Here is a 144,179-nt window from a genome sequence, read left to right on the forward strand (position 1 = left end):
TATTCATGGTGTTTTTCATCCTAACTCTACTTTATTAGCTTATTTGATTCCCCATTCTCCTCCTAGTTGATTCAATACATTTCCTATTTGCATAGAACTGTCCGGTAAGATTATCTTCACTTATTTGATCTATCCTAAGAGTCACCTTGTTCAGGATCTTATAGGAATAATGAGATTTTAAATTGGAAGACACTCACACAGAGAATGAGGCATTTACAGTTAATTCATCTCATTGAGTTACATTGCTTAGAGGTATTGGAGGGTTTAGATTTTCATTCAAGCATCATATTTAACAGTGTCTGCTTCTCCCCCTTCTCCTTCCACTTTGCCGGCATTGAAATTTAAATGGCCCAAGCCTGACAGATCCAATATTGCGACCCACTGTTGCTATTTTCCTGGGAGCAAATATACTGTCAAAATCCTTATATGCAGAGAATAAGGAGGCAAAGAAAAGGGGGATCACATGCAGCTCTTCACCTTTGAACGAACATTTCAACAGGGCGTGTTTAAGTCTAGTTTTAGAGACATCTTCCTTATCTTTCTCGCTGCTTTTAAAATTACGTTAAAATAATAGCGTGCCAGCCGTACAATAGAATCATACACTCAGATTTGTGTCACACATGCTCACACGTTCCCCGTGATTTGACAGTGAAAGAGGCAGAGAATTAAGAGAGTGGGAGAGACAGAGCACGGGGGAGGGGGTTAATTGGCTTTTTATGACTCCAATTAAATAACATTATGCATATACTGGCTTAACGGCTTATATGTGGCCTCTATTAACAATGTCCTCTTGATTGGTTCTTGGGCTTAAGGTCTCCTCCATCACGGGCAGCACTGGTCATAGTGTTAAAGTCCATTTGTGCAGAAAAAAAAGAGAAAAAAAAGAGAGAAGATAGAGATTTTATGTGCGTCTGAATAATTCAAAAGCAAAACTACAAATCTTGAAAAGATCAATGACCCTATCTATACGAACACAACCGAGCAACAAGACCACTTGTACTTTTATCTCCAAGTTGACAATTGAATAAAATAAATCTCGTCATTACGGCCTTATCTCGAAAGCAGAAGAGTGAGAAAGAAAACAAGCATGTGCCCGTCCTGAAGCGGAGCTCCTGAGGTGTTAACTAATCTCTGGTGGCCAGTCTATACGCTGCCTCCTCTAATTGCTCCCTGTATTTCAGTCTGGTGTGAGAGCAGCCATTGTAGCGAACGCCCAGTCAGCCCCCAGAGGTCTCACACCTTCATTATCACTCTTTATTGCAGAACCTTATACGGGCACTCAGCACCAAACAGCCTGCCCGTTAAAAATAGAGCCTTCTCCTCTCCTCTCCTTTTGGTGGTTTCAGTTTTAATTACTAACACGGAGCCAAAGCCAGAGTCCTCAGCAGGCCTGACGTTTTTTTTTTTTTTTTTTTTTTGTTCACTAATTAAAGCGAGGATGGAGTTTATTGAAGGGACCCTGACTCTGCTCTCTCATCTATTATTAAGAGGGCAGGACAAATCATTTTCAAATTTATATGCTGAAACCTATCCAGGGACAGGCAAAGGGGCGTCAAAGGTTGGGGGAAGGTGGGAGGAAATGGTGCTGAACACAAGGAAGGGTAGTTGAGAGTCTATATGTACTGGAGACGTAAGGCGGTTCTGAGGAAGGAGGGTAAATGCAGATAATCATAACACAAACACAGAGTTCCTGTAATTTTTTTTTTTTTTTTTTTTTTTTTACCATTAAAAGAGAGGAGTGTGGTGGAGCTGCATCGGCGCTGTTTGACAAAGATAATGGGATTGATTGGGCGGACCCCCTCTGTGTGCTCCGTGTAAACAGTGTGCATAAATACCAAAACAGCAGGGTGGTAAAGTGAGAGCACAACGTCCAGCCAGATTGATGTTCTGTGTGATTCACTAACCCCCTCTGTCTAACATTCCTAATTGTCTAAACAGCCGTGACCTCGGCAGCTGCACAGGTAACTCGGCGAAGGAACAAAAAGAACCCTAAGAAGGAGACAGCTGGAAAGCGCAACATCAAGCAGAGCCAAACAGACACCTGAGAGTGCGACCCCTTCCCGGCTGCATTCAGATGGTAACATAATCTTGGCAAAAAAATAAATAAATAAATTCTGATATCAAATATGCTTCAAATTGGCGAAAAGCTGTCATAAATGAACGCTTAGTTAAATTGCTTCAGGTCCTCAATCCTATGAAGTACATATCCACATGGAAAATGAGAAGAAGACAATTAGAGAAAAAAAAACTTCATATCTGGTATCTAACCTTTGTAAGATGAGGTGGAGGGAATTGAAAAGGGAGAAATAATGAATTTAGCCAGCTGAGAAGCGAGTGAATCCTTCCTTAGCCTAACAAGCAGCTCGCATCCTCAGGGCAATTAGTCACTGTCATCTGAGGGCAAATGTAGAACCTTTTGCATGCTTGTTAAGTAAAAACTTACACAGAGGTCGCTGACATGTAAGAGAAATGCAGTCCAACCATTGAGCTATAAAAGGTTTTTTTTTGTTTTTTTTTACTGTAAAATAAACTTCAGGCTTACAATAAACCTGTTTTGTTAAAACTGTAAATCTACACGTGAGCCCAAAATTACTGATAAAACAGGAAGATTTACATTTAAACGTTTCTTTGTTCAAACAAGAAGTTTGTTACTGAAAGGAAATGTGACATGGGGTTCTCAGAGATAATACAATAATACAAGAATATTGTCACCTTTGAAAATAATTTAGAGTTAGAATTACATGTTATTCAAAAATGTTATTTGAAATTAATTTACAATGATTAAAAAACAATGGAAAAATATTTACCGTATTTGCTTTACAACAATCAAGGTGCTCTTACGATTGCTAACCAGTTCTTTATGTTTCCGCTGGTATTTTGTCGATTTATCTTTGGGGATGAGCTAAACCTGGAAGACCTCCATACCATCACCCTAATCTTTAGCCACCTAGACAGATCTCTACCAGATCCCTAGTGCCACAATCACTATTTCAGCTCATGCAATTAATTACTAGCATTTTTTTTTCATTTAAGATTCACTTATTTTTGCTACTCTTGGTGTCCATAAACTTTTATCACTAATCCTTGACTTCCTGCTTTCCTGAGCGATATATCGCAAAGACCAATTTCGATTATCCACTTTCAAAATGTTAATGATAAGCGAACATGCCAGCTAAGTAAAGCAGTTAATAGAAAAATATTTATATGACATTGTCAGAGGAAATTGTTGTTAAACTGATGCTTCTACAATAGAAAATTAATTAATTTTGCCTCTTATTACAAGACTTTGCTGGGCTGCCAAATATTGTGGGGGGTGCTGCATACATCTGCCCAACCCACAATAGGGAGATTTCTGGTGAGGGTGAAAATCTCTTTGTAAGCTCTGAAAGCAGAGCTTTAATTAATTACAGAAGTTGGCCATTATTGTTTTTTTTAACTATTTCATTAAGTTCTTGTGTACTGATATTCCTACATCCGGTTACATGCTGATTTGATTTAACACAACAGCTCAAATCTTTGCACACAAAGCTGAAGAATGTAGCGAATTTCACAGCTATTCACAGCACGATTGTTTAATTTTTCCATTTCTACGCATTATAAATAATTTTTTCCAATACATACAAGGAGGGATATATAGGTCAGAGACCCTGGTGCCTTATCAGTAATTCACCATTGCCTGGTTATTAAGGACAGCTTAGGTGGAGAGGCCTGGAGTACCAGGAGGGGTTAAGGTGAATTGATTGCCTGTGGACATGTTAAACATGACCCTGTCAGGTCTCCACTCTACTCCTAAAATGCGCCAACCTGTGCACCTCACTCCAAGTAATCAGCTGTGGAGGCTTTAATAAAATTCAGAAAGCCCTGAGAACTTCCCTCCAGGGACTGTGCCAAGTTGGAAATAATCGAAACCCGAGGCAAAAGACATTTGCACTGTGTTACCGTAGGAGGCATAACAAAATGCCAAGTGCTCTGACCCTTTCAAAATGTTTTTAGGACAAAAAAGAAAAAAAAATGGTGGTTTGTGAGCATAATTGAAGCTCATTGGCTGTTGTTCACCACTAAACAGATTGGAAACTAATCATCAAAGTGTCTGTTCCTTTACTGAGTCGGTTCAGATGCAGCAGCTTGCGGAAGAGGGGCAGTGGCAGGGTAATTATGGGGTAACTTGGGCTCAATCTGTCTGCAGACGCCCTCCCTCTTGGAAGGGGGTGTTTCCCTTGATTAGCCCAACTCAGGGTGAAGCCCCCGCTGCAAACGGCAGATTGAAGTTCATCACAGGGGTCTCAGCTGCCAGTATGTTGCAATGAATTGCTTCCCGTAAGAAGGTGTTGACAGGAGCAGCTGGACATCAGAGAGTGATGAAAAGAAAGGGAAATTCATGGAGAACCCAGACAGGGCAGTCCGTTGGGGAAAGCTTGCAGAATTGGTCATCTGCTGGTGGGGAACAGAACTGCATCTTTTATTTTGGCATTTGGGTGTGCGATTATATTCTGGGTGTAGTTGCTGACGTGGGGTTTTCATCTTGGAGGATGCCACCCAAAGATCACCAAAAGTTTAGTAAAGCTGACTGAGTGGTCAACCGATGCTTCTGAATCTCAGAATATGGAGTTGCATCAAATGAAAATGCAAAAAGAAAGAAATTTCCTGTAGATGTTTATAAACTGTGAACAGTGATTCATGTTCAAGTGTTGAGTAGACATTTGACATAAAATCCTGTGTAGAAGCCAAAGGCTGTTATAATGACAAGAAATTGGTCTTTTCAGGATGGCTGGCAGTGACTGTAGGACATTACATGTGTCTATTGTCTCCCAAGTGCTGCTCCTTAGCTTCACAATGGTGACTAATGTTAGCGAAAATGAGAAATGTGTGCACTTTGATGAATAGAGATAGTGCCCTAAGGTGAGGACGGACTATATTGGTGTGATTTTACCATTTGCTATATTAATGAACTGCCTAAAGGTGCAAATTGGGTTTTAATGGGTGTTACTTTACCATCTTGGTTCTACCACGTGCAACAGCTCATTCACTTAGTGTTATTTCTGCACCTTTGAGTTAGGGGGAAAAAAAAGAAAGAAAGAACACACTTTCCAGCAATCTGAGTGATGCTAAAACAAAACGCAAACATTAGCAGTTCAGCTCCTGAGTAAAGAAGCTTTTGGGTCATTATGTTTTTGTCCAAGCTGCCAGTTTTTTTCATAGCGCTCTGTAAATCAAGTTGAACCATCATGTTTGCTCATGCAGAATAATTTATCACTCTGTCTTTTTCAGCTTATGAATTTGAAAAAAACAACAACATGTTTCTACAGTACAAAACAAAATAAGTTAAGAAAAAATAGGACCCTGAAAATATTTCTTTTGACAGCAGTGCTCTGATTAACATAGTATTTTTGCACGCTTGAAACTTGACACTTCTTGGTGGTAAACCGTTCAGAAATTGGATTTTGCATGTGTTACTCCTGAACATTTCTGTAAAATTAATCAAACTCACTTTACACATTCTTTCAGACCACTGAGGTGTTCTGGATCTAATCTTCTCTGCATCTCCAGAACCAGAACCAAACATGGAGACACAGCATTCAGATTCTATGCATCACAAATCTGGAACAAACTAGAAAAACTGCATGACGGCCGAAACACTGAGTTCTCTTAAATCCAGCCTAAAACTCCACCTATTTAGAGTTGTTTTTTGTTAGTATTAAATGGAACATTGATCAGCATACTTGATGTGTGTTGGTAATTTTGATGATATTTGACAAAATGTAATGTTTGTTGCTTCTTTGAATCTGCCTTGTTCCTGAAATGTTCTATACAAATTAAATTGACTTGACATATGAAATCAAGGTTAGATTTCGATCTTTATTTTAATGTTTTAAATCAAATTCCTCTTTCAAAGTTGTTTAATTGTAAAATATTTTGTATACTATACAAGGACAGAGTTGAGGATTTCTGAAAAAATTGATAACAGAAAAGTTGCTTACAGTTCATATTAAGCCTAATAATGAAATGAACATGACTCCACTCTAGGATCAGTTGGAGTATATAATTAGATTATATAGTTTTGCATGTTTTTTTGTTGTTGTTTTTTTTAAGTGCTGTGAGATGAGAGGTGCTGTGGATTGGCGATATATAAATACATTGAAATGAACTGAAACGAAATCTGAACTTTCACACTCATTTAATTCTTTTCAACCTGTCTTTCCCATGACTTTAGATCTGGTCAAATTAATCATTTATAATATAGAGAAAGTCTTTGTACCTCTATTATGTGACCTTACTATATTGTTTTGATAAATAATTTTGTTTTGGTGTGTAAATTGCTACATAAATATAAGTACGCCTTATTGAATAGAATGACTTCTGTGTAAAACCTCAAATTGAAGCAGCCCAACCAAATGTAAGAGAATCTGCAATGATTATTTATGTTCTCTCTGAGTTTAATTTAAAGAGAACGGTTTAATGAAACTGTACACTTTCCTTTCTCTTGTTGCAGAGAAATGCTAAAACTGCAATGAGACAAAAACAAATTCTGTTTCATTGAGTGGGGTAGGAAAATATTTAACTATCCTATCTGGGACAATTAAGGAGAGAAGCTCCCCCCAAAATTTGTGATGCTCAAACTCAAATTAATCTATTTTCAAATCTTCTAAATGTTTCTCATCAGTGTTCCTAAGGTGAGCTGATCAACATGATTGTTGTGCCTGTTGTGATGTCATGAATCCATTCACACCTGAAGAAAAATTTTCCTTTTTTTTCTCCTGTGCACTTTAAGATATGTTGTATTTGCAATACAAATCTGCTCTGTATTACACAGCGGTGTTTTTGCTGTCATTGTGCATTAGTTACTGGACAAAAGATATACCAGTGGGTAATATGTTTAAGACGCGGTTTGCATCTGTACAGTAATCTGTCACACCACTGTCAATACCTGATGAGACGATTTTGACACACATTAGAGTTGACCGTGTAAAGTCTACAGGGAAATCTTGGGAGCCATGTTTCTGCCCGTATGGCTAGGCTGTATTGCATTTTTTTTTTTTTTTTACTCTTTAACTCCTCCACTCAATCTCTAAACATACTACAAAATCAATTGTCTTATTGATCTATAACTAATTAGGGGAAGATAAATGGTTCTGCTATACAAATACGGGCACTATAATGAGCCAGTGTTGAGGAAGACGTTTTAATTGAGCCTGACATATGAGGTTATTTTTGAAATGTGCTGTTAAATGGCTAAATGTGACTGTTTCTCAATGTATTCCTGACCTGGTGGAAAGCAGAATTATGGCTCTTAGTTAAAGACATTGTCTGACTTCCACACAGGGGTATTTTGCGAGCCGTTGTCGGTGTAGCAACCAGATCCCATGGCATACCCACCTCTTGGGTGTGACTCGTGTTGTGTGCACTCACCAGCGATCAAAGGCTAATTAGTTTCAGCGGACACGGGCTATGGCCCTCAGGTCAAAGATCATGACTGATGTTATGGAGATGATGGCGAAGAAGGAGGAAAGAAGGGAGGAGCAAAGGGCTCAGGATCCTCATTAACCAGAAATTGGTGCCCCCTGCATGCGAAACCTTAGCTGAACACATATCCTCTCCTAATCACTTGTTTTACATCTATACAAATCTGAACTATATAAACTCTAGCGTGCATTACATTAAAAAAAAAAGTCGCTGCATGTCTCCTCTAAATGTTATTTATGAAAGCCTCCAAAAAGTCAAGCAGTTTACATTATACAGTTGTGACATATTAGTTCATGCACTGACTCAGAACCAGGAGCTCCCTCTACAGGTCATCCGCTGACTCCAACTGCGTGTAGACGAGTCTCACTGACAGCCTGCTCTCTTGCAATGCTTCATTTGTCATAGCAGATGTTCAAAACTATTTTCCCTGGAAGCCTAAAATCTGAAGAAGTAAATTAATATCCCCTCCCCTCCCATTTTAAGTCCCGCAGACTCAGTTCATACCCTGCACTAAGTGCCCTTGTTGACTCAATTGGATTAGCACTAATATGTAAACACAGGAGGTAAGAGGACTAATCCTCTAATGAGAAGAGAAAAAAAGTGAAATAAATAAGTTGAAATGCCACCCTGCGCCTTTAACTGAGGCATCTGTCAGGTAAGCTGCAAATGCTGCACAGATAGAAGCAGGTATTAAATGTGGACCAGGGGATATTCTGAGGTAAACTGTTGTGACCATTCAGTGACAGCGTAATTACTTGTTTGTAACTTAGTTGGATAATAGGAAAAGAGCCTCCCGGGGAAAAGACAAAGACTTGTTAATTATTAAAGCTTACATCAGCCAGCCACTAGAGAGTTGCAATTATTAATGTTGTTGTTCTTGTTTGTGCTTAAACACTACCTCTGCTGTTAATATACTCATTAACCGAAATGAGTGATTTTATTACTGCTGATTTGGTTTGGGGTTTGTTAAACATATCACGGGCTCAGCTGTCGTTGTTTACTCAAGGATAAACACTTCTGGCAGGTGCGGACAGCAAGTCGGGGAACATCGCATTTGATCACATTAAATTCAAATGTAGAAAATGGATTTTTTTTTTGTTGTTTTCTTTGTTGCTGCAATGTGATGAAGCTAAATGCATTCCTTCAATTAAAATAAATCATTCAAGTTGCTGGAAACTAGTAACAGTTTGAGTCTGAGTCCGTTTTGACATTATTTTAATTCAGTTCAACTTAATTCAAGTTGTCCAGCAAGCTGAGGTCCATAAGTGCATCAATATGACTAATAACACTATAAAAACATAAAACAACAAATATGTATGGTATGTGGGAAATCTAAATTAAACCATAATATACTAAAAAAAATGTTGCCTAAAGAGACTCAAGACAGTCCATCCTCAATATGGATGCATAGCAGGCACAAAGAACTGCAGAATTCTGAATGCATTACAATAAAATTGAGAGCGCCATCCAGATGTTGTATAACATCAAAAGTTAGATTTCTTAAAAAAAAAAAAAGTGCAGCTTCTGGCATTCACAAACATCTGATTTTACCCTGTTTATGGTTCTCTTGGCATCATTATGGTTTCAGCTCCCTGCAGCATAAAGCTCCATATAAAATACTCAAAACAAAGTTGTTGTTTTTTTTACTCCAACTAAATAGAAGCTAAAATTGTGTAAAAAGATGTTTGCCTCTCATCACCCACCATCATTCACTGTCATCTGTGATGAAATGACTGGTAATTCACCTGGCCATACTACAGACCGCAAGAAAAAATAAGTTATTTATACATTTTAGTCTTGCATGATATTTTATATCATATTTCACAGCATGGTAATAAAGTATATTAAGGAAATGCTGTAAACCAGCATAACTACCTAGACAGCTAACTTGTGGCATACCATTATTCATAAAATCAGAGAAACTGAGGCCTACTTGTTGAAGTAAGAGTTTTCCTTAAAACCCATTTCATATCAAATGCATTATTTTAAATGAAGTGAATGCCATTTTAAGTGAATTTTATATTTCTCTAGTATAAACTTTGAGTGACACAATTGCAAAGTTAGCGACACTGAATTTAAAGTAAGATCAGGCGGGTATAAGCTTCTTGAAATCTTCTTATAAAGATACAATACTGGATTGGAGCCATGAGTCGCTTATGACAATCCTGAACACAAATTAGGGTATCTTAAAATAATTTGTTTTTCTTAAGGGACTTTTTTAAGCTTTACTATTGTTTCACATTAAGCTCTATGTTGTCACTTCTAAATCTGTCTGGATCTGGATGTATAGGCTTTATTTAATTTGGCAAAAGTATTAGAATAAACTATTCTTAGAATACATAGAGAGATAGAAAGAGAAAAAAAAATAAAGTAAACAAGCAATTATATCTGTTCACACTCTATTGTGAGCTAAAAACCATATGCAGCCTTAAAGGGTGTTTCTCTTCCTAATGGGCCCCTGGGGGATAAAGAGGTTAATTGATGCAGATGTTGATCGCTTTTACACATGATGCAGGGAGCGTCTCCCTGGTGGCTCCTATTAGAGGGAGTTTTAATGAAGTGCTAAACAGAAGGCTTTCCTATGGTGTGGCCTGTCCTGAGGAACACCCAGCAAAGAAGACACTTCACACACGAAAAAAAAACAAGGTCCACTATTGATTGTGGTTCCAAATAACCAAATCCTCCTCTAGTCAATGCCTATTTCTCAATTTATAGACGCAAACAGAAGACACTGGGAGAGGTAGTCAATAGCGAAAATGTTGATGGGGGGAAAAAAAAAGTTCAAACAGTTACTGACATTTTGCAGTTTGATATTTAGAATAATAAAAAAAAAAAAGCTTGATTTTTAAATGTATATTCTTATGAAGCCTTTGCTGTGAAAATAAAATATCCAGGGGACTATTTTAAACCAATTCAGAAGCCAAAGACTTTTACTTCTAAGATCACACTTGGAGAAAATCACACCTCATATGTCCTAGGCTGTGGAGGCTGGTTAAAGTGATGGTAATGCGACTGGGCTTCTCACACGGCGTTACCAGCCCATAGTCACTAAATTCAGCTCATTAAAATGACAAACCCAAACACACAGTTACTCAGGCGTGATCTTCAGCTGTGTATGGCATCTGGCCCTGATGCTCCTCCGCCCCCTCCCCAACTCCCAGGAGCGTCACACACACATGCACACGCACGCACACGCATACACACACACACACGCACACATACAAGAAGCCGAGTCAAATTTTAAAACAATCAGCATTCCTTTCATTTCCAATTAGGTCACCTCACCTGCCACAGTCTCTTATTAGTGTCCACTATCATAAAGTATTAGGTGGGGGTCTATAAATGAGCATGGTGTCTTCCTCCTCTTCAGTCTGACAGTTTTTTTACAGTCTCCACAGCCAGTTTCTCACTTCATCAGTCAGCCTCCTCCATCCTGATTATCAGGAGACACCAGTTTCAAAGAGACATCTTAATAGTGATGTCAACGTATTAATTAGAAGTGTTAATGAGCTAAAAGCAACCCAAATTAAATTAATGCAGCAATAGACAGAGAGCGAAATTAGCTTCAATTTCTGTAAATGATTCTGAAGTGTGCACAACATATCAGCCTGTCTGAACATTCCCATCCCCCAAAGCTAATCAAGAGCTACATAGCAATTAGCTGCTTAATTAAAGCAACACTCTGCTCAGAAAATCCTGCACAATTAAGTAATGGCTGTTATAGCATGAAGACAGACTGTATTTTTCTTCTGGAGGGAGGGAGGAAAAACAGAAAACAACATATTCTATCCCTAATGGCCTGCAGGGGATTGAGCCAGTCAGGATGTGCCAAGATGGAGAGGTTTCTATCTCACGCTTCAATGGGGATCTTTGCTCCAGCTGGAAGCCTTGTGAATCAATGACAGCAAGGCAGATCAAACTGCCGTGCCCATGGTTGCTAAGACGTCTGAATTGGCACTGACTGGGGTGACTGCGTCCTAATCACCAGTTCTATTTTAGCAGCTCTATGGCTTCCAGTTGGACAGAGGGACTCCAGACTATTGACACTTTGCACATATTTCAGCAGAAGACCTGTTACTGATCTCTGTGGCTGTGGACACTGTTGTCCTTCAGTCCCTGCTGGTGTGGCTGGAATGTACCACAGTGTTGGATAAACACTCCCTAAGAGCCAGAAATATAGCCATCGGCAGATTTTGATAAAAGTTTAAATGTCCACATTGCACTACCATTACAAATGTAAACATGTAATTGGCATATAAATGTGGCTAATTAGCGTCTGAAGTAGGTGTGAACTTGCTCTGGACGTCAAAAGTTTGGTTTGAATTTCCCAAAAAGTAACAGATCTTAATAACTCCCATCTTCAGAAACATAACAGGCACATTTTGGAAATCAAAATGTCATTATAGAGGACGTGTGTTATTTTTTTTCTGAATTAAACTAAAGTTGAATTAGATTAATCACAATAATAATATGTCTAGAAGTAAGAACAAACATGGAGAACATTTCTCAAACAGGAAATAACAGATGATTAGCTACAAAGGGTAATATTATATTTAAGATTGTGATGAATCATTTATTTTTTTGCTATAATTTCATTACATATTTTTATATTGCAGTTAAAAATATAAAACAGGTTTTGCAAGGTGGGCATCAATTGTTTGTTCTCATATAGAATTTGCACATTTTATGTGTATGAAATCTTGACATTGTTGTAGTTATCCCTGTTGCTCGTGTGCCTTTTACAAGACACTTTTTCCTTCCACTCAATTTTCCACCTAACTTCTTTAGCAGTGACTTTATATGAATTACTGTCGTTGAAGAGGGTGTCACTGTCCAAGACATACCATTTCTGTATTGTGACTTCTTTTTATATTTGTCTAATTTTTTACTCTATTTTTTATGTAGCAGGATTTGGGGTCAAAACGAAAAGAAAAAAAGCACTTGAATAAAGTTGTGTACAATGTTTTGTCCATTTTGATCAAATACAGAAAATTACATTTGATATTGCTATTTACTGAGACACACCCTTTATATTATTTATTACTTTGTTTTTGTTTTGTTTTTTTTGTCTGTAATTTCAATATAATTCAAAACAACAAGAGTTCTGAAAGTGAATAAATGGAGTTAGAAGAGAATTGTCTTCAATGCCGTCCTCACATTCTGAAATAGCTACAGATTCATTTAAAATGTTAACACTGTCAATACAAGCAGTACATTATGGCATTTTGGCCGGGGTCATACCTTCACTAAGTTTAGTGCTTTGTGAACTTTTTGGTTTTACATAAATTGGTAAAAATCTGCAAACCCTTTTCATTACATTAATATATTTATTTACCATTATCCAGCAATTTTGCTGCTTTTGGCATCATTATACACATTTGGCTATTTAAAAAGTGTCTTGTTCCCTTTTTATGTTTCACCGTGAATTGTGCTTTAATGTGTCTAATCTCTCAAAGAAAATACAGCAAAACTAAATAAGTTACACAGTTTTTGGACCCTTGCATTATATTTAGTTTTGAGGCTTTAGAAGTTTTTTTTTTTTTTTTTTTTTTTTTTTCTAACTCTTTCTCAGACTTTAAATCCTACCTGGACCCTGTCCTTCTTAGGAACCATAATTCTGTTGTGGAATAGCAGCTTTCAGGTTCTCCTAAATGGTGCTAACAAAAACATAATCTCATTTCTCTTCAAAGAAAGTGTCAATATGGGAAGATCAAGTGAGGAACTTGTTCTGTGTCGGCGAGTCATTTACTGCTTTTCAAAAGTGCCTGAATGAGTGTTGAGCTGTGATTAACAGCCCCTCTCAGAGGCAGAGTCCAGAGACTGTGGTGTGAACGCCATCCTTCAGCAGGTGTAGGCCACAGCAGAGCATATGCCGTCAGGTAACCAAGCTGGTTCGCTCTGCAGAGACTCAACTGTGATCGTTTCCCCGGGCCCTGCTTCTGCTGGGAACTGGTGTCACTCACAAACACCATCTGCCAGAAAATCAGGTGTGCCTGCTTAGAGCATTTATCAGTGGGTCATGGAGTGCTGTCTTTCTACACACCTGCCCGAGAAAATAAAAGGAGGAGATGCACTGCATTGCTTTTAATTTCCTTCTCCCTAAGATTCCTCCATGTGTACATAAAGCAGCAAAAGCGCCAGGCACGAGACAGTGCTCCAGGATACCTTTCCCTTTGGTAAAGAGAAAAGACACCTGAAGAGTCTGACGCTAAATTAGCTTTTCAAAGGCAATAATTAGACTTCCACCCTAAAGGTAAATTACCTGCTAACCAAGTGAACCCTGTTCTAATTATAGTATCTTTCCTTTGAGCCATTGCACGGAGCTTTGTTCCCTTCAAGAAAATGTAAAACATGCACACACAAAAAAAAAATCCATGTTGAGGTGCTAAAATCTGCAGAGTACAGAGGGTAAATGTGTTCAGCCGTCCCATCGCTCTGCAACAACGAGCAGGAAAGCTGATGGATCACTTGCATAACTGCAATAACCTTTCAGAGGATTTGAACAAGATAATTTCATACGGCGACCAGATGGCAGCTTTCGTTTCCTTATGCGCATTCTGACAGAGGAGGTTGACTGAGCAACACTGGATGGGTGACAACTAGGTGCTTATCTGTGCTTTGCATATATTTGCAGTTGATGTTGTGACCCTGCAAATTGATTTGTAAGACACAAAGCCAGTGAAAGGATATTGAATATTTACACTCGCCTGGTAATAATACCTATCACGTCTGCGGCGGGGAGGGTTTCGATGGCCTTTGGGTCTGAGTAATTTCTCCCATTGTTCTGCAGGGTTGAGAGCCGAAGCCTCCCACAAGGCGGCACTGTGGCTCGCAGCAAAGGGGCCGTGGCAACGGGGCCCCGCATTTGAATTCATCCTGCACCAATAGCCCTGTCACTAATTAATATGTAAATTTGACACTGTTTGTTTGCTGCTGTGTCAAACTTTGATGTGAAGAGTGGCTTCCAGGTTAACAGAGATTTAGTTGAGATTGAGAGCTGGAGACCTGCCTCATATGCCAACCACCCTTTAATCTAACAATTTATTTAAATACATCAACTAATACTGTACGTCTCCGCAGCTTAAAACCTGGGAGACAGGCTAATGATATTTTATTAAGCCAGAGTAATTGAGGATCCCATCCAAATATGTAATTAAACACTTAAGGATAATTACCCAACACAGTAGGAACTCGATTAAATTAATTTAAAAAAAAACGTCAATACATCAATTTATTTGAATTCCTCTGTTCCTTTTCTACTAGTAATAATTAACATTTTAATTGCTTTAATCTGTGATGAGTAAAAAGAAATGTGTGTTTTATTTGATGCCAGCAATAAAGCAAGAAATTTGAGGAAATGATTCTTAATGTTAGCCACATAAAGCTCATAAGCCCTGGAAAAAAAAAAAAAAAAAAAAAAAAACTAAAAACGAAGAATTTCATGAGGTGTACATTCTGTATGTGTGTATGTGTGTGTGTGTGTGTGTGTGTGTGTGTGTGTGTGTGTGTGTGTGTGTGTGTGTATTAGCTTGCTTGCCTGGGTATATGTTCATTATCAGCAAGCTGCCTGGGTTTGATGCATACCTGGAGAGCAACTTAATATCCTCGGGCCACTACTACATGTCAGGCCGGGAGAAAGATACGCACACAAGACAGAGGAACATCCCCGGCCCCGGTGGAGCCATTTACCTTTCGCCAAGTAGGTTCAAGATATTAATTAAGATAAATCTACCTCAATTCACACATTCTGCCATCTGCCTATTTATCAGAATTATGTTAATCATTTCTGTAGGGCAGAGGAATTATTACCCATTTTGTGGGTAATTTGTATTAACATTTAGAACTAAATAATTTAGCATTTTGTTCCATATGGAGTCCTTACACCATGACATATTTTCAGTGTGTAGGATAGCAGAATGACAGTAATGCCATAAACAATATGGAAATGTATCTATTGTAATCAAATACCCCCCTCCTCCCCCAGTGAGTTATTTGTCATGATGCAGTTCATATGTTTGAACAGCTTTAAACAAAACAATAATCTTCTGATGATCTGTTCAATCTCTGTGGCTGTGATTTGAAGCGATTCAAGACTCTTTTTTTTTTCCATCCTTGTAGCCAATAGATGAGCTAGTTAATTAAACTCAGAGGAGATAATTAAGACGAGACGGCTGCTTGAATCATTCCGGTCATTCTCCCATTATCTGGGGCAAGCCGACAGGTGGCACGAGTCTGCACCAGGTGACAGCTGAGCCAACAAAGCACACGATATGGTGGTAGAAGGCGAGTTTTGGAGCGTTGCCTGGTGCAAAGCCCTTCAGCAGGACGCACACGTCACGCAAATCTACAGTAGATCTGTTGAACCGCCGGACTTGATGTCAGCTCTCAGTTTGTGTCCGCTGGCACGTCCAGGTCAGAGTTAGGGCTCGGACAGAGAGTGGCAGAGCTGAACGAGGGCAGATTGTACTCCTCCACAAGCCAAGGACTAATGAGGGTGAGGACAGGGCCAGGCAATGCTGTGTGATTAAATTTAGATCTGGTGGGAGATCTTGACCCACGATGGCCTGTGTCTAAGTGACATTTACCCAAGAGAAACAAGCCGCAGCTGAGGCTTATTAACCTTTTAAAGATCTAAGCACTACCGCCTGTCTTTATGGCAATTGGATTATTAAACAGACCAAATTCAAAGTGATTTGATCCATCGAGGTCTCTGCAGTGAGGAATACATTTTTGGAAGATCCACTCTGGGACAATGAGCTCATCCAATCGATGTGAACATTGAGTAAAATATGAAGGGAGATCTTATCAGCTTAACTGCAGGCAGGTTCATCAGAAAAGTTTGAATTAGTTTCAAAGTTAAGTTTCAAAATTGAAACGTAAATGTATCTTTAGGATCAAAACGTCTGGCATTGTTGCCAGATGAGGAAAAAGCTTTAAAATATTTTTCTCCCCTCAGGTTAAATTTCACACTGTGGACCTACAAATAAATATATCTAAAGCTTTTGTTGAAGTTTTTTTTTGTTGTTGTTGTTTTATATATCTCTTAGAATCCCTTAAGAATTCATGACTTTCTGTTTTCCTGAGGGGAAAAAAAACAAAGTTTGTCTTGTCATCACCATACACAGTAAAGGTGATGGAGAAGGGCGTCAAAAAAGTCTCCAAAGCTCCACCTTTAAAAACCTCATCAAAAACCTCTAACTTGTGCCACCTAGCCTCCATGACAACCAATAGACACTATTTAGAAGCCAACTGATTGCTTGGTAGTGATGACAGAAAATACTTCTCTCTCCTACCGCAATAAACGTGTATAATTCAACAAATTTGGACTTTAACTGCAATTATGTGCTTTGCTCAAATGAGGGATGAGAATTAGCTTTTTGGCCTCAAACACTCCTGGTGGCTATAGCGAAGAAGAAAACACAAATATATGGAAAAGCACCTCTTCCCCACTCATAATCATATGGGAGGATGCTATGATGTTGTGAGGTATGACAACACAGACTCAGACATATCAGGACATTTCAAATGACACACATGCTATTTTATTACTCTACTCCTGCTGTATGTGTAGGACACCCCATGGTCCCATCTTGGGGCCCCTCTTATTTAATATCTTTATGCTCCTGCTAGCTCCAATTATAAGAAGAAATAATATCAGTCACCATAACTATTCACACAATGCACAGCTCTCATGCCACCAGGTGACTATGAACCCATTCAAGCACTGAGTAGATGTAAGGAGCAAGTCAGTGTGAGGAGGTGCCATAACAGCTGAACAGAAACAAAACACTCAAGTTAATATTTTTACACTGAAAGAGGAACAATCCAGATTACACAGCTTCAGCCGTTGCAGCTAGAAACTACTGAACAGGCCCAAAATCTGGGTGCAGTGATGGATCCAGACCTGCACCTCTAAAGACAAGATTAAAGGACTAATTTCCCAACAGGATGAGTTAAAAAAACAAAACTCATCTATATGTTTATCTCGAGTCAAACTGATTACTTCAGTTCTCCATAAAAACTGAAACGGCCAGCTACAGCCGATCTAGAATGCTGCTGCTCGCATTCGCGCTAAAACTTGGAAGATAGAGAATATTATTGCCATAGTTACATTGGCTCAGCGTGATTGTGTCAGTTTAAAAACCACTCAGTGGCTTATAACGCCAAAAATATACACTTCCACAGAAATTCACAGAAAGGCCGTATTAAAAGCAGATCTAAATAATACAGATGAACAATGGGGTCAAACTAATTTTGATATATTCTATAAATATTTCACAATTTTTTCAATAATTACATGAGCAATATAATGATTTAAACAAGGAGTGGCATGAGTGCACCCATTTCTGGTGCTCATGTTGCAACTCTAAATATTGATCATAAAGCCAGCTGAAAGCTTTTATTGATCACTTTGAGTAATATCTTATGTCTGATAAATCCTTTATTTGCTCAGACTGTTTAATGTGAAAATGTAAACGGGTGGCTAAGCCCAATCACCAATAAAACTACATTACACAACGCCTAAAACTTCCCTCTTTTTTGCTGTGTTGATGAAGATCCTCATTTAGCGAAAGATGGATACTTTTACAGACTTCTTACAGTCAGTTAAGATGACCGACAAGCACTGGGAACATTAGTTCTGTGCCACAAGTCCCATACATCAACTGTCTTGCGACAAATAAGGGAGGGGGATCAACATACTCTGACTGAGCAGACATAATCCCACTGAATGTGGAGTTAAGCCATTTCATAATTAGCAGATTTTCTAATGTATGCCGGGCTTTAATGACCTTTGCAAATGAGAATGGTTGTTTGAATTTCCATCCTTCACATCGTTTTATCCCTGCCATATCTGCCTGATAGAATGAGTGCGCCAGTTGATGATATGCATAAGCTTAATGAACAAGTGCACACACTTCCGAATGGAAACTGATGGGCTCAAGCCAGGAAGATTGGAAATGCATTTTCACACCTTGCACATCATCATCATGACCGTAAGTGGTGCCTCTCTGACCCGTTAACAATGCATTTCAAGCCTTTTGCTTCAATTAGGTACACTTCTCAGTCAGATTTCTCATCAAAATGCTATTAGCATACTATAGTTTAGAAGTATACCAGCCATCTAGAATAGCACATCCCTTTACCTGCTGTAAATGACAAAATTATTCTTCATTTAGCAGCAAAAATGGCAGTCATAATGAGCTTAAGACTGCTGCTGCAGTTAGATTGATACTATGTAGACATTTAAATGGAAGTTGAAGCCAATATATCAAGCTTTAAAAGAGGTTGTAATCAATATAATTTCATTAACACTGAACAGATGAGTTGAATTTGAAGTGGCCATTTATAACCACAAGCAAAGAATTAATGCAGGGTTAGCTCAAAACCAAGTTTGAAGCATCTTTGGAATTTTTGTTTTGTTTTAATAGAAAATATTTCTGAATGGAAAGGCTGAAACGAAGTCATTCTCAGCACACACACACACACACACACAGTAAAGCAGGTAAGGAGGCAGAGTCATTATCCTGTAAGTCTACCTGGTCAGACACCACAGGTCACCTACAGGGGTCAAGTGGAGTCCATGTTCAATTGCAATTGTGTCAGGGCTCTTCAGGCAGCAAAAGACAGACAATGGCAGTTACCTGCTATTTCTTAACAGTGTATGTAATAACTGCAGGACTTACGAGCTCAGAATCTCTTTTTTTTTTTATAAAATATTGGTGCTGCAAATCAAAGAAGGAAAACATAAATTGTACTTTTTTATTAAACAAGAACTAATCACTTGAATGTTGAGTTTCATAGGTTAATTTTCAGAACATCAGAAATGCCAAATTGTCAAAATATCTGCCGAAACAAAGTGAGGAAACGTGCCAGAAAATGACATGGAAATCAGAACGTTAAACTGATTCTCAGAGAGAATTTTTCATCACGACGCCGGTGATAAATTTACATCTCCGCTGTTCCACTTCAGGCCCGCGTGAAACCGGGTGCTGGGTTCTGCTGAAAGCCACCAGCAGTCATCATGGCTTTAAAACTCTAATCTGTCCGGGATTGCATGTGTGTTAACACAGCCGCAAATGCAGAGAGCAAACACTTCAACAACACTACATAAATGTCTCAGTATCTTAACTAGACAATAAACAGCCTATTCAGTTTTGGGGATTTGCATGAGAAACGTGAGCATTAGCGAGAAGAGACAAGTCGTCTGCCTTTCTGCTGAGGGGAAGGAAGGCTTCCAACATGATCCTTTGTCAGACTGGATGGGATAGACAGACACAAGCTCTCGGTTTTCACAGATCTTGGCTCAGAATGCCATAGATTAGTAATAGCCTGACCACAGAGCTGAAATAAGCTAATTGCTTAATTAGCTGACCCAATTCTATAAGCTTCTTTTAGCATATTAACAGGAGCTATGTAATGAAATAGCGTGGTTACACAGAGGCGGTGTTTGTTTATAGAATTACAATAATGAGGATAAAACAACATATTGTCAATGGTACTTATAAAATTTATGTTCCACAGAAAGAAAGCATTATAATTTTCCATAGAAACACTGGAGGTGGCTCATTTATGTAAAAAGAAAATAGGCCACCTCGGTGTCGTCTGAGGTACAAGCAACAGCCCTCATGCTAATTTGTTACCGACACCAGTTTAATGTCTGCTATGTGGGAATTTTTGTTTATAAATTGTTTTTATTCTGTTAAACAATTAAGATGCATTGAGGGGCAATAGTTTAACTGGCCGTTTGAGCAATACCGGTCAAATGAAAGATGGGATGGAAAAGAAAAAAAAAAATCTTATTAGACTGAATGATGATTGAAATGGATTAATTTACATTTCCTGCATGCATACTTTACATACATGATCTTTGCTCAGCACAGGGAGTTCTGGGCTAAAGAGCAGTATTTGTACGAGATGAACTCATCTATATGCTAATTCATTGGCATGTAGACCTGCCTGCCTCATTTCTTCCATTCAAGACTGTTTACCTATTAGCTCTCATAGATGCAACGGGAATTGAAATATTAAAAACCAGAATAAGCAAAGGAATATGGAACATTAGCAGTACATAAGCTGTTATTACATTTATTTTAGAGGGACATTTTTTGCCCTTTGTTTACGATGTGACCATGAGCCAACATAGGTGACATTCCACAAATAAAATAAGCCAATATTTTTGCATGTGTCTTGTCACGCACGAAGTCACTGCAAATTTTCAGAAGCTTTTTCAATGATCGGAGCATATATTCGGGGGTGGGAAAAAAAAAACAGTGATTTATATTTGAAATTATGTGGCTCAAAAATTGAATATATTCCTATTTAGCATTTCTGCTGTGCATCATGATTCAAGCTCAAAACTTAATTTAGACAGATAAACACCAGGCAACCCAAGGAATAAGCAAGTAAGCAAGCTGATCCCCCTCTAAAGGCCCAAAGGCCACAAAGGAGCTGCAACCAGGGCTTGGATCTCAAAGCTGCACAGTTATAGTCAAGTTTGCCAAAAGTGAACCTGTAAAGAAACAAACAAACAAAAAGCAAAGTCTACAATGTTTTCTGAATTGCTGAGTTTGAGTTTGTATTGAGATGCTGCATACTGGCTAAAAATGGCAGAACAAACGAGTAAATCCTGAAAAAAATACCAGTACTCAATTTATTTAAAGTTACCAGCTTTTAAACCTCTTGTTCTAATAACTTTGAAGTAACAGAACATGTTCCATCAGCATAGAAATGAAATAAAAAAGTTAAGAAAACATTCTGGGGAATTGCCAAGAAAATAAGAAAGAAAAATTTACTGCAACTGAATCTGGCAAGTTGGTCAGACTTTTTTTTGATTCACCTTGGAAACTTTCTTTTTTCTTTGTTTGTTTGTTTATTTTTTGCTGGTTTGGTTTTGTTTCTTCACATCTGGAAACAGATTCCAAGGAAGGAGTCATAAAAGTGCCTGACCAGCCTGTCAGAAAAGCTTCTGATTTGGACAACGTGTGGCCAATGTGAACTAGACATAACATAAACCATTTTATTTACAATTTGCATGAATTTGTAAATAAGTAAAACATAGTGCCACCAGATTTAGATATTCCTACCTTCACTTTTTAATAAACTTTTTATTTTTTTTTTGTAAATTTGGTGGTGGAGGGCGGTTATTCAAAATAAAACAGCCTGCAATGGCAAAATCAAAGCGTGTTTTTACAACAATATGTAAAAAGAAAAAGCATTAAAAAGCAGATGTGCCTAACTCTTAGACATTCCCCATAGGACTTCGAACTGTCCTTCCTCCAAAGGTCCAAAGGTTGCAGTGACAAAATGTCGATATTGAATTTTCAACGTAGTTTGAAAACATCTTTTCACATAGAAAAGAAATTAAAATATGTGCAAATTAAGTTTGTAATAAAATTGAAGGATAACAAAAAGGGGCGGGGGGAGGAAGAGGTGTGGCTTCTTTTACTGGCAATGTGTGATGAGTTAGGTAAGAGATACTTTGATATATTTTGGAATAGTGTTTCTATTAAGCTTAACTCATCAAGGTCATAACAGATTTTACATTTCGATGGTTCGGGATGCCGTTGACATGGAATAGAAGATTTTGGTTAAATTCAAGAGTTTGTCAAGGGCATTTAGGTGAAAACAGGTATGAGATCAGACCCGTTTTCTGATCTCATAAATTTTATTTCTTTCAGACTCAAAGCACATATTCTTAAAAACTGGAGCGTTTGTATGGGATGCTGGTTCTGCTGCGGTGACTGACAAGTGGAGCCCCAATTAAAATTCTGCTTTTGGGTCCCATTGCAATCTCAGGACAGCTCTGAACATGTCCTTATATGGAGATGTTTGACAGATTAAGTTAAAAGTGATGACTAAATGCTAATGTAATTTCACATGCCCAGGCTGAAAGAGATGCAATCAAGCAGTTCAGATTCAGAAGGCTGTTGTGTTTAAGAGGATGACAACCTCTTTTCCTTATTGTCTATGTAATTCACCAAAAATTGCCACTTACAGTCGCTAAGAGCCGGACGTTTCATCTCCAAGCTTCCTCTGGTCTTTGCTACTCATCCCATTTCTACTTCCTCCAAAAGTGCCACCACTTCATTAACCTTGCCAGGCATGAGATAAGAGAGGGAGTGCATCAAAGCTGCCTGCTCACAGAGAGAACAGAGCCCTGCATGTCTCCGCTACACAGCAGCCATCATGCACACAGGCAGATACACAGTCCACAACTTATCCCGCACACAGAAAAGCCCTTTTGTGTTGCCAACTGTCGTTCGGAAATGTTGAGCGTGTGCTCGCGCATATAACTTCATTATGCTTTTTAAATACAATTCAGTACCAGAGGTTAAGAGCATTTAAATGCAAAACAATTCATTCTGGTCAGAGTCTTATTCAGCAGCACAAAGTGCGCACAGCACTGTCATCTCCCCTGACCTGTGCACTTAAAACGTCAAAAATGAGAAAATTATACAAGAAAACCATCAAAGCCAACTTCGGGCTGATGAGTAACAGCTCCGGAGTTGCTCAAAGTATGAAAGTGGAAGGGAGGAAATGTGTTAACTGAGTCACAATATTGTTTTACTTGCACCACATACAAATCTCTCTGGTGCATTTAATCCTTCTACCCACAGTTTCTCAGAAAGGAGGATATAAATTATTTTCCTTTGGTGGAAACGGCAAATCCCTGTCTGGATTCTGTTAAAAGGCTTAAAATGTCACTAAATGCCAAGGCTGAGACTCCTGCTAACACGTAGGTCTTAGAGACAAGATGTTAAAGCGTTGAAAGTTACCTGAAATTGATGAGGTTAATATTCTTATCGCAAGCCGAGGCTTCTGAGAGCACGGATATTGAAAATAGCCAGGTAACCCTTCATATTAGAGGCTATCACGCGGATTAGCAGCATAAACAGCAATTACACATTTCATTGTTTATTGTTGGTGGCGTTAAGAAAATGTGGCACGTCGCATAAATTAAAAGGATTGGGATGCTGAGCAGGGTATTTTCCAGCGCCTTTTTATTTTTTCCCCCAGCAAAGACGACAAGAAAATATCCCTGGAAATAAGTCCAAATGCTGGGTTGTAAATGAGTAATTTACCATGAATATCTTCCTTTATCCCTTTACAGCCAAACGAAATTCCAGACCACATTATACAAGCATGGAAGGGTCTGTCACTGAAATTTGAAATAGAGGACAAAGGGCCACTGAGCAAATAGGTTTTTTAGCCACCATCCTCCGAGTTCCCTGCCAGTGTGAATCAGAGGTAAAATACAGTGCATTAAGTCGACCTCTGAGGCAGCACAGAGGAGGGTAGAGTGAGACATTCCGCTATCTATTAAGACTTACGTTATGTATATATTGTGTTTTGAAGGAATTTCACTGATCCACAAAACCAGCAGGGAGGGATAAGAGCGAGTCCCTAAGACCATGTGGTAAGAAACTGCAGAGCAGAATCTCTGGCAAGTTGAAAGTTGCTGTGCCGTTAAGGAGGAAAGTCTGGCAGGATCCTGCATGCCCGCTGATAACATGGTTGGATTAAGGATGTTTAAGGGAAGTGAAAATTATTCATTTGAGATGGATGAAAGCTGCACTTGTCAAGTCCTACCAGTCATGGACTTTATACATTTCATTTCCACTAGCCAGCATGCATAATTTCCCCTCAATGCAAATTTCTACACACACTCACCGAATTTTGTGAGCATATTTACCCCCGCTCTCCCAACGCATTCTCCAACAGTAAATGGATAATCTCCACTCAACAGCGCGCCACAGCCAAAGAAAACAATGCGATTTTGTTTTCAGAAGTGTGAGAATCTCATTTTTGTGCAGGAAGATAAACTTAAATGCATTTCATTGAAAATACTGACTGAATCAAGAAACTTGAGTTCTTTTTTTGTTTTGTTTTTTTTTTATTTAAGGCTTGCTCGTCACAGTGGCACCCGTTAAATAAAATGCACACTTATTAACAGAATGACTACTTATTCTAAGCCTCGATTTCAGTGTTGGTCTAAGAGACGTGTAACTGACAACTGTGCGCATCTCTCCCTCCCTTTTTCCCTCTATACAAATATTATGATCTCTCTGATGAGAATAAAACCTCTATCCTGAATGGCCAATAAATTAGGAGCACGCTTCTCGTTTACTCATCAGAGCTAATGAGGCTGATAAAATTACCTCGAGGATCATAATTACAGGCTAGTGGCAGAGAATCTGGCAGGGGCTGAAACAAGAGGAAGCAAAATCTAGATCGTGCTGCACGAGGCCGTAAAAACCGTTACACCAATTAAACCTCTAATAATTCATGCATCTTCATCCGAAAAAAAAAAAAAAAAAAAAAGAAAAATCCAAATTCATTTCGTCAGTCCTAAAAATGTACAGGATTAACAATATAAAGATGTGCTCAACAGTTGTAGAGATTCCACCTCAAACTGATTTTTACCACCCTTTCATAAAGATTAAGCACTTCATGGGTAATGGCATATTTTAATGAATGATGGCAGCCTGGACATGAGAGCTCACCTCAGAGGATTCCATTTCATCACACATTCACAGGATGAATTGTTTTACTTATGAATATTAATGTACCTCTAATTTGAGGCTGTTGTTAATGCTTGTCGCTAGGAGCTCGGCAAATCAGGTCCCCATTCCTGTTAAAGCCGTGTATTAGACACCCCCACCACCAAACCCCACCCGACACTAAGCCCTCGCCTTTGATTCTTAATTGCAGAAGTGCAAGCATTCGCAGTAGATGGGGCGCAAAGCTTTAATTAACTCTAATATCACACATTCAGTCTTGACTGTCACCCACATCACGCGTGGCGTTTTTTTTTTTTTTTTTTGTACCAATATCATCCCCAACTCTGCTCAGCTAGAAAGATTTTTGTTCCAAGTTTGTGATCACGATTTCATGCATCTCAAAATGAGAGAAGTGTTGTTAATTTACTGTCATCGGTTTATTGGATCCATTTTAACTTTGCTTTTAAAAAGGCTTCATTAAAAGCAAAACGTAATGCCATTTTCAAGTCAACGCTTAGCCTTCCATACGAGCGTCTCGTTTTTTGCATCAAACCGCAAAACACTCTTAAAAAGGGAAGGGATCACCTTAGTTTAATAATCTGGGTAAAAAGAAAAAAAAAAGTCACTATGCATAGCAGTCTTAGAAGGATTTTTATTGAATAGATTTCAAGTTTTAAATTATAATAAATAGAAAAGTGTACAGACAGTTTAATAGCGCCTTCAGGGTGTAAAATTATAAAACATTTTCTCACAAACACAGCAAAAAGACATTTTCACAGATGAGCAACTCCACATGTCCTTTGAACATTTTAATAGCTCAGGTATGGAGCCATTCTGATGCAGATATCAGCAAAGAGTAATGTTTAATTAAACCTGGTTTCGAGATAAAATGCTTAATACAACCTATAGTTTGTAAGCCTTTTCCTCAGCCATGAGCTACAGCTCTGCCTAATCCTCTTTCACATAATGTTATTGCATCAGCACAGCTGAACACTTTTTGTGGCATTTATAAAATTAGCAAAGAAATTAACTGTCTGTACTGTGGCAAATTGGATTTCCCCAAGTTCTTGCCTTGTGATACTGCATACCCAGGCTGCCACCTACAGTACAGCGGGAGATGAGCCACAGCCTGCAGCAGCTCAACATGTGTGGCTCCAGACACATTTGAAGTTAATGAGGAAGACCTTTAATATCCTTTTGGTAAATTAGTTAAAATCCATTATTAAATAAATACTTAAATAATTCAATTTTGGACCAAGACTTTTGAAGGACCGTGCACATAAAAGAGCAGACAGACTTTCTCTGTATTTTAGACTTTAAAATGTTGGTCACAACCTAAAATACAAGATGGTGTTTAACTAAATGCAATATTTTTTTTAAATTACACATCAAATTCTAGTTAGAATATCAATTTCATACTTTTCTAACACAAATTTGTAAATTGTGGGAGTGTTTGTGTGCAGTGTTTTGGTAGAATATACTTTTTTTTTTTTAACAAAGCTTAAAACAACATTTTAACAGTGAAGCAATGTGTGAGAAAAATTCTGGAAGGAAAAAACAAAGCCATCTTAAAAAAAAAAAGAAAGAACTGCATGTGAATTTTAAACCAACATTTAACATGTCAACCACTGCTCAATTTTTGATTCATTTCAATTTTATAAACATGACTTTTGTTTAGAAGAATGTTATAAAAGTTACACATAATATTCCCTCGATCATCATTCGACCCGCCTTTTACTTCTTCGCTTGAAGATTTTTGAGATGGAGGATTTCCTTTTAGTTTTGCTTTTCTTCACTCCTGTTCTCCCCAGAAAAAAAACAAAAAACAAAAACATTAAGTGGCTTATTTAGGTGTCTTGGAAAAAGAGTATTTTTTTGATGGTTAAGTGCTTACCAAGATCTTGCATCATCTTATTCAACTGTTTGTCCTCTTCCACTTCCCTGATGAAAAAATAAATATAAGCTCCAGATAAACCTACAAAATGCATTTGACAAATTCTTAAAAGTACTTCTAAACATTCATTACGTTACCTCAACCTGTCTTCGTCAAGCACCTCCACAATCGCATTTCTACCATCCACAATCTCCATCAGTTGCTGCAGCAGCTTCCTCTCCCTGTGTTGTTCGTCTCTCGACTTCAAGTGATCTGTGATTGGATTATATAGACGACGGTCGTGATTCTCATCTTGTTGTGAGGTGTGTCCAGACTCAAACTGGACATTAGCTGACATTTTCACATCGTGTTTGCCTGCATGGAAAAGAGCTCTCCATGCCTTCAGTTTGTTATGTTGCAAACTAGAAATATTTCCCATAACCCAAGCATGCATTTAGTGTATGTATTCTTTATATCTCAAATTCCACAGCCAACTCTTTCAAAATATATTGTATGGTAAATATTTACTATTCATTTATTTTTAAAAAGAAATCAGTAAGACAAGAGAAAACATGTGTATACATAAACAAAAATGAGCTTGCCATTACTTTTCTGTTTGAAAAGGAGTAGGAAGGAGTTCCTACTTTTAAACAGGAACACTATCAAATATCAGAGCAGTGTGCCCACAGCTTATGGCGACTGGTGATCAAAGCGTCTCATAATTGGGACAAAGGCCTGTCTGGGTGGGAAGCAGGTTAAAAATATTGGTGATCCTAGTTCTACCTGGCTTTTCCAGCAGCCGCCGAAGTTCTCCCTCCACTCCTGGCTGCTGTTGCTCCAGCTCCTGAGTCCTGGCTCTGCAGTAAAATGTTCATTAAGCCGCCAGACATCTTAAATTATGCAGTTTGTGTTTTATGGTTACAGATCACAAGTCTGTGGTATTTTTAGCTTTGAAATAAGTTCACATGTATATCCACACACACACACATTTAAAAATGCATCTATAAAGTATTACTCACAGGTAAACAAGCTCAGATTCCTTCCTGATGTACATCTGTTTTTTGCGAATGAGGTTAAACCAGTCTACCATCAGTGGATCCATTAAAATGTCCCCTTCTCCCTCTGCAAACAGATTGATGTACAAGTTGCATTTCAGAAGATATTAATATTCTGGAATTAGTAGTTGGATTACCAATATGTACACAGCAATAAGGGGCAGTTCATTTAAATTCATAAAAATTATTTTAGTCAAAGCTTCCAGTGAGTTTTTTTCTTTTTACATGCAACTCATCCGTTCTGTTTGGCTGATACAAGTCAACAGATCTCATTTAAATGTGTCCAGCTGGAGTAAAGGAAATCCTGCAGGGACAAATTAGGTATTTATGTACATCTTCAGAACTGTGCATCTTGCAGATGAACAATGACGACGTCAAAGATTCATGTGAATAAATTAAAAAATGAGCACAAAGGATATATATATATATACACATTTATAAAGGTGATTAACTTGTTTTGACCAGATCATTTACAGGCTAGATTTCTGTGAATTTTAAGTTTGGGACAGAAGTGCTTCACCTTTTGGGATAGAGTTAAAGATGTAAGTCTAATATAGTCACTTTTTTGCAATTTTGGTAGCACTTTATTTGAAGGGGGTTGAATAAGACTGTCATGACACTGTTATAAACATGACATAACACCTGTCATGAACATGAATAAGCCTTCATGAATATTTATGACTTTTGTCATAAAGCGTCATTCGGTAAATTATGACACTTTTAATACAAAGTTGAAATTATTGAAAATGTCTTTATGACAACTTGACATTAACCAGGAAATCATTACTGCTTAAACTTTACCTTTAATAACAGTTACCTAATTTTTAAAGTGCAATCAGTAACAGTTTTATAACAAATTTATATCAGTAATGATTTCTTGGTTAATGTCAAGTTGTCATAACAAAGACATTTTGAATAATGTCAACTTTGTATTAAAAGTGTCAATTTAAATATTCATGAAGGCTTTTTCATGTTCATGACGGTGTCATGTCAGTCTTATTCAACCCCCTTCAAATAAAGTGTTACCGCAATTTTAGTGTTAAACATGTGTTGCACATAATGCAAAACATTTTTTTCTGTAAAACTAATTGTAATTACTTCCCTGTAAAACATAAGTGCTTAACTTTCTTATTTAATCTGAACATTGAGCATCACAAGCTGCTCTAAAATGTTCAGTTCTAACAGTCCATTATACCGTTTCAATCAAGCAGGAGTGCATCGAGATCAGGGGAGAAATTTCCAAAATGAAGCTCAGATTTGATTTTGATCACCATCTTAAGATATTTGAAAAAAAATAAAAAATAATGACCTGATCTGTTTAAATATTTATAAAAGACCGGAAGACTGAGAGATTAAGAGAGACTTATGGAAATCAACATGAGTTAAAGGCCATTACAGAGCCCCCTACAATGGTCTTGAGAGGTACAATACTTTTCAATAATAGCTTCATCTTGCCAGCCTGATGATGCAGTCATGGTGAGGAGATTTTTTAGAGTTTGAGCTGAACTCTTACATTTTGTTCATCTTTGTTTTAATGAAGAATGACATTGTAGAATCTGTGCCATGTGGTTTTTCCCACACTTGAGATTAAAATTAAACCAGTTAAAAATCCGATTAAAGATCAGGTCATTTATAGGTCAGAGCCTTAAGGACTGACTGCAGTTGAAGTGGTAGATTAAACAAAATGTACTCTGTCCCCGCAAAAGAGGTACTTGTCTTGACCCAGAATACATTTGTTTAGTCAATGGTTCCTATGCACTTTGAGAATTCCAGTTTGACTAATTTAACCTAGTTAAGGCTTTTCTATTGAAACCAACCTTAAAACCAGAAAAGTAATATAAATACAAGTTGACAGAGATGACCGATAGTCTAGAAATACCCTTACAAACCCGACGGAAACCTTCCAACATGCTCACAATTCTAATGTCCAAATATATAAAGAGGGGCACAAATTATATTAAAAGAAGAAAAAAAAATACAAATAGTTAAAGTAACACGCTGTCTTTATATCAAATGGTAACCATAATTGCAATCACTGTGCACAAAATCGCAATGGACTGCTTGGAGAAGATTTTGTATGATACCAGACATTAGTGGTCAGACATTCACACTTTGTAAAACTTTTTGGACCAGCTGGATGGACTCTGCTGCCAATAGGTCACACCTGATGCAGTGTCCAGGCAGTTAGAACTCATAACTCACACAAAAACCTACAATTCAGCATAAAACGCTGGTGCTGTAATTAGGGATTACCTACAACCAAATACATTTTGTCACCTCCTGAATGACACACAAAAGTGTATGATCCTTTGTGCATCAAATCCCAATATACATTAGTCGTAGAGAGTTTATATGGCTAGAAAGTTTAATATTTTAATGTTGCAATACCCCAGTCATGTTGACCTTGAGCAAAGCAATCAGGTCTCCCCCCACTCCCACAACCACAAAGGAGAGACTGCATCTCTGTGGGCTGGCTGTGCCTCTCACCTCATTTGGCAGCAATAACTGTAATAGAGATGGCAGGTAATTTACCCTGCAGACAGTGAGTGAATGTGTGAGGCAATCGGGGCACAACTCTGATATCCCCCCGGGATTCAGAAGTCCATACAAATGTAAAATATATTTGGGTGTATATCATTTGCTGCAAATAAGCGAGTGGTGGCCACTGAGTGGACAGTGGATTATTCACCTCCAAGACCAATGCATGTCTGACCAGAAGACATGAAGAGTGAAGCTCATCTTAAATGCCAGCGTAAAAACATTAGATAACAGCAGGAACATAAAGGACAGAGAGATACAGAGCTGAGGGGCAATTATTGGATGCAATTAATGAACATTTTAGCAAAGTTTCTTTAATAGAAAACAAAATGGCATCTGCTAAAATAATCCAACACCAAAAGTGTCTGAGCAGAAAGCAGAAATGATTCTTTTACAAAAAACAAGTGCAATAAGTGTCAGTTTTTGGAAAAGGCTAACCAACCTTCCTCATAGCTGCGGAGCTGCTTTTCCAGCTCAACGCCCTCCCTCTCCAGCTGAACCAGGTTCATCTCAATATCATCCAGCTCCTTCTCAATTTGCTCTACCGGAATGTGATGAAACATCCACTGAAAAAAAAAAAAAAAGGCAGGATTATTTTAATTATAAATTTTTACTCTTAACCTAAAGAAGCTCTGCAATTTTTCACCAAGAATGTAATGAAAGCATATTTGCGTTAGTGTTAATTAATCTCTTAAGATACTTAATGGAGGAAACTTACAGAGGGTGACCTCATTTCAGTCCTGAAGGCGGCGTTGGGTGACAAATACTTTCCCTTTTTAGCAGCTAAGAGGTAGATAAAACGGGATTAGATGGTCCTTTCATGCCAGCTTTTCAGACAGCATTGTCAAAATTGACTTACAAAAAACTCAAGATCTACACACCGTCTGGCTTTGATCATTTTTTAAAAGCAAGTGGAAACCAACCTGAAGGATTCTCAAGAATGTCTAAAGCAGTTGTTGAATTAATAGATTCCACAGCTGGAGGTCTGAGTGGGGATTTCACAGGTGAGCAACTACCTTGTTTTAAGCCTAAGAAGAGGAACAGGAGGTTTTACACATTTTAGATTGGCAGTTCATAAGTTCAGCCTGCAATAGATTCATCGCAGGAACATTTGCATCTGCCTACGCCCATGATGGAACAGATGTTCCTCTTTTATCACTCTTCAGTTCACGCCACTGGTTGAAACTACAAGTCAACTGGCAACATTAGGAAAGTTTGAGTAGAGGTTTGTGTTTCCCTAATGAAAATCTGATGATCTGCCTTTAATGTAGCCGTTTTAATATTTATTCTGTATTATTTTTACTTGCAACTTAAAGTTACATTAGACTGATTATGCAAAATAATTTAACCTTTTCATGTTCTGACATGGCTCATAACACCCACTTTGATTTCAGAGGTGCTAGACAAGAAATACTGACCATGTACAATAGAGTGCATTGCCTGTTAGAAAAATGTTACTTTTTTCCTCTCCAATTTGAATGTGATAATGGGATAAAATCCCACATCAGATCTGAGGCAAAGTACAGAAGTGTATCCAAATGTAGACTTGTGATACGATACAATAAAAAAAAAAAAAAAAAGTCAATTCATCACAGTAGCTTTGACTCAATGAAGCTGTGCATTGAAATCAATTACATTTGAACTGAACTGTATGTAAATGGATACAAACCACAATTGTGTCAGACTGGAATGAATGCGACAAATTTGAATCAGGCAAAATAATCAGAGTGCCTCAAAGTGACATCAATTGTGAATTGGAACTACATAAACAAAAAAAAATCTAAAATATATCAAAAACACAAAATGTTTTACATTTGCTTGATGCAATCATTATGCAAACAAAAGTCTCACCGACGCCTTCACAGATAGGCAGGGGTTTCCTGGGATTGACTTCCTTTAAGCACACAGGTTCAGACAGACGAAGGGCAACTGGAGGTAGTGCAGGTGTCTGACCTGTGGGAGGCCTTGTTGGACTAATGGGAACATTAGATGAAGTTGTGGTTGTGTAGCAAAGTGAAGGATGTTCAGGTTGACGAGCTCTACAGAAGAGAAACAGTAAAAACATAAACAAATAAAACAGTTCAACAAAATCCAAAAAAAACAACAAATGCTTTAAAGTTTTTAAAGAATGAAAAACAGATTAGACTGCCTCACCTTGTATTTTGTAATGTTAAAATGATGTAAAGAGTGATGAAACATTGAACAGAGAGGTTAAAATTAAGAGTTAGCGTAGAGACAGTCAGGCCAGGCACTCCTTGGGGCTTGTTAAGATGGGAGACAGAGCAAGCGGCTGAACTCTGAGCCAGTCAACAAGAGGAATGGAGGAAATTCGGAGAGTCTGCATTCTAGAGAGTGGATAAGCTGAGAGGTCAGACACGTACATTCTTCCAAGACTTAATGCAACCCCTGGACTTGTGTCTGAACTAATTGGTATTAGTGAATATTAATATACTTGCAAACACGCACTTTAATCCTTGCTCAGCTTTCACTGGTGTGAGATTTGTTTGCCACTCCTGGTAGACGGGACCTGTAGAAACAATGAGGGGGGAAAAGAAAAAAAAAAATAAATTAAAAAGCAAACATGTCATTAAAACAGCCCGTCTGCATGGTCAGTAGTAAACTGTTTTTGAAAACAATAAAATAAAATAAAAACTGTAGCATAGTGTCATCTGCAGGCAGCACTACAAATTACAACTAACAGAAGACCTGCCACACACTTCTACTACATGTGCGATAAAAAAAAAAAAGAATGATTTAGCAGATCACGTTCTGAGCCACCAGACCTCAAGTATCATATTAAGTATAACTCAAAAATTTTGACTATTGCCATCATTTCATATCTTTCTTTGAAACCGTCATGCTTGCAGTGACTTTGTTTCGTTTCCCCCACAGCAGCTAGCGTCTTGAAATCTCACTCAGGAGACTGACAAATCATCTTTGTGTACACGTAAAAATTCCCCCAAACAGAGCAAAACCACATTTTGTAATTTGCAGGATTCTCAAGGCACATATAACTAAGCAGGCAATTTAAGTCCAAAAGACTTGACACTGTTAAATAAATAAATATTAAACAGCTCTGATAGCATTCACAATTAAATCCAACAATCATGCGCCAGTCTTCAAACCCACTGACAACTATTCACATGCATCCATCCCAGGAGAATGACAGTTCAATAAAAGTTCATTAGTTTGAGACAGAAATGTCAGCTAAAAGCCTGCCAAATGCTCTGGCTGTGTAAAATGGGGCAGCAATGACAATAGAGCTTTGTTTTCTATAAATGTCTGAGGCAGACAGAAAGAATGAGGCTGAGGTGGGGGTGTTGGCAACATGTCAAATAGTGGATCAAGAACAAGTGAACTGAAATTGCATGGAGCGTACCTTTGGCCATTGTGTGTACCGCTGTTGGCCTGGTGTTGTCCTTGTTGATAGTCTTCAGACATTGTGATTCCTCGTTGTTTGCTTGGCTGGTACCGGTTTGTCTTTCCCAGTTCCCTGCTGTGTCTTGGTTGCCTTTATTCTTCCTCAAACCAGGGAAGTCTTTTGAAACTGGGTCAACGCAAAATCTACAAAGGAAAGAAAAGTCCTCGCAATCAAATAAAGTCCACATTCAGAGAAACAGACTTTATTGTAGCGATACTTGCCGACTTTCTGCAGATCTGATGGTGAACAGGTTCTTGTTGTTATTGTTGCAGTTTCCCCCACCTGGTTCCTTTCCGATCGTCTGCCTAGCCTCGTTTCCGTCACCAGAACTCAGAGGGACCTTTGGATCTCCCGAGGACATGATGGGCTTCCCATTTCCAGGTGAAGATCCTGCAACTTGCGGCACAGTTTGGAAAAACCTCTGCCGGGCTGCCTGAGTCTTCTGGGCTGAGGCTGTCCAAGACTGGGAATTCGGAGCAGGACTTAATGACTTTGGCAAAGCATTGATTGGGGCTGATAGCACGGAGGATACAGACGGTGGTGTCAGAAGAGTCTTCGCAGCACAGTTTGGTGGCACAGCTGAATAGCATGATCCAGTTGTGTTCAAGAGGCAGGTTTTGGAACTGTTCTGATGGGTGTTACAGACAAACGTGCCTGGACTCTTCCCAGGTTTGTAACTTCCTGTATGAAGTACGCAGGAGCACTCAGTGCACCTAAGGAACGTTAGCATTTATGTTACAAATGGAAAAATGAAATATTACAAAAAACATTCCTGATAATAGACTTCCCTTACTTGAAACAGCTTCTGTGGTAGAGTTTTCCTTCTACAAAGTGTCTCTGCACCAGATGGACGTGACTCTTGCATGCGACACATTTGCTGTTAAGAGTTCCAGTCTTATTTACATTGTCAGCCAAAACCATCCTCTGGGGGAGGGGGGAAAAAAAACTAAAATGAAAAAAACTTAATCTACTGATTGATAATTAATTAAAAGACAAACAAAGCTAACCTCAGCAGCAGCTCCATCCACCTTTGGTGATTTGCGAGCAGCGACAGTGGAAGGTAAACAGTTCTCCGCGCCAGATTTAGACGCCAACATTTTGGCGACCACTGGTTGATTCTTCTTCTCTGATGGCTCTTCTTTGGAGCCCTCTGCTGGCCTTTTGACTCCACCAACTAAGAAGAAGTTAAACTTTATTAAAGCGAAAGACACACTCCAACAAATGACATATATGACCAATGTTTGACATTTTTTATGGAACAAAGAATTTCCAAGGAAAAGATACTCACTAGGGGGTCGTCCTTTGAAGTAGTTGTAGTACTGAGACACATAAGTTAGAATGCTCAGCCTGTCAGGGATCTTTAAAGCCACCATGTCTTCAGCATCCAACAAAGCTGGAATGCCCAACTTCTCTTCTGCAACTTGAAAAGCCTTAAGAAAATAAATGTTGCAAAAGTAATGTACGAGCCAGTCCAGCCACACAACACAAAAACAGATATCCTAGCAATAAATAATTATTTCAGTAACTTCTTGTACATACAACAATGTAACTTTAAATAGAGTGGGACTAAGGTTCAGAAAGGTTAAAAAAAAGGATGATGAATAATGAATGCAACTTCCTGCCAGCTTGTGGGGAATTGTACCAGGGCATTGTTCATTTATCAGTCTAGACGCACCTCCTTCGGTAACAATTAAAGCAGGCAAAGCTACCTTTACCACATGCTACCAACAAATTTTTTACTCAAGATTTAAAAAAAAAAAAAAAAACACCATAAGTAACATGATACTGTTCATGAAATATAGAGGAGTGTAAATTACTTCACTCATGTTTCAGCACAGGGGGCATTAACAGAAGTTTAAAACTTAGCCTAATCAAACATTCTACTCCCTGGCCTCAAATTGGTTTGTCTTGTGACACTGAAGAGTACAGAGAGATCCATCATGATGTGGATCGAATAGCAGATGACAGCAAGCTTCATTCAAAATGAATAGGCTGGACAGCCATTCCCCTGAGATCAGTTTTTTTTTGCTGACTGTCAGGATCATCCAGGACAACAAGGAAGTAATACAAAGAGTAGTACTCTGCAGGAGACCCAACTCTCAGAGGAAGCCGCTAAGATGGCAGAGGACTAAATAAACAACTTTTCTGCTTATATCACCCAGAAGTTAGCCAAATAAATTAGCTTAAATATATTAATGCAGGAAAATCTGAAGTGAAAATGTAGACTGTGCCATTAAAAATTTACTTACAGCTAAATATTAAACGAGCAACAGAAATGCCTGGGACAGAACAAATATTGCCCACTGCTGCCTGTGCAGTCATGCATCTGGTTTGAATAAAAATGTGCGTTTTGGAACACATCCCAGGTTTCCTTCAGTTTAAAATTTGCTTCATTTTGTAAACTAAATGTTCAACAACCTCACGTCTTACCAGTCTATTGTTCTCAAACACATCCTCCTTTTTTAGTGAGTCATAATCTCTGAGAGGGGGGAAAAAAACAACAAAAAATGAATTACAGAGGTAACACAGATGTGAAAACTTAATTAAAACTAGTAAAGATATTTTCTTAAACGTTTCATCTTCAGGACAGCTCAACAACCCATTCAGTTGTTGAGGGTAGCAGAACGACTTTGTTTAAGACAAATCTGACACATTTTAAATACTTACATGAGATCCGGTCTGTATTTGTGTATAAGAGCGCAAAACGCCAGTCCGTTCCTGAATGAAGTCGTCATGTTAGTGACGGCAACATCTCTGTAACCATCACACTGAATTTTACACCACTGCTCCAGCGCCTTGATGGCCGCCATGCTTCCAGCGACGCGGTTCCCTGAGACTCAGAGCGGACTAAACCGGCGGAGCTTTTGAGCGTTTGTGGTGGAGGCAAAGGAAAGGGGAGTTAAAAAAAAAAAAAAGACAAAGGTTCCCTGCTCGGAGGTTTGACCGTGAACTGTGTCGCTGCAGCTGCGTCCTGTTTCCTTCGCTTTTGCTCTGACTAGCCGCTGACTCTCCGGGAAGAGTTTCTGCTGCTGGTGGTGTGGGTTTCTCAGCTCATTACACTAATTGGCATAGGCATGGTAGTCCGTCATTCACAGCAGCTGATTAAAACTCGCCCTTAAATGGGCTTAAAAAAAAACCACAAAAAAAAACAACGTTCTATTAATGATTTACGTACTTTTTCGCGTAACTGCTGAATGTTTTAATGTATGTAATTGACTTTGTTCAACCTAAAACCAACACTAAGCGGAGCAGACATTAATTAATATCATGTTCGCAGCATAGCTGGAGTTCATTGGATTGGAATTTCAACATTTAGGGGTTGTTAAAATTTCTGACAGTCTTATTATTGGAAAGATGCTTCGTCTTCTGAGACAAGACAAGGCAAGGTATTCATATTTAGAATAATGTATTGTGGTTTACAGGAAAGTAAAGGAACAAAAACACATAAATAGCAAGAGGTACATCAACTGAATCAGAAAATGTTCAGCATCTTATGAAAAAGGAAAATGTAAAATACATCTTGTAAGCCACTTATTCATCTTTTATGAAAGTAATTAGCCTATTCTGTTGTAAACAATAATGCTTTAATTCCTGTTTTGGAGAAGGCAACAGTTTTTTGTCTCTGACCTGATTAGGTATTTCATATCCAATAAGCACCACTGAAATGTATTTAGTTTTAGGGTAATTAATTTTAAATTGTATGTTAATACAAGCTTTCTCAGAGGTTTTCTCGCCATGGACACATTTCGTGATTAGGGATTGTGCATAGATATTCAGTAAAAGTAGGCCCAAGAATGGAGCCTTGTGGAACTCCACATATGTTCTTTGCTTGCATGATTTATAATTGCCAAATGGCACAAACTACTCACCGTAAGAGCTAAACCAAGCTCACATAATTTGGGTCAAATATGAGAAAATTCACATTTGTGTGACCAAATATTGTATAGATAATGATAATTCAGATTAGTTGCTACCAGATCAGTTCACACGTTTTAATTCTTTACGACAAACTGATCTGTTTGTTTGCTCATCAGAGCAAAACATTTCATTTTCATAAAGATTAAACTGATTTTTCTGTTTTTTATTTTATTTTATTTGTTGCATAGAGATTGTGGAGTTATATATTCACCATTACTGTACTTGTCAAGTAGGTTTGCATTTTACAACTAGTCCAGCTGTTCTTGCACCTCTTCATGTATTATCATATCCTAAACTGCATAAATAAGGAAAAACAATGCTTATATTATAACATTATAGAGGATATAAAAAGGCTAGAATAGGGGCAGATTCATCCCACATTAACATGGAAAAAAAAAAAAGCTGGATCTAACCTATTTAGAAAAGCAAAATTTGACCCACTGATCTTGTCAGACAGAGTTCAAACCTCTGACTCAGGGAATATAATTAGTGTGAGACCAGAGCTTAATTTGAGTCTATAAAATGTGAGTAACCCATACTGACCTCATTCACTCAAAAACTGTCACTACTATAAGTTATCGTCTATTGTACCACATTTAGACAACGGCTGCTAAAGCAGTTTTACATTGCCATGAAATATATAACCTACTTGATTTTGTAAATTTATTTTAAGTGAATGTAAATTTTGCAGGTGGATCTAAACCACCCCATCTCTCCTGCTTGTGGGAGCGTGTTAATGCCCAGAAGGGGGCAGTATCTCACTGCACTGTGTGAGGACTCTCCTAAAGATGACTCTTTAAAGAAGATTCAAACTAGAATCATCAGAAGAAGTGCCTTTTTTTCTTGCTTATCCTTTTATCCTATCTAGAGTATGACTTAAAAAAAAAAAAGGTTTAATACTGGTGTAATTCTGAGATCCAATCTGTGATTCTGAAGACAAATAATTGGATGTAATTTGATATTATGGGTAAAAATCTGACTTATCCTCTGTAGTTTTACAGGTGTTTTTGGAAAGTGTGGAATTAACAATAAGGACAAGAATAAAAACCTAATTGCTTAGCAGCTCCTGGAATAGTCAAGAGTCGTCTGTGGAATTTATCTGTTCAATAGGACCAGGATTCATGATTTCATTTTTTAGCTGTTTCCGCCTTTTCCTGACAGGACTGTGTTCTTACATGCAGACATCCTGGCTGCAACCTAAGAGGTCAGGGATGTCATTAGTGAACTCATTTAGAAATCACTTGACTGTATCCCATTTTTTGCATTGCCCTTATGTTAGCATTTGTCATTTGTCATTGTTATCTGATAGAGCTTCAGCACAGTGGAGCGTTCCATTAACATACCATCAATCACATTTAAGATGTGCTGAAAACTGCATTCGGAGACAAGAGTGCAAATAAAATGACCAGATTTTAAATAAAGTGGAGAACTTCTAACCTCCTTCAACAGAAACAATTGTGATATTACACTGAAAATACAAACTGAAAGAAATCAGTGGTGCCATGACGAAAGGCCGATGGGTGTAGTGGGGGTTGGTTTATGTTTTGTGCCCCTTATGTTTACCTATGGTGCCCGCTGAACACACACACACACACACACACACACACACACACACGCAAACACACCCCACCACTAACAAGATATTTCTTTTCAAATGTTAAAGAAAAAAGATTAAGTAATTGGAGATGTTTTTATAACTATTGTGAGTTTTTTGTCCTTCACAAGTTAATAAAAATAAATAAATAACAACACAACTCAAATTCAGTTGTGAGTTTTGGTTTTGGTGAGCCACACAAAGCTTTTTATTGGTTCCAATCAGTCTAACGCTTCAGTTTTAACGCTGATTTTGTCCAGTGTTAAAACTGAACAAAATTTGCACTTTTTTTACATTTTTTTTATTATTTTGGTTGACTTTAGGTCCATTTAACATTTGTTTTTTTTTCTGGGAGAATAACATAAATCTCAAAATTTTGTTTAGTTCTCAATAAATGTACCAAATGGAAAGAAAAGAATCAAATAATTTTAATTGTTCTACTTCTTTTACCTTTGTGAGTATTATTGTCACATTATTTCTTCATCACAAGCGTGCGTGTGCAGGAACCTTCACACTAAATGTAAGAATTAAAACTACACAAATCTGGGTTGCTTTGCATTTTTAATGGAGTTGGTCGTCAAATGCAAAATAATTAAAAACTATCTTATTTGGCGATTAATTATAGGGAGTTAAATTTATATTTTATTCATTATCATTCAATGTATTTTTAGGGAATGAATGTCAAAAGAAGAATTTTAACAAGAAAAAAAATATGGATACATTCAAATCTTTCTGAGCAAAAATATACTTATTTTATAAGTTATTTTTAGTATAAATTTATGCACAAAGTTAATAAAGGTAAAATGCATTTTTTACATGAATTAAGACTAAAAAAAGAAAATAAAATATAAACATGTTGTATGATAAAATATCTGATAAGTAATGATTTTGTAGAAATTATACATTAAATATAAGCTATTTAATCAATGGTCTGTTATTTAAGGCAAAGTGACGACATGTTTGCCAAGAAGTTCAAACAGTTCAGTACACTGATGGTGTCCAGAGTTTTTTTCTGTATAAACAGGAAGAAGGAACATTGTTAGTCACTGGGAATGACATCGGTTTCCTGTGTTTGTGCCTGTAAGTCACTGCCTGACATGTTTACAGTGTTATGGATCTCGGCCTCATGCTCTCTGGCTTTGGCCCGCAGCTTGGCGATGCTGCAGGAGCGGAGCTCCTCTGAGCTGTGCCCCTCCGGCCTCTCCCACTTCCCCAACCTCAGGGTCACGGGCTGCTTCCGTACGCTCGGCACAGAAGCCGGCGCTTTTGTCCATGGGTAGATCTCTCCTTCCTGTTGTCTCTCCCAAGCCTCGCTGCTGCAACTTTCTGTCTGCGTGAGGTCTGGGCTCCTCCGCTCACTTATGCCGTCGTCTCCTTTCGTGAGAGGCCGAGCGAGCTGGCTCTGGATTTTTAACTGCCGTCTCATCTTGGCTCGACGGTTTTGAAACCAAACCTTTAAAGCAAATGAAAGAAAATATATGGGCAGACATGAGATGTGAGAAAATGTAGATTATTTTTTAAGAACTTCACATTAATTGACAAGACACGGAGGTATTAAATTTCACCATTTTAAAAAAAATGCATAACCTTTAAATTTCTCAAGTTGATTTCTTGAAAAAAAATATGAAATTCTATATTCTAAAAGCCTGGTAATTGTTTATTTAAATATGCAGTAATTTGTATAAAGTGAAAATAAAAAATGGAAGCTGAATTTAAAGACTAAAAATGTCCAACGCCATTCAAGACGACAGTGAAAAATGATCAGATTCTATTAGCCTCATTTAAACACTTTTTACCTTTTTGATTTTTGCCTTACCTCATGTTACCAAGACTTTATTTCAAGAGGAAAAATAAGTGTTTAATTGTCTAAAATGAAGGTGCAAGATGAATAAAGTTAAACATACTGCTAAGCTTGGACAATGTGGCTATTTTGAATTGTTTATTGTCCCTGTTAGTAATGTGTCACGCAGGAGGCACACATTTTTAGAAGTTCAAGCTATGAAAAAACAATAAAATAAAATCTATTCTGTCATGGTTTTGACAGAATAGAAAAAGCTGGGATTAAAAAAAAGAAAAAATTCATGTGCAGCCTGACGCTGATCGTGAAACAGTTCCAGCAGACTCATTCAGAGCACAACTTACCTGAACTCTGGCCTCAATCAGATCCAGTCTGAGGGCCAGGGCCTCCCTCATGAAGACATCTGGGTAGTGTGTTGTTTTGAAAGCCTTCTCCAGCTCCTCCAGCTGCCAGCTGCTGTAGTTGGCTCGTGCACGCCGTTGCTTCACTGGCCTCTGTTCATCTGGAAAGTACGGGACAAGCACCAATTAGACAACTGCCAACGGGTGACGGGGAACTAATGGCCCTAGATTGGATAATTAGTGCGGCAATCACTAGACTCGCATTAACACTGCTTGATAATTGATTGTTAGTTACGAGCTGTTAGACAGTCTTTTGTAAACATTTACACTCGCTCTCACAGACTGTCTTAAAAGCCGTGGGTACCAGTTTGGGCTGCGCTCTGTCTCAGTGAGTCCAAAACCACAGAAGCAGAATTATTTCTGGCCAAATTAACCGAGGGTAGAACTCACCTTCGCTCTCAGCTAGTGGTCCTATCCCAACCGCCTGTGTGGCCAGCAGCAAAGATTCTTTGCAAGCCTCTGGCTGAAGATAATTCCTCAGGGATTCATAGCTAAAAAAGGGCCCAGGAATCAGGAACTGAGGTGGAGTGCTCAGCCTGGCTGGGAACGCAGGGAAAAAGTGAGCTGCAGGAGAATGGAAAACTGCAGGGAAGAGTGTGGACACCATTTGGCTTGGCCTGAACATGTCCTCTTGATTAAGAGTCCAATTTTTGATGATGTTCCTCAGATAAGGGCCAGGGTGACTTCTAGTGGGATGCTGTTTGAATGGCGACATGCATCCCAACATCCACGGTAAAAAAAAAAAAGTATAACTGCAAAGATGTGTCCACTTTGCTACAGGCGCTGCTGCTGCTGCTGCTATATGTGGCTGTGGCACTCAGTGCAGGTAGAAGGTGTTGCTTAAAAAGTGAAGGTAGAGCTTGAGTAGGAGGTGGTCTCACCTTGGCTTCCCCCTCCTACCTGGTCACATTAAACCAAACACTTTACTTTATGGGAATGGATTTTATTTTACCTCTTAAATACCATCACACCATCCATACTTGCTTCATTTGTTGTAGCTGTTCCAACAACATAAATCCTAGAATCTTTTTCTGACGTATAGCGTATGCTCCTCATTCTCAGGCTTCATCTGGGACAAGTCGAAACACCTTTTGGCTTCTGAAGTGTCAGTGAGTAAGACCAAAGGCAGCGTGATCAACCTAGAAGCTATCCGAGCCGTCGCCTGACCGGCTTAAACCGTGTCAAGAACCGCAAAAACAAAACCACTGCAACAGAGAAGTCATGAAAACCGTTGCTCCGCTCTGAAGGACGAAAGGCAAACAGAAGAGCAGCAGACCCTGAAAAACGGGTCCCAAAACAAACACAACGGGTAACAAACCTCTGAGTTTGTCAGCTGTTTCTTAAATCTTTGCAGATATTCTGTTTGTCCTGAAACTTTTTTATCTTCATGCATCTGCATATTTGTAACTTTTCCAACATTCAGTGCTATATTTGTGTCAATTCAGGTGATTTTCTCATTTAATATGTCTGATTTAATTTTTTTTTTGAAATTACTAAAACTTTTGGTACCAAGTAGCTTTATCATGCATACAGTGGTGCTTTCCCCTTTTCCACTTCCTCACACAAAAATAAACACACTCACATAAACACACACTCCCTCCCATGACAAAAATGAGCTTCTTCAACATGCAACATATCAGAAATATTAAGAACTAAAAAAGTTTTGATATTAAGAACAATGAAGATGTAGGGGAAATTATTTTTATATTTAGAATGAAGGTTAATAGGCTTAAAATCTATGGAATAGAATTTATTCTTTAAGAAGCAATATTTTGAACTTCATGGTTAAATTCAGAAATGCTGTCCAGGCTCCATAGAAAACACAGAAATATCTGCAGGGACATTGTTATTATTTTTTATTCAACGGATTCACAGAATAAGCAACTTCTAATTTGTTTGGAGTGATAGATAGATAGAACTGATAGAATTCTGTCTCCCCTTGACAGCAGCACCCTGGGCAAAAAGCCACATCACCCATATCAAAATGTTACATTAAGTGCATATAATCAATGTTTCCTGTGATTTGATGCCTTCAGAAGAAAAAAAAAACTACAGAAAAAAATATGACTGTCTATAGAAGACACATCCAAGCTGTTAAAATGCATTGAAGCATGCAACGGAGATGTAAAGAATTAATTTTGATGATCTGAATCTGCTGGTGTCAATCTCAAGAGATCGTTGGGTGAGAGGTAGGGTACATCCTGCACCGCTCTTCTATCAAAGAGCAACACAGAGAAAGCACAACTTTATGCGCAGGACGACCAGTCGACCTATCAGACATGCAATCAAGCAAACTGCATGTCGAAGGACCGTGAAGTTTCCTGTTGCACTTTCAGTGCAAACAGCTGTGCCACTGTGTAGCTGCAAAACAGAGTAGAACATAAGTTTTTCTTGTCTCTGTTCTTATTGTGATGTTATCTCAAGAGAGTTTTAAATGCTATGATATTGTTGTAAGCATTGCAACTTATTTACAAAAACCTTTTTTTTTTTCTTTTTTTTTACCTGCTTGAGTTACCTGCTTGTTAAGTCTGGCAGAGCTGGTGTGGGAATCCCTTTAGCAATTTTTCTCAGATTTGACAAGATTCTTTTTCTTTTTACTGGTGTAATATCTTTTTACTGGTTAGATAGCTAACCTCATTATGATTAAATTAATTGGTTTTGCTCAACTGCATTGAACATTTTTATTTTAAATATAGTGCATTAGCGTTTTTGGCAAAAAAAAAAAAAAAGTTCTGAAATTGATCAAAATCTGTGAGAGATTACAAAACTGAGTTTTGATCATCATCCAACTGTCATACACACATTTTAAAATTTGTTATAAATGTTGCCTAACGCATGAAGAATGTTTCCATGTCTACACCTCGGCACATTAACAGTCAGGACAGGAAGATTATTAACACTTTTTTCATCTCTGAGCGAGACAGCTGCAGCTTAGCGCTGACGGATCTCTGATGAGACGATGAGCTCTGTCTGTGTGAATTAAACCCAGGTGTGTCAATTAATCCAGAGACACAAATCAGCCAACAACACACCTCGCTGACTGCTCAGATAATGGGGGGGCCAGGCGGGGAGGGGGAACATCCAGCTGTCGGTGTTGTCACCAATGAAACAGGCAACTTAAGGTGGCTTTGATCAGAGAGGCAGCTGGCCAGAGCTCAGGTGAGTCACAGGACGGTCGGTCCTCAGTAGGCAGCGAAAGGCTTGAAACTCCATCACCTGTGTGGCCCTTTCATCTGCACCTGTTCAAACACCAAACTGATGCCTCAGCGGAGGAAATAAGCTGCAGAGCAGTTTGTGTTTCTTCAAATATTTAGTTGAGACTAAAAGCTGAGGCTGGGTGGAGCTGAGAGGTTGGTTTCTTTTCAGCATTTACCTGGTATACTTAAGACTTACTAAGTCACGAAATCACTTCCAGATTATGACCTGCGGACTGCATTTTCTTGGGGATTGGCCAAACCTAAATGTGATCCAGATCACTTGCCACAAACTTAAAATAGGCTGCTTTAAACTTTTTGTAAAGTTTAAACTAGGAAACAACTGTCCACCTGAAGTCTCAATGTGTAAAAGTTTGGATTTTAAAGTCAGATATTTGCAATATGGTATCGCTCTTTGATTTGATTTTCATGTGACACGAGTCTTGGATGTTTCTGATGCAGAAATTATGCATTACAGATATAGAAGGGGGCAGCAAAATTGAAACGGACAAAGCCAAGAGTCAAATAAATTGATAAATGAATTGGGCTTTTCCTGTTTTGTTTTGTTATTTTCTTATAAGTCCTTATTTTAAGTAGCTTGTACATCTGGGGCCTACAAAAGAACGGTTGCAAAACACCTTAAAATCTTACATTACCCTGAAACAATAAAAACATAGATTATTGTCATATTACCATTGTGAGCTGATGCCAACGTGGTAATTAACGCATGCAGAAACACTGTCAAAACCCGTTTCAACAGCATGCCAAGTCAAAGATTGCGACTTTCAATCACTTTGGTTTTCCCCCGTACAAAATAAATCGAAGGTTTAAAAACAACCCAAAACTCCGATGGCTTTTTTTGTTTACTGTTTATTTCCAACCAGAGAGGAAAAGAAAAATCTAGAACCATTTCACTGACAACAGTTGTCAGATATAAACTCCATTTCCTGGACTTTAAGAAGAAACTAAAACAAAACAGATTCTTTAAAGGTCTGTAAAGTCAGGGCGTGTATTTAATGTGCAACAACGCGTCGCCATTGAATTCAAAAACACTATTGACAAAGGTCAACAACAGTGTTTTTGAATTGGATTAAAGATCGAAATATCCACATTTAAAAGTTATTTTAAAATTCAAAGTCTAATGCAAAAATCTACTTCAATGTGAACGCTAAACTGAACTTTCAATTAAATTATGTGGACTAAATTCCACCGCCACCCCACACCCCCTACTGACAGGCATGGCTGAAGTGGATTAACTATCTGCCCTGCGTGTGATAAGATCTGATATAAAAGTGATCACGAACAATGCAGATTATTATTCTTTCTCATCTACTACTATGGTCCTTCAGCTCATAAAACAAGCGTTCTGCCAAATGTCATGCAAAGATGGATGATTATCGTTAGAGCCGCTGTCATGGGAATTTATCTGCGTGGTGTAATTTTCAGGCTGGAGCAGCAATGAGCACATACTCAATATTTAATGAAAGTATAAGTGAGGCTTGAGGGTTGTCACTTATGCCTCTACTGTTAATGATGTGTCACATTATACTTATCGGATTGGGTCAATCTCGACTGCAATCACTGCTCTCATTTCTTTTTAATTCATTACAAATATTGGATCGTTTTTGTCCAACTCTATGCAAACACATCTGCATTGCACTCTCGTTGCTTGAATCGACATTTGCGTCAAATGAGTGCACAAAAAAAATAAAAATCTATTAGTTGGGCCATGAATTGGTATAATTCAATCAACACACCTCAAATGTGTTTGTAAGTTGGACAAAACACGTATTTCATGGCTGAGGAAGCCCCTATGGTTGGTGCCTCACTCTCCCTGGTAATAGTATCCCAGAGTGAGCAGGTTGATTGTTTTAGTCCTGGATCACTGGCCATGAGATAAACCCGAGAGCCCAGCCTGCTTTTCATGTCAAAACCTTCAAGGGAAAGCAGCCACAATCCAAGGGCAATCACACTTGAAACATCAAAGTGCCAGAGAGAAGAGAGGCGAGAGCCGGTCTGCATTTTTTTTTCTTTCTCTCCATCCGATCCAAGTGCAACTCAAGCGTGGAGGAAGAGGAGATGATCTAAGGCGAGGGTGCCATTGAGAGGAAGACGGAGAGCGGACAGATGTGCATGGGCAGGTAGCAGCACATCAGGGCCCCTTTCTGGAGACGCAGAGAAGCCTCCGCTGGTCGCATTCCTGCTTGCTGCTCACTCACTGTCCATTTTCACACTTCAGGAAAACGCAGCAAAGTAACTTCAGTTTTAAGAAGAATGAGATACTTGATGTGCCCCCAACAGCTTTAAACTTTTAGTTTGTTAAACTAGAAAAGACCTCGACTTCCAAGATACATAGATATTTACTGTTTCAACATAAAATTATAGCCAACTTCCAGTTTAAAACTCTATGCCTTTGGATTGCTCTAAAGTAGTTTCACGTTTGAAATAATCTGAAACTTTAATTTTTTGAGGCCTTTAAATTTTAGATTTCTGTTTTCACAGATTTCTTCTTTTCTTTTTACTTCATAAATTCAACTTGATACAAGAAGCACGTAAGCTTGCCAATCAATATGTTCAACATGGACAAATAAGCAGATGCATTTGAGGGCATCCGCGCTATTAAGATAAATAAAGGAAGAGGTTGTTAGCTTGTCAGTAGTCTGGACACCCCTTGAACCCCCCCGCCCCCTCCACTTCCTTGTTAACTGTCACTCATCCCTGTTCCGCCTCACTGCTGTCCAGCCAATGGGATGCTGGCGCCCCACCAAGGCCCCAAGCTGCTACGACTTGTGTAAGTTGGTTGATTGATAACCATAAACAGAGCTTTTTGGCTGGTCACAGGACACCATGCAGGTGCAATTAACACATGAAACAAAAGGAGCGATGAGAGATGAGCAGATACGGCCGTGAAGGACATGATTGGGTTTTATATACAGGAAAGAATCTGAAGATGCATTTTTAAGAAGACTGAGATTTTTCCCCATCATTTGATAAAGTGTCATAAATGTGTTCTGCACTTTTAACAGAAAGTGCCACGACAGGATCCTCGTTTCAATCATCTGATGCATGTATCCGCAATAATTTTTTTGACAAAATGCACTGACCCGCCGGTTTGGGCATGTCAACATCTTTTTTTTTTTTTTAGCTTTGGCTTCGTCTCCATGTCCTGCTACATACCACACCAGGATCACAGCGCTCTGAAACGCTACACTCTCCAAAGACCATTTTGGTCTGTGTGATTGTCACCAGTTATCGCCATGGTTAGTTAACCGTCAATGGAGGGAGATCCCCTTTCTGTGTTCACCCCCATGCTTACAGCAGACGGTTAACTGTTTCTTCTGACTTCGTTATGAAGTTTTTTTTTTTTTTTTTTTTTTCTCAGACTTGGAAAAAACAACCCATACTTTCACGGCAAAGTGGTTTCCATCACACCACGAGCATTTAGCCTTTAATTTGTCAACTCCAGCTGAAAAGCTGGTCTACGTATCAGACAGCAGTATTCAGTTTTTTTTTTTGTTTGTTTTTTTTAATCAGAATCAGAATAAGATTTTACTTTTAGTCATTTAATTGTCAAATTTGAGGTAATAAATTATCCTGGACAATTAATGAGTTTTTGTTTCAATAGTAAAATAGAAGTCTGACTTTTCACAGAGCAAAAATGATCTCCTGAAATGTAACACCTTTCACTTTCAGATTGTTGAAATAAGAAAAATTAAAGATCAGTATTCCAAGAATGCTTTAATTCACATCAAAGCGGCTCACATATGGAAGTTCAGACTAATTTACAAAACTGTTTTGAAAGGTAACACTTCTCAGTTTTGGCCTTAGTTTTACGGATGTCAGACGTGTTTGAAAATGTGCCGATTAGTTGAAGAAACATGGCAATTAATAAAAGCTGTTCCTGTGACGCATTCAGAATAATCTTTTAAGAAATTCTACATTTAAAATAATGAAAAACATAAAAAGTCACATTGCTCGGTTAACCAGTGGTAATCTAAACTTACTGTGCAGTATTTCCCACCTATTAAAAATATGAAGCCAAAACAAAGTGGTGCGATGAAGTGAGGAAGTAAAGTAATAATGTTTCTAATTGTATTTATCTTTTCACATTTAATTCTAAGTTGAGCTGTAGTAGATTATCAGTGGAGTGTAAAATAACAAGACTGAATTATACCTACTATATATTATTAATACTCAAATCAAATTTATTACATTGCCTAAAATATGCAATATAAAATTAAAGTGGAGTGGTTTATATTCAACACTTCAATTGTTTTTCACTGTTTTTACAGCAAACCACAAAAAGTCATCAATTTATTCAGAACTTAAATGATTTAGGGGAGAATCTTTAATCTGAGACAGAATGACGTTATTTTTAGACAGACTGAAAGTCACAGTTAAGTTGTTGATTCCATATGAAGCACCTTCATGGACTCTGAGATGACTGAGCTGGTGTCAATTTGTCCATAGATGCCAACCAAAAACGCCTTGTGGAGCAAAATATCAGCATGTTCTGCAAAGAAAACAGACAACGGTTCATTGCAGTGACAGATGTCTCACTATTTTCTTCAAAGATGGGCTGGACGAGTTTTTAAACTTCTAAATCACCTCCTGCAAACTTTAGCTCGTTACCTTGACAGAGTAGTACGTATTCTGGGAGATTCCTTAGAGAAGTCTGAACCACGTCAAAGTTACCACTCCCTATGCAGTACATGAAAGTTGGCAGGAAGTCTGTCGCCAAGCTACAGGAAGGAAAGAAAAACAATATTTATACAAAGTAAACCTAAAAAAAAAAGAACTAAAGCTTATTAGGTGAAAAACGGATATTTTCCAAACTCACCTGGGATTATTCTGAATGCAGCGCAGGGCCAAGCTGAAGGCCATGTTCCGACTCAACTCCTCGGACGACGTCATCAGTCTCTGCAGGTCGTTCTGCAAACAGCCACACAAAGCTGTGATTGACGCGTTACACACAACGACACGGATCGGAGTTGACTTTTTCCCTCGTGACTCACGGTGAAGTACTGTATGATTTCTGGACTCCTCCTCGACTTCTCATCCACCTCTGTCAACACTTCCAGCACATCTGCAGCAGACGGTAAAATTCACTCGGTTAGTCACTGCAGATGAAAACGGTTCACGTTCGGGTGAAACTGCCGCAGCGATACGGTTCTCACCCTCCACTGCTTCTCCCTTTGACATCTTCTTCAAGTACATGGTCATATCTGCAGAGCTCAGTGTAAACGGAGCAGATATGTTGACCAGGGGCAAAGAGCCGGCAGACAAATCATCTGCAATGAGAGCAGAAAAATCAGTCGGGAATGGGAAGCAAAAAAATGGAGCTGGAAATGTATCAAATGCTTAAAAATGAGTAAACGATTTACTCTTTAGGGTTAAAAAGTAACCTAATTGGACAGAAAGGTGCTCACCATCTTTCTCCTCTGTTGTGACGTCTGCAGAGGAGCTTTTCACTGGCAGAGTGAGTCCAGCGAGTAGAGATTTTAGCTGAACCAGATCTGGATTTTCTGCACACAAACTCCTAAAAAAAAAAAAGAAAGCAAATCAAATTTTCCTTAAGATCTCCAGCAGTGCTTGAAACCATCAACTTATAAGAGGTGTGTCGGACTTACTGTAAGATGTCAGAGTGTTTCTGTAAATAAGGAATGGCAGCTGCAGCGTCGTGTGTTATGTACTTCTGTGTAAACTGCAGAAACTTATTAATGAAGATCAGCGGAGAACGACTCCTCTGAAAGTTCTACATAAAAAAAAACAAAAAAAAACATGACATAAAAAAACTTAAGACATTTCATTCACTAAAATACGTTTTGTTTGTCTTAATTTTGGAATCCCCTTAAAGGGAAAATGATTTGAGCACCTGAAGGACTTTCATAAATGACAGGAGGCAGTCTTGAAGCGCCCTCTGGTGGTCACTGTGGAAAACGAGCGGTTGCAGGAGTTCCAGGATGGCAAGCACGTTGCTAAAGAACGTCATGTGGTTTTGCTGACGGAACTCCAGCATGTTCAGGTGAATGCGACCGTGTAGGAGTCCTGCAATCATGGGGAGGTGTCTGTGGGACAAACGGAGCAGATGGAACCAGTCACCGTTTTCAAACTGTCCTTTAAAGAAGTAGAAAATCTAAAAGATTGACAAATGTGTTATTTTAACCTACCTGAGTAAAAGAACAGGATGCGACACAGCCAGCTTCCTACAGGCAAGGTTGGCATCAGAGACGCGACCCTCAACAGACTTGGAGTCGCCGACGTCAGCAAGCAGCGTCACCAGGCGATGAACCAGGACATCCAGCTGAGAAGCAGAAAGTCACAAAGTATTTATGGCACAGTACCGAGATTAAAAATGGATTTAATTCGTCACTGAAAGCATTTAGCAAACAAGAAAAAAATAGAGATGCACCAATCAGGTTTCTACAGGTTGATTGAGATTTCTGATTTTCTGCAAGGTCTGATCGGCTGATTCAGATTTCTCTTCCACCGACTACAACGCAAAACTTATTTGAGTGAACTTTCCGTTACACTAACAGTCGACTGTAGAAGATATTAATCACAGCCAATAAATTGCAGTGGTAAATCCACGATTATGGCCGTAATCTCAAATAAAGTAAAAATAGATGTCAACTACACTAATTCCAATCGTCTACGTTTTTGTGTGAGAACCAGTTTCTATGAGTACATCAATACATTTTTGTTAACATTAATGTTGTGCATAAGGAGTCTTTTATACTTAGCAGAAAAAAAAATCTAGCACAAAATGGCTCAAGAAACTGTTGAATCTGTAGCACATGAAGCAGGAGGGACATGTTTTACCTTGCAGCTGCTACCGTCTGCAGCCCCGCCGCTGCTAAACGTGTCTCCAGGCAGGGTCACGTGCTGGATGACCTCAGGGAAGTGGAGATAAATTTGCAGCAGCAGGTTCTGGCACCACTTACTCATTGCACTGAACAAAAAAAAAAAAAAAAAAATCCAAATAGAAATCTGTCCACTACATTTAGAAGTCAAATAAATCAACACAAAAATAAGCAAGAATTGTAACTTTGATGTGGTTCCTTTACGAGAAACTGAGCCTGCCAGAGTATCAACAGCAAAAGCTACAATAACCCAACTGGGATTAATGCTGATGATGTACTGACAACTCAAAATCAGGGCAATTGCAGACTTTAGCAAGTCAAATTTAAGAATTTTTAAGAACTTTTTAAGGCCAGCTTGAATTAAATGTAAGACCGAAAAAACTGTGAATATAGGAGACAACTGGGGCATGCTGTTGGCTCATATGGGCTGGTAACAGAAGTGAACCAATGGCATCGTCCAGCCTTATGCTTGATAGATGCAAAAAAAAAAAAAAAAAAAAAGGCATCTCGCTAGGATATATTAGCAGCTAGTTAACGTCTGACTCTCATCGCAAAACGCAATGAAGACACGTTAAAGGATGTGAACACCCTCCAAACAATTAAAACAGTCAATTTTCCCAAAGTTTTTCTCAGCTTTATCTTTTTAAAATGAACAATCATCGGATCAGATATCCCAGAGAGCAGGAAGCAAAGCCTCCTTTTTGTTTCGGTCCACTAGCAACATCAATTCGCGCTACGAGCATAAATAACATAATGTAATTCAAAGGTATTTGCATTTAAGTCACCGCAGTTCCACCAAATCCTCTTACTGGATAAGGCCCTTGTCACACTCGTGTGATGCAGCCTCTGCTAAATGAGGAGTTTATTACAGCCACGCTTTAAAGCAAATCACAGCGACCTTGAACAAGAGCAAAGAGTTTGCTGGTTGTTACCAGTTTGGGTGTAATTGGAATAAACACCAGCTTATCTGACAGAAAGCTCCCCCAGTAAGAATGCTTTACATACCCTCAAATGTTTAGCCAACACAAGGCCGAAACCTCTTTACTTTCAGCGTGTTTTTATGCTGCCATGTTCCCACTTGCAAGTATTTTACCAGGAAGCTTAGTGCTACTTAAAATACTGTAATTCTGAAGCTAATTTCGCCTGACCTTGGCCAAAGTTTCCTCATTAAAGTGGTTTAATAAGCAGAGACGTGTTCATGAAAGAAGGGTTTGCCTCCACAAAGAGTTGCACCCTGATCTCTGACAGCTAAGTCAGAGCAGGAATTCACAACACAGGCAAGTTTAGGGCTTCAGCCTTAATCCTCTTGCCTTCATTATAATACACTGAGCTTTTAAAGAGATCACACTACAGACGACTTCTGCTGGTTTTAATTTCACACCAATAGACCTAATTATCGAGTTCTCCCTGGTCCAAAGCATTGTGGGTGACAGGGGGAAGTCTAAAAAGTTCATCTGCACGGAGACGGAAAATCTGGTGCAATTTAGCTCGAGTCTATCAGTGCAACATAAGAAAATAAAACATTTTGCAATATTCGAAGATATTTTTGAGGAAATGATTGAGCACTAGAATAAACACTAATTACTGCCACACCATTATGCATTTGTGAAACAAATTAGGCAAATTTCAGGCTGCATGGTGGTGCAGTTGGCAGAACTGTTTCCTTGCAGCAAGGAGGTCCTGGATTTAACCCTGCATTACGTCTGCATGTTCTTTGCATGTTTTCGCCATGCATACATGGTTACCAGGGTGGTACGGCTGTTGAAACACACAGGCTGCTCTGTGTGTCGTAGAACCTCTATTCTACTGGTATTTTCATGCACAAAACATCTCTCAGATTTACAGAAATTGGTTTGAAAGAGACAAAATATCCAGTGAGCTGAAGTTGAGTCAATATTAAAGCACTGCCGACGATGAGGACAAGTTCAGAGAAATCGGACAATTACAGATTGAAAACATTTCCTCGTCTGCCGAATATCGGTTTCAGGTGCAACGTTAAACTTGTAAGATCAGAACTTTATCCATCCAGTCTAGGATCAGTGGTCCAGCCTGGGTTGTGTAATGGTGTTGGGGATATTTTCTTGGCACACTATAGGCTCCTCGACACCACAGACCATAGTGTTCCCTCTGCTGATGACGACTTCATCCAGCAGGACAATGCACCGTGTCACAAAGCTCAAATCATTTCAAACTGATTTCTTGAACATGACGAGGAGTTCACAGCACTCTGATGTGCTTCTACAGGTATCAGACCTCAGTCCAACAGAAGAACTGTTGGATGCTGATGAACAGCAAATTAGCGTCATGATGCGATTATGTCAACATTTACTAAAACTTTGTGGAAATACCTTAAAGTTCTGCCTCTTTAAGCCATATAACCCATCATTAACATTTTTATAAATGTAAAATTATTCAGTAAATGTTATTAAGTGATACTTTTTTTTTTGTTTAGTTTTGACATCAATTGACTTTTGTGTTCAATTATTGGTTAACAGTTGGTATTTATTCTTCTTCAAATATCTTTAAATATCACACACACGTTAACGCACATTAACTCTTGAGGTGTTTTTACACCCAAGGCATCACATCAGTTGAAAACCAAGTTTGGTTCTCACCAGGAGTGAGAGCGAGCATGATCCAACATGGATCTGACTCAGCTTCCAGATCAGCAGGTTTGAGCAAAACGCCTTCCTGTGGCCGGGTTTGCGCTGCATTCAGGATGAAATACAGTAAACAAACTAATAAAGAATGGCTCTCCATTTTTTTCCTTGAAGCATAAAGCCCTATTCAACTTTCAAGATGTCTTCTCTGATAATTCTGACTGAAATAATGCAATAAAATTAACTTATTTGTTTTACACTGGCTCAGAAGACAGAATCTGCTTTCTGTGTTTACACTTGGTTCTCTCACCCTGGACACGTCTGACCAATAAACAGACTGAACGTTCACACTTGGTTTTTAGTGACAGATTTAGGTCTGCTTGAAGTTTTCTGTGTGTGAAAACAAACCGAGCCACTGGAAAAAAGTTACGAGTTAAACTCATTAACTGATTCAAAGCAAAGCAAAGAAACTACAGGTGTGAAATTAAAACCTTACCTGTCATCCCTCTTCTTTGTGCAGTTAATGAGGTATTCCGATACTTTCTTGATGTTTTCGAGGGACCCGTCACAGTAGGAGTGAAGGAGAGGAAGTCTGGACTGGATGAGGGAGCAGGAAGCCTGGTCCAGGCCGCTTCTACCATCGCTGGGTGAGCTGACGCTACTGAGCTTTGATTCTGACAAGATCAGGTCCACCAGGCTAATGAGCTCCTCGGAGCTCAGCCGCAGTACGAACTTCTCCGTTTTCTTCTGCAGAAGCAAATACAATCAGAGTCATCAGCCGCAGCAGGTACAAATGTATCACCTTGTTTTCAACAGAAACAACATGAAGTCAGGAAAGTGTGAACAGTTTAAAGTTACCTGAGGAATCTTCTGGTCACGTCCTTGCCAGATGCGTGGAATATGACTGCATGCCCAGAGGAAGTCTAGGGCTGATGAAGGATCCAGTCTAACAAAAAAAATAAATAAAAATATTTTAGTCATTTGTAATTTAGTATATATTACTATGTCATGAAGAATATTGCAGATGAATTGTACTTGTAGTCTCTGTGCTTGCAGAGAAGTGCGCTGATGCACTGCAGCAGGGTGGACCAGTTGGACTGGTGAGTAAGCAAGGCCAAAAGATAAGGTCTGTAAGCCGGGGTGCCTCGTGCCTAAAGCACACAGAAAAATGGATCATTTTTTTGTGTTATCCTGTCATTTGACCAAATGAAGGAAAGTTCCTGTACAAATTTGATTTTACCTTGTTGAGGGCAAAAAGCAGCTTCTGCTGCAGGTCTGGGCACACTGAAGTCACTTCAGGGTCGAGATGCTCCAGCCAATCAACCAGCAGGCCGGAGTTCAGTCCTGACTTAGTTACCTCACAACCGCTGATGAAGGGCAAACGGAGAGGTTAGCTCCTAAACCTATAAATCTGCTAAATCAATTAGGCAAGACCCAACAGCAGCTTAAAAGTACAAGACGACACAGAGCAGGTGCAGTTCTGCTGGCTCCGTCTCTGTCAGGTGTGTCTCTCATTTGGTTCAGTCAGACGTAAACATTTCTTGTAGAAACCAAACGGGATAAACTGCTACAGTGCTCACCTCTTCGTTTCCACTTCCTTTTTCCCTAGTCTCTCTTCGCCTTCCTGGAGGAGCAGGGATATCACCATGGCAACAGGGCCAGCCACCCCATTCTGAGTACCAACGGTCATCAGCAGGGACAGGAGCTCCTCCAAATACGGTGACTTTACCTCCATCAGCCCTTTCAACACTAACAGAAATAGGACAGAACGATTAAACCAACAGAAACAACCACTGAGCTTTAACCTGATGCATGGAATTAAACTTAAGTTTGAGATGCCATTAGGCTGCAGCTTTGCCTTCTTCTATTAATTGCATTAGGGCTGAAACGATAAATCACGATTAACTGTGATAAATTGACTACTGAAATAATCATCAGCTCTTTTAACTATTGCCTAATCATTAACTGGAGTAAACACAAGCAGAAAAAGGCCATTTGCTGATCAAACAACACAGTCAGAGCAGTAATTTGGCCAAAACTGTACAGAAATAAACATTTTGCAGTAAAGATGACTAACATTTATCTGTAAATATCTCCTACCCTGAACTCAGGTGGCATAGTTCTAGCTGCACTTGTTTAAAATTCTGTAAAAACAATCTTATTAAGCACCTTTAGCTACCCAAATATCACTTAATCCAAATAATTGTCAAAAAAAAAGTTGTTCTACATTGTATTAATGGTGAGTTCTTCACACGTTGATGATAGGAGTATTTTTTTAGCAGCAGATGCACCCTTGGCAACAAATGATCAAGTTCACACCAAAAGAATGCTGTTTTGCATTTTAGGCAAAAATAAATAAATAAATAAAATTCTAATTTCAAACAAGGAATCAAATTGTTTATTTGCATCTTCTTTCTATGCGATTAATGATCAGAATAATTTATTAATCGATTACTAAAATAATTGTAAGCAAAATTACAAAGTGAGTAGCAGATAAACTTCAACTTTCAGCCTGAATTCAGACAAAATTTTTGTTCATACAAAGGCTCTAATGAAAGAATGGTAATGTCAAAGCTTTGTGTATACACAATAAACAGCTTTAAGGATCCGTTTATTGTCCCTCAGCTCCACTGATACCTTTGCCAATGAGCTCAGGTTCAGCGTTGCACCGCTCTCCGGTTTTCAGCATCGCCATGACAGCTCTCAGCGGCACCTCGGGGTCTCTGCGGTACGCCAGCGTCTCGGCCAGATGGATGAAACCCGTTCTCACTGCAAAGCAGCAAACACGCATCACGTTACTCATGCAAACATCAATCCACCAGCATATAAAAAGAAAGTATTCTCACCGTCACTGTGGCGCTGTATGTGAGTGCTCTGACCAGCGAAGGTCTTGAGAAGGGGTTTCAGAGGTCCGACCTCCAGCGTCGGGTTGTCCAACCACATCAACATCTCGACGACGACTTTTAGGAATAGAGAGGAGAAAGCAATGTCCTGGGAAACGAGGCGCTGCAGAGGCACAGGGCAAAACAAAATCAGACAAAACTATTACATCAAGCGGGAAGACGGTTACACACTGCATGGTTATATCTTTCACCTGGTACAGATGAAGTTGGCGCATTAGAGGACAGGAGAGCGCATGGCTGCGGTGCATTGACATCACAATCGGCCCCGCATGGGTGGACGTGAGCAGAGCTGCAACAGCCTGCAGGAGACGAAAGGCCAGACCCCCCTGCTGAATCTGCCCCTGCCTGGCCCGCATCAGCTCCTTAGCCAAGGCCTGCTGCAGGGTGAGAGAGAGCTGACTGGGAGGAGGCCCGTGCCAACGGGGGTCCACCTTTATCGGGAAAATCTGGGGAAGACAATATAAACCAATTGGTTTTATGTACGTGCTTAACAACTTCACGGACGACAAGAAACAAAAAGTGGTTTGGGAAGTTGTTTAGAAAACCAAAAGAAAGGAAGACCTGAAGCAACATGCCGGTGAGGTCATCCTCAGGCCCGACTGGTGGAAGCTGAGTGGCCGCTCTCATCTTTACCGAGCTGTGAGGCGTTTCCACGGTAACTTTTGCCTTGTTCGTTTCCAACGAATCTGCCGAGAAGAAAGCATTTAGGAATCACAAAACCTAATTTGTATCCTGTGGTTCATAAATTACATAAGTATGTGGAAGTTTAATGACATAATAAAGTTTTGCTGATTAAAGTTATTACAGCTATGTAATCATTTGCTGAACATATTGTTTTTATGTGCAGCACAAAAACAATAAGACAAAGTAACTGACCTCTGCGTGGCGGAAGGGATGAGCTAAGCAAAGCATGGAAAGTGTGCCCCCCAGTGGCCCCTCGCTCATGCTGCACCTCAACCAGATGAGCCATGTAATCTGTTGGTGAAGGAATAAACACATTATGACAATTTTAACTGCATTAACTCTTAAAAAGAACGTCTGGAGGAAAAACCTTACGTTTGTCCATGATGTTTTGCTCCAGACTGTCTGGATCATGAGAGACGGCCTGATCCAGGTACTGCAGGAGTTTACTCATGCTGGAGACGGGAATGCCAAACGACTGGACGAACAGCAGCAGCTGCTGAGGCTCCAAGTCCTGTAAAGCTGAAAAAAAAAGAAATATAAAACAACAATGTTTGGTTCATGTAAAAAAAAAAAAACTTTCCCGTTGGAAGGTAATTTTAGGAACAGTAGGACATTTTACCTGCATCTACTAATCGAGAGACTTCTGAACGGATCATCCTCAGTTTCAACCAGTCCGGCAGCAGCAGAGCCTCCTCCGAGGTGTCGACCAGGAAGGCAGTAGGCAGAGGTTTCTTCTCAGGAAACCAGATGTTCAACAGAGCATAAAAATCACTCTCTCCTGTAGGAAAATAACAAAGGGGATCCCACTGTATTACAATCAAGCAGAGCCAAAACTATAAAAATCATTTGGACGAACACTCTGTTCTTCCATCTTCTTTAACAAAGCAAACCTAAAGTAAGCTAGTCTACCTTTGGGTGGTCCCAGCGTTAGCAAGATGACCATAGCATGGACAACAAGAATGTGCATCGTGGCCGTCTCTCCTGTCGTCCAGCGGAGGAACACTTGGTCCTGAGACTCTGACTGGGAAAGAAAATTAAAATAAAAAAAAAAATCAACGTTGAGATCTGTTGCAAAGTTTGAAGAAGCGGTTTCACTTTGTGTCAATTGTTCGTCTCACCCAGCTGTACAGATCCTCGCCCTCCTTCGTCTTCCTCATCCTCTTGATGTACGTGGAAAATATAGTGAGGAAAGCAGAGAGCACTGCGTCGGACTCGGGTCTGCCGGAGTGTTTGGAAAACAAACTGTTCATGATGGTGGAACGCTCCACAATGAGCCGGGCAATGTCCTGGAAGAAGAAAGACAGCGAGAGAGGGGAAAAAAAAAAAAAAAAAAGCTGTCAGCACTCCTCTGGGAAATAAAAGCGGAGGCAGGAGAAGATGCAAGCAACTTGCTTTGATTACCAGCGCCAGGTCATTATGAGCTGCCTGCTCCTCTATTGGAGCATGCTGGGAAAGGTAGATGAGGTATGCGCTGATGGTCTGGGGATCTGTTTCCATGTGAATGGCCTTTAAGAAAGCAAAAAAAAAATACATCAATTGTTAGGTTCCCACAGTAAAATTTAAGCATTTTTCAAGGTATGTTTTCAATCTTTCCCAGCACCACACTTTGGAGATAAAAACAAAAGAAGACAGTTTCAATTCATTATTGTATGACAACAGTTATTACTGCTAATAATGTCTCGTGATGGTATTCCACATAGTAGGGACAAAGTAAACTAAAATATAACAAAATGCTACTTTTTGAAAAGTCTCTCTCTCCTATACGCATATCACTTGAGCCATTAGGAATAACAATAAATATGCATTACATTGAACAAATCTGTTTGTGTTGAGGTAAACGACCTTCCGTCTCAAATTAAACACAATAAGACTCATCGCTTGACTTTCTCTAAACAGTCTTTTCTTTCGCAAAACTGTGCAAATGGAATATCGAGCACTTTCAAGGGCTATATGCAGAAATCAAGCGCTTACCAAACCTTGAAAACATCTTATAGAAACTCAAGCACTCTCAAGAATTTCAAGCGCCCATGAAAATCTGGAAAAAAGCTACACAAACGGCACGAGTTAGCGACAGCCCGTCGTTGATCCGGACTGACCTGCTGCAGGGCGGTGGATGTCATGCCACGGACGCTGTCGAACAGGGGGAGCTTCGGGAGGTCCTGCAGGAGCCACTGGTAACCAGGCAGAAGCTCGGCATCTGCAGAGTCTTCCTCCATGGGCTGCTCTCGCTCCTCTCCGTCTTTTAAGCCTCCTTCGCTCAGCACCAAAGACAAACCCTGCATATACATAAAAAATACAGGAACTTAATTTGTTCCCCCAACACAATGCGACTAGCAGGAGTTTTCACTTGGGTTTTAGTTTGGTACCTTCATGGCTAGGACTCTGGAAGCAGCTTGGGAAGAGCTAAGACGGCGCAGGAAGTAATCCAGAACTTCGCAGGTTGTCTGTTCATCAGCTTTAGAACCCAGGAGAAGATCCTGGAGTCGTCCAAGCAGCTGCCTCTGCTTTTGTTGTCGCTACGAGACCAAATAAGGAACAGTTAAGAATCTGTGTTTTGTATAATCCAGCATGCATTAACTTTAAATCCAGGATGGTAACTATAAAAAAAGAGAAAAAAAAAATGCACCTGTCTCTTTTTGGCTTTCTGCTCTTTGCTCTCTCCGTCTTCGTCGTCCTCCACTGGCAGGCTGTCATCCGCTGCGTCGTGCAAAAGGAACTCACACAGACACTGAACTGGAAGCACGTCCAGGGAACCCTCGCTGGACTGGACCAGGTCGGCCAGCCAGGGCATGGACTGAGAGGACGCCTGTCAGATTAAAAAGCAGAAACCTCAACAATCAGATAAAACTCACATTTTCTCTTACGTTTATCCATACAGCGGCAGAAGCAAGTGTCGCACGGATGTTTCCATCACCTGTCTCTGGATGATGTTGAGCAGAAAGTCGGGGCTGCGGCTGCGACAGAGGAGATGACCGAGGCGGAGCGACTGGTTGAGGCTTTTCACCTGCTCCTGCACCTGAGGAGGGGGCCGACGCGGAGGACCCCTTAAGGAAAAAAACACACATTATGGATTTTAGAAGGCGGGGGGTGGTGGGGGTGTTGTAAGCTTAAAAATCTGGATCTCTCGATTAACATCTCACTGTGGGTCCAGGCTGGTGAGCTGAGACAGCAGCAAGCTGTTGCTCTCTGTGATGGTCTGCTTCGTAGAGGCGGCCGCCAAATGGCTCTCAAAGGCCAAAATCTCCTGCTTCTCCCGCTGGGAGATCTGCAGCTCCCTGTTGATCATTTCTGTCTTTGTGTCCTCGTCGGCGACGGTGCACGGCGGGTAAGTGTAGTTACTGAGAAATAAAAGAGAGAGAAAAAAAAAAAAGTCTTAGCCGGTGTTCGCTTGGAAATGATTTTACTACAAATTACATGGTGTACTTACTTTGTCATTACCATCTCCATAAGCATTTTCAGGGTAGGATAACCATCCCAAGCAGCCAAGCCTGAAGAAAAAGCAAAAAAAAAGAGAGAGAGAGAGAGAGAGAGAAATGTTGGAGCATAATAATTTCAGTTCATTACTAGAGTATAACTTCAATGTATGTGATTGATCACCAACACAAACTAGTGCATAGTTGTAAAGTTAAAAAAAAAACAATACATAGTTTACAATTTCTCAAAGATAAAAATGTGACAAATTTACCATGCATTTATTGCTCATGTATTGTGAGAAAATAGGCCAAGGATGAATACTTTGCAATGTGCTATACGCATGTTAGTACTCTACCTATTTTTTGAGGATTAAAGGCAGCCACCACCAGCAGCAGGAGCCACGCCTTCCAATAGAGAGTGGATATCGCCAAATTTGGCGGTTGGTACCTTAAAAAAGCAAAGTCATGAGTTATTTTTAGTTTGTGTTTGAGTGACCCAGTGTGTGTGTCTTTCAAAGACAATAAAAGACCAATGTCCTACCCAGCTGGCAGCTGAATGTTGTCTGGGTGGTGGTATGTACACAGATTCAGCACAGCATCAATGAGCTGGATCCTCTCCACTCTCAGGACCTCTAGATCTGTTTAACAGGAAACCAGATCAACAAAATTAGCTTTGCTCCTGCTTCACAAACACTACTCACAAAGATAAAACGTGAATGAAGGAGTTCCCTCTCTGAATAAGTCAGGCGACACATTACGCTGACGCACACGTGTTTAAAGTACTGTCCAAACATTTTGACAGAGAGTGAAATAAACGGCTGGATCGGATCCTCGCTCACCATCGGACTGAACCGCGGCGGCTCTCTTAACCAGGTGATCTGCGAGCTCCATGGCGTCGGCCGGGCCCAGAGGCAAATCACGGGACAGCCCGATGACCAGGATGCGCATCAGCGTGTCCTCGAGCAGCGGCACCTCAGAACAAAGGCGGAGGAAGAAACTGAGGGACAGAAGAAAAAAAAAAAAAACAACAACAAAAAACATTAAATCAATTAAAGACAGTTGGAAAACAAAAGGACGGTCAGAAATGCTGAAAGTAAACTCACTTCCTGTCACTTTCTGGAGGCCAGTTGTCCCACTTGTAATAAGTCTCAGGCTGCTCGGTGAAAAGCACTTTGTGAAGGCTGCACACGAGAAGGAGATAAAGTAATGGAAACAAAAGTCAAGCGCAAAGCTAGTTTGACAGTAAACATATCGGACAGGTTTACACTCACCAGTGAACGTAGTCTTTTGCGCCCACTTTGCTGATTGTAGGGACCACCGTGTGGAGCCACCACACAGCGTCTCTCTGGATGGAAGCAATCTGATTCTGGAAGGACCTCAGGACTTCCAGATCTGAGAAAAAAAAAAAAAAGAACTTGTTCAAGTCAACAAAAAGCTGATCACGCATCATTGATCACGTCATTCCGTACTTTTTTTCTCTCCTTTGTCCCACGCAATGCCAGCTTCCTTAACTTGAGCAGTGATGCCCAACATCATGGAGACTGTGAGTAAATCCGTCACCTGGATCACGAAGCGCTCCTACAGCGAAGGAAGGGGGTTAAATAAATAAAGAAAACGGCTGAGGTGAAGCAGAGCAGGAAGGGAGGGGGGGGGGGCGATCTTCACATCTGCTTACTTTGAACTCCATGTCCACATAGCTGGTCTCTTTTCTCTCCTGCATCAAGCCGAAACAAAACGACTGGAAATTGATCTCGTGCTTCGTCTGTTTGATGATCTCCCTGAGCAAAGCTCGAGAGGCTCGCAGGTAGTCGTCCTTATTGGTTAGCAGATCCTGGAACACCATCGCCAAGAACTGCACACGCAAAGACAAGAAAAGAAATGTCTTTTGAGGAAAGAAAACAAACTTTAACTGATTGCAAATGAATAAGAACATTAAATACCTTCAAGGTTCAAAATTCAACTTTTTTTTTTTCATTTTAGAATTTTAAAGTGCTGTAAATTTCTGGACTGTTGAGCATATCTGACAAGAAGCCACATCAACTAACTTTAAGAAAAACAACAAAAAGTACATATATAGGCTGTATTTGTCTATCAACCACAGGAGTCCATGTTTTAACATGTATACACAGAACTATTTTTTGAACTTTTAATGAAAATAATTACATAACAATATGTAGTCTTCCTTGCCTCAAAGGAACCCTCAATTTGTGTCCGTGCGACTAAATGAGTCTAATCTCACCTTTGGTGCTTGTTCGGGGCTGTGCTGCAGCACTGTGTGCAGAACCTGCATGTTGTTGGGATTCCTGGCATTAGAAAGTTCATTGAAAATCACCAGCTTCACCGTCGTGCCCAAGTTGTCTCTATGTGCATTCAGCAGCTCTCTGGAGAAGAGCATCCAAAGCACATGTTAAGAAATGAAAGGAAGAAAATAAAAATAAAAACGCCGACACTTTTATAACAAGTCAGAAGAATGATAGCGAGCGGTTACACACACCTCACACACAGCATATAGTGATTCAGCAAAACTTTAGGTTTCAGGCGGATCTTGATGAGGCTGGAGATGACCTCCATGTCGTCGGCTCCGTGTGTGCTGCAGTTCATGCACAGCGACATGAGGAGGTCCTGAGCGGGTCGAGTCAGCTTTGTACACAAGAAGGAAGGGGAAAAAAAAAAAAAAAAAAAAGCAACAGTCAGCTACAAATAACGACGACGGAGTGCCTCTAATATATTGACACAACTGTACTAAAAGTCAAACTTTAAACCAGATCACAGTTGATATTGACTTTCAGAAAAAGCTAAACGGTCCAGACATTTTTTTTTAGACCCACAGATGAAAGTGATAAAATCAACCAGCATCACAAATGAAATCTTCAAAGCAAATAACGACCCCATTTCAAACAGGAAGAGTCTATGTCCTTTGGCTTTTTTTTTTTTTTTTTTAAATAGCTTATTTTGTGAAAGACATTACCCAGCATTCATGTGTATTTCTTACCTTCGGGTTCTGGAGCCACATCTCCAGCCTCTGCACAGCCAGAAGACGGGCCTCTTTGTAGCCACAAGTTGCGGTGAGCAGACGCAGCAGGTTCCGGGACACGTTGTCCATCGGTTGCCTGCGGTTCAGCTGGTCCCTCAGGACGTCCAGCACGTAGTCTTCCACACTCTCTGCCAATTCCTCATACCTATAAAACGAGACACGATCAGAAAAGGACAACAAAACCACAGCAATTTAAGAGGTTTTTGAAATAATGTTTTAGCTTATTTAAGTGCAAAACACTAACAGAAAAACAAAGAAAAACAGCCATGCATCAGTCATACCTCGGCATAATTTGGCCTTCATCCTCAGGACTAAGTTTCTCTTCTGCTATTAGTAATTCAGTCTGACTGTCATCTTCATCTGGCGTTGATGGATGAGGGCTGTTACCTAGCAGATCAAAAAGCAAAACATGACATCAGAAGTCGGTTAAAAAAAACAAAACATAGATCTGGCCAGGTCAGAGAGTATTTACGCCACCTGCACTAAGATCCCCAGGAGTGCGACCACTGTCAGCCTGCAGCAGCATACTCTTTGGTGGCATCTTAGTGCCAAAAGCCGTCTGGATGTTGTCGACAAAAGTCTTACAGTGTGAGCTGTCAACCCAGATTCTTTCTCCAAGCGAGTCTTCGATATAAACCTAAAAAAAAATGCAGTTGAGCACGTGCAGTAAGAATTTAAACCAATACTTATATTTTGCTAGTTTCCAAATGTTCTCACTTTGACAAAGATTTCTGGCCAGTTCTCGTCCTCCTCGTAGGCTGCCATGAGTAAATTGCACGCCAGAACTGACACCAGGCTGTTGCCTTTTGCTTTAAAGTTGATGGAAGCGTCCCGACGCAGGAGGCTGCACAACGCCTGGTGATGCCGGAGAGACAGGTAAAGAAAATATACTAGAAATTTAACAATTATAAGATTATTTGTTCACAGTCAAATTCTTTTCTGAAAGAATAATTGGTTTATTTATCAGAAAATTAGAGAAAAATAAAACAAGCTGTACAAGAATCTCTGGTTTAAGTGTATACATTTGACATGGTGGCGACGATGTACCCTGGCAACTGTATGAAAGTGGATTGTGTGACTGCAGAATTTCAAAATTTGTCAAATTTTATCATTTAATCTGTGTGGATTCTATTACACCTGCATTCCATTCAGTAGATCCTTTTGAGTCTCACCTCAATAATTCCTTGAGTAGCAAAGACATTGGGCTTGATTTTGGCCAGAAACATTAGGCTGAGGTACAGAGTGATATCCGGTTTGGCTCTGTTCATCTTCAGCTGCCTCACTGCTCCGCACAGCAGTCCCTCGACGCGATCGTCGTTTCCATCTGACTCTGCAGCTTCGATCTCATCCAGCAGAACGGCTGGAGATACTGCACAAATGAGGAGCAATCTGTTAGGAACTACAGAATTTTTAGTTGGTCATTTGTCAGATTATGTGCTGACATAAAACAAGTGGTTTACCTTCAATTGGTACCACTGAAGGCTCCTTTATCGAGGGTGATATAGCCCTCTTGTCCACTGCTGCAACATCGGCGAGGCGTCCCAGAGCACTGACAGGAGGAGTGGTAGATAATTTGGGTCTCTTGGTAAGGGTGGACAGGCCGGATGAGGAGGGCAGAGCAGAAGAGGCCTCTCTCTTACGGTCAGCAGGTAAACCAGTTGATGCTGGCTTTAGGAGGACAGGAGGCGCTTTGGGTTCTCCTGACTGGCTCTTTGATCCCAGAGCGATGAAATCCCCTGGTGGAGGATGGGCTGAGAAAAAAGATGGCACATTTATCATGTCCAATTTACTTAAGACAGAAATCAGAATGAGGCTGGCTTTTTAAATTGTGCTACCTGACGGTTTTGCAGCACTTGGGCGCCTCAGTGTTGTAGGTTTTGGACGATTCATGTTGATAGACCGGTGCAAGAACTCAAACAGCGGGATGAGCTAATAACATTGTCTTTGAGGAGCCCTCTAATGATAAAATAGTAAAGACAAAGTGCACACGGTTGTGTTACAGATTTAAAATAATTTCTATATGAAGCCTTTATACTTTCTATAACATTCATATTACACACAGGAGTGGCAAAGTAACAACAAAACACAAGCAAAGCCAGTTACCTTTAGCAATTTAAGCTAACTTAACGGGCTAAAGTTTTAGCATCAACGACAATCACAGCAATTTTTAATTTATCTTAAAACCAGACAGACATTCAGAAAATATAAACGCTTTATAAAAAATGACTAACTCTGACAAGGAATAATATACCATGTCAAAGTAAAAATTACCGTCTCAATAAAGATACCCCAAATTGTAAGCGATGGTGGCTTCTTCTGTTGTTATAACTTTTTCATTATCCAAGAAAATTACCAACACCGCCATCCTGCGTAACGTGGCGTCATAACAGTAAAGCGGTACAGATCGGATTTCTGCTCCCTTTTTCTAATCTATTAATAATATTGGTAATAATGTTATAATGATAAATATTACAGTCAATTTACGTTTACATCGAAATACTTTCCAAGAAACCCGCAATAACCTTAAGCTTAGCAGTTCAAAATATAATGTTGATGACTTGTAGTTACTCAATAGGTCCACCAGGTAGCAGTATTATACCTACCCATCCTCAAGCTCAGAGACTCGCTCACAGAATGACGTACTATGATGTTCACAAAATGGATGTACTTATGCATAATGAACACATGAGGGCAGTAAAAACATAACATTTTTGATGGAAAAAACATAAATCAACTTTTTTTTTATCTTGAATGATCAGATAATTAAAACATATTTGGGGTCAAATGTGTATAGAAAGCATCCAGATGGATGAATAATCCCTTTAAGCTAGAATTTAAATTGGTATGTTTTTGTGACAATGTAAGAAAGGCTGAATAAAAAAAATAAACTTGTCGAAAAGGTTATTTTTCCCTCTCTTTTTTCACCAATTACATTTTGATGGTTTTAATAGATTCCAAACAACACAAAAGACAGAAAAAAAGGAAAAAGGAAAAAGAAAAAGATATATAAAAAATATTTTAAAAGATGAAAGGAAAAAGATATATCTACAGAATCATTATCAAAGTAAACTAGTTAACTCAGAGCCTCTTGAAGCCCCTCCTGTAATTTGTGTGGGCAGAGGAGCCCTTAATCACTTTAGCCTTTAGCTACATCAATCTCCCCAAAACATGAATCATGTGATTACGTTTATGACTGAGTCAGAGGTTGGAAAAGCTTTTTACACGTCACAATTAAAGTTTGAAATCAATGTTGTTTGTGTCACTGCTCTCTCTCTCTCTCTCTCTCTCTCTCTCTCTCTCTCTCTCTCTCTGTCTCTGTCTCTCTGTGATGCTTTCTGCATCCCTTTGTTAAACATATGTAAAACACACTTGATTCCCTCATAATTGACAGGTAAGCATCAAATGTATTGTTATAGATATCCATGACAATGACTAGCATATGTCATCACCTTGAAAAAAAAAAGCCACAATCAAACAGTGTGTTGGCAGCATTATGCATGGGGAGAATTTTTTTGAAAATGGGCATGGAAGCTGGTCACAGTTAATTTCGGTCTCTCCAGATGAGCAAACATGATGGAGACAAAAACTTTTACCTGTAAATGTAGAAAAACGTTACTTCTCAAAAGGAGAAGTAGCTGTCTGAAGGGGCCTAGACTCAACAGAATGTCATACTCACCATGTCAAAAGAGATCAAAACAATTTCAAAAAAGTATTTAACCTAAAAAACACACAATATCTACAAATTCTTAACTGAGCTTTCACCTTTATGCGTTACTCACAAAGCCTCTGTTCTCGGAAAACAAAACCGAAGCATGAGAGCACTTCTTTTCCTTCATGTTCATATTTCTTCCCAGCCGTGATTTGTTAATTCCTTGGGATTTACTCAGCTGTGACAAGACGGTTTAGTATGGAAAGATTTTCCCATCTTCCCACTGAAATGCGTAAATGAAGATACCAATACCACAACCTTCCATTTTGTTAATTTAATACATACTAGTGACGAAGCAGAACCTTGAAGCACTGAAATCAATCCACAAAGGCTTCTCCAGTTGCTGCTGTTGCCACCACTGCTACTGTAACCCCACCATGTTCCTTTCCATGCAGTTCTGTGCTGCCAGCTGGTTACGTAAAGTGTTTTTATATGAAACACATTTTGGTGAAGTCAGTGGAATGTCCAGTAAGTGCTCCAAATTAAATCTTGTGTCACTCTGGGAGTCTACAAGTGTGCAAAAAAAAACAATTCTTCAGCTTTAAGGATGACGTACGGCTCATGGTGCGCCAGAGGCAGCCTTCTGATGTGCCAAGTATTTATTTTAACCAAGCTGTGTCTGAGAAAACTTATTCAAAACTTACTTAAAAAAATATTTTTACATTACGCATTTCACTTTCAATGCTTCAATCAGCTTAGAAAATCTTGCAAGTTAAACATTGATCTTTTTGCTTCAATCCAGTGCCCTCAGAAGTAGCAACAAAAAAAAGAAAAAGAGTTCTTTACAACAGAAGGCCTCTTTCAACCAGATCAGATTTCTGCCTTCAACAGTCTGAGTCAGAGAGAAAAAAGATTAGTGAGTCAGTGTTACTTCCTGTAATCCAAAACTGGCAGAAAGGAAAGCAGACCCCACAGATAGAGAAACCAACAGGAAAAAAAAATATATATATATATATATATATATATATATATATATATATATATATACACACACACATAGATTCTGGAGCAGATCTTTTAAATGATGTGCTGAACACATTTGTTTATTTTGGCCCATTGTTGTGCTTGCTCCAGCAAGACAGTGTTCAATTGTGAGAGCAGCTGGATATGTGACTGATGCAGAATTTCAGAAATGTTCCCAGAGATGCTTGATCTTATCTCTTTCTGTGATGCGCTGACTCTGCATGTTTCTTCAGATTCAGTCTATATGTTTCTCAAATTTTTCTCAGCTTTTTTTAATCGACATTAGATTTAAAGTATGACTTGACCACATCAGTGTACACCTCTTTTCAGTTTATGTGAACTCATCTTTAGCCTGGGCTAATTTCATTTAAATAAATCTCATTACTCAAACAATCCATTAGAATATATGTATATATATATATATATATATATATATATATATATATATATATATATATATATATATATATATATATATATATATATATATATTCATCCAATTTTGCTCTACTTAAAAAAATCATTTAATCTCCAATATTGTCCAGTTGAGAGTGGTATTATTCTTACAATTCCAATTAATGTAATAATAAAAGTCCATGTTGGATAACCTCTAATCGTTTTTGATCCCATCTGATCAAGTATTTATGTTCTCCTCAGCAAATTTAGTGAATTTCACAATAAAATGTCTATGCCTATAATTGTTTATGATCCCATCAGATGCCATTTGACCAATACACTTTGAAATTCATGTTGTTTATTTTGATTCGATGTCATCTAATCTATGTTAAATCAGTATGTGGAAGATAATGCAATCTTATCACCTCTTTGGTTCATCCAGATTGTACACTATTTTGTTGGATCTCCTTCCTCCATTCCTCCACATATTCACTCTCTTCTGCTTATCTGAGGTCTAGCTGTAAAAAGTAACAAGGCAATTTCAAATCCCTCGGTGTCTCCAACAACACTTTAAAGCTTTTTCTAAGGGATATATTAATCTCCAATCAGCACTCTGTCTTCCTTGTGGAACAGAGGTGGAAAACCTCCAAAGGTAGAGGTTCATGAAGCTTGGATACTTAAACCGTGTCAAAATGACCCCTTTTGATGCAAAGGAGCAGCAGCAGCTTTGCTATACCCATGACTGATTTTTGTCACTTGGCAGTCATAAAACTGAGTGCACAACAATTACCTGCGAAGTTCTCCAAGGCTCTATTATCAGGCCACTTTCATTCAATATCTATTATTCTCCCAGCTCAAATTATGGAATAATGCAACATATCTTACAATGGATGTGCTCACATGTTGTTATGAACTTTAACAACTACATAAAGCCTACCACTTTATCAGCATATTTACACTTACAAAATTTACTAGAAGACTTTTATCAAAAAGAGGACAAATCTATTGCAGCAGTTTTGAAGCCAATCAGCATATAAAGTTGATTCAGATTCCAAATCTAAATATTTTTTTAATTGTTGTTCTTACGTTTAACTCTATATAGGAAAAAGAAAAAAAAAAAAACAGAGGTGGAGCGGCTCATCAACCCATGCATCTGCCTGACTGTTACATACAGGAAACGCTGCGGTGCTGCTGGTGGTTAATGAGGCAGTGATACAAGCTGAGAAAACAAAAGACTGTTAGTCATCAGGTTCAAGTGCCATTTGGCTTTAAAACATGTTGCAATACGCATGCAATAATCAGACTCACCATCTTCAGCAAACAACTGATTCCACGTGTGATTTAGAGAAAGATACCATTCTTCGGAGTCATATAAGGTAAACCGAAACAGTAACCATTAATGTTACAACCTATCAGCATGGTGCGACGACAGAGTAAATTAAAAGAAATCTGAGTCAGATTCACCGGAATATGCCTTTTGCGTATTGGACAAACATTCCTTTGTGAGCTCAAAGTCTCGTTGCTAATGAATTTTTTTCCTCTAATGTAAGTAATCTGGATAAAACAGACCATAATCGCAGGTAAAAGACACACTTGTTTTGTTTCTATTTGTCTGAATAAACGCAATTGCAAAATTCAGTTCAGCAATTACTAATCAGGCATAAGTCAAGGAGTATCTAAAGGTTAGGATAACATCATGCATGTGACTGTGTGAGTGTGACGGATTTTTTTTTTCTGTGCATTTCCTCATTTGCTGCTAAACATAGTGTCGTAAAAAAAAAAATTAAATTAAGCATCACACAGCAAAAGAGTTTCAATAATGAGACAGTGTTTGACCTAAAATGGTCAATGACAAACAAACGCATACACGCACACACCCACCCACACACACACACACACACACGCACACACACGCACTCTACAGAACTACAATTTATTTCTGCAAGGTGTAAAGAGGTGATGCTTTACAATGTGCATAAATTATTTCACAAGTTTAAAGGATAAACATTTATATAAACAAAGTAATGTACAATTATTAGTGTTTTTAAAGGGGGGATGATCCTTTCCATTGTTGTTTATGACAGTGCCCCCCAATAGGCAGGCCAAATGTTGTTTGGGGCCCAGATTAGAGTTCCTTTTGGGGGTCCACTTCCAACTACACTCATCACAGGATGAAGGAAGCTTTAATGTTTAGTTCACAGGCAAACAAACCAGGCTGTTACTCACTGATCTATACCAGCAAACAGTGACAGTGTGTTCATGAACTGTGCCCCTCAGCTAAGACACATGAAGCACAAATTAATAAACTAGCATCAAATATAGACGTGTTATTGCAACTTTCAAATTCTGAAGGTGGTTTAATGTGCAATCTAAATCACTGGTGGTGCATTTTGAGTATATTCATTCCAAGAAATTGTCATTTCATCACTTATGCTGCCATTCCAGTAAAAAAAATATATATAAACTTCTCCACTTCATTTCCATTGCTTATCAATTAATTTGTCCTGGCAGCTATAAATAGTTTAATTTAATTGTGTATTATTTTACTGAATATACTTCATTTCACCTTACTTGCACTGATTGCTGTTTTAAACCCAGTTTGGACCATTTTATTTTTTAATTTTTGAATATAACATATGTCTCCTGATCAAACTAAAATAAATCTAATGTGTGGAATATTCTTAGCAACGTCACATAACTCCTTTCCTCACTGCAGGTCATAAGCAAGAGAGAAAATGACTTTAAATGAACTGATACCTGGTTCATGTAGAATGTCATATGGATGAAGGAACCATTTGGAAAGAGACAAAAGTCAGGGATGAAATGACCGACAGTCAAAAAGTATGAAAGCTCAAAGTTGCAACCTTGAGCTGTTGTGTAAATTCAAGTGGTCTTGGACCCCCAGGCCAGCAAGGCCCCATGTAGAGGCAAAGTCTGCTTATAATGTGGATGAGCTATTTATAGGTGTTTAAAGTGTAAACAGTGTTTTTGTCCTTTTTTAATACCATTGTCAAATAAATCAGATTGTTTTAAGCTGAAAAGCTGAACCGGCAAATCAATAAAAGTTTCGACCTTATATGGCTTAACATATTTAAGGTCAGTAGTTAATTACCCAAAATAGCAGTGACGCCACATGCTGCAGTTAAAATAAGAGAAATCCTGTGACTTCTGGGCTACTACTCTGCATACTTTCCCCAGGAATGGAATGCTGCTGCTCCCAAAAGGCAGACAGAGCGGGTGGGGAGGGGGAGCGTCGCTGTTTTCCCTCCGTTAAAGCACATTTTTGAATACCTTGTAGCTCAAACCTGGCCATGAACGTGTGCGCTCACAGAACAGGCGGCTCGTCTGGCGGAGAGAGCAACAAGTACAGCAAGTAAACTGCTGGCAAACCGACTTTGATTTGTTTTGTAAAGTAAGCAAAAGCGGTTGCCAGCAGTATCTGTCTTCTATTTCTGGCCTCCTCCCCCCCGCCCCGGGCCCCCCTCTCTAGACTGACGTCAGCAGAAAGTTATTTTCATGAATGGAGGGGGCGGTCACGAGGAACCGGTGACGTGAGCGCTTGCGGAAGCAGAGCGTGGAATGTTGGTACATTGTTGTTGTTTTGTAGTTAATTCAGTACGAGGATACACCACTACCCTCCTGCCGCGTCTCGCCGACTGGGTCAACTCACTTCGCCGCTTGGATAGGAAACTTACTCCGGTACCTTTACGCATCCCCGAGTACACATATCCGCGTTCACAGAGGTATGATTGTTTTTTTTTTTCTTTTTCTTTATTTCTTTCTTTCTTTCTTTTTTCTAGAATATGTTTTGACATTCCTCAGAAAATTGCTGAAATTTGTCACGCTGATGTATAGGCGCAGACACGCTGGTGTTGGATTCACTGGCCGGTTAGGAAGCTTATTGGTAGTGGTTCTGGAAGTTTATGTTGACTTTGTGGATTGTTTGAGCCGAGAGGACACGTGTTGGTGCTGGAGAAAAGAAAAAAGAAAAAAAAGAAATAGTGCACAGAAAGTGAGTGCATTTGAAGTGAGGAAATTATCAGAACTACTGAAGATGTTTTCCCTCTTTTTTATTATTGTTACTTTACTAAAGTAAAGCCATAAAAAATACTTTAATTTATCATCCTTAAGTTTTTTATAGTAAAATAATTTGCATGTCTGAAACCTTTGAAAATAAACTAGCATCAAAATAGCCTATAACAGCATTGCGTCAAAGCTGAACACTCACTTAAAAATGACAAGACCATCGTATATCATTACGAATTGAAAACACACTTTTTAAAACTTTTTATAATGGTCGTGTTTTTCAATTAAAAAAAAAAAAAAAAAAAAAAAAACATATCGCCAGTCGATCAGGTTTTTAAGGAAAGTGGAAGTGAAATAATCCAAGAATTTCCACCTGTCTCAGCTGAAACTATTTCCACGCACATTTTTCACAACCTTATAGGTTGTTTCTAACACTCAATAATAGGTTCCCCCTTTGCAAAATGCCAGTCTACGGTTTTTGACATCGGAATCAACACGTGGTCTGCATTGTAGACATGTGGGAGAAAGGGCACCAGAGACCACCGGGGCTGACTAGTCCGTTGCAGGAGGGAGGAGGGGGAGGAAGGGGCATATTTCCACAAACAGTAAACCACTCAAATGGAACAAGTGCCCCTATCTTATCACTTGCTTCATTACGATTTCTGGGGAACAGAAATCGTCATTTCTTGGGTCAAGATAAGGGAGACATCCTGTAAGGGCCAATGACATAATGGCACATGATTCTCATTACTTTAGCATTATCTTCTCCACAACATTTTGGACTTGTGGTCCAGTGATCAATAAATGGAAAATATTTGTCTCTCAATGGTTTATTCCACTGAGATCTGCCACAGATCCGGAGCCAGGAGGATGTTCTGATTCACTTTTGTTTCTGGTGGGCGCCTTTCAGCCTGAAGGAGGGAGAGGGTAGCGTGTGTATTGCGCTGTCATAAGGTTAACATGTGGCTCAGTCACCAAAGTGATGATGTGTTTTTTTTGGAGGGAGAACTTGCAACAGCTGACTCATTGTGCCACCAAAGCACTCGAAGAGAATTTCCCCCCAAACAGGCAGCATATATATATATATATATATATATATATATATATATATATATATATATATATATATATATATATATATATATATATATATATATATATATATATATATATATATATATATATGTATGTATGTATGGATATATTATATATACACAGTTTATTCTCAGGGTTTACCATTTTGTCTGGTCAAATCAGTGTCACCGATTGCACAAGGCGTTGCGGTGAAATGTTGTGAAAGTGAAATATTTGTGGTCACTTATGGTATGATTCACATGGAACACGTTCACTGTGGTGTGTTTTGCTCCTCTTGTTGGAATAAAAGAAGTCTTGTTGATAATTACCTTTAAGCATCATACATTTTTAATACTGTTGGATGTACAAAGTGGGGTATAAACAGGAAAAATAACACATAATTGAATGAAGATGTGTTTTTCTTCTTGAAACAGTTCTCTCTGCCACTTAAAATTGCAAATAGGGTTTTTTTTTCTCTGCTTTTCCTATTAAAGTCTTAAAAGGTTCCTTTCAAGCTTGTAATGTTTCAACAGAGCTGGTCTCAGGTTGTCCAGGGACCCAGGGGCTAATTTCCACCACAGCCCCACTAATGTCAAAGGGTGTGGTGATACATCCAGCTCACAAGACCAAAGACACCATTGTGATTGTGAGAACAAGAACAGAATCTATGAAACTTATTTTTTTATTTATTCTTTTGCTTTCATAAACAAAAGTAAAAAAAAATCATGGGCCTTAACAAATATGTAATTAGAGTAAAAAATAATAGATTTAAAGAGTCTCTGGTTTTATATTTTGTGATTTCTTTCTTTGATGAATATCTGTTTGGTGTGGGATTTTCCAGTCTATGTCTAATGAGACTATTTTAGATTTGATCTAGAGGTGATCACATTCACTCTAGTCTCATTTTTGTCTTAATAGGAAACTTCAGTGCTGATAGCTAAACTATTGGCCGGCTCAGTATTCTTGCATTACTTATAAATTGTTCCTATGTTACTATGTTGTCACTCCTACAGTTTAATGTTTTCCAAAGAGCATAAAAAAATTGGCATTTAAATTATTTCAAGTTTAAGTAGGCCTCATTAGTATTTATACTCATGTTGCTAGCCAACCAAACGAGGAATAACTTAAGCACTTTTTTCCACGTGGACTTGAAAATAAGACTTTCAAACAGATAGGTCAAGCTCAAAGCAGTCATCTTCATGTCCAGGCCAGAGATTTTATTGCACTTTCCTAATTTCTCATTTATGCCGAGCATGTTTTTGTTTTGCTTTGAGAGTTTGCCACAGCTCGCTTTGAAGGAACTATTGAGCCTGAACTAATACCTTAAAAGGAGAGCACAGATATAATTAAACAGAGTTTTATTGAACAGACATGAGCAGTGTAACAGACATGAGCAGAGAGTTATGTACCAGCAGTAAATAACTCTTTTATTTTGCTTAACAGATCAGATTTTCTTTAAAGGTCTAGCTAAGCAATGCTGGATCAAAAGCAAAATAAACTTTTGCCATCTTAAAAAAAAACAAACCCCGGCAACCTCAGAAATGGCGTAGCAATTTCAGAGAATTACTCTTATTTTATCAATCATTAAACAGCTGTCTTGTTTCACTGTTTCTTTATGGGGATGGCATTTTTCCCAACCTGACCTGCGAAATATTCACTGCTATTTTAAATTATTTCCCCGCAGCTACTGGGGGGACCCTCAGAAGCTGCATGTGACGCTTACACTGTGGGCTGGTTCTGGGTTTTATCTATTCTTTTTTGGCTTCTTACCACTGTGGTGAGAATAAACGGTGATCAGCAGGGCAAACAAATAATGCAAAGCATTCAAAGTGGTGGTGTTTTTATTGCTTTAAAAGTTGCAGGAAAACCTCTCAACTATTCACTAAAATTAATGTATGGAACCCTGCTGATGATCATTTTCTTGCTCACTCATATTTAATGTCAGTGTAAAAAAAAAAGTGAATAGAAGTGCGTGTTTCCTCCCTGCATTCCTAACATTTCTATCTCAGTGTCTGGGAGAATATCTTTTCCGTGAGTCCTCCTCCCTTTCCGCACAAAGGTTCCGGCTGATCGTAGCAACTATTTCCAAAGTTCTCTGTACTTTTCCTTCCTTTCTCTGAAACAACGGGATTTTCCAGGAAACGTCAGATCAGGAGGGTGTGATTCCCTGCCGCTGGTCGTCGCTTTTACCCGTAAACAGCATGACTCACCATGCAGTTATGCTCTCCGTTTCCTTTGCATAACATCCCACCAAATGTGCTGCGCTGGAGAAAGAGCAAAGTGCCACGCACGTCAGTCGGGAGCAAAAATCTCCTCGCATTCTTGAATAAGTGTGGGAAAAGCTTTCTTAGAAGAGTCTAGACAAATCTGTTTTCTGTTTACTTCAGACTTATAAAGGAACAAAGACAAGTCAGCTCTTTTTTAGCTCCAGTGTATGAGCTCATAACTCTTTTGATAAGCTGTTTATTTTAGGAGGCAACTGGGCCCCACAGTATCATGCTGTAACCACGATTTGGTAATAGTTGGTGTCACTGATCATGCGGAAAAGTTTACTGAACCTCTTTTTGAGTCAAGTTGTTTTGGATTCACTCGTCTTGTTTCTATTTGCCTTCTTACGTTAATGCTAAGCGCAGGCTTTTGGGTGTCAGAAGTCTGTTAGAGTCTCCTTCTAATAAACTGCATATTTAGTTGAAACGAGTTATTTTAATTTACATAACCTTTTGTCTTCACTGACTTTATATAAGATGGGGAAATTTTTACTTATCAAAAAATGTCAGAAGGATGAGAATTGTTTTTGATTGATTGATTGATTTTTAAAATTTACTTCGCATTTGGAATTTTACTCTGAGATTTGCTATTATACCTGTAAATAGTCTGGAAAAGCCCAGCTGATGATTTCATAGATTTATAAACTTCTTTTTAAATTATTTAAAATGATGACATGTCTGTATATGTATTTACATGGAAACCATCAAATGCACTGTTTCGTTGTATGATCATTGAATCAGCTAAGATCAGGAAGAGATTGATGAACCTTAATAAGTCTTAATAACCCTTCATCTCAGTGTCTCTAACCCTCTTGTGAGCTTTAACATCTCAGTTACAAAAAAAAATAAATAACACACAGTGTGGGCATGAAAGGATGTTAAAGTTTATCCTACATGTTAAACATGTTACTGGGAGCATTGTTTGCACGGAATCTAACTTTCTTCAAAAAATACTGCATTTAAGCAATTTGTTGCACTAACTGATATTGTGATTACTGTGAAGCAATATGTTGTGCAGCTCTGTCAACCTCATATTAAAAGCAAATGAAGATTCTGGCTGAAATTGGCGAGATCAGTTCATTATCATTATGCTGAATGATCTGAAAGAGCACTCAGAGGAAGAAGCCATAGCTCCAAAGGTGGCACAACAAAAAGACAGATTTCAGTTGCAAATACGGGAAGTATGGCCTTTTGATTCTCTGTTGAAATTAAAACTGAATATGTCTAAACTTCCAAAATTAAATAAATTAAAGAAATAACCTGCTAAGAAAATCTTGCTCTTTATCATGGCCTTTCGCAAACAAATATTTTTCTAATGCTAGAATTCCAATAACACCAAACGTTTTGGCTGATTATTTGTCAGACATTTGGGGGACAAAGTTTTAGTTATACATTTAAACGTTTAAACAGATCCACTAAGAATGTGCACAGCTCTCTCTCTCTAGTGTGCTGCTGAGTAAAAGTTATCCTTAGCTATTAGTCACTAGACATGTTTCTGCAATGATGAAACATATGGAACCTGAGAGTTAAAAGTGGTCTGTATTGTTTATGTTTCCTTCCTCAAAGAGTGATGGTGAAGTGCTTGCTTGCACACATGTGCAAAGGCTGCAGATGATTTGTTTGGGCAAGCAGTGGATGTGAGACTCTTCTGAATTCCAGACATTTTGGAATTTTTGCAACCATTATGCTAAGAGTGGGGATATTGGGACCCCCTTGCCTCATACACGAGTACATCACAGAACATATTTCAGAATACATGCGTTCTCTCTCCCGAGAAGATTTACCCATACGCATGTGAGAGATTGCACATGTGTGCTCACTCAGGAATGCAATTTAGTTTGCAGTTGTTGTTTTTTTGTTTTTTTTTGTACCCGCCATCTGCGGCTTTGCTTTGAGGAATTTACTCAGGCTGCCTTATGGAAAACCTGATCTAAGTCGGTTTCTTGACTGTGTTGAGAAGCCATGTTTTGTTTGTGTCTCGTCTTTACGAGTGGATTTGGTTGTGTGACATAATTGCCACTTTCCCTCTGAGGAAACTTGATTATGAAAACCATACCGGCGTGCAAGTTGCAAAAAGAATAAGCACATGGCTGAAGAATTTCAGGGCAACAACTCGTCTTCTGGATTCTGGCCGGAGGCCCCTTTTCAAGAAAGGGAGGCCTTACACCACTTTTTCAAGACTTTCAAGACAACAAATATAACAAGGGATCCCTTTTGACACAATACTACTCAAAATTGTCATGCTATAGACCAACTTGTTTCAGGAAATACTTTATTTAAAGCTTCTGAAATATCGATAAAGCGATGCTCTCTAGTGTAAATGAGACATTAGACCGGATCGTTCTCAAAACTCTAAACAAATGTTTACACACATAGTTTAACACCTTTCATGTATTTTGCTTCTGTTTATTTTCCGTTTAACTGTTCTAAGGGAAGTTCTTGACGTTGCAGAGTATCACGGTTGTTTTTCAGTTTCACTTCCCTGCAGTTTTCAACCGCATTCTACAAACTCTTGAATTAGCATAGACCTATTTATGGCCTAAAATGTGAAAACATGATGAATATCACGAAGTGAAACACTGCAGCACCCGGAGCGTTTTTTTTCAAGTGAAAGCCGCATTTCAAAGCGCTGTAGAGGATATTTGTTCTCCCTCTGAAGTATCACTTATCACATACTCTCCTAGATTTGTTTAGTTGGCAGAATTTTATGTCAGCAGTGTGAGCTAAAAATATCCACTAGAGTTAAATAAGGGCATGGAGCAGTTCAGGAAAGCCCAATGTAAGAGGATCCAACCGGAGAAAGACAGCCTTAAATCGATAGACTACATTGTCTCTCAACAAAAATACATCACTGACTGTAAAGGAAACTATTTCCCTGTGACATTCTCCCTCCTGGAATTTTCCACCGCTGTACTCCTCTGTAAAGTTCAGCATAACTGCAAATGTTATACTGATGTGGGATGAAAGAGTGGAGCACTGCAGCCTGACAGTAGACCCACAGACATCATATTAAAGGATTAAACACTCTGCAAAAGACAGGATACGAGCTAACTGGTAAAATTAAGAGAAATATCACAGAAGCTAAGTTTAAGAGAGAGTATTATGATCACATTTAAGAAAGTTTGAGTTTCTTGTTAACACTATCCAAGGGCCATACTGCGGTTATGAATGAGAGTTGTTTACCCTTTTGCTGACCATGTGACTCACGCTCCCACGCCCATTCACAGGGCGTTTCCATGGTAGCTGCGGAGCATGGAACAGTGAACTCCCAGTCAGGCTGGTCTGCAGGTTCTGAAATGGAGCCTTGGGGGGATGTGTGCCACACTTGCTCAGTTTTTTTTTCTCCCCTTTTCTTTTTCTTGTTCTTTGGTCATAAGAGCAGCCTGAGAAACCTGTTCCGCTGTATAATAAGTGCCAAGGGGGCTTAAAAAAAACCCCCAACTCTGACGGACACACAGAAAGTTTAAATCTTTAAAGAGTTCTATGAAAGAAAAACCTGGTGGGGCTTAGCTGTTTTATTTCTGCTTGTTCTAATGAACAAGTTTGGCTCACCTCACTCTTAGCAGAAAAGACAAACGCTGTCAAAAACTGATGAGGTTTAACGTGGAGGCTTGCTGCCATCTGCTGGCATGTGTAAGCCAAGCTACTGTCAAAACTGTTACAAGGAGAAAAAAATATATAGTCTTCAGTAAAGCTTATAGTGAGATTGGGACATTTGTCAGTCTTTATTCAATGAAGTGAAATGACCAAACTTTAATTAACCTAACCTATGCATTACATGACAACCAGTTTAGAAACATACAAGATTTTACTTGAACAAGTGTTGTTTCTAGCCAATGTGATGGGTTTTGCTGATAAAGAGCAATCAAAGCTTTTTAGAATTCTATAGTTATATAAAATCAGATCTACAAATAAATAAGCTTTATTTCCAAAAGTATTTCCTCATCTATCCAAATAATTGTATGTTGTTCAGATGTTTAGCAATAGTCTTGCTCGATACTCTAAAACAAATGGCATCAAAAACTGGTGATTATGACCATTCAGTTCAAGGACAACGTTCATTATTGGGAGTGAGATTTGTCAGGGCAGAGCGAGAAATGGAAAGAAAATCTAAATTCTCAGTCCAAATGAATCCGCTTTTGGCAACTCTGAAAATTGTCCTTCGTCGACGAAAGTGGAATGGGTAGCTGGTACTGATAAGGTCAACTAAATGTGCTGCCAATCACCTTTAACATGCTGCTCTCCAGCTAGTTGAAGTTAAACAGTCTGTTTTTTATCCGTTTCATTTTCAGTGCAACTTCTGTGAGGTTCTGGTCAGTTTTCTGCATGCAGGGAATGACGACTCATTTCAAGACAAGCAAAGCTTTAAGGGTAAGCCTCATGAATTTAAGAAATGCTTCATAAAATTGCTTTCGCACGTGGAGTTGTTCTTTACTCACTACCCACCTCCGGCAGGTCAAGAAGGAGACGGGTGAGAATGCCCCGGCGCTTAGCGACGATGAGTTGGTGGCCATGTCGGTGCGGGAGCTAAACCAGCACCTGCGTGGACTGACGAAGGAAGACGTCGTCCGGCTGAAGCAGCGGCGACGGACCCTGAAGAACCGAGGCTATGCAGCCAGCTGCCGCATCAAGCGTGTCACCCAGAAGGAAGAGCTGGAGAGACAAAAGACAGAGCTGCAGCAGGAGGTGGACAAGCTGGCCAGAGAGAATGCCAGCATGAGGTTGGAGCTGGATGCGCTGCGAGCTAAGTACGAGGCCTTGCAGTGTTTCGCCAGGACTGTGACCCGGGGGCCAATCTCACCCGGCAAAGTGGCCACCACCAGCGTCATCACCATTGTCAAGTCGGCTAACCACAACACCAGCCCCGCCCCGTTCTCAGCTCCCTCTTAGTGCTGACAGGACTGGGCTTTCCCTTCTTTTGCCTGGTCTTTGCTGGCTCTGACGCATCCTGAAGCCAGTCATCCTGTACTGAGAGGATCCTCAGTAGTTTGTTAGACTGAAGGATCGGATGCCAGGCTCTGTCACGTAATGCTGCATTCACAGTTCTGTCTCCGTTCGCCTGCCTCTTACACAATCTATACTGTCTGCACACTGTTCACAACCCCGTCCCAACCCCCAGCACCGGCAGGGTATTGGGCCTCTGTGACCCGACCTCTGTGACTGATGGTAGAGATTTATTACAGTTTGTCTTACCGGTGTAATACTTGATGCTGCAGAACATAAAATACAAATGATTTGACTTTATGGGAGTATAGCTATTTGCCATTTGTGTAAATTTACATAAAAAACTGTAAATTTTGAAGCTGTTGCCTTAAAGATCTATAAGTACTCTACAACTAAGATGCAGTTCAGCACAACAAGGTGTTAAATTTCCCAGGATTAAAGTCTAGAGGTTTCTCAACAGTTTCCAGTGATATAAGAGATGGATGAAACTGAAGTTTTCTCAGATTTTCATTTGTTCTTGAGCTTGTTTAGCTTATGCTAATCCATAAAAGAAGCTGTTAAGGGGATAACTGACAAACATATATTTGTGTTTCATGTTTGGACAACCCTGGTGTGGGTAACATTAATTGGAAGGCATTGCCAAATCCAGAGGATCTCTCCTCCATGTTTGCTTCAATTATGAAACATACCTAAAGGTCCTAATTTTTTCGCCATTGTTGTTAAAAAGGTTAAAAGGTATTAAAGTCATTGTAAAGTTTGTTTGGGAAGTGTTGGGTGTAATTCTGATGGCTATTTTATGGCCCCATGACTTTTTTTTTTGTGGTAACATTAACAGGTTTTAAACCTTTTTGCAGCTCAACTTACGACTAACTTTTTTACATTTGAATGTGCTTAGAAAGCAGATTGAGATAAATTTGCTTGTAATAATAGCATTTACTTCATTATAGCACTTATAACTGTAACGATACAGTATAAAGTAAATTACAAGATGCAACAATGAAATTATGCTTGTATGTACTGGGGCTTAAATGTGCGATGATGATGATGTGATGGGAATATTTAGTGGAAGTCTAAAGTTAGCAAGGATGGTAAACTCTGCTGCACTTGCAATGTTTGGTGGGTAATCCATATTGGATATAGTGATAATGAAAGTAGTCCTTGTAAAAATCAACTTTCTTCCTGTATATTACAGATTAAAGGTGACAAATCCTCTTCTAGTTATATTGTCACTTACGTTGATAAACTCCGTCCAGACATAAAAAAAAAAAAAAATCATTCCTACCGCTGGGTCACAAGAAGTGCTGCTGCCGCCGGTGTTGGTATTTTTTTTTATTTTTTTTTACAACCAGTAGCTATTTACTTTGCATCTGACACACTCTTCTTCTACAAGAGAAACTCCTGACGCTTGTCTTCACCAAAAACATATGTTAAATGCAGTAAATGCCTTTTTCTCTCTATGAACATCTTGCATTATTTAAATATAAAGATGACTTGAAAACAAGCTGTTCCTACAGAGGATCCATTCCTAAATTGGAGTCAATGCAATAGAGACTGCTCATGTCAGGATTTTTTCTTGCCTAAGAAGACATGACTGTTCTTCCCCTGTTCAGAAGCTGCAAAGAACAGAATGGGGAACTATGCTGCTGTACAACCTGCTGTGATTTTATTTTGTTTAAGCAGGGGCATTGCTGTGTTCTTAGTCCTTGAATTTTCACCCAGTTCTTTTATGTCCTTTGTTCTTTTTCTGATATCAGTTTTATACAATATACATACAAAAAAAAGTAAATATATATATATATATATACATATACGTGTATATTACTTATTTTTCTGCCTTTCACTATTCTGGGAGTGGTGTGTCTGTGTAATCACTCACTGAAGTTAGTGACATTGATGCTGACCGTTTTCAAATTGTACTCACATTTACGAGACGACTGTGTTTATAACTTAAAACCTTCATGTATTTATACTCGACAATTAACTACTTAAGGTTACATTTAGATGGCTCATAACCTGCAGCCTTGCAAACAGTGGAAACTGCAGCTACGTCAAATAAAAGCTCATTTAGAACTATTAGTAATGCACTAGTGTTAGGGAGATGTGAAGTGGACCTCAGTAGAATGTGATCAAGCAATAAACCATATTATAGAATCCTTCAGTGCACATTTTAAAGCACACATTTACGTTCCCACAGAGATGAGTGTTGTGAAGACTTGGAAAATGAAAGTGCATCGTCAGAGAGTCTTTAAACTTCCACGTTGAACATTTAAGGGTTTATAAGTTTTATGTGTAAACCTGGTGCAGACACCACAGGTTTTGAAGTGTACTCCATTATAGTGATGCTTTTAGTGCTTTATGTATTCAGCACCGTTAACCCAGACCTGTTAATGTGATGGTGTGTTTCAGTCCTAAAGTCAAAACCAATATCGTTCTGTTTGCGTAAGTCAATTTTTACACATTCATGACAAATAAAATGCAAAGTATTATGCTGACCTCTAGTGGTAAATCTTCAAAACTATTTATACACACTTGAACACTGAATCTGAGACTGGGGTGATTGATTTTGCGCACACCTTAATATTATACGTCTTGTTTCCTATTTTCCCATATAAAAATAAAACAAATTCCTTAGTCAAATAAGAGACAAACCTTTCTTTGGGTGAGTTAAATACACAATCACTGTATCCAGGCCAAGATACATGATGGTCTTTTCTTCTATGCAAATCAGTGGAAAATGTTTTTCCAATTAAATTGAACGGATGTTAGACAAAAATCTAGAAGGCTTTATTTGTGAGACGAGGCACAGCTATCTTCCTGCCGTAGATGTTTACTAGACTTAGTCCAGACATTTTTCTTTCCTCTTACAGATTGTGAATATATTTGGCAACATCCAGAAGTTAAGTTACCTTCCACCCAATACTTTTATATGAATTGTACATATATAGAGAAGTATATATAAAACTTGTATTTTGATCAAAATGTAAGAACTTTTATAGATTTTCTTTGAACATGTCTGATTAAATAAGCTTTTGACACCAGCTTTGCCAGTCTACAAGCTACTGTTTAAATTCAGCCATGTAGAGAATAGGCTAGAATACAGAAAGGACGACAAAAATCAAATATGGTTTTAGTAACTGCAGTTTGTTTTTTAGCCAAATTAGCTTGAAAAGGAAGAGTTTTTCCATAGTCTCACAGCAATAATTTGAGGCCAACTAGTTGCCATCCATACTAACCTTGAACGAGGACAGTAAATGGCAGCATACCAGTTATTTACCCTTTAAACTTGTCAATCTGCTCATATGTTTTGTATTTATTTCATTGGTTTGTGTAATTGTGTAAAAGAAGAACAGCTAAATTATTTTTATTTTGCATTTATTTACATGTTTTCTCAATGAACTACCCTTGTGTACAAATAAAACATTTTTTCTGCCCTGATTGAAATGAAAATATGGTAAATTATTCCTTTTAGTAGTATTGATGTGTTTTTATACCTCTAAATAAAATTTTCCTCATCAAAATGTTCAGTTTTTGTTGCATTAACGCTTTAGAAAAGTCAAATTTGAAGCCAGTTTAGCACTACTTTGTACATTTATGTTAATAAATGCCTTCCCAGAAAAAAAAAAAAAAAACACATACACATTGGCACAAGTTAAAAAAATAACTTAACAAAAAGGTCCCTGAAAAGCTATACTTGCATATAAATTTAACCATAAAAATTGAGAATAAAAAGTAAAATGTATAAATGTTCAATAGTTGAAATGGCCCGAACTTTTCACAATAAATAGAATAAAAATGTTCACAATTACATATTTGTACACAAACCATACTGAGCAGTACAATTAACACTAATCAACTTGTGAACACATTTCATGACCCTTGCAAGATGGGATAACATGAGCATTGAAATGAAATCATAAAAACTACACAAAAAATAGTCACAATAGAGAATATTCCTAAAAAAAAAAAAAAAAAAACTTAGCCTGTATTACATGGCTGTCTATTTGGGCTACTCTTTAGTATGCTGAGAAAATTAATGAGATGATCCAACTTCCCTTTTTGTAGACAACGGGTTTATCTAATTTATGCCTGCTATGGTGGATACAAAGGATAGTGAAGTGCAGTTTGAATTGCCTGCTCCAAAACTAATACGTCTTTGAACAAAAGCCTTTCATTCGTCAGGAAACCATGCCGAGGAATGCTCAGCAAATACTTCAAACAAGCAGATGTGAGTAACGGTCCATGAAGTGCCATTCTCAGCCATTGCCGGCTTCCCCTGCCTCCCACCTGGAGTCACATATTAATCATCCGCTCTTTGAAACTGACATGATTCAGATGGAACGCACTTCAGACAGCCAGAGAGGCTGCCGTGGCGAGATGGCGCGGACGGAGTCGGTGTCGGGGGGCGGGGGGGGACGCAGCTGAAAATCCGGCAGCTTGATTTAAGGGAAGCGCGTGGCTCCTGAATCGTGTGATGAAGTGAAGATGACATGTCATTTTCTAGATTATCGCAGCAAGATGGAGACGGATAAGTTGTCGGCACATTCAGCGGCGAAATATAAAACTTAAAATTTCATGCACATCCTCTGATTAAAATCATCATTACAGAAGCAGGTAGTCCTGTCTAAGTACTTGCGAAAATGAACCGCCTGTGTTCAGCCCAGCTCTGTGAGTAATGCAACACAGCTTTTTTTTTTTTTTTTTTCCCCAGGGAGTCAGAGGTAAAGGTGGAAAGGGCACCAACACCTGGGTCTCTTGCTGGAAAAATGCCTAGAACTCATCATCTGATGTAATCAGCATGATTTTGTCAGACTTGCGAGAGCTCTTGTTGCCCGTGGCCACTTTTCCATTAGTGCTGGGCTGGCTGACCTCCTGTGTGGATTGCTGAGTGTACTGTTGATAGGCTGGCGAGAAGTTGTGGATGGCGTCCTGAACCATGTCGCCTGGGTTTATGGTTTCCTTCAAGCCGCTGGAGATGCTCTGCATTGGGGGAAGATTCTCTGCAGAAACAAAACGATAAAGTTTTTTGTTTTTTTTCCATGTACAAAACTGTGCTGTTACTTTTTTTTTTGCATGGCATAAATAACAGTGAAGGTAGGTGTAAAAAAAAAAAAAAAAAAAAAGCAAGAAACTTGTCACTTATCTGGAACCAGAAAGATTATGGTAATTATATCACATTTAATGTGTTCGTTACAATCTTTTTTCTTTGCCTTCTTGTTTTATTATCTGGGTTGTTGCTTCTTATGCTCCTAATCTGTGCTTTTCTCTGTCGCCTCATTTCTTCGGTGTCCTTTACCAAGAATGCTCTGAAAACTGAAGCTTGGTGTCCTAATGTGCGGTCACTGGCCATCTCAGGCCCCAGGGCTGCTTGTTCCTGATCTGTGACTGATGGTCCATCTCTGCGGCCCATTCCTTCCAAACTGTCATGCCCAATGTTCATCTCTGCTTTGAGACATCCTATATTCATTATCATGCCAGCCCACTCAGCTGTAATATAACTGACAATTAGCAGTGACAGTAATAACGACTTGTTCATAGGATTAAAACAGTAATCCTTAAGAGAACAATGTGCACCTTCAAAAGCGTTTCCATAATTACTACCTTGAATGCTAGATATTTTTCCCTTTATTTTATCCTCTGTCAGTCTTCTACGCACCATGCCTCACTTTCATGCATCGTTTTGGTTGTATCCGGCTTGGATGGTAATTTGCTTTATCTCTCTTTTCCTTTCCACCTCCCAGCTGCCCTCAGGCTCCTAGTATGTGAGCCAGTTTCTTCTGAAGGTTTACTCTGGTTAAATACATTTAAAAACGGTGCTTTTCCTTACGACTGCCTTTAGAGCATATCTAAACCAATGTTGCTTATGGGTTTCATTGCTTTATGTTCTACCACTAAATTATTCTGTTACAGCACATTGCAAAAGTGAAATATTCATAACTCCATTTAGATTGTCTACATTTTGTCACTACACAACAACGATAAAAAAAAAAAAAGCAATGACATGAATGTTTTAAAGCAAAGAATGTTTTTGTATCAGAATGGCCCAAACTGTGTGGCAAGACTTAAAATTGCCCATCAAGGACAATCCATCCAATCTGATCGAACTTTAGCAATTTTCCAAGGCAGATTAATTTAGTTTTCAGTTTATGTGCACAGCTGGTGTAGATATACTCCAAATGACTTGCAACTGTGCTTGCTGCGAAATGTGGTTCTACAACGTATTGACCTTAACATCACACCTTGTACATATTTCTTTTAGTACAAGCTAATTTTCTTCTACTCCACAAATCTGATACTTATATTTTTTTTGATTATCAACAACAGCAACAAAAAAAAATCCTACCATAAAGCTTTTTATTTTTTGGAGGAGTTATGGTGCAGGAGCGGCCTCGAAAAAACATAAGATTTTTGATGGTGAGAGAATACTTTTGCAAGACAGCGTAGAATAAATTATGTGTACTACGGCTTCAACGGCTTCAGCTCGGCTGCACACAAAAAAAAATCTGCATTGAGCAAATCAAGGTACACAGCATCAATAAAGCCACACTGTTGTAAGCTGTGCAGAATGAGGTCTGCAGAAGCAATCACAGACCCAGACCAGGCAAAGGAATTACCATTACCGTACAGATTTTATGGCGCCTGAAGACTTTGCAGCCCTTTGCACCCAACAGTCATAACCTTTGCAGTCAGTTTTCTGAAAAATCCTTAAGTCTTTTCATTGTTGTGCCTCCCAGATGTTAAAGGAATGAACACTCTTTGTGATTTCACATAGACTCTGTTCTTCTCCCTTTCATTGTTCAATAAATGCAACTCATGTAGTTGAAGCTCCTTTTAGATCCAACCCAGACGCCCACAACATTCATGTGGCATGGATCCAAACAGTGGTTTGTTTAAAAAAAAACCATCTCAACTTTTGTACAAATAGACTGAAGATAATTTAGAAACAGATGAGATGTTTGCGAGAATCTCAAATTCTTTGATGTCTTTTCATGTTCTCAGGGCATGCATTCAAAAGTCTTTTCTTACAGAGGTAAAGAGGAAAACAAACAAAAAGCAATAAAACCCTAAGGTATAATCTTTCAAATGCTTTTGCCTTCATCAACATCAGAGCTGGAGAAATAAAAGCTTCAGTTAATGTCAACTATTCTGCCAGGCTTTGGAGAACGCGTCGGCTTTACAACACTGTTTAAAAGGCCAAGCTATGAGTTAAAGGTCAGTGTGACTGGGCCAGCAGAACGAGATCACCAAAGAAATGCTGCTAGAAACACTTTCAAGAATGTCATTGGAAATGCGAGAAGGGCAATTAGCCTGGAAACACGTCAATATAGTTTATTTGTTGCGACAGCAGTGCCCATTTTCAACTAACGCAGCTCACCTGGCACATCGTTTTTCTTCTCCTGGTAGACGGTGCAGGTGAAGGCATATCGGAGCGCAATGGCCGCAAAGAACATTTCGATGCAGATGATGAAGTTCTGCCAGCCGGCTGCAACGGTTCCAGCACCCACATTATGTCCTTCGATGAAAAGTGCGTTGGGAATGACCCCACACCGCTCCAGGATAGCAAGGACCATTCCTGCGAAAAGAGCAACATTTTACCAGTTCATTTGTAGCTTCATGCACCGGTGGCAACCAGATTTCTATAAAAATAAAAACACACACACAAAATAAGAGGGATGAACTTACCTTGCCAGAAGGATAAAAATATGACAGACTTTATTGTGAGGAATTTGAGCACTGGTTCATACGGTCTGAGCAGGTCACTTGTGGCAAAGTAGAAAAGGAAGAGTGCGTAGAGGGCCAGGCTCACAGAGAAGTTGTAGATGATTGTGATGTACAGGTAGCCTCCATTAACACTGCATTGAGAGGAAGTGGAACAGCGTCAAACAGCATTTAAATATTTGCCTAAGCATAGGTGTAATTCCATGAGTGCATGAGAGAAGCAGGCAGACTTCCACATTTGATTGTTTCTTGTTGCACTCGAACAGAGCCGCTACGATGATTCAGCTGTGACAGCGCTTAATAAACCATTGCAGAACAGAGCGCATGGTTGGATGAAAACATAAGAAAACAATGAGTGATTCATCGTGGTCTTGCAGCAAAGCTTGGAGGAAGATGTGACGTATGTGGATGAATAAGAGAGGGAATGAATTAAGAACATCTTTAGGTTTGATATGAGAGCGAAGAAGAATGCTAACTAGAAACTTGTGTATCAAGCACTCATTAAGGTCTGCTTCCTTTACGTAATTTTGAAACAAGTGTTGTCACAGCTGACTCTTCAGCTAGAGATGCTGAGGTGAGGAGGTTCAGAAGATATCTAATGAAGAATTTAGAAGAATTTATATATGCTAATTCACCCTCCTTATGTTAAGAGCTTTGCTCTTATCCGAACCCTTGAAACTTTTACTAAACTTTCTGAGTGCAATTTATGCCCATCTTTTACATGAATGAGTGCATGTAAAAGTGTAAAATGGAACGGTCTTTTTTTCAATTTAAAGTACGCCAGTTAATTACAACCCTTCGTTCCAAAGCAAAAGTTGCAATATCACATTTGACCAAATATAACAGACTGATCCCATAACTTTGAGCTCAAGTCAACCATTTTTATCATTCTCCCTGCAAAGAGGCGATATGCCTATCTCCATTTCCAAATTGTTTACATGTTCACAGAAGCAGCAAAACAAACCCTCTGGAAACTACATGCGTCAGTGGGATACACAAGAGAATGAAATGCAATAAAAAAAATAAATAAAAAAAAGGAGGTGCTGCTCACTTAAAATCTCCGTCGTGATATTTGCCGAAGGCCTGTAGGATGATGGTGATGGCCGCCATGATGGGTTTGACAGCACAGAACTGGAGAGTCGCCTGGAGGTTACATGACAATTCAGAATGGCATACCAAGAGACAGCAAGCAAGGGCAAAACCAACAAGGATGGGGGCATCAGAATGAGGTTGGGAAAATGTTTAGGACTGCTCAATGACGAGCAGTTTTTTCTCATCATCACAAACAAAAACATGTTGATTTTACTTTACTGAAATACATTTGTTAGTAATGCCTCATACCAAAGATCCCAATTTTGTCATATCATTAAAAATGTCCCTGTATTGAAGTTTATGTTATAGACTAACAAAAGGAAGCAAGAAATTACAAAGAATGTCATGCTTCTTGGACGAAAACTATTGTTTTTGTAACTGTTTTCTTAGTAAGCATCTAAAAATATTTGAAGCTGGCTTTGCTGTGTCTGCTTGAGTAAATACTTATGAAATCTCTTTTTGCATTATTTGCAACAGCAAGTCATTTTTTAATTAGTCTATACCAGCTTTGAGGACTTAAAACCTGATTGGTCTATTGTTACAGCTCAAGTTCAGTCAGATTGGCTACAAACCATCTGAACATCAACCTTCATCTCTTGCCAGTTTCTGAATTTAATTTGGATCTGTACTTTGACTAAGCCATTCTGACAGAACGAAAATTGTCTTGTCCAAACCATCCAATTGCAGCTATGTATGAACCCATGGTTGGCAAAACTCACTTTTTGTATATATAGTTTAAGAGTGACTAAATTAATTAAGGTAGTCTTTTCTTTAAAATAATTAGTTTTTTCTTAGTCTGATGTTGATTTAGAAGAACAATGACTCCTGGAGAGAGAAAAATTCAAGCCATAGATCCAAAGCATTCCCGATGGCAGGAAAGTAGCACTTTGTGTCATCTACTGAAGTCTGAATAAGCAAATCTAACAGAACTTCTCACATGAAAGTAACTGGCCGGCAGTGTTCAGTTTGATTAGTCAGAGGGAAGCTTCCCATGCTTTGCAAATTGCCATGAACAAGTATTCAAACTGCAGAAAAACTGATTTACTTTGAAGTTTCCAGTGCTGACAGTCATTATTTGCCTTTAACTTGTTGCAGTGCCAGTCTGTCACTCTGAAAATTCTCAAAGCAAAGATTTCAACATGAAACGCTGACATGTCTGGAGTTCAAAAATACAGAGCATGTTCTTGGTTTCTCCCAAAACTTAATCCTCCAACTTGCACTCTTTGGAGATGTATCAGAACTTCATAAGTAAATTTACATGTTGGTACACATCATGAAAAATGATAAAATGTCAATTATGCATGCCTAATTAGGATCATCTTCGAGTCGATGCAAAACTTTGATTTTTATTACTCTACATGTAAAGCTGTGAAATTTAGGTTACATCTTGCCATGGTTGTCATCCCATGAAATTGCCATTTTGTGTTGGTTAGACAGTCATTAGTTAATACTCTTTCTGGTGTAATATAAACTATTAAACTGTAAAACTCTGCACTTAATTCCTAATTTATTTGGATCTTGTACAACAGTGCCAGGGGTCTGCAGGGTTCTTTTTTCTGCCCAATAAAATAAAACCTTCCTCAAGCATATAACAATGACACACTGAAATGTCAAAAAGCAGTTTAGCATGTAAGAGCAGCCCGCCCTCGCCCTTATCATCAAAACCCACAGTAACTTCAAGCTGCTTTCCCATATCAGTGATTGAACTGGTAAACTGCCTTCTAATGACACTAAAAAGTTTTCCAAATGTGCAGAGACTGCTCATGTTAATAACCTCCCCACTCCGTATTTAAATAGGAGGGAAGGTCTATCAGATCTGCTGCATTGGTTTGATTTAAAGTTTAGCTTCAAGGCACTTTTAAAAAAAGATTTGTTCTCATCTGTGCCATTTTGTTTCTGTAAACTCCAGAACTATTGCTTCTAAAATAAGGGCATAAAGAGCTCAGAATAAAGACGGATGCTTCTGAGAACGCTGGTTCGTAATTAACACAAGGAGTCCAATGGATGTAGACCATTTACCGCATACTTCTGTGTGGTTGCTCATAAATCACCAACTTGGGCCGCAGTTCAGCCCTTATAAAATCGCTTCCAAACTCTTGAACGGGTTTTACTGCAGTTATTTCTGTTCCTTCAGCATGTCCCCCCCCCGCCCCCCCATCTCATTTTTTCCTTCCACCCATCGTCCCCTTATTATAATTTGATACAGTACTCTGAACAGCCAGCTTCTTTAGCAATGACCTTTTGTAGTATTGCTTAATTTTGGAAGGAGCAATAGACCGCCTGCTGAACAACTGTCAAGTCAGCAGTTTGGCCATGACTGTACAGGCCATAACTTTTTTGTGCTAAAAAAAAAACAAATGGACTATGACAATTTTCAGACAATTTCAAGTTTTCCATTACCTGTAAAACAAAGCCATCAAAATGACAAGAAATAAATGCTTCAAATACATCACTCGGTGTATAATGAAACTATACAGTACAAGGTTCACTTTTTGACCCGAGTTACTGAAATAAGTTAACTTGGATGCTATTCCGTTTCATTCAGACACACCTGTTATATGCAAGGCAGAATTATTATATTACTCTGAATCTCTTCAGCACTCCTTTCACATTGGTCCTGCTGGGCAAATCAGCATTTATTAACGTCACTGAAGCACTCTGACAAATAGCGGTGAGAATTATACAGAATAATACGTTTCAAACTGCAACATATCTGTTCTCAAATTACGAGAAATAAACAGATTCATTTATTTGTGATAAACCTAAATATTAAGTACTGCGTTCCACTGTATTAGAGAAATATCCTTTACCACTCTCTCAGTTGTGCCTCTAGAGAGAATTTGAAAGGTTTTCAATTTAAAACCTGTGTACACAACACTGTCAAAGTACACAGTTTATCATCTGCCTGTGGGGAAAAAAATAGTCCTTTTCACCATGCGTTTTGTTCTGAAGACATCTCTCAGTTTCAATATCCATCAGTGTTAGAGAGGAAGCCTGTGCAGCATCCCAAGACACAGAAGGAGCTCTGTGCTGACAGTTCACATCATCTCTCTGTGTACATCATCATGCTGCCTTCACCCAGCCTCACCTGCTTTTGCTTTCCCTTTCCAATGTTTTTAAACCCACAGAGCATCCAATTACCACAACTGTCAATTGTAAGCAGTTTGGAGGCTTTAAATAACAGCTCAGGGTTTTTGTTTATTTATTTAATAATGACAATCTAATGTATTTTTATTTTCAGCGTGAGCAAGTTTATTCCAGAGATCAGAGAGATCATCTCCAGAGTAGAGGAGAGGACTGAGGCTCACCTGTTTGCAGAATCTTAAGAAGCCGATGGAGTAGCTCATTCCAACCAGACAACACGTCCCATATAAACAACTTGACCTGTGTAGACAGCACGGAGAGATGGACTGATTTTGCATTGCCAAACAGGAAACCTACCAGAATGCAAATACTAAGTGCAAATTATCACATAAACGAGAGCACATTTGTACGAAAACAAAGATTTAATCAGCATTTTAATATATACCGTTGGACTACGTGATATACTGACGATGTACCAAGCAGCAAAAATTGTTGCTTTTAATTCACTTTTAATTGGATTATATTGTTAGTGCAGTTCTGCGCTTCATGCATTCATTTTGATTACTGTATTGCTTAACTTGCTTATTTACCGTCAACAACGACCCGAAGTCATCTAACCATTCCAATAATCATTTATCGCCCACGCATTTGACAATTTTCCCTTCACCAGCGCACATTAAACTTCAAACATTTTATTGCAACACGATTTACATAAGAGAATAACAAATGTTTGAGTAGCAAAAAACTAATTTAACAATCTACATAAAATCAACAGGATATCTGTTGAGCTACAACACCTGTCTCTACCAAAATGGAAGTGTTACTCATTCATTTAGAGATGTAGTCGATTTTTATTATCACTTCTTGAGGAGCTGTTAAAGCTTTTATTGTGGCCTCAAGTCTAGGAAAGATTAAGAAAATTAGTCTGCCGAAGTGCAAATAAACCTCTTATTGTGGGTTTTCTTTATCTAGGCAGCAAATCAGCCAGGCATATCTAAAATAGGACTGAGCACATAAAAATGATAAAAGTAGAAAAAAGGTAAGAAAAAGTCCTTTGCATTACCAGAAATAAAAATGTAAGTCAATATATCTTTTTAAATTACCATAACATCCACCTTGCAGGGTTATTTAGAGATGGGATGCAGGTTATTGGTGTTTAAACAAAAAATGGGGCTGCATAAAACAATCGTAAAATAATATTTTGATTCTGTTGGGATGCTTAAATTAAATCGAATGTATTAATGTGTCTTACCGGTGGCAGAGTTCAGCTCTGTGTAACTATATGTGAAGTACAATAAAAATAATAATAAAAAAACCAACTAAGAAACTTCCACTTAAGGTGCTAAGTCCTTAGCTGTGCTACTGCCAAACTAAAATTCACCAAGGTTAATCTAAAAGTAACTTCCTTTATAATGACAAAGGTTTTGTCATGATATATAATTATTCATAATATACCTTAAATGTTTTTAGGACTCAAAATATAGACACTGCTGGTAAAATGCCTGATTTCTGTGATGCCAAACAATAGACTGATGAATAATTTCTAAACCTTTTCCACATATGTGACATTTATTTATTTTTTAACTATTTAATAAACAGCGTAAAAGATAAAAACAAAAGTTGCCATAACTTGGTTATGAAGGTGTGCACCATGTTCAGATTCATTTACAGCATTTGGTGTCAAGAATTCACACCTACAATCAATTATAATAACTAAACTAAAGCTTCAATTGTCTTGAAGGTTGACATTAGCCCACCTGCATTTTTTACGTAAAGTCATCATTTGCAAAGTGGCTATAAGTATCAACATTATTTTGTACAAAATGTCCCATGGCATTATATACTGTAGTTGCACAATGGTGCTTTGAAGCAAGTGGGAAATCTGGAAAAACAAGGACATTAAAAAAATCTAAACTGACTAAAAGATGAGTAAGAAACTGGTTAAGGAGGCTGCCAAGAGTTCCAGGAATTTCTAACAAGTAGTGTTGGTCTGCATGTGACAGCCATCTCCTGTATTCTTAATGTCTGGACTCAGAAGCAGAGTTCAAAGACAAAAAGCATTTTCTTCCAAAGAAAATATCCAGCCCTCAAAATCTTCCAAACCAAAATCTTCCTAACCCAAATGTGTGAATGCCTGAAGGAGGTAAACTTCAATTTCAGGATGATCATCTCAAAGTGCATGGATAACTTTTGCAAGGTAGAGCAATTTAATTCAAGGGTGTGAACATTTATGCTGTGTTAACTGTATTTGCTTTTCCATTTTCACTATACAAGATTTTGTCACATTTCCCAGAGTAGAAAAAAAAAAAAAACTTTCAAAAAGATTTAAAATAGTTTAAATTTCAGAAACATTGCATTTTAACAGGGGTTTGTAGAGCCTCTGTCTATAGTATTGATTTAGTCGAGCTGACCACTGAGCACTATGAGTCACATTCACCCATCCACACTCCCAAATTGCAACACAACTATTCTTCCCGCTAAGTCACAACCACCCGCCTCCAAAGGTTTTCAGTCCATTACGAAAGTTGTTCCACTTGAAGCACAGCTTTTTAAATCCCAATAAACTTAAAGTTTATCATCACTTCTATCCCTAGCCAAATCTAAATGAATAAATGGGATAAATGAATTAATTTATTTGCAGGAAATTCCTGACTGGTTTGACTGTAGACACATTGACATTTTTTTTTTTTTTTACACATTTCATATGAATCAGGTGAAACAACAAATGTTTCTGACAAAGAAAGTCTAAAACTAAAGATCTGAACATTATAGTTCTGTCTTTAGAACCTGGCAAAGAGTCTGTGCCCAAAACACAGACTATAAAGGGCATTTCAAACGCTGAAAGATAAAGCAACTGCCACCTATGAGAGTTGTTTACTACTAAGACTTTCAGAGTGAACTTCAAACTAAATGTTAATCTAAAGGCCAGAAAGACAATTCTGCAGCTTATATAGCCATAGAAATATTTGCACAAACCCAGCTGATGCATTTATTTGTCCTGAATTAACATTTTGAATATAAAATGAAGAGGAAATACATGTAATAGGTAAAGTGATTCAGTCTGTACTTACTGTATAGGCTTCCCTCTAATCTCAGACATGATTGCACTCTCTCCTCCAAGATACTCGAAGGACAGGCTCAGGAAATTGTAAATAACAAAAGCTGAAACACAAAGAAATGTTCTTCCTTTAATAAAATATCTATATTTTGCACCACTGCAGCTTCAGAACAGTTTCCCATCCCCTTCAAGTCTCACTTTTCTGTGAAGGTCACAGAACATGAGATGAAAATAAACTCCCACATAACAAAAAAATAATAATCATCATTAGTTCGACTTTATAGAACAATGAATGCTTCAGTACTGACATTAAGGCTTTTCCAATGGTTCTGCGTCTCAAAAATCCCTTCTTAATCCTTTGTTGCTATTTAAGGGAGGATTAAATGAAGCAAATGCAGATTGTGTCCGGTGTAGAGAAGGTTCATTATGCTTTAGCTGCAAATAGTGTCAGCGCTTTCTGGTGCAGTCACAATATGGGGCTTTTAGTAATCTCCACAATCTAATCTTACAAATAGCTTTTATTTAAATTAGAATGACAATCACCTTTGCAACTTAGAAAATACTTATATATTTCAGTCTACAAATAATGATTAAGATGTACAATAGTACATCTTAATCATGATAAAGTGCTACACGTCACACTTTATCAAAACTAACAAAAGCAAAGCCTGTTACAGTCCAAGAAAAAAAAGGGATGGCACTAAAATTACTCCTCCAAGAAATGCAACACCTCCTATAATGAAGTCTTTAGTTATGAGAACAATGGCTGGAGGAAGAAAAACTAGTTTGGTCACTTTCGAGGCTCTCTGATATCTGCAATGACAATGAGGGCAAGAAAACACCCATCTCTGCACAAAAAAAAAAGAAAAAGAAAAAAAGAAGACATCTACCAGATCACACTTTTAGTGGTATACATACCTTCATAACAGTCTCGGACGGAATCGAAATAAACATAGTACTGGTCGTTGCTGATGAATAGGAGGCTGAGCCAGGAGTCAAAGGCATAAACTGGCACAATGAACAGTATGCGGATGATGTAGCGCTGCTCATTGGGGACAGTGTAGGACCGGAGGTGTGTGTAGATCTGGAATAAAAAACACAAAACATAAGGCATCAGTTAGAAACAAGAATATAGTTAGAAAACCACAGAATTTACTTAGGAATTTTACAATGTGTGAACTTTGCTTCTGAACATGGAGTAAAGCACGGCAATAAAATCGGACCACTGCATTTCTGAAATCAGAAAAGCATTGTAAAAAACAACAGATAAGAACATGTGCTGCCTTAGTCAGTCTGTCTTAGTTGGGGTTTGCATTTGATAATCACGCCGTCATTAACTGATAATGCAATTAAATCAACCGACGTCCTGACAAAGCTGCCTTGTCAGCAAGCTTGAAAACTTTCGTCTCCAGTATACTTTCTGTGACAATTGAAAAAATAAATAAAATTAAACGTGGGGTTTTAGTGTTGATGATTTTTCGTAAAATGAAGTTTAATTTAGATCTTTTGTTGCTTAAATGTAGTTGTGAAGCTCTTTGCATCCTGATAAGGCATTACACATTCAAGCTTCTTCAAAAATGACATTCTACCATGACATTCGTAATTTCTACCAACCTTAGGGGGCTTTGTCAACCTGCTTTGTCAACCAGTTAGTTAAAGCCTTATCTACTTTATTGAACTTCTGCTTTGCAATAAGGAAATGCAGTTATGCAACTAATGATGTCGATCAATAGGAAGTTGCTTGGACAATTTGAAATGATAATGGACCAAATAAGAATCGACTGTCCCAAAGAAGAATCAGAACCAAAATGAAAGGAAATATAAAATCTTTATAAACCCATATAGAGTAATTGTTAGTTATGTAATTATTAATCTGTTAATCTTATCAAATGATACAGTTAAGTAATGGTTAAGCACATGGGTACAAAACAGTTTGTTTACAAGTATGAAGTGAAATAAGATTGAGATGATATGGCAAATAGGGGTACAACTTTGTGACAAGGGGAATTGGCCTTTTAAAAATAGCTAAAGGCAAAATTAAAAAAAAAAGACATTTTATTATACTAATTCAAAACGAACAGAGAGCTTTAACTTTATAGGATATCAGACATGGGTGTAATTTCCCATCATTAAACATCAGCAAAGTTAAGCATCAATATTCAAAAGCCTGCAGGCCCAATTTAGATCTTGCATCACTTGTAATTTTTATCCAGCAAATTATGTCAATTGCACATAAGAAATGAACACTTCATTTTTTAATTTTAATTGCATTTATATGCACACGAAAATTATGTGTTCCTTTGTTCTCGTCTGACTTTGCATGAGATTAAAGGACGGACTCCTCTCGTTTATATGCGGCATACATAAATGGTTAATTCCAGTTATTGGGATTCTTTAAATGATTTATAGCTCTCGGTTTCAAAGCCATTGTACGAGACCTCACTGTCAATATTTCTGTAAAGAAAAAAAAAAGACAAGCGGCACCCTCATTGAAAATCTCTGCACATCTTTCTGTTGTGTTCACATCAATGCCTCTTCTGTTGAATTGAGTCAAATAAATACCTGCAGCTACTGGCGAGTTATATGCCGCATTTCCATGTCAACTTCTCACTGCGCTCAGAAGCCAGATGTCATGTTTTTTTATTTTATTTTTTTTTTTTTTGGAGTATTGTATACAGAGAACATGATGCTACATCATTATCAAAAACAAGATTGTGACTTAGCCAATGTTTACATTTATAAAGCTATGGATTTTATCAGGAAGGTATAATTTATAGCCACAGATTAACTTGCACCCACTGTTTGTCTGCTATTATGAAATGAAGCTTTAACATTGTCTTGAATAAACAGATTACCCAACTCCCATTTTAACAACCTGCCCAACACTCATGCTTTAAACTTGCAGGGCACACCTTGTTTACAACAAGAGTGCTTCCAATTGAATTTTCACACAGGAGTAGAGAATGCAGCATACCAATGTTGTTTCCATGGGCTGATTAAGGTTTTAACACACATGACTCTCCTATGTGGCCCCCTATGGCCTCCATGAATGTAACATGGCACATCTGACAAGTTTGGGAAATACACACAGGAAATGTCAAGCAATGCTGAAATTAATCTCAACAGTGACCTCTGGGTTCTACAAAATGTCTAAAATAACTAACACTCAAGAAATACATTTTAGAAATTAAAATACAAACAAAAGTGTTTGTTATATTCTAATGAAATGGTAATACTGGTATTCAACTAGAAAACATAAAGTAGGATGTATGAAAGAAAATTTATAAAATTATTCAGACACGCAGGGATTTACCTAAATTATTCCACTTTGACACCACAGCTTTTAAAACTTCTCTGTATAAGAGTTATGATCACAAATGGGAATAAAACAGCCACAGGGTTAACAGATTACAAATACCCGAGTTATGCCAAATTAAATTAAAAACATATCTGACTAATGTACTAATATTTCTTCATCTGAAGATTAATGAAGTTGTAAATAAAAAATGTGCTCACAAACTGCTTTGGGAAGAGTATTGCATATTTAGGAAACGGGTTGTTAATTTTTTTTGTATTAATTTAATGCAAATCTTTGTATTAATCAGATTGTTTTCTCTAAATGCATGAAAAAAAAATATTTCATGAACAGAAGCTGCTTGATTAAACTTCCATTAGAAGCTGCTCATTAAATCCCGATCACTGCGAGACTGGGAATGTGATGAATCCTGTGGACCGACTCCACTTGGCAAACAATCCAGAACAGAACCAGAGTTCCCTCTGACTGCAAAACGCTGACCACCGACGACAGCAGCGCAATCGTTTTCAGCTTGGACTTATTTCTGCAATTTCCCACCTGACAGCGGAGAGACAATGCACAGGCAACAGGAAGCAGTTGAAACATATCAGCTCCTTTTCATTTCCAACACTTTAAGTTCCAAAAGAGCTAATACGACCACCTGGACAAACGCTTAAATATCAGTATGAACTGAATTGTCAACATCGCAGAAAAACGATTTAAGGTCAAAGAGTGTTTAGTATTCAGAAAGAGCATTTAGCAGTTTATAGCCATTCTCTGAAGCCAAGTCGGATGAAACACTGCCAGCATTATAACGCTGGTCCAACAGACCGTTTTATTCCCCCAGTGTGACACAAGAGATGCCTGTTGCAAACTGACTCTATTCCCCCAGCAGAAAACTTGCTATTTATTTGTTCAATTAAAATGTCTTGCTAGCAAGTGTTTGGCCAAACACGTACTATATTAAAAACATAGAAACCAATTTGCAGGATATTGAGTTACAAATCCCTAAACGAGGGTGTTGGTGCTGCTGTTGTTGCATCTCCCTGATGCGCAGATTACTCATTAATTATTTCCACAACACAGCATACAAACACATGTTAACAAGCATTAAAGAAATTCTGTGTGGCTGCTTACTAAATGTTTTTGTGTTTTATTTTAAAACAAAAGACGGATATTATGGCTGAATACGAACAAAAAATAATAATAATAATAAAAAATGTGACCTGGAAAACAACAAGCTCAAACAGCTTCAAACAGCTGTGAACATTATCCCAGTGTCTACCGATTTCCCTGCTGATAAAACACAGCACTCCTTTATATTCACAGCAAATGATAAAATTGTAATGATAAGCTATCATCTCTGCACAGTGGGCAACGTTCGCTCACATGAGGAAACACTAATTTTACAACAATGATGAGATAGCAGCGGGTAAAGGTGGTCCACAGTAAACCATTTATTTCTCCTGGCCATCAACTTCTGCCATGCAGAGAGGGCTTGCTGTGTTTCCGTTTCTTTGTAATCAACTAGGATTTTTTTTTTTTTTTTAGTAACTTAAGGTCACTTTTGTGTTTAGAACAAGCAAACTTTGAAGACATATGAGAGTAAAAAGAAGCTAACAGTTTGTGTAGATCAAGTTTACTGTAAAGCATATTTATGAAATGCAACACAATACAATACAGAAACCAAGTCGCTGTCCGAGTGGCATCCCAATGTTTTGCCATGATTTTTCAGAAGGCTTACGGGAAAAGCATTGAAAGCAAATGCGCTTTCTTTCAAAAGCGTATTTGTGAGGTCAGACACTGAAGTTGGGCGAGAAGGTTTGACTCAATCTAATTCATTCCAAATGGTGGTTGAGGTCAGAATCAAGTTCTTTTGTTATAAACCAACTCCTCCATGTCTTTTTAGGACAACACTTTGTGCACTGGTATAAAGCCATGCTGAAACAGGAAGAGGCCTTCCCCAAACCATTTCCACAACATTACGAGCAATATTTTTTTTTCCAAAAAATATAAGCACAAGCCCGTGGTGAAGAATGAAGAATTCCATTTTACTGGAACTAAAGGGCCGAGTCAAACTCCTGAAAAACAGCCCCATGCTAGAATTGCCTCTGCAATAAATGTTGCAGTTTACACAATGCAGTGAGGAGAGTTTTGTTCTCCTGGCAACTGATAGCCCCAGACTCAGAGAAACACAATTTGTCACTAAAGAGCCCACTGCATCCAATGCTTTACATTACACCTTTTGATGTAAGCGCTTTGATCTAGCTGTTCGGCCATGGAAACCTATTCCATTATACTCTCTTTCCACTGTTCTTGAGCTAATCTGAAGGCCACAAGAAGCTTGGAGTGTGTTGCTACTGATTCAGCAGAAATATGGCAACCTCTTTTCTTTATGTGCCTCAGCATCCAGTGTAGCCACTCAGGGATTTTACATGGCCTACCGCTTTGTGGCCGACGTCCTGGCGTTTCTAATCATTTCCACTTTGTTATTATATTACCAACTGTTCACTGTTGAACATTTAGTAGCAGGGACATTTTATGGTGTAGACAGATGGCATCCTATCAAGGTACACGCTTGAATTAACCAAGTTCCTGAGAGGGATCAAAGGTGTTCCATCTTAAAACTGGAAATATTTCTTTAAAAATATATAATGTACAAAAAAAACTTAAAGCATATGACTTTATACCATAAATTAGTGAAATAAAAGGTATACATTTGCAATAAGTATAATCTTCAAGGGCTGCATGGTGGCAGAGTTGCATGTTTTCCTGTGTGTGCATGAGGTCTCTCAGAATACTCTGGATTCCTCCCACACTAAAAAAAACAAAACAAAAAAAAACCAAACATACATTTTACTTTTAATGGCCACTCTAAGTTGCCCTTAGGTGCAATTAAGTGTGGGCATGCACTGCAATTTTTAAACAATACAAGGTTTATTCAGGTGTAGCAAATGGATGTCCCCTTCAAGTTAATGTGTTTGGAACACATCGACAATAAAGCCAGACTTGCTAAAGTTAAGGTTTGAATATATACAAAAAATATATATAAATGAATAAACGTTTCTGTCAAGTCCTTATCAAGTACACCACTATAAGTCAAAGTGCCATTTTTTTAATGTAGCTGTTGATTATTTGTGAGATGTCTCTTTGCCTTTTTACGGTTGCCAGTGCTTTTTCAGCTTGGATATGGAAGCAGAGTGCAAAGCAATGAAAACTAACCACTGTAATTAGGCACATTAATATCAGAGATTCAAATGGGAGGCTGCAGCTCCCATTTGTGCTCCAATCGCTAGATTGGTAATGATGCTATTAGTTATGCAATTCCCTCAAAAAAATAAATAAATAAAATATTTGCCATCAAAGGTTGCCGTTTTTGGAAACTCCTATTGATGACCGAATGGAAATACACCAAGTCTCACTTATCGTCTTACAGATTACAGCAATGCTTTATCAGATAAAGTTGGTTGTTTTGGCAAACAACAACTTTTCTGCTCTTCTGAAAATTTTGCACCTAAAACAATAACACATTTCATCAGCAAGGCCTTGGTGCAGCCTTCAGTATAGCAACACCCTTGAAGGCAATAACAAAAACAGCCACCGGTAAAAGAAATAGCAGTATGAAAGCAGAAGTGGCCTTAAACCTCAGATTCATGGTGCAAACCTAGAAAATAAAATGCTTCAACCCTTTATTGCAGAATTCAAAGTATGCATTTCTTACTTAAGGCAAAGGAGGAGTCCCCTAGCATCTCTGATTACATTTTCACATAATTGTGGCTGCAGAGCTTTAAGGGTGTGTTTCCCTCTGCTGTTGTTTGATGATGAGATTTTTGTTTTTCTGGCTATGGGGTGTGTGAAACATAATTTAGTAGAGCACCACAAACTCACCTGGTGGCATGTTATGAGCAAGGCGGACCAGACAAATATCCCAGACAGGGCCTGAGCAGTCACTGTGTTCAGAAACATCTGATCCGTGAGTGACCCGTTCCTTGTCCGAATGATGGTTATGTTTTCCGGAAGGATTGGCTCATCCAGGTGAACAATCGAGTTATTTTCGGACGATGAATCCATGTCCAAAGAGCCGTTCATCTAAAAGACGAGAGTAAAGAAAGAAAGTCACCGTGAAGTGAGTTTATTTTAGCAGCGATAGATTTTACAGATGACATTATTTGAAAAAAAAACATCTCAGACGCTGATCGGTAAATGTCACTCATTTGATCTCTCTCTGCTGTCAACAAGCGGCTCACCGTGTTCCGAGTGGAAAGCAGCTTTATCCTGTTTAGATGGCAGTGATCGTCCCGGGTCAGGGTTAAAGGATCAGCATAGAGCACAAAACACCCGTTTGTCAGCCGTGAGCATCTACAAAACCCGTTTTAATTTCATATACGAGACGTGTTGAGCAGGAATAGACTTCCTTGTTTTTAACAGGTGCCTCAGTAGCGGAGGTCGAAGTCCACACAGAAGGAGATGAAAAACTTAAGCAAAGGTTACAACAAAGAAGGAACTACAACAGAGTGCTGTTCAGCACACCAAGATAAGCATCTAAAAGCTTTCTAAGAAACACTTAAAAACTGAAACCTGTGTGCGCGCAGCGGTTCGACTCAGCAGAAGAAGTAAATAGGCTGGGCACAGGTGAAGGAATCACGTGGTCTCGACTAAACGGATGTCGTCATCACGTTGACTAACAACGTGCAATCAGTTTTATTAGCCTTATTGGCGTGTCAGGTGCGGAGCCGTTTTGTCTTTACATTTTATACATTACCAGCATTTCCGGTTAACATGAATGAGAACATATTTGAGCAGGGGTGGAACTACTTAGCATTACTCAGTTACAGTCACTATATATACTTTATAAGGAAAATACTTATATGTGGTAGTTTCACTGCACCATATATTAATATTATTAGTGGTAATCTCTTACTTGAGTATTTCTGCCTTCTCTAAACATCTCATTAAACTTACAAGGATGGTTTAAACGAAATATCCATGACACACTTAAAGTTTATGTTAAAGCGGGTTGTTTGTACACAATCTGTTCTGTTATTTTCTGTATGCGTGTATATGCAGGTCAAGTGAATATACAGTTAAAACAATAGAACTGGAATTACTTTCCCCTATCCTACCATACATACACCACCTTTTGTAAGTATTCCCTCTACAGCTTCAAGTCAGGACTGTTTGGGCCACTCAAAAATCATAAAACTGCTTCCAGTCAGAAGAAACAAGTTGAGTTTAAAAATTACTGCCAGATCTATGAATAATCTGTTGCTTACCTGAAGCTGCCAAAAATACACAGCTTTAATTAGATCAATAAATTGGTTCGTATTGGCTTTATGTATAAACTTGCAACATTAATCTTTGCTATATCATTTACTTGCAAAAAATTATATTGTCACTGTTTGCATGGTGAGCCTTATTTCAATTCAATTCTGAATTGAATTGAATTTATTGGGACTACTTGACAGCTTTGAAACACATTCAAGTTTTATAGCAAAGCCTCACCCTAAAAAAGCTAGGGCAAATCTAAGCTTCAATTTGAGTACCTAAAAGTAATTTTGAAAAATAAATTAGGCACTTAATTCAATTATACTTTATTTTACTTTTCAAGTTCAGCCATTTCTAGGAATGTCTAATAAATAATCTACACATCTCTTTTTCCATGGGGTATAAGTATGACAGATTTAATGGGTCCATTTCTTTTAGCCAAATGGCCAGTAGGGTGGATGACAACCCCTGGTTATCTTGTAACCAGTCAGGATGGCTGGGGAGGTAAAATTAAAATCTTCAAAACGCCCTGCAAGAAAAAGAAAACAACAACAACAAAGACTGACATGTTAGAGTAAGCCAGTTTTTAAGTGACCCCCCAAATCCACTCAAAAAAACATTTTCTGTCTTACTTATCATCACAGATTGTGGAGTTTGCTAAACCCAGCTAGGACTTTGACTGGAACAATGTGCTCTGGTTTGGTGTGGCAAAGATTTTTGGCATAAGCTCCAGGTATCCTTAGCATGAAACAAAGAGGAGAAATGTAGAAAGGCATACCAACAGTGGAAACAATGTGATGTGGTTTATCTTCTAAATTGCTTTGGAACCTTGTTAAGAGTTCATGGCATTATATTACTACTACCAAGACCATTTTAAATAAAATTCTGAGTGACAGTAAACTGAAAATGGTTCAACAACTGGTCTTTTCAACTTCTGTTTTGTTCTACTGTTCAAAATATGGACAGCGGGGCTACCAATGTTGGAACTTTCTAAATTTATGAGTGCAAGATTATGCTATGGCCATTAAAGATCTCATAAACATACTTTAAAAATCAACTCGTTCCTCATGAAGTAATGAAACATGTTCATTAAACCAAGATGAGCACACGTTGGATCAACATCTGTCTCGCACCAAAAAGGTTCCAGTCAGTCATTTCCAAGCTCACTAAAAGCCTTCAATTCTCACAGACTATTATTATTAGAGAAATAAAACAATCCTCCCCCACATCCAGTAATAAAGCAATATCCAGCTTTGAGAAAATGAGAAATGACTGTTGACCTTTACTTCATGTTTCTGTGATAAGAATGCCGCAATAAAAAGACGTCACCAAACATTGCGCAGTCCAATGTGTATGGAAGGAATTAGTCATTTATAACAGGCAGATAAAGCAACCAAAAAAGTCACTAGACTTAAAATAGTATGTTGAACTTGTCATTAAAGAATTTTATTTCTCAACATTTCAAGTAATACAAAACTTAGCTGATGGATTTCGAAATACAAAAAAGTAATATTTTATATCATTTTACAAAATATGACACCGGTAGGAGCAGCTACCGTTATTTCACCAGGTCTTTTTAGTTACAGTCATTATTTTGGGGGCTCTGACTTTCTACCACACTTTGCAGCTTTTGATGATCTCTTTGATTTCTCGTATTGTGTCTATGGAGGAATCCTTCAGGGCCAGTCCCAGTAAGATAGGCCTGTTTCCAGCTTCGAGGGATATGAACGTGGCCAGGTTTTTAGCACAGACATGAGTCAAAGGCTGTTGAAAAGAGGAAAAAAGAAAAAAAAAAACATAAATTAGATATAAAGCTCTTAATATTGCATGTCAGAGCTCTAAATCCATACACCCGGTAAATAAGAAATCAACTCAAAACCACTTTCCAATTGTAACTTGAGAGAAAGCCTAATCAAATAACATGTCACTGCTGCTAAAAATGTGCTACATTATTCTCCGTCTTCAACAATATATCATAATTCACTAAATAAACACCAAGTCAAAGGAAAATTGCTGTTTGAAGCTGTTTTTAAAGCACTCATACATCTCCAAATAGAACAATCATTTATCTTTATTCTGTTTTAATTAAATTGTTCATGTGTCCTCAAGATGCTGTGTAATGCATATAACTAGGAGATTACAAAGGAGAAATGTCCTTATCTTCTTCTGTCTTTTCAAGACAGAGTAATTATTTTTAAATAAATTAAAAGTCTAATCAACATCTTGCGCAAACTTTGTAACAATTTATATTTCTACGGATGACACACCTTATGCACTGTGTGCCTGTTAAAATGACAAGCTCAAGCAGAGATGAAATGAGTTTTCTTGAGTAAATTTTAAAAGACCGCTGAACTCCGTGCATCTCATTTCTCTACAATCTGCCAGAGTAGTTCAGAGCTGATCTCATCTGGCCTTTCGCCACGTGAAATGAGTTACCCCATGTGACAAGAAGTCTATAATCACACTGATGCAATATTAATCTGACCAATTTCACCCAGCGTACCTCATCTTTGCCCAGCAGCACTTTAGTGGAGAATGTGGGGGTGCTGATATCATTAGATCGGGAGTCGGGTGTGACCGAAATCAATGTCCCGATTTTGCCGTACTGGGTAAGGACCACAAATATGTAATTACTGAACTGTGTGCAGACGACTTCTGTTGAGATCCCATTCACTTCTTTTTGTGCTTGTCTCGATTTGATGATGGGCTCAGCCATTTTGTTAATCCTGGAGAGAGAAGCAAATAAAACGAAAAAAAAAAAAAACACTAAATGAATTATTATTTCTGAAAGGTAGCTGGGTCTTATTATTGAACATTTGATCCTACACAAACAGATTTAAGTTTACTGACAATGAGTTATTATATTTTAAACTAATTAAACAGTCTGCTAGTTAATGTTATCAAGCATCTAGATTCCAAAAGTATTTTGATTGCAAAAACCTATTCATTTAATTTATTTCAGCTTTAGAACTAAACTATAATGTTTCATTTAGAAATGCTGAATAAACACCAGTCAAATGTATAATTTTAAATACTTAAAAAGGCAGAACTCTCATTAATGACAGATTGTTTAACATTGCACAATATCTAAAAATCATTTTGAAGATGAGCAGTTTTACTTTCAGATAGCTAACAGTTTGAGCCAGAGTGACTTTTTTTTGGTATACTTGCATATTCAATACATGTATTTAATACTCCTTTAACTTTTCCTTTAGTATGAAAGTGAGAAATTGTCTGTACTTGTATATGACTTTATCTAGTCCGGAAGACAGGAATGTACAGCTTAAATTCAGAATTGTATGTATATTTTGAATAATAAGGTCAAATGAATTTCTTTTCAGATCAGATTATTCTCTGTTTTAGTATTTAATGGGGAAAACATATTTTATCAGTCATTCTTGAGAATAGGGACAAAACAGGTCCGATGGATAAAGCACAAAATTTGAATAAAATATACACAAAATATAATTTTTTCAAATATCTAACTCAACTAACCTGGGTCATGTGAGCACAACAATGTATATTTTCCTGGTATTTGCTGAATTCTTTTTTTATTTTAAACATTGTAGTAGGTGGCTGGTGTCTTTTAAATCCCTTGTCCAGGAGCATAACTTAATACATTATAATAGTTTAAAACAATTAAAGAAATACTAAAATTATTTATTATGAAAATTAAGTATAAGTAGTCATATAAATAATTATAGAGGTACCAATAAATTGAATTAAAAATCATTTTTATATATTTTCGAACTCCATTGAAATTTGTCCCTAGTTTTTGTCAACACCGTCAGACATAAAAAGAATGTAAAAAAATCAGGCATTATTGGGGGGCATCAGAACTTCTGAGGACCCCATGACCACTTCCTTTCTCTTCCTTTGCTAAGAGGGCTAGTTAGCTCTGGTTAGCTTATGTTATCATTTAGTTTTTTCTTCTGTTCTATTCCTAAGTTGCTCGTCACAACTGTGATGTGTCAACATCATAACTGACAATTTACAAAACTTAGATGAAATTTTGTGAAATAAATCTTAATTTTGGTATATTGTAAAGATTTGATGGACCTGATGAACTACAATATATCTTCCTTCAGAATAACATATACATTGAGGTAGTTTGGAATTTTGTCAACTCCATCAGATGTCAACGCCATCAGAGTTTCTGAGACTCTTTCAGTGAAATCTGAAATCACTTATCTCACTTAAATGTGCAGTTAATTCATTTTAATGTATTTTACATAAATTGCATTACTTCACATGCATCAAGTATTTCTTTTTACTCACTAGTTTGTCACCACCTTCAGTTCTGTGTCAACTCCGTCATGCACTGTCAACTCCATCAGATTGACTTTTTGTTGCTTTTTGTTTAAAATATACATATTTTTTTGTTTCTTGAGAAGCATTTGTCTGTAAAACTGAGTAAAAATATCACTAGTAAGGTACTTCAAAAATAATTTTATATTTATTTTTGTCAGATGGTGATGACAAAGTTCTGGGTCAGGTCGATTAAAAATGTAATTAAAAAAAAATAAGGCAACTAGGAGCATGCACTTTAGCATCTTTACATTTCCAAAACATTATTTGTCATAATTGCATACATAAGGTTGAGAAATAATGAAAACAAATTGGGGGAAATTAAAACCCATTTTGTCCCTATTCTCAAGAATCACTGTTATTAAAATTTTTTGGGGGGCCCGAAAAAAAATATTACTACAAGTCAAATAACCTACATGTTATTCTAACCACTAAAGGAACAGATCATTAATCAAGAAAGGATAAACTACGTGCTGCATAGTTAGTAAAGGAAAAAAAAAACTTAGAGAACATTACACCTTTTTTTTTAAGACATTTTCCTAATCTATCTAGTATAATCATACCGGCTGATATCTTTGAACATTTTCAAACGGGGCATGAAGCAGACAGATTGCACAACTGAAATGGCTAAATAGACTACAACTACGTCAGAAGAGGATATGCACTATATACTCAAATATATACTCAAATCCACAAGCGAGCAAGCCAAGCGGATCATTTAAGGTATTTTGAGTAAAGACAAGCTTCATAAGAATTGCTGAAGCTGCAGCTTGGAAGCTAACGTTAGCTTCCCAGCTACGACGAGCTCCGGTAGAAAAACGAATATCGCTATTAAAAAGAAGTACAAACGTATAAAACTCTCACCATAAATTTCTGTCTATCCAGTTTATCTGTATGGAATATGAATACTTTTGTTGGTTTTAGCTCGGCTCTGCTAATCTTCCACCACTATGACAACAAACCGAAACAAACGTGTTCCGCTGTGTTGAGAGTACGTACTTTACGTGATAACGTCACACCAAATCTCCACCTATCGTGTGGTTCGTGGACAAAGCGGGTCCAATTTCTTGTTTAAGTTGGAGGATTTGGCATGACAAGTGACAGAAACTGTTTAAATTTCTCTTTTAAATGTAAATAACTTGCAAAGGAGGCCACTCGACACATTTTAGTTGAAATAGATCTAAAAGTCAGTCGAACCGAAGAAAAAGGATCATAAAGAAGAAAATGAAGGTGCGATGCCAAAAGCAATTTAAGAAAAAGAAAAGGTAGGATTTATTCAGTAGAAGGCGTGAGAGATGTGGAGAGAATAAATAGTCATATCACATCTTAGTTTCTGACATATAGGAGTTACAGTTCCTTAGTCGTAGTAGGGAAACATAGGTAAATGTGATTATTGTTGAAGATGGAACTAATGAACATATTCTGCTGGACTATCATACGATAATGCACATGTGTCAAACTCAAGGTCCGCGGGCCACATGTGGCCCGCCATGTCATTTTATGTGGCCCGCCCCAGCATTTCATAGGCCGATGATTTACTTAAAATAGGTTTTGAGCACAAATTGACTACAAACTACATCTCCCACAATGCATTCCGATTTTTACCAGCCAACATTACGGCTTCTCGCCACTAGAGAGCAGCAGAGTCACCTCAAGCTGCTTATTGATTTTCCCAGCGAATAAAACTGAGACATCGACAAGCTAACATCAAAACGTCCGAGAAAAGAAAAATTGATTTACAAGTAAGACTGTGAATGAAGATGTGTGTGAGTTGGTGTCAGGGCGGCAGGTCGTGCTAGATGTTATTTTGACCGACAACATAAACAAATAAAAAAAAAAAATAAAAAAAATCGGTCATGTACTATTTTTATCTGTGAAATTACAATCATATTAACATGGGCTATTTAGTCGCATTTTATGCGGTTTAGTTAATATTCACCGTGAATCCAGATCCCATCACCAATTAAGCAGATAAATGTATCCACATCTAAGCGACTTCACATTTCTAAGTCTTCGCAGCGGCGGAGCCGCGTCCGCAGTGGTTGAACAGCGCACTGCGCATGTTACAGTCTAATTAACTTTTGCATCGTCATTTATTTCCTCCAGATAAACTACCGGCTCCTCAAGTGGATTAACACAACGTTGCATTCTCTTTATTTTTCTCTGGTCTGAGACTTGAATTTTCAACCAAAAGTTTGTAATGCGCTTCCTAACCGTTTTTTATTTGTAAGAATTGATTTTACTTTTTAGCCATTTAGCCAAGACTCTATAGAACCATTTGTCTCTGCTAATGACATCTGCAATATTTTTTGATCCCAGGCTTAGTTTATGGACTGAACAGACACCACTATATATTTTGAACTGTTGATTTTATTTTTGAACCATTTTTTAATTTTGAAGTGTTGATTTTGTTTTCCAACCATTTTTAATTTTAAAGTGTTGATTTTATTTTTGAACCATTTTTTTAATTACAAGTTGATTTTATTTTTGAACCATTTTTAATTTTGAAGTGTTGATTTTATTTTTGAACCATTTTTTTAATTACAAGTTGATTTTATTTTTGAACCATTTTTAATTTTGAAGTGTTGATTTTATTTTTGAACCATTTTTTAATTGGAAAGTATTGATTTTATTTTTCAACCATTTTTTTAAATTGCAAAGTGTTGATTTTATTTTTGAACCCTTACTTATTGTAGAGTGTTGATTTTAATTTTAAACCCTTATTTATTTTGAAGTGTAGATTTTATTTTTGAACCCTTGTTTATTTTGAAGTGTTGATTGTCTGAAAGACCTTAGACATGAATTGCCCCAAACGAGGATTGAACCGATGACCTCAGGATTACCAGCACAGTGCTCTAACCTGCTGAGCTAACCTACCTTACAAACTGTTGGGTTTCCATGGCTTTAAGAAGAACTTACATGATCTTACCACAATGAAGATTTGATAAAAGTGCTTATATTCTAATGTTTTTCAAAACAACATACATAATATTTTATTTTCCAGAGATTTTGTATTTTGAAGTGTTGATTGTATTTCACAGATATTTTTTAATTCAATGTGTTAATTTTATTTTTGAACCATCTTTTATTTGTAAGTGTTGATTTTATTTCATAGTCATTTAGCCAAGTCTCTGTAGAACCATTTGTCTCTGCTAATGACATCTTCAATACAATTTTTTGATCCCAGGCTTAGTTTATGGACTGTAATGTTAAATTAGGCACAAGTATAAGTCTGACAGTTTGTTCACCAAGTTACTGTGCTCTCTGAGAGGATCTGTGGTTCAGAAACAGATTTAGTTTGTTCTATTCATCACAGGAGTTTACTCTGTGGTGTCATGGTCTGTACTCTGAATCCAGGCATCTGAGTGCAAACCTAAGTTGACATTTTCATGTTGCATCTCACATCATCAGCTTTGGAACCTCAAACTGAAACAAAGCAGAGTAGTTCTGTTCCTGTAGTGTAGTGGTTATCACATTTGCTTTACATGCAATAGGTCTCTGGTTCGAAACCAGACAGAAACGGTTTTTGTAGGTTATGCATCTCTTGGGGTGCAGTGAGACAACAAGAGCCTTCCTCTTTCGTGATGGTTCATTTGCCAGTAGGCTTCTTTGAAATCGAAGCTACTTTACTTCAGTTACCAATTGGCAGTTCTATGGCGTAATGCACATCTGTCTACATCTACATTTTTCTCATAGTGACAAAAACCACCCCAATAACTTTTAATAAATTAAATTAAGCGACTTCACTTAAATTAGCATCACGTCACCCGCTGGGGTCTGAACGCACTTCCTCCTGGTTCCCATCTGCAGACAAATCTGCGCTAATTCATCAGTCAGTTGGATCTGTCTGATCCAAACAGATCAACTGAACTCTGTGAGTGTTTTACCCTGTGCGGTCCGGTGTGCGCTTTTACCAGGATTTTTATTTTTTTGTTTTGCGTGGTTTTGCTTCTCCGAAACGGACAGATGTTACGTCTGCAGCTCCTCCAGAACGCCACTCTCCTGGGTAACGGGCACCAAGAAGGCTCCATTTGTTAAATCCGCTGGATGAGTTACTTCCAGCGGTTTATAATTCTTCGCAGTCCGCAGTGGTTGAGCAGCGGACTGCGCATGTTACAGTCTAATTAACTTTTGCATCGTCCACAACGTTGCATTCTCTTTAGTTTTCTCTGGTTTGTAATGGAGACTTGAATTTAATGCGCCATTTCAACCAAAGGTTTGTAATGCGCTTCCTAACCAGACGCTCCAAAGCATCCGGTCCATAACTCTTCAACACGCTGTCAGCTCCCGGTCAGAAAGACGCATTTAGTTCAGAGTCCATGAGATGATATTCAGAAAGGATTTTTAAATTAATAGATTTCAGTTGCCTCTGAGACTAAATCTTTGCGTAAAGTCTATAATGTCTGCCCATGTGACTTGTTTTTATCATTTGTTTTCTTACCTTTAAACACTGATTTAAATATTGTAATTTTTAAACTGAGCAGTAATTTTACATCCATGGAAACTCAAATGTAATATTTTAAACTTCAATACATAAAATCAATTATTTAACAATATGAGGTGGTGTTTAATTTATTTTTAACATTATATTTTTATACATTTATGCTAATGGTGCCCAAGTCTAGTTTTCCAGAGCTACCATCTGCAGCTTTAGATGGATTCCTTCTCTAACACACCTGGACCATTGACTCATTATAAGCCTCTACAGAACTGAATGAGGGAAGTCAACCTTTTGTCTGGGTGTGTTTTAGCAGGGATGCACTCCTGATTTGTACCGTCAGTGTGGCCCGTTGAGGGGGGCCAATATGCTGAAGTGGCCCTCGGTGAAATTGAGTTTGACACCCCTGCGATAATGGCATACGATAATTTTTTGCCATCCGCCAAAAACCATAAGAAAGAAGAAATCTTGTGAGTTAAATATTTTTTTTTTATTTTCATTCTAAATTTCATCGTAGTTCAACTTTAGTAGTGTCTGTTTTTCATTATTTTCAATAGCTGTGATTCCAATTTAATCTGCTTTTGTTCCTTTAAATGGCTTAGTTAGGATAAAATTGTTTGGATAGAGCTGGATGGTGTTACAGTTAGTACCACCATCATATTGCAGCAAGAAGGTCCTGGGGTCTTTTTGTGTTTCCCCATGAAAGTGGGGTAGCATAACTCCAACTGTTAGCTAAATTGATTGTGTACATATATGTATATAGGGTTTTTTTGTCCCTCGTCTTTCTGTGCTGTTCTGTAATTTAAGTGGTCTTCCAGAATAATTTCTTTGGTTTATATGTTGTTTTTGTGTTTTGTTTTTTACTTGCATACATACATACGTTTTAAATAAAGTACTCTATTCCTTTCATTTTTGACACAAGGACACATCATTCCTGAGTAGTTTCATGAGTTTCCCAAGTTTGAACTTATAAAATTGTGTTGTTGTTTTTTTTGTCATAAATTGATACTTAATTAATTTACTGTGATCACAGAGAGGAAAATGCCCTTCTTGTTAAGTCAAAATCTACTCCCATAATGATGCTTTAAATAAAAAGCACTTTAAGTTTCCCTTGAGTTTCATAATAAACTGAATTTAAGGCGCCTCCACAGTTGGCTGTTATTAAACATAATTTTCACAGTAATTTCCCTACAAATAACTGACAAAGCAGGAGAGATTAAACAAGGCTTTCATAAAGTATATTGCAAACTTAATTTATTTGGGTTTAAATAAAGTCAACTGAACCAGCTGTTCTAAGGCAAGCAGCTATACAGCCAGGGTGTGTTTTAATTATAGCCATCAATGGAGCTTTCAAGGTAGCAGATGATGTGTGGCTGTTGATTTTCATCTTTGTGTCTTCATTTTATTAAAGACAAAGTTCAGTACATTCCAGATTAACCAAGTCTCTGATTTTAAGATGATCAGACAAAAAAAAAAAAGCTTCCGTACTTTCAACCCAGGAGACATGAGTTGAAAGTATTTTAAGTATCCAATATTTGAAGAAGACAATAATGATGTGATTAAGTGAAACACATATAGATTGAAGTTCTAATATTTTTTATTGTTAAACATATAGTAGCTTAGGAATTAGTACACACGTGAATTGAGAAACTACTCCAGATCAATGACTTTTTCTGAAACTGCAGAGATGGACAGCTGAGGACTTTTCACTGATAGAAAAGTGCTTGCATTACAATTTTTTCAGGTGGATGTAAGGCTCCTCAGAAATCTGTGAGTGCTGCATCAGGCTTCCTCGACAGGATGGGGGAAAGCATCCTTGTGAACACGTTGCATTCACAATGTCAAAGAACCAGCTCTGCTGAGTTGTTACTCATTCTGAGCAGGCAGCAGCTTTGAAATTGGCTGGACCAATTCTTTTGCATCCTCACAACCCAATATGTGTTCTTGAGTGATCATCTTAAGCTTAAATTCTAATCCAAATATTCCTATGATTTCAGTATATATGTGAATAAATCGTCTTGACGACAAATATGTTTTTATTTGGAAATCGCCTGCTGCACAAATTGTATTTTAGAATTAGTTTTAGCAACAGTTGTTAATGATTTGCAGCATATTTGAAAAGCCTGTTGATTTGGTACCTACATATTAACTTAAAAAATTATATTATTGAACATTCCATTTAGTAAAATAAGTGTGAAGGAATAAAACAGAGAGATGGTCTTAATTTTAATAGCATGTTTTTATAATACTTTAGATATATATCTGAGGAATATGTTTGTTCAAGCTCATAACCAGTCATTTTATTCATGATTAATTCACATAGAATAGCACAACATTGTAGTCGTTGAACCTAAGCACCCTAGAAACGCTTATTTACAGTACGTATCCTCGATTGTATTGGCCTCCTGTAACATGAGGAAGCTTGAAGTTAATGTTTTGCGAATCACATCCTTTTACTGAAACATAAAAGGATGTATGCACCATTCAAATATATATGTACTCATATAAAACAGAACTATGAAAATGATATGTTTGTATATTTATGTTGTCCAAGAAATTGTCCAAAGCACCCCTTGTATCTAGAATTTGCATGTTCTCCACTTACATGTCTGGTTTCTCTCCAGGTACTCCAGCTTCCTCTGATTATCCACAACGTCACTAATAAGTCCCTATATTAGAACTATATTTGAGTGTGTGTGTGTGTGCGTGTGTGTGTGTTCATTTGTCCTGTGTGTCTCTGTGTTATCCTGTGATGAAATGGTGACCTGTCCGTGGTGTACTGCGCCTCTCACCCAGTGACCGCTGAAGATAATCCAGCGGCTACCTGCCGCCCTGCACAGGTAGCCGCTAAAGAGGATGGATGGAATTTTGAATGTTAGCTGTTGCTCAGGGAACTAACAACAACATCTGACACCGGTTATAGCTGCTCATATAATGTTTGATCTTTTTTTATGTTTCTCTAGCTTAAAATACCACAGAGAGTTTGAAAATAATTCTTGTCTCAAATCACTTAGTCCATGTAATGTTACACTGTGAATTACTTAGGCTTTGCTTTGCATAATGAATTGCTGCCGACTCCTGCTAATGGCTGCAGCGGCTGCAGGGCTTAGGGGCTGCTTGCTGTTTCCAGAGAAAATGAAGAGTACTTTAATTTATTATGAGGTGATTTAAGGGGAGATAACACTGGGCATGGACTCCATCTGTTTTTTTGTTGTTTTTTTTCAAATCACAAGTTTGTACTCTTATTTTGCCTCCATGTTGTTCCTTGAGGTATTTTACATTTATATAAGATAGATAGTTTGCTTTTATCTGGAGGAAATGCATATAAATGTAGCCCTTTAAGTTCCAACATCATAATCTAAAAAATAATATGGAAAAAAATAAATAGAGGGAACAGAGATAAGATGCTCTTTTGATTTTTTATTTTATTTTTTTTTATTTTTTGGGGGGGTGGGGTGGCAATAAAAATGTGACAGACCCTAAGCCCAGACGTTTAGCTTTGGTGTGACAAAGAAAAGAAACAGAGCTGATGCCGCTTAAGGGTTCTGAGTTCTATAAACACTTCCCACGGTAAAGCTGAGTCTTTGTGTCTGGCTGTCTCAAAGAAAGATTCTGTGTGTCAAGATATCTTCCCACATAAATATCTTATTTGCAGGATGAAGAAGTTGCTGGTCACTACCACCCCCACTAGATATTGTTACATTCAATTTGTGTATGCCTGTTTCTCTTTAGCAGAAGCTCTCTTTTTTTATCATCTGTGGACTTTCTTGCTTGGTAGCTATATTTTTTACTTAACACTAATGTCTGGAGAGCATTTTCATCACAGCTCCTTAATAAAGTCAGGAAATATATTGCGGAGGAACCTGTCTGCTCTGCTGATCCCCTTATCATAAAGTCTCACCCTAACCCGTATTTTATAGCGCAAGTCCTAAAGACAAACTGTAACTATCAAGCAGCTCTGGGATTAATCTCCCAAGACATCCTTTCTCCAAAGTTTTATGACTTTGAAGGAAGGATCACCCTCTCAAAGCTAGCCATGCAATAGACACTCAGACATTACCCTGGTGGCCACTAGAGTGCTGTGCTGCATTACAGATACAGCTCAAACACAACTTTACCCTGATGTTTAGGCTGATCTTATGCCACATTAGACGAACCACTGGGAATATTGTAGCACTGGTTAGAAACAACAAAAAGTGTGATTTAGCAAGATGTGAAAAGCCAGTGTGGTAGTTCTGTCTGCAGAGTCAATATTGTCATAGCTCTCTTTTGTGTTCTGAATTTATTTAAAAAGGACCACTGGGTGAAAGCAGTGTGAAACTGACTGGCAATGAAAATGAAAGAGTAGCAGGGGACAACCCCTTTTAAAACAGTGGAAACTGTTTATTAATAATTAATTATTGCTCCACAATCAATTTGCTACGGTTTCTGGATATTTTCACATTTTTCAGAAGGCCCACTTTAAAAAAGGAAAAAAAAAAAAAAATCTGCAGCAGCAATCCCATGCTTGACCACTTTCCCGTCCACGTTCTATTTTTAGATGGGACTAGAGACTCCAATAACACAACCAACTGCTCAGCAATGCAATGCAAAAAAAAGAAAAAAAGAAAAGTCATTATAGTATACTAGAGCGTAAAAGTGGTTTTGATATTTCATGTTTGGCACATCCTTGTCAGCGCGACCGTGATTCTATTTTGTCACCGACAGAAGGAGGATTCAAGTATTTTACAGAGGAGGACAGAAATCAAAGAGGCTTTGAGCACACCTCGATTTCCGTCTCCTCTTCTGACTGTGCTCCAGAAATGCACACATCAAATCCTGACTGGAACATCCTTCAGTCAGTAAACGTTTTCAGCTCAGACTTGGAATGCTCTTAAATGACTATATGCACATCAAATCATATCGCGCAGCAGCAGAGGTGACACAGAAACACACATCTCCCAAAACAGCACCGCAGCCAATTTAACGGTTAATCTAAGCCTTCATCAGCAACGCAGACGCTCCTGGTTTAGATCACAAGACAGAATTTCAAAATTCTACTTTTAAATGTTTTGTGAAAATACAAATCTTGGGGAAACATCAGTTTCCCCAAGAAACTATGTGTAGTTTCTTGGGGAAAATATATGTAGTTGATGGGAAACTTCAGAATGAAAGGCTGCATGAGTAAACATTTCAATAATTTAATCATTTAATTCTCAAAAATCTGTGCACACAAGGGATGAGGCAAACGATTACAGAATGACTGAATTGCAAATGGATGTCCTTTTTGAGCCAACAGTCATAATCGGAAGGGAAACACAAAAGCTTTCAGAACTTCTGTGACTTAATTCTGAGATAAAGTTTGAGCACCATTTATTTGGGACTGAATGCAATAAAATCAAACTGAGTGAAATTATAAAACTTATTTTATTGGTTTTAGAAATTTAGATGGCACACCAACCAGACTCGGTAATGCTGTCATCTTTATCTGCTTAGAATTTTTTTTTTTTCCGTTAGGAGCAAATATCTAAGAAAAGAAATAGTAGTAATTGCAGGTTTAGTCTCAAAAAAGCTGGGAAACTCCTAGAGTGATGCTGGCAGAAAGGAGAAGATGTTAGAAGAAATCTAAAAAAACAACAACAAAAAATTAATTGAAGTAATGATTCTTCGGAGTAACAGAGTTTGTATTTGTAAAATTACTCCTCATTAGACTGGTAATGGTGCTGTATACTTATTTAATATTTACAGCAGTTTTTTCAATCTCAGGGATTTGCAAGGAGGGTGAAGAATAAAAAGAGTCCAGTGGTGACAGAAGAATCATTACTTTGAGTTTTTCAATTTATTTTGCACACATTTTATTACTTGCACTTTTGCTGGTGCCCCATGTTGAGAGATTGTTGTAAAGAAGCCTCCTCCTAGTGTTTGGGTTACTTTTCAATGTCTTTCTACTGGATGTTTACTGTTTGCATGTTAGTCTGGATCTTCTCTTTCACTTTGTTTGCCAAGCTCAGCCCTTCTGTTAGCTGTCACAACCTTGATCTCTTTCCAACCTTATGTTGTCCTTAGGCCTTTTGTTTGTGTATTCCACTCACCTATCAGAAACCAAGACACTGTTTGTCATCACAGTTGCCTCACAGCAGAAACGTCTGCAAGAAAAGCCGTTTCAAGGTGGAGTTTGCCTAATCTCTCTCATAGCCTCAATGTTTAAACTTCAGAAAATAATATACCGATAGTGTTTTCTGTCGATGTCTTGGCAAAAATAAACAAGCGCCTAATTAGAATATGCTGGAGAAGAATTGGTACAGAGTGCTGTGAAATACAGAAATTGTCCAATTAAAGACGTGTTCAGATTTTTTATGCTTTATTGTTTCAGATCAACAAATGTTCAAAGAAGACAGAGAGAAATCTGAGTGAATGCATGCTTTTGAAATAGTGATTCAATTCATTAAGGGGAAAAAAAACTGTTACAATCAACCTGGTCACATTTGAATAAATAATTATCTCCCTTACTGAATAATGAGTTAGGTTTAATTAACCAAATATTGAGGTTCGGTTTCACTGGCCAAGATGAAATAGGTCAAAATACCTCAAAAAGCAACACATCCCTGATCTTAAGACATTCAAGATTAGAAGGAGAAAACATATCAGAGACATATTTGCACAGAAAAATGGAACAGTGGTGAATCTTTCCAGGAGTGTTCGTTTCACTAAAGTTACTCCAAGAGGCCATCAGCAGCTCATCCAGGAAGTCACACAAGAACCACAGCAACATCGAAAGCACTTACAGACCACATGAACCTCACTTATAGTCACTGTTAACCACTGGTGACAAAGAGGTTTGAAACGCCTGTCTCCCATTTGCCAAACAACATCTTGATGTTGTTTGGCAAATGGCTAAGACTAATATTCTGTTGGACTAATGAAACATCGCACAACTTTTTGAAGTTGTGCACTTTGTTGCATCTGTCCTGACGTCAAGTATAGTGGTGGTAATGTGACATTCTGAGACTACTTTTTCTGCACCTGGGTGACTTGCTGCAACTGATGGAAACATGAAGCTTGCCATCTGGCAAAGAAATCTCAAAGGCGAATTCATGATCTTAATGTCAAGTATATTGTGGTTACACAGCGGGACAATGATTCAAATTACTCATTCAACTCTGAATGTTTTTTAAAAAAATGTACAAAGTCAAAATCTGGTTGTAAATCTGATAGAGATCCAGAGAGGGTTGGGGGGGAGGGGTGGTATTTTTGGTTTGAATAGCTTCCTTTAAAAAATAGTTTGATGATCTGAAATTCAAGTGTGAAAGAGAAGCAAAGCGATAAATAATTACATTTTCAACGCTGTACTTCAAATGGTACCCATATAAAAAAGAAAGAAGGTTATAAATTGAAGTGGAGCTGCAAAGTCTGAGGCCTCTAATATATTCCCCCTTCTTGAAAGTGAAACCTAATTCTTTTGTAAAATCTATAAGGTTACACAGCTAGGGACACTTTACCATCTATGCTCAGTTTTATCAGGTGTCTCGTTACATTTAAATAGGAAAACCCCATCTCACTTTTGAATATTTTTCGTTGCTTAGATACTCTCCCTGCAACTAATTGCTCTCATCTCTGAGGTACTTGACATATTAGACTCTTCATGTTTTCTTTATTCTCACAGTATTTTATTTGTTTGTGATCATTAATTATTGCTAATGACCTTCATTAGGTCTTAATGGAGTTTATCTTTGTCTATGCATGTTGATTGTACCAGATGAGAGCGAGCCGTGGCTAATTAAGAAAACACAATGCTTAATAGAAGATGGAATTAACGTCCTTGAAGTCAAGAGTTATTGATGGGTCGCACTAAGACCATATAAATAGTTGAGCACGCTTGGTTGATGAGTTCATTAATGGTAATCAGTATCCATTGGCTTTTGACACGTGTATCAAAATGAAACATAAGTACTGTGCCCTATAGTGTTGTTTAAATTCTCACTCAAATGCATCAACTGATTAATTCAAATAACTGTGTTAATTTGTGCTACTGATTATCTGCCCAGGCTTTGATGCAGCACCTCATTAGATTTGAATAGCCAGAAGGCGTTCATAACAGCTTCACTAAGAAACAGAATATTCCGAACAATTAATGATCATTTTCAGAGGCATGATATGCAGTTACAAATTTGCTATGCATTTCTAAAATTAGTGATATTTCACATCTGACATTGATGCAACCCTGTCAACCCACCTGAAGTAATAATGTAAGAATGTAAGACTCTTTTTTTTTTTTTTTTAACTAAGGTGCGAAAAATTAATTACGTAGGAGAAAGTTTAAAAACACATATTCCTATTTTTCACATAGTAAAGGAAAATAGAGATTTTTTTCCCTCAGAGCCTCAGGAGCAGATCTCAAATGGCATCCATTAGTTTTCTGTGTTATTGCTCAGCTGTCCCATGGAGAGATCACCTCACACCTTCAAACCCACAGAGATACCTTAAAACCAGCCACCTCCTGGAAAAACAGTAGGTAGATACACAAGGAGTTTATCATTACTGACAGATAGTGTAGTTTGAGGGGGAAAAAATATCTGCTTCCAAGAATGAATACAAAGTTTATGGTTCCCCCAAGGTTACTTTTAGGAAGGGTGAACAAAAAACAATCTGAAAGTCTGCATCCAAAGTTTGATTTTTAAAGACAGAAAGGTAAAAGAAAAATAATAATTGGAAACTTCAACTTTTGAGAAATGTTGTCAGAAAAAAACAGACACATTAGTGCTTGTGCCTCAAAACAAAAAGAATGCAATTGTAAAAACCTTTGGGTGAAAAAGCAAACGGCGGACAAAAACATCAACGGTTTTTGTCTGCCGTCCACTTTTCAGCAGCAAAAAGCAATACAGTGAAGACGTTTTCTAAGAAAGCCCCAGATTATGCTGAATCGAATGTTGCAGAAAACCACTTTCCTTATGAAAGACTAAATTTATTTCTGACAGATTTGAAATACTTCTGAAAAAAAAGTTACAAAAAGTGATACAAAGGAAAAAAAACAAAAAGGAAAACTTCACAAAATCACACACAATTCTTTTTTTTTTTTTTGAGAGGTTAATGAAAGAAATCTCTGATATCCACACACACTCTGTACCAATAACTAAAAACCAATATTCAGCCTCTGCTAGAAGTGCAGCTCTGATTTTTTTTTTACCTTTTCTGAAAATTCCTTATAGTTATTAAAGTCTATAGTTATCTTAGACTATAGACTTGTTTTCTAGATTCAAAGCCTAGACTCATCAAAAAAAAACAGCCACTTTTGGTAAAGCAGAACATCTGTAACAATATATTTTCTGACTTATCATTTAACTGATTGTGTTAAAGTATTTTTCAAATCCCCTGAGAGGTAAGAGGGAACTTTAAAATGTAGAGGAGTGAAACTTCCTTTGCATGTATAATTTGCTGTTATTAATTTGCCTAATAGCACACAGATAAACACAGACATAATTATGCTGGTTAATGATGTACATTTTTTTATCATGGGGTTTCTTGTAGAACTCCTTCAGAACAAAGGTGAATAAAGAAATGAGATTTTCCATCCATGTTTCACATGTGAAGCTGAAACATGTATGATGTGACAGAATGATCGCACGTGAGCTGGCACATCATCACATTCAGCTTGCATGAGCAAAACCTCTAAACCGTTGTTGAGTAAAGCAACACAAGTGGCTCCTGTGCCCTTTCGGTGCTAATAATTTTCATCCTGTGCACAGCACTCACATTTTCAGTCCTCTGTATTGCTGTCTGAAAGGAATCTTATCACAGGGTCCTCTGTTGTCTGTCCCCTGTCCTTGTGTTAGCACGCAGAGCAGCTGAGAGAGGCTTTATCAGCAGACAAGAAAGCCTTTTAATCACCAACCCATTCTCAGAGAGGAGCCATGGAAGCAGGTTCGCACCACCGGGAACGCTCAGATCCTCATCTAATATTCGTAAAGGTGGAATACCTAGTAGACAGATTTTGGGCTGAGCCAGGGAAATAAAATCTGTTATCTTTTAGGAGTCGGAGCAAGCATTATTTATTATAGCACACACCCTCTTTTGAGATCTATTATGCTGCTGTGCTGAGCTGTGGGATGTTTTTGTATAATTTATCACCATTAGCTGTTCAAACGTGTCGTAAGCTGCGTCTCGGATGGAAAAGGAAAAAAAAAAAAAAAAAAAAAAAAAAAAAAAAAATATATATATATATATATATATATATATATATATATATATATATATATATATATATATATATATATATATATATACAGAGAGAGAGAGAGAGAGAGAGAGAGAGAGAGAGAGAGAGACATTTTGCCTACTGAGTCTTATTTCATTGGCAGGATAAGTGTCGAGTTTGGCTGGCATTCACAGTTTGTTCTGTGATGGATCCATGAGACTACTGGGTATATTTTTTATAATAACGAGGACAATATTTTACAGTGACATGGCATCATCTTTGTAGGTGGGACAGCCTAAATTCATTCATCAACCCGGGTCCCTGTGTTTGATGACTGGCTGGCATTTAGGGGAGAGGCTGTGATTCCTCATTGGCATTATTTACAGCAGCATGAGGCTCACAGATACATACATTGCACACACCTGAGAAAAGGTCAAGCAGAAAGATGGATAACAGTAGCACATTACCTCTGCACCCCATTACTGGTCTTTGTCGCAACATGTGAACTATGAGCTCTTTCTTTGGAAGCAAACTTTCGCAGTTTGAATCCCGTTTGATCTGAAGCTTGTAGACATTTTTAATTTGCTCTCCTCAAGTCTGTGAGCAACAGCGGGAGGCTGGTGAAATTATTTATACCAGACGTTTAATTTTTGATAATCCTTTCACCAAAACAGTAGGTTGTAACATTGATTCAAGGTCTAAAATGTCCAGGGGGATATTTAGGGATATAAATGAAGTCTAGTGACTTGCATTTTGTTCCAGATTCCTTGAGGCTGTTATTTGATGTGTTTGCACAGGCTCGTTTTGTTCTCCTCTTTCATTTATTAACAAGTGTCGTGACCCTCAATAATACTTCTGAGCAAAAACTAAGTACTTCTGAATTTGAGTTAAGCACACCCACCGACCACTGGGCGCAGCTTGCTGGGTTGGGCCTTCAGGATTACCTTCATTCTTGATGGCATAGGTTCATCAAGGTGTTGTGAAAAATTCCCACAAGATTTTCTATCTATCTATCTATCTATCTATCTATCTATCTATCTATCTATCTATCTATCTATCTATCTATCTATCTATCTATCTATCTATCTATCTATCTATCTATCTATCTATCTATCTATCTATCTATCTATCTATCTATCTATCTATCTATCTATCTATCTATCTATCTATGATATTTTGTTTGATTTTCACCTGGCATAAAAGTACCTCTCAGTTTTTCTGATTTCTATCTTCTCTTGGAGCAAATGAAAGGACAGGGTTTGAAAGTCTTTCTCACCCAGATAGATTTTTGTCCAGTTCTCAAAAAGCAGAGAAACAAAGAACATTTCCACCTCACGTCTACAGAACCATTATCTCTGTCTATGCAGGTCTCAGAGTCGCAAGGATAGCTGTCCAACTGTCTCTCTCTCTGACAAATGGGTTTTAGGTTGTGTCTGAGGGAGTAGAGCGAGCGACAGGTATCTGCCTGACATATTTAGATGTTTGGATGTATTGCGAATCCCCGCCGGTATTCAGTCTTAGAATAAGAGTTTAATAAGTAAAATGTTACTTTCTGAGAAGTGGTGACAGGAGGCTCCACAGTTCATGAGAGGACACAGTCTTTTTAGGAGTCGCACAGAATAATCTTCTCAGAAGGCATGAGGGAAAACAAAGGCTTTCCAGATTGCAGCACATAAAGTTTCAGAAATTATGCAGACAAGCAGCAAGTGATGTTGACGACAAACACGGCAAAAGAACTCCCCCTGTCAGTCTTGCACAGTTGATCAGGGTGGAAAACTGACGGTTTTGATCTGAGAGAGCAGAGTTCACACAACTCACTTTCTCTCATTTATAGTTATGCGTTTTCTCTCTCCTTCTCTGACAACTTACATCTATAGTTCATTTCGTGAATTTCCGGAGACACTCCAAATGTTGACTTGTCGAACCCTTGCGTGTGAAGCGTCAACCAACGTCATCTCCTTGCAAAAGAATCTTAGGAAAGACCCTCAGAAACACATTTAAGTAGGTTAAAAATTGAGAACTGAGAGTGTAACCACATCACTATTATTCATTTAATCTTTAACCATATAATGAAAACACAATTTATATTCCAGTTACAAAGAGATGGAAAGGGAGCACAGCATTTCCTCTGTTTAGAAAACAAAGACTAGCAGGAATTTTTCCAGTTCAACAGCTAAGCTGTGTGTGAGTATAACAAAGCAATAACAAGCCGTAATTGTAAACTGACAGTCAGCAAACAAGGGAAACTAATAATATCACATCCAATGGTTGACTAATTCTACACCTGAGACAAATTATTTTATTTAGCTATGTGCAAACTGCAACGGGTTTTTATGTAAAACAACACATACACGTAATCCCCCTGAATCAGAGATGGAGACAACGAAACTGATTATCTATGTATAACTTATCCTAAAACTATTTAAAACTTCCCAATTTTTCTTCCATTCAGTCAGCTCTGTGTCACCCCAGACAGAGCTGAATCGAATGCTGCAGACTTTTTTTTTTTTTCTTTTTGCCGAAACAAATCCAAACACAAATCCAACTGCAAACACAAATACTGGATCCTCTTTATGCTGCTACACAGATAATCAGTGGGAAAATGTGTGTCTGTGTCAGTGTCTGTGTAAGGGATGTGAGTATAATGGCTGATGAGGTTAAAGAGGTTCATGTGTACCTCTGTGGGTCTCTGTGGTGTCTGCTTCCATTTACAATCTGCTTCGGAGAGACTTGCAGTGAAAGCTCAGAGGTTCAAGGCTGTGCTTCTTTGAGTGTTTGCAGTGTCCAGGGCTCATCAGGCAGACTGCAAAAAATCTGCCTGTTTAATGTGCTCACTGAGCAGGAACATTGTGTTTGGCTGTGGCTGTTCTTATCTGCCCCTGGGTGGTAGCCTTCTCACATCCTAATTTACTTCATACTGAAAGGGACTTTTACTAATACATTATTCCAATATAGGCTGTGACAGTATATGCGCAGCCTATATTGCAGTAGATTTTAAATATTTGCATTTAATATTCCAATTAGGGTACAATGACAATGTTGTGTTTCCAAATAAGAAAAAAAAAAAAAAAGACTTATCCAAGAACATAGAAAATATCCCTGGGGATAGCTACACAGTTATTGGCACCCCTGGTTAGAAAAATAAATAAATAAATAGGTGAACTTTCATTGTAGTAGCAACATTTGTATAAAATTTACATTAATTCAGCTTTATAAAAAAATATACAGTTCAGGAAAATGGAAAACTTTCAAAGCTTAAACAGCTTTCAGTACTTTGTGCAACTCTTTTTCTGCTAACATACATTGCTAACATTGTGATATACTTTCACAATGTGTTGGATCTTCCTCACTCATTTTCTTCGCAATTTAAGTCCAGAAACTAAGATGACCATCACAGATGGTTAATACAGTGTCTGTTGAACTATTTCTTTTATTTATACATCATTTTTAGATCACTTTTTTTTTTTTGCTTAATGACCAAATAATGACAAGCAAAGATAACAACATTACTAGATTAGCATTTATTTAGTGAAATTGCTGAGGGTGAATACATTATTTCTTACAGGGGAAAATTTCTTCTGCCTGAATAATGCTTGAATTTTTACAACATATATTGTGAAATATTATAGTACTGCATTCCTCAAGAGTACATCAAGACTTTGATATCTGTATGTTTTCCAAGGAACATCTCACAGTCTCATAAAAACCATAAAATGTCAAACCTAATATTATGTTTTAGATTCCTACATTTTCATCACAAATTTTGGAGTGAGACATATACGCCGAGTTCATAGCTTGCCAAACACAAGCTGAAGGGTAGGACAAGCCGAGAGAACTTCATTTCCTTTGTGGAAAATGACAGGAGCGGCCATCTCATCATGCGGAGGTACAGTTGAGCTTTATAAATTGGAGCCTGCTGTCATTTGGATCTGTGAAGTTCTGCGATGTTGCAGGTTAAAAAAAAAACATAAAAGCACAGCAACAAAGCAGACCTTTTGACAGGTTATTGCAACATCTGGGACATCAAAGGACAGGGGGGGGGGTAATGGGGATGTTAGCAGATCCGACTGATGATTGTAAGTCTATTCTGCTCTTCAAAAGATAACTTTGACCCAACCTGTTCATTATCATAAAACCAGTTACAGCCACATTTTAAAGAGGTGTATATTGATAGAGAAAGATTGTTTTATTCTTGAGATAATTTTTATATAAATATATCTAAAAAAGGTATTCATGCCATACATAAATGGAGCTCGGATTTCAGAGAAACAAAAAACTTTTGGATTGATAGCTTAAAGCATAAAAACAGCATGTAAATGAAGGCGTTGAATGAGTCACTGTTTAGTTTATATTTACCCAGAGAGCTAACAGCCATTGCTACAATAAAGCCATTGGTTTGAATGTGTTCTGGCAATGTTATTGCTGATGTTTTATCATTTAAAAGTCTTTGTACCACCGTTAAAGTTTAAGATCAACTATATATAACTGCCAGCAGGCAAGTGGCGATATTTATGCAACAGATATGAACACTTCGCATTCAAACAGAGCTGTGGAAAAATATGTTTAAGTTGCTCCTGCTGAAAGTGGCTTCAGGCTCCTGAGCTGCTCAGTAATTAATGAGAGTTTTCCAGTGATGGCAATATCTATGAATAATCATATCTCAAGCCACAGGAGACGTGCATAGCCGTAATGGAGGTTAGAAAGCAGGATCATTGCTTTAGCATTGTTTACATTTATTTTTTTTTTTTATTATTATTTATAAAATCAGTTTGCCACAGTGATGTCAGCACTGATTGAAGGCAGTAGGATCAAATATCAATCAACAACCCGTGTCACAAATAAAAACCCATTCGACACTCTCCTCTGTTGTGTTCCTGTGTTTTCCTTAAATGCATTTATATATTAACATTGCATGAAAGATTAATGTTTTGGATTACAGAGACTGAGGCATGTGTGGGAAGAACAGGTAAGCAGAAGCAGGAGTGTTGCTATGGTGTTGGTTTTGAAAGTACTCTTTATGTTTCAAGATATCAGACTTGCGTGGGCAAAGTCTGTGCAGTTGTCATCCTTCCGACCTCCCAGCTCTAGCTGCTTTTTTCCCCTCTGTTTTATTTGATCTTCCATAAAATGTCTAGAGATAAAGCGCAAAAAGCGAGCCTCGGTGATGAGGCAAAAACGAGTCAAAATCAGTGATTCTCTTTTAAGATACATTGTCACAGTGTATTACATTAATTTATTTGAATGTGACAAATGAATATTAATAATCAGTGTCTTACTGCAGAGGACAGGAGATTGCTTTTACTTTTCTGCAATCTAGCCAGCAATGTGGTTGAACAAAAAGAAACAAATTTTTGTCAGCAGCATACCAAGCGTACCAACCAAAATAAAAAAAATAACCCTAATCCTAACCCACAGTGGAGGTCAGGTCGGTTCCCCTCACACACTTGGAGACTCCAGTCTTCACCCTGTTTCACTCTAGCAGATGTTTGTCCAAACTCTCTCTACCGGCTGGCAACAAGTCCTTGATACAGACTTTCCCTAACAAGTCCTTGATACAGACTTTCCCTAAAAGGGAGTCAGGTGAAAATTGTGCTGAAAAAAAAAAAAAAGTAATAATGACTTTTCAGATAAAAATCAACATATTGTCAAATTAACACGATATTGGCACACAAGACACCTTCTATAATCATCTCAGTCTAAATACACAGATTCTATTGAAAACCAGTTATAAGAGCTAAAGAGAAAGGTTAAGATTACAATTTATTAACACCATCGTTGCCACTAGCTGTGATACAACTGATTAATATGTAAATTCAGCTCCACTGATTAAAGGTTAAGAATTAAAAGTTGGATTTCTGCATCTTTTTGAGTAAAAGTTGAATTAATTTTAAGGATTTTAAAACACGTCTGCCAGTCTTGTCCAATAGTTTTGGACAGTGTTGTCGGAAGAGATTATAGAGAAAAACAACAATCAGCACAGAACAGTCTGTGCTTATTGGTGGAAATTGGCATAACAAATACTTTACTGTGATGAACGCATTCAGAAATAATATTTGTGCTGAAAAAACATTCTTTCATTCTTGTTATCTCTGTGGACACTTTCACCCATGAACTGAGCAAAAAAAAAAAAAAAAAAAAAGCCCCGATCGTTAGGCTCTGGCAAGCGAAAAGCCACAGCAAACACACAAACACACACAGAAACAGAACACCAAGCAGAGTTCATCTTTCCTTGTTTTCTTTAAACCAGCAGCTCAGTTGAGCTGAACTCTCTGGCTCATAAACACAGCACAAAAAGTCCCATATGCACAAGCAGTGTTTCAGCTGAGTTCACAAATTGTTTGCCCTCTTTCTTTCAAAACTCTGTGTGCTTACAAATAGCACGCCTAAGAACCAGAACAGGAGAGTGGACCCAGAAAGCCTCTGAACTGTAAGCAACTTGTTTTGTTAAAGTAAGGTTAGTAGGTAAAATATATATATATAGTTAAAGACAGTTTACATGAATTGAATTTGACTGTATTTGGGTTAATGGGGTTTTCTTTTCTCAAAGAGTTCAATTCAAACTTCTTTTATTTTTGGTGTCTTCTTTTCCTGATTTTCGTAAGTTGGATGAGTTGAAGGAAGAATTACTTCAACATTGGATCATATATTTGAGAACACTTATTTGTGTAGTCCAAGCACTGAGTGTGTATCCAACAATATTAGATTAATGGGATAATGCAGCCCAGTTCAGTTTTTTTTTTCAAACTTCACCAACTGCAGCTTACAAGAGTTCTTTCAATGGAAATCTTTGTGATAGCCAGAATGAATCATTACAGGGTTTATATTGGTAGTATCTCTACTTGTCTCAGAGGTATTGCTCTAATCAGAAACTTTAGTATGAACTGTCAGTTATGAGTGACTAACTTCCATATATTAAATGAAATCTTTCCATTTTTTTGCTTCGATTTTCTGGTTTCTTTCCATGAGCTTCACTTTATCAGTCAGATCATTTCATTAACAAACTCCTGTGGAAGACGCGTGGAAAATAAATGACAGCTGAAAGCAGTGCTGTGGTAAACCAGCAGTACTAGCCAGAGTGGCCTTGTCATGTTACTTGAAGCTCTCTTAAGCACTCAAAATGATTAGCTCTTGCCCAACCTGAACCAGTGCCAGGGTCAAAGCACGGTTTTAATGTAGTACAGACTAAACTGGGCTTGGGCTGTATTCCAAAAGGACAATTTAAGGGAATTACTGGAGGCAAACAAGTTGTCAAGATACCATTCCATCAATGAAAGGCAGCAAAAAAACATTTTGCTACCTCAGAAAATATACCCCTCTCCTGTGGCCTTTACTAATTAGCATTCAGGCATATCCTGAATTAGCTTTAAGCTACAATTCAGCGGCTAAACGATCATTATGTGCGTAACACCCCCCTTCAAACGACCACCGGTGCTTCACATTGTGTGATTCTCTTGTACATGTGACAAATGACTAGTGGGTTTGTCTGTGTGGGCTGATGCACAGAAATCCATAGTTACATAATAGCAGCAGTCCCCTGATTTCATTTCAGTACCTTTAAAGAGCTCAATTATTTGTGTTTTGAAAGAGGTGAGAAGAATCTCTAATGTTATTTTGTGCATCCTCTGCACTTCCACCGCCATTATCTGTAATGCTCCAAGAGACAGCACAAACAATTGGCTTCAAAAGCACCAAATGACCTGTAAGCATTTGGGTTATTTTTTTTATGATTTTGTTTGTTGATTGCAAAATTGAAGTCACTGTTGGTCAAAATGATTGACAAAATAAAACAAAAGTAGTTAGTTGGTTGTTTTTATGTCTCAATTAAATCATTAGTCTTTCATTCCTGTTAGCAGGGTATGTTGTTTCAGTTATGTTGTTTCAAACCAATAAAGCCATCCTGTAATCACCTAGAGACCGGTTTTTAGTAAGTCAGATACCTGTCAATCTGTAAATATCTCTAGTAAGTATATATAAAATGAACCAATTTAATCTATGACCATATATCTAATTAGACTATTCAATGTACCAATTCCATCTAAAATTGGAAATACATCATTGATTAATTTCAGAATTTAACCATAATTTTTTTTTTTTTGAAAGAATCCCACAGAAATGTCTTTTAGTTTCAATGCAGAATTTGTTTTCTGCTAATGTATTTAATGGTCAATATATCATATTCCATTGTAATGAATGTGACCTTTTGGTTGAATAATATAAATGATTATTACAAGTCAATTAACCGCCAGTTATTCTAGCCACAGAAAAGGAAGAACATTGGTAATATCTGATATATATTTCTGAGGAAAAACATTTTTGCTGTGTCTAGATGTTATCAAGAAGACAACTGTTTAACTCGAATAAAGTGGTGAATGTGCCATCAGTCAACCTGGTTCTGAAGTTTTGTATGTGTGCCTTTAACACCGACCTGGGTTGTTGAACTTTTTGGTTTAGACCCACATATAAATGATGTTTGTTTTTTTTTCTATTAGTGTTTTTTTTCTTAGGAGCATATTTAAAATAATAAAATGTTTTGTTTTTCAAATTGCTGACAAAGATGTGGTCTATGGAACAAGTTAGTTGAAAGATCTCAAATAATTAGGCCAGTTCAAAAAAAATAATAGATAATTTATGTAGCAATAACATTTTGGAAGTATCTTTTGACCAGTTCTACAGCGTATCCATTTTTAATCATCAAGTAAGTACATAATCAAGCAATGGTTGTTTTTTGAAACAGAAAAAAAAAAAAAACGTCTTGTGTTTCCACCACAAAGTAAAGTACACACAAAATATACTTATTGCATCTTGTGAACTTCTCTTGAAACAAAAACGAAAAGAAGAACAAAAAAATCTTTGACCAAGACTTGTGTTTAGTCAATGCTAAATGCCTGCACTGTTTTTATGTGAGCTGCGTTACAGCTACTGGCACGGCTCAGGCAAAGGTTGTGTGTAGAGGAAATTATCTCTTCTGCTTCATGGAATCTTACTATGGTTACTGATTTATAATTGTAACAAACTCTCTAAAAAAACGTCTTGGAGGCTCCTCAAAAATAGCTCACATTTTAAAAATCCTGAAATATCGCAGTTGAGCAATTGAACATGAAGTCAGTTGGGGGGTGCTTTGGCTTTCAGTCGAAATGCAAAGCAAAACATCATGCGTGAGACTGATTAGCCTCATCAAAGGACATCAGCGCTAGTTCTGATACACATAAAAGAAGTGAACCAAAAAAACTGGTTCTTATCTCAGCTGTACAGTTGTAAAGCGTAACCTTAAGTCCACTGACTTTCATTTACCAAACCTTCCATCTTTTTGTCCATCGAGCATTGCATGTAAACTTAAGTCAAGTACTGTGTGAGAAAGTTACATTTTTATATCAAAGGGTCTTTTTCTTCCACTTTTCCACTGTTAATGCCCTGTTTGACCTATTATGAGATTCTGGTCTGAGCTGACGGACAGCACCTGAGCATAAATATTCAAACGCTGTGGCACCATCTGTGCCGCCACATTTGATAGAGAGCACTCATTTAATGAAACAAAAGCTGTAATGCTGCACCTACTTGTTGAATGGCAGTGCTCTTGTTGCAGCTCCGTAAACAAAATGACATTTTTCAAAGTGGAAAATCATTCACTCTGATTGTTTTATTTATTTATTTTATGTTTTTACACAGAGAAAAGATTTCTAAAGGGTGCCTCGCTATTACTGTGGTTGACGAGACAAACACTTCCACATGTGGGACAACACCATCACAAAATTGAAATTAAAGAGATTTATCCATGTTAAATATTTTTCTTTTCTCTCTGAGTTCAATTTAAGAATCAGAACAGAAACGACACCTACATAAATAAGAAAAACTGCCACATATTTGCTCCACTGATCTCTCAAACTGTGTCAAATATTATCTCGAAAGGCATTTATTTCTGAATAGTTACAAAAGCAGCTTAGATATTTAGAATTCTCACTAAGAAGTCTTAGATGTTCAACCCCAAGAATGAATTGTTGTGATTCGCAACGAATTCTGTAGGTTTGATATCTGAAACTAACATAAAGGTCTGCAACTCAGAATTAAAAATGTTTCAAAAGGATAAAATATGGTGCATAAAAAAAAAAAGTGAAGTAAATGATCGTAACTTTTTCCTCAATTGTTGCTGGAAACAATAGTTTATCACAAAAAAAAACATAAAAGCATTTACAATCCTGTAATAGATAGTCTCTCTCGCTCTCTCTCTTTTTTTTAACCAGATATGATTATTCTTAATCAAACCCAAACCATTGTAGAAGTGTATTTTCTAAGAGGCATATATGATGGCACCAAAATAAACCAAACCCCTCTGGTACAAGTATTTAAAAGGTATAGAGAATTTGTGCTCTTGGAATGAGAACATTTTCTTGTAAAACCAATCTTAGAACTAGACTCAAGTGGGAAGCAATTTAAAAGCTTCAACAGATGCCTAATAAAGGAAGGGTTCAAAATATTCTGCGGACAAAACGAATCACCAAGGGCCAAAAAACCAGAAGTCCTTCTTGACCAGTAGGGAGCAAAGTTGATCCAAGAGGGCAGGGAGAAAATGGGAGTGAGAGAAGTGAAGTGTGTAAGGATTGAATGAGGTCAGTGAATTTGGTAACTCTCAGATGGATTCAGAGAAAACTTACGAGTCCTGTTCCTTTCTGTACATTAAAGATGAGCTCTGTTACAGGACGGTGGTGGGATAGTCAAAGCACATGATTGTAGTCATGGAATGAAAGTCCTAATATTAATGGATCACAAACTAAATTTACCTTTTGATGATGAAAACCTGTATTAAACTCGTATTTCATGTGCTAAAATGTTTAGTTTTTATTGGTATGATGTAATATTCTAATTTTAAATTCCGTGTTTTCATTAGCGGTAAGCGGAAAATCATCATAGTTAACAGAAGTAAAGGCTTGAAAACTTCAGACTGTGTGTAATTAATCTTTATAATGTGTTTCAGTTAGCGAATTGAATTACTGAACTAAATTGACTTTTCAGTTTTATTCTGATTTATTGAATGGGTCTGTAATGCTCATCGTGGATTTTTTTTCATTCTTATTGCACTGAAGACATATGTTGAGATAATTTTTTTGAGCTTTTAACAGTTTATAAAAGCTGTTAAAAGCAATCAAACAGCCTTAAATAAAGTGAGCCTTTCAGTTTATCAACATGTAAAGTGAAATTCAAGAAAGCAGTTCTGAAGAAGACTTTTTTAAATGTGATTTTTTTAAGGGAATAGAAATCCAGGAAGCAAGATTGAAAGTTTGTTCCTTTTATTCCTCACACAAGTTCTCTGCTGCCTGATATCCATCCTGCATCTCATTACAGAGCACAGGTATTGTCTCTGTTTATGCTCTGCGCAGACTGTGAAGTATTGAGAAACACCTACCACCCAGTGATATCCTTAATTAAAGTTTAAAATGTAAACCATATGGCCCACTGCATGCTGTTGACACAGCAGGAGGTAATTTGTTTAAAGTATTAGCAACTGCAATGATCAGTCATACCTGCAATCCAAAAAATATAGTTCATTGTAAGCAGAGAGAAAATAAAACTGCAGATCAAAACACATTTAAAGAAATGCTCTATAGCTTTTCATCGTAGAAAGAAAAATCAAGGACTGCTTTACAGATGGAGTAAGTAACCTTACCATTATGTTATGGTGCAGCAAAAATAACATTTAAATCTCATTATATATTCATAATTTAGCTTATTTTAAACTCTCACCAGTTATTTGTTTAAATAAAAAGTTCCACCTACAAATAAACAGCACAATGGGGGATTTCTTCAAGCTAGTGCTACAGCATTTAATTAGTGTTATATTGGTATGCCACTGTTACATGTATAGCTGATTAAGCTGCATAAACAGCCTTAAAATACATCCAGCTTTTATTAGCATAGCCTAATCCCACACTGGCAGATTTAATAAAAGTGAGCTTTGGTCATTTTTTAGCTACCTTAACGTTCTGCTCGCTGTGCGCGGCACCAAGACAAACCCGGGTCCTCATCCAGCCATATCTGTCACAGTTCCAGTTTTAATTTAATTTTTTTATTGCTTAAGTTACATGTATGGGCAGGTCTAATAACCCTTTATTCTCTTGTTTCCATTTCCTGGCTTCTGAACATTAGAAGCTATTTGCCTTACTTAAAGGGAATTTATTTGATTTCAATTTCAGAGAGCACTTTAACAAATATTAATGTGGATACATAATCAGTCTCAATAACTCTCAGAATATATAGTATAATAAGGTATACATAATTTGTTGCTATTTTATACTAAGGTTTATTTTCAAATGATTTAGCAACTCATTGAACAAAGCAGACCAAAAATACTAATAGGATCAACCGCTTCCACAGGGAATTGTAGGATGAGAATATATTTTCAATACGTTATCTAAGTTGATTAAAGATTTACCTTCATCAGACATTCTTTGATTTCTCTGACTGGAGTTGCATCTTGTTTTTTGTTTTTTTTTTAAACAGAGGGAAAAAAAATAGAAGGAACTCCAATGGCCGGGACATTTAGCAAACTGAACCAAAACAGCAGAGACAGAAAAGGAAAACAGTAGCCACGGTGTGTCAAACAAGGCAGTTTATTTTCTCCAAATCTCTTGTCTTTCTGCTCCTTCAGTTTCTTGGTTTTCTTGGCTGGAAGAACAGTCAGATGTGGATCTAACAATATCTATCTTCCTGGAAGCCACTCCTGAAAAGGCAAGCAGGTTTTTGGTATATCTGGGAGCTCCTCGCTTTGGATTCGGAGACACTTGGTGACACTCGTCAAGTCACTCAGGGATGTTGAAAGTCTTTCCCACGCATGGGAGCAAACCCTTTTTAATTTGTGGATCATTTTGTGACCCTTCACTGTGTTCTACCTGTGTTAATTGGTCTTAATTGCTCTCCTCCACAAGCTGTACAGCATTTTTCCCTCATTATGCTCTTCTACTCTCAATATTATTCTCCAGACTTTCCTCTGTATTCCTCTGGTTTTCAGTTTCCATTTGCTAGTTTTTTCAGTTTATTGTCCAGGATCCATGTTCTGTTCTCCCTGTGCATTGCCTATAAGCTTTAGTCCTCTTTTATTATGAAAGCCTTCAAATCAACATTCTGCTCCCGAGCTCTTTGTTTGCAGTTTGGCACTGCACCAAACTCACAATTCATGACAATTGTGTCTTGGAATGCAGCCGTCCTTATGAGATATAGGTAAGATTTGTAGTGTTGGTGAAAATAATATATATATATATTTTTTTTCCTTTCAATTTCGAAAAGTGGCCAGGAGAGTCGGACCCCAATGTCACATTTTAATTGTACCCACAAAACATGAACTCATAAAAGTTCATAAACACTGTGGTCATTTTCACAAATGGAGGTGTTGCACATGTCAAAAAAGATAATGTTTGTTTACCAATAAAGTCCTCTATATACCCCAGTGCTTCTTTTTACCACTTCAATTTTGCAGAGGACCAAATGGAACAATATTTTATTTTTATCCCTCATGGCAGTGAAACCACCTGTTAACTCCTTTGTTAGCTGCCTCTATCAAAACACTTCATAAGTAAAAAAAAATATTTTTATGGTATAACTAATGTCGCATGTTTAAAAAAACTACTAGCGATAGACATCATGATTATTTTTACGATAAGTTTCACCCTCCATTTGTACACTCACCTTTAAAATGTTACAGATGACCATGTCAAAAGGCAAACCTTTTTTTTTCCCCCACTCATTGAGGATCTGATAAAAGGTTTGCACGATGAATTCTGACAATTCCATTTAGACCCATGAAGCATGTAGAATACACTTACCAGTCTGCAGCACAGTGTGAATGCTAATTGATCAAAGTTTATCACAATGACGAGTCTGAATGACAACAACCCTGTTTGGCAGATAAAATTATCATTTTAAATGCCTTTCTGTTCTGCACCCTTTCCAGCCTCATGACCTCCTCCCTGAGTGAAGATGTCCCATTGAATATTAAATAAGCAATATAAAGATCCCGACTGTTGAAAGGTCACAGGGTCTCATTTTTCATTTAGCCTTTGAGACCATCTCTGTCTACTGAATTACAGTATCATTAGCAAACTAACTCTCAGTCCAACTCGCTCTGTCTTGATGTATGTGATGACATTCAGTTTCTGAGTGTCCCTTCAAATGTTCACTGGAATCTATGAACATTTTTTAATAGCATAAAAATGCCATCTGTGCAACTAGAATTTAATGATTTATTGATTAAAAAAAAGAAATTTACACATTCCTGAGTCTTTGAAGAGCGCAACCACATCCTGTATTTTTCACCCCATCTGCCATGCTGAGTTGCCAGCTTTTATACACTAGTTTGTTGTTTTTCCAAACACATTATGCTTCAAATTCAAACTTTTGCCAAAGTAATGTCTGTCTTTGATTTAGAATGGATGAGGAAGACTGCCTGTTGAGAGTCAACCCTCTTTCAGAAATTAGAAAAATCCCCGCTTGCAGCAAATTTAACTCATGAGTAAATTCAGAATATAATTGGGTGCACACCAGCTGTTTCCTCATCAGAATAATGAGTCAGTTTTCCTTTAAAGATAAGAATGGGATTTTTATTTGAATGCAGAATGCTCAGCTTCAGTTTTCCGTCTTTTCGCTGATACTGTGTGTCCTAATGGCATCATTGCAGCCTGAGGTACCCAGCTCTGGCCTGAATGTGTGTCAGACTGCCATCTGGCAAGAAAGAGAAAAAAGGAAGGTTTTAACATGACAGGTTGCTCTCAGTTAGATCTGAGCTGTGGCAAGCCTGTCTTTGTTGGTCAGAACACAGGGGACTACTTCATAAGTGTCCCAACTCATCTCGGTTTCTCTTAATGGCTCATTGCACTCTTTGATTGTATGCAGATGAAAGAACGTGATGAGGTCAGTTTTTGTGCACATGCATAACTGCAGGGTCTTAGATCTGCCACTTGAGTGCAACCTATTAATGATTTCTGGGACTCCAACTCTTACATATGCAACGAGAAATATAAAAGGTTAATAGGTATTTTATTTTCTCTGGCTGAATGATGGCTGGAGCTCTTTGCTCTCAAATCAAACTCCGTTCTGGGTTTAAAATAAAAGAGCCTTCCGGCATGGTGCATGATTGTGAATAATAGCTATTTAGTAGCCATGTTGAATAGCAGATTTAATGTAATGCGTCTGCTCGCACTGAATCAGTAAAAGGAACATATACACTTTTGGTCTATTTAATGAGCAAATACCTGAAGAGACTTATCAACATGTGCTTTCTACTCACATTTGGTCAAATTACTGCCCCACATTTGAGAAATAAAATGCAATCAAATCCAAGAACAAATGGCTGCGAAATATTTGATTAGTGATCTAACTCCTCTCCATGGTACATGAAGTGTTCCTTTTTTGTCCTAATTTCAGCATCAACCAAACACGGACATCCTACAGCCATGTTAGCATCTCTCCGAGGGGTTGATTTGAGTTAAAGGGTAATATAATCACGCTTAAAAGTATGAGGTAGAACAAGCTCGAGAAAAATTAGCCACGTCTGCACTCTATATTTACAAACCAGCTTAAAGCATTTCCACTTGTTTGAGTGCATCTTTTCTCCCAGTAAAGCATATTTGTGAAAGCCAGCGGCAGGCAAATTTTACACCTGATTGTTTTGACATTTACCAGCATAACACTGCAAGGACTGAACAGCAAGATACAACAGATTCTTATGCAGTATGATGTAAGAGCACATTCTGGATACCACTGTAAGCCCTTATTGCTGATTGCCAACCCCAGCACAAGAAATACACCTTCAGAAGTGCATGCACTTTTATTGGCTGGGAGAAGTAGACTCACATGTATTGCAATAAACTGCCAAACATTATGTTGCTGCAGTTTGTCCTTTATTTTGTCTTCTAGAAGAAAAGCCAGCTCATCCCCTGAATGAGGTACAACATGTACTACTTTTGACACCACCGTGATATGAAGGAGAAGGAGGTCACATGAAAGGAGAACAATGTATGTTATCGTGGGATAAAATCAGACAAGTTCATTACGTTTGGACAGAGGAGAGTACCTGAACATCTGTTATTTTCAACATTTCACTATTTAATCTGAGTTATAACATCAGAACCAAAAGTGTTTAGTTCACATTTCACACTGTTTCAAAAAAGTAATTTGTAATGCAAATGTATGTTTAATGGAGTAAAAAAAAGAAAAAATTTTTTTAATTACAAATAGATCTGTAAATCAAAAACTCATACAGCTGCACAACCAGCAGTTTGATAGTTAATGGTGTTGCATTATGGGGAAATTAGAAATATCCCTCAAAAGATGGCAAAACAATGTCAGAAAATCAATGAAAAAAATATGTTTTAATTTACATTTTACTATAAAATGACAGGTTAAGAACTATTTAAACCGTCTCAATAACCAAATTAAAGATCTTTATTGGCATTATACTAATCAAGCCTGTCATATAAGTCTTGACCAGCCTTTTCCTCTGGTATTCTGACAATTTATCTTTGGTGATGAGCTTCAAGTATTGATGCTCTACAAACTTTCTTGGGAGTTTTTCCAAATCAAATAGTCTTACTGAATTACTCAGGATGTTGGTAAGACTTCCTTACTGTTGCGGCCACTTCAGGTGTTTGGAACATTGAATACTGAAATTCTGAATACTGAAAGAGGTGCACAATTTTGTGATATAAAATCAAAAATCTGATTTGTGTTAGTGTGACGCTGATTACCAAAACTTTGTTTTATTCACACTTCTGTTGCTGTTTGGAGTTCTTATGGTCTTTGTTGTTATTAGTAAAGAGTAACTCTCCAAAAAAAAAAAAAAAAAAAAAAAAAATGAATGAATATACTTAATATAAAAAAGATTTTAATGAGTCTATTTTATGCAATCACATGTGGAAATTAATAACATTATAGTTTTTAATATTTATGAAACTTGAGAAAAAGTCATTGGTGGTAGCATTGGTAAACACACACATAGAATCTTTTGATTAGGCCTGTGTAGCACTTCCTGTCAGGTTGTTGTGGGAGTCATAAATCACAATACTGGATGCTGAACGTAAGGTGACCTCAACATTGGCACGGCAAAGACACCCGAATACTTGCATGTGTAGGACAGAAAATAAAATGTACTTCACTGACTGTTGGCTCAACCGTTCAAAACTTGCCATCTTGTTCTGACCAACCTATTTTGTTATGCATTAGGGCACTGTTTGTTTCTGCTTTAGCGGCAAGAGAGTCGCAATCTTGCTCCTGTCATTTTGAAGGGTCTGGTTTATACTAAGCCAGAAAATGGCTGTTATCAGAAGGAGAGCATTTGCAATTTCTCTCTGCTTTGTCTTAATGAAACCCAGAATCTTCCCACATGCCTGTTCAGCTTGACACAGAGCAGTTTAGAAACGTAACAATGAAAGCTCCAACTCCATTCTCCAGACATTGTTGCCAACAATCTATTTGGAGTCATTTTGTAATGCCTGTACTTTATTGTCAACTAACAAAATATTTGTATCAATTTTATGTTAGGCATAATTTCCAGATAATGTCAGTGACAGCAACAGTCAGTCTCTGCGTGACAGCAGCTCGTTGCCCCTGCAAAAACTAATCAACTGCTGTGAGGACATAAATGATGTTTGCACTAGTTGCTTGCTGTTTTTCTGTTGAATATTCACGTATGGAACAAAAATAGCAGCACAATGCAGTTTAAAACAATGGAGAGTGAGACAAAATTATCTGCCTGGGAGCTTTGTTGCTGAGGTTTATTAACAAGTAACTTGCTGATCCACAAATTTATTACAAACTTCTGCAAAGCCTTTAATGAGAATTCTTTAATTTGGCGTAACAGAGCAAAACCAAATACTCGAAGGGAGCCGCCACAAATTTCATTTGGACTTTAATTTAATACCAAGACATTTATGGATTTGACGTTCAAAAAACAATTGAAAGAGGAAAGAAAACTTGTAGGTGTCAGAGGAAACTGTATAATTGAAAATGAAATCAAGAAGCCCCTGAGGAGACCCAGTAATTTACATAATAATGAATAAGCATGTGTTATTGTGTAGTCTGGTACATGCTGTTTAACAACATGACGACTTTGAAATGGTCTGTTCCCGGGCTTTGAACCTCTTGCTGCAGAGCTGATGACTTTGCTCTCAGCAAAATGACAGGGAAATAATGAAAAACCATGTCGCTCACATCCGAGTTCTCTGTAAATTCATTTGAACACATCTGTTCCCCTGGAGTGTCATCAAGTGATGCAGCTGTGAAATGTGAAAGCATCATCTCTTAATGGATAAGAGCACAAATGGCTAACATTACCCATCAGCCCCCCATTTATTTAGGAATAAAATGGGCCTATTTATGTACTCAGTCAGCTTTCTCTCCTCAAGGGCCGACTGAATGATAAATAAAATGAAATTGTCCCAAAATGTTGAATATAAACCGGCTATCTAATTTATCAATTAAAAGAACATGCTTTGCAAGGGCCATATGCCTGTCATTAGCAGTCTGCTCCTCATTGTGTTGGCGAGTGAGTGTTTTTTGCCCTTGACCTGAATATAAAACACACACACACACACACGCACACACGCACACACGCAGGCTGAGTTTGTCAAACACGTGCAGGTGTTAGCTCGGGGTGGGAAGTGAGTAGACGTCTTCATCACTAGCAGTCAGTCATCAGGGTTGTCATTGCTCCTCTCTGACCTGCTCTGGGCTACTTGACGCCTGAATCATTTTAATAGTTTCATCTTGTGGAGCCGCAGACGTACAAGGAAAGATCACCGAGATTGCATCTGCCTCACTCCAGTGATGTCTGTCTGTGTCAGGCCAGCGAAGGGTCAAAGAGGTCTGCGGCTGAGGGAGCTGCAGTACGGTTTGACAAAGCTGCAACAAAGCCAGAGTCTGGAGACAAAAAAGGAATCTGGCCTTTTCAAAGTCATTGTACACACTGTTGTGTGTGTGTGTGTTTTTCTGTGCTCCAATGTTGAAACACATTTTCGTGTTGGTAATGAAACAAAAATATCCAAAACAGGGATTCATGGGATGAATATCTGATAATGTTTTTTGGTCCTTTGGAACTGGAAGTGGACTGACTAACAAAAAACTTCTTACAGCACAATGAAAACAATGCTTTCTGAAACATCTTGATTTGTCTTGTTTGTCAGATAGAAAGTACTTTTCAAAGTCAACGACACAACACAAGAAATTTTCTGCTGTCGAAATCGTCCAGAAGGAGAGAATGCTGCAAGTCAACGCCTCTATGCAGTCTGCTGGGTTTCCTTACATAAACTTTTTAAACTACTTTGATTAACTAATTGAGTTTACTGTACTCTTTGATAACTAGTATCAGTTGGAATTTTTTGTAAAGTGCCTTGAGACGACATTTGTTGTGAGCTGGGAATAAATAAAACAGAACTGAACTGAATTGAAAATAATAACCTTCAAAAATGCATTAAGCATATTTTTCATGAAGCCCAAATTTCTGTTTAAAAAAAAATATATATATTTTTTATTGGTCTGGTGTACATTCTAATTTTAAATGTTATGTTTTTATTAGCTGTAAGTAAAAAATACCAAACAGGCTTTCAAACATCAATCTGTCTGTAATTAATTTATATAATATACTTTACTTAGTGATAAAGCAATTGAAATAAATGGACTTTTCAAAAATATTCAAATTTATTGAATAGACAAAACAGTAACTGATGACACAATCTGAACACATTACTACAACTGGCAGGTTAAAATTACTCACCTTGATAGAACAACAATATAATGTTAAGAAAATTACTTTTTAACAGTTGACATATAACTTTAACCAGATAGCATCTCCACACAAACGACAGCAGTAGAATCTACTAAAATTGGAAAGGATGTGCTCCGAGCACATAGCAAAGGAGCTGAGGTTCATCAGGCTTTTACATATTAGTCCTTTGAGATCTCATAAGAGGAGAGAAAGCTCAGTCTACAAAGAGCCCACAATACAATCAATAAGACCCCAAGGATCTATTGCTAACATGACCAAAATGCCTGAGGAAGTCCTTAGATGTGGTAGAGACTTTGCTTAGTTTGATTTACAACAGCAACTTTTCTAGAAGCTTAAGCATTAAAAAATATATATTTT

At 38.0% G+C, this 144,179-nt stretch overlaps 6 protein-coding genes across 7 annotated transcripts; 1 reads left to right on the plus strand and 5 right to left on the minus strand.

Moving 5' to 3' along the window:
• Window positions 1–25,594: 25,594 nt before the first annotated feature.
• micall2a (mical-like 2a) lies at window positions 25,595–36,985 on the minus strand. Of its 2 annotated transcripts, XM_014968992.2 has the most exons (17): window positions 36,517–36,985; window positions 36,280–36,328; window positions 35,138–35,279; window positions 34,857–35,023; window positions 34,643–34,773; window positions 34,071–34,562; window positions 33,808–33,992; window positions 32,895–32,955; window positions 32,280–32,467; window positions 31,352–31,456; window positions 31,147–31,211; window positions 30,871–30,994; window positions 27,855–27,957; window positions 27,619–27,692; window positions 26,994–27,108; window positions 26,857–26,903; window positions 25,595–26,760 (listed from the first exon to the last, which is right to left on the minus strand). In XM_014968992.2, exons 1-17 carry the CDS (start codon window positions 36,657–36,659, stop codon window positions 26,681–26,683), a joined length of 2,271 nt encoding a protein of 756 aa, XP_014824478.1. In that variant the 5' UTR covers window positions 36,660–36,985; the 3' UTR covers window positions 25,595–26,680. The 2 variants fall into 2 exon arrangements, with proteins under 2 accessions (XP_014824478.1, XP_014824479.1); XM_014968993.2 differs by lacking the exon at window positions 36,280–36,328 and having other exon boundaries at window positions 36,517–36,606.
• A 2,920-nt stretch (window positions 36,986–39,905) lies between these two features.
• Window positions 39,906–42,696, minus strand: LOC106904577 (visual system homeobox 2). The gene is made up of 3 exons (XM_014968986.2): window positions 41,951–42,696; window positions 41,504–41,661; window positions 39,906–40,814 (listed from the first exon to the last, which is right to left on the minus strand). Exons 1-3 carry the CDS (start codon window positions 42,285–42,287, stop codon window positions 40,401–40,403), a joined length of 909 nt encoding a protein of 302 aa, XP_014824472.1. The 5' UTR covers window positions 42,288–42,696; the 3' UTR covers window positions 39,906–40,400.
• A 5,777-nt stretch (window positions 42,697–48,473) lies between these two features.
• On the minus strand, window positions 48,474–66,626 carry ints1 (integrator complex subunit 1). Its single transcript, XM_014968991.2, has 48 exons — window positions 66,523–66,626; window positions 66,087–66,207; window positions 65,712–66,002; window positions 65,424–65,620; window positions 64,969–65,106; window positions 64,729–64,888; window positions 64,533–64,638; window positions 64,210–64,396; window positions 63,712–63,857; window positions 63,457–63,598; window positions 62,893–63,069; window positions 62,687–62,795; window positions 62,489–62,609; window positions 62,321–62,398; window positions 62,057–62,214; window positions 61,759–61,855; window positions 61,574–61,665; window positions 61,232–61,292; window positions 60,945–61,142; window positions 60,719–60,848; window positions 60,431–60,610; window positions 60,171–60,320; window positions 59,901–60,080; window positions 59,206–59,310; window positions 58,923–59,090; window positions 58,714–58,825; window positions 58,424–58,582; window positions 58,177–58,323; window positions 57,997–58,095; window positions 57,682–57,806; window positions 57,312–57,566; window positions 57,064–57,223; window positions 56,855–56,986; window positions 55,798–55,966; window positions 55,458–55,584; window positions 55,253–55,368; window positions 55,076–55,163; window positions 54,714–54,964; window positions 51,577–51,706; window positions 50,925–51,058; window positions 50,630–50,822; window positions 50,385–50,509; window positions 50,184–50,293; window positions 49,932–50,045; window positions 49,770–49,840; window positions 49,595–49,686; window positions 49,387–49,496; window positions 48,474–49,267 (listed from the first exon to the last, which is right to left on the minus strand). Exons 2-48 carry the CDS (start codon window positions 66,139–66,141, stop codon window positions 49,152–49,154), a joined length of 6,561 nt encoding a protein of 2,186 aa, XP_014824477.2. The 5' UTR covers window positions 66,142–66,207; window positions 66,523–66,626; the 3' UTR covers window positions 48,474–49,151.
• A 5,779-nt stretch (window positions 66,627–72,405) lies between these two features.
• mafk (MAF bZIP transcription factor K) lies at window positions 72,406–85,148 on the plus strand. The gene is made up of 3 exons (XM_014968989.2): window positions 72,406–73,062; window positions 80,979–81,057; window positions 81,142–85,148. The coding sequence occupies exons 1-3, from the start codon at window positions 72,899–72,901 to the stop codon at window positions 81,574–81,576; spliced, it is 678 nt and encodes a 225-aa protein (XP_014824475.1). The 5' UTR covers window positions 72,406–72,898; the 3' UTR covers window positions 81,577–85,148.
• On the minus strand, window positions 84,986–104,538 carry tmem184a (transmembrane protein 184a). The gene is made up of 9 exons (XM_014968988.2): window positions 104,123–104,538; window positions 103,764–103,964; window positions 97,499–97,664; window positions 96,594–96,684; window positions 93,747–93,822; window positions 90,398–90,489; window positions 89,311–89,480; window positions 89,003–89,200; window positions 84,986–86,627 (listed from the first exon to the last, which is right to left on the minus strand). Exons 2-9 carry the CDS (start codon window positions 103,962–103,964, stop codon window positions 86,398–86,400), a joined length of 1,224 nt encoding a protein of 407 aa, XP_014824474.1. The 5' UTR covers window positions 104,123–104,538; the 3' UTR covers window positions 84,986–86,397.
• A 2,022-nt stretch (window positions 104,539–106,560) lies between these two features.
• psmg3 (proteasome (prosome, macropain) assembly chaperone 3) lies at window positions 106,561–110,463 on the minus strand. The gene is made up of 3 exons (XM_014968990.2): window positions 110,313–110,463; window positions 107,644–107,866; window positions 106,561–106,904 (listed from the first exon to the last, which is right to left on the minus strand). The coding sequence occupies exons 2-3, from the start codon at window positions 107,854–107,856 to the stop codon at window positions 106,752–106,754; spliced, it is 366 nt and encodes a 121-aa protein (XP_014824476.1). The 5' UTR covers window positions 107,857–107,866; window positions 110,313–110,463; the 3' UTR covers window positions 106,561–106,751.
• Between the last annotated feature and the right edge of the window lie 33,716 nt (window positions 110,464–144,179).

The sequence above is a fragment of the Poecilia mexicana genome, unplaced genomic scaffold (genome assembly GCF_051168715.1).
Source record: "Poecilia mexicana isolate PSO_F unplaced genomic scaffold, ASM5116871v1 scaffold_8, whole genome shotgun sequence".
Lineage (NCBI taxonomy): Eukaryota > Metazoa > Chordata > Actinopteri > Cyprinodontiformes > Poeciliidae > Poecilia > Poecilia mexicana.

Coding starts and splice junctions, on each gene's coding strand:
- micall2a (XM_014968992.2), bottom strand. CDS start 36,659: ATGGCGGCCATCAAGGCGCTGGAGCAGTGGTGTAAAATTCAGTGTGAT. Junction 35,280..36,279: donor TGTTTGAGAACAATAGACTG/GTAAGACGTGAG, acceptor TATTTTCTTAAG/GCTTTTCAAGTTGCAGAAGA. Junction 32,956..33,807: donor GGTACACACAATGGCCAAAG/GTACGCTCCATG, acceptor TTGTTTCTACAG/GTCCCGTCTACCAGGAGTGG.
- LOC106904577 (XM_014968986.2), bottom strand. CDS start 42,287: ATGTTGGGATGCATGTCGCCATTCAAACAGCATCCCACTAGAAGTCAC. Junction 41,662..41,950: donor ACCACTAGCTGAGAGCGAAG/GTGAGTTCTACC, acceptor CGTACTTTCCAG/ATGAACAGAGGCCAGTGAAG. Junction 40,815..41,503: donor TGATTGAGGCCAGAGTTCAG/GTAAGTTGTGCT, acceptor TTTGCTTTAAAG/GTTTGGTTTCAAAACCGTCG.
- ints1 (XM_014968991.2), bottom strand. CDS start 66,141: ATGAATCGTCCAAAACCTACAACACTGAGGCGCCCAAGTGCTGCAAAA. Junction 58,324..58,423: donor CTCTCGATTAGTAGATGCAG/GTAAAATGTCCT, acceptor TTTTTTTTTCAG/CTTTACAGGACTTGGAGCCT. Junction 55,369..55,457: donor TGCTTTTTGCCCTCAACAAG/GTAAAATCAAAT, acceptor TGTGTGCTTTAG/GCACGAGGCACCCCGGCTTA.
- mafk (XM_014968989.2), top strand. CDS start 72,899: ATGTTGGTACATTGTTGTTGTTTTGTAGTTAATTCAGTACGAGGATAC. Junction 73,063..80,978: donor ACATATCCGCGTTCACAGAG/GTATGATTGTTT, acceptor TTTCATTTTCAG/TGCAACTTCTGTGAGGTTCT. Junction 81,058..81,141: donor AGACAAGCAAAGCTTTAAGG/GTAAGCCTCATG, acceptor CACCTCCGGCAG/GTCAAGAAGGAGACGGGTGA.
- tmem184a (XM_014968988.2), bottom strand. CDS start 103,964: ATGAACGGCTCTTTGGACATGGATTCATCGTCCGAAAATAACTCGATT. Junction 96,685..97,498: donor CGTCCGAGACTGTTATGAAG/GTATGTATACCA, acceptor TTTGTGTTTCAG/CTTTTGTTATTTACAATTTC. Junction 86,628..89,002: donor GAAGAAAAACGATGTGCCAG/GTGAGCTGCGTT, acceptor TTGTTTCTGCAG/AGAATCTTCCCCCAATGCAG.
- psmg3 (XM_014968990.2), bottom strand. CDS start 107,856: ATGGCTGAGCCCATCATCAAATCGAGACAAGCACAAAAAGAAGTGAAT. Junction 106,905..107,643: donor TGCTGCTGGGCAAAGATGAG/GTACGCTGGGTG, acceptor TCTTTTCAACAG/CCTTTGACTCATGTCTGTGC.